Source organism: Numenius arquata, chromosome 7 (assembly GCF_964106895.1).
Source record: "Numenius arquata chromosome 7, bNumArq3.hap1.1, whole genome shotgun sequence".
NCBI lineage: Eukaryota > Metazoa > Chordata > Aves > Charadriiformes > Scolopacidae > Numenius > Numenius arquata.
In genome coordinates this window covers 33,791,935-33,913,830 of record NC_133582.1, presented here as the reverse complement: position 1 = coordinate 33,913,830, position 121,896 = coordinate 33,791,935, and the positions used below count along the sequence as shown (strand labels likewise).

The 121,896-nt window shown below is 49.9% G+C and overlaps 1 protein-coding gene across 19 annotated transcripts; it reads right to left on the bottom strand.

Moving 5' to 3' along the window:
* Positions 1-429: 429 nt before the first annotated feature.
* SLC8A1 (solute carrier family 8 member A1) lies at positions 430-113,567 on the bottom strand. Of its 19 annotated transcripts, none has more exons than XM_074151060.1 (10): positions 111,739-113,567; positions 18,098-18,204; positions 15,436-15,456; positions 14,609-14,626; positions 14,483-14,497; positions 13,707-13,775; positions 12,765-12,895; positions 11,549-11,648; positions 5,701-5,976; positions 430-2,952 (listed from the first exon to the last, which is right to left on the bottom strand). In XM_074151060.1, the coding sequence occupies exons 1-10, from the start codon at positions 113,565-113,567 to the stop codon at positions 2,576-2,578; spliced, it is 2,943 nt and encodes a 980-aa protein (XP_074007161.1). In that variant the 3' UTR covers positions 430-2,575. The 19 variants fall into 19 exon arrangements, with proteins under 19 accessions (XP_074007161.1, XP_074007163.1, XP_074007162.1 ...); XM_074151062.1 differs by lacking the exon at positions 14,483-14,497 and adding an exon at positions 14,245-14,257 and having other exon boundaries at positions 14,607-14,626; positions 111,739-113,537; XM_074151061.1 differs by lacking the exon at positions 14,483-14,497 and adding an exon at positions 14,245-14,265 and having other exon boundaries at positions 111,739-113,537.
* Positions 113,568-121,896: the final 8,329 nt, after the last annotated feature.

Sequence of the window (121,896 nt, the reverse complement as noted above, 5' to 3'; positions counted from 1 at the left end):
CAGTTCTATATAACTAGAGGACACAAGCAGAAAGAGCTGCTAAGTACCTTGGGGACGCATGCACGGCTCTCCCCGAGTCTAGGGCAAGCCAGCACCGATGGGAGACCCAGCACAGCAGCAGCTCATGGCCCCAGAAGCTGCACGGCAGCTTTGTCCCTGGGCGGTTTCCTGCATCCCCCTGAGAGCTGGGTGGTCTGTGAGACCCTGCTGTGCCACAGCACACCAAGGCACAATGGAGATGGAGCAGGAGGAAAGCCATGAGATGGGGCAAGGGTGGGCGTGCGGAGGCACCGTTGCCCCCCGTCAGCATCAGAAACACAATGAAAGCAAACCAATGAGTAAAGAAGAGATAGGTACAACATAAAGTGAGACAATGGGAGGGAAGGGTTTTTCCATAGAGAATATGCAGGAGCACTACTGGATCCATCAGGAATCATTACAAACTTTATTTGTCTGTGCATTGTGTACCATTGATAAGGATCATCACAATTAGTGGACTCACTGCCTATAATGGTGGGCAATACACACAAAGAAAAATCAATGAAGCCAAATAGATGAAAATTAAATAATTGTACATAAAGGTAATCATAAACCTGAACAACCTGTGCCTGCGTTTGATTCTTCCCCCAAAACAATGAGAAACAAAAAGAAAACCCCAAAAATGCATCAAAAGTGAAAAAAAGGCTTGAGAAGAAAAAAAAAAATCCAACAACTTCATACTCCTGGAGAAAATTTTGCATCAGGTTAATTAAAACTTCCACAGATTGCTCAAAGTGAGTACGAATAACCCCAGCCAATTGGTTACGATACAAGGCTCAGATGTGGCTTTCAGCTGGGTGGGAAGAGGTGACCAGAGGACACGCAGGCTGGGTGCTGGCCTGGCTGGGATGCCGGGAAGCCTGGTGAAGGACAGTGGGGTGAGGAGACATCTCTCAACACAATGTCACCCCTGTGCTGCCTCCAGGGGAGCCCCCCACCTGCACCTCCCGGCCCGTACTGCTGGGGTGGGGGGGTGACACTGAATTTCACTGCCTGCCTCATCCTTCCCACCAGTATCAGATTCAGACAGGGCAAAATGTGTCCTTTTTCCTGGGGGACGTTTCCTAGTTATGGTCAGCGGGGTGGGAGATGTCGTTATGGCCCCTCAGCCCTTAACGCTGAATTATTCTGCCTCCAAATGGCTGTGGGAAAGGATCAGCTTTGGGGACTGATCCTGATGGCTTAATGCTCAGAAACAGGGGCTGTCACTCGACCTCTGGGGACGCAGGGGGCCGCGGGGCTTTGAGGCAGCCACCGGCTATGGAGGCAGAGGCAGGCGAAGCGCTGGCTGAGCTGTGCTCCTCCCCGTTGGGCTCAGACACTGCTCACCCCCTCGGGCTCCCCGGGACCTCGTGTAAAACCTCCTGTGGACGGTGCAGGCCTTCACATCGGCTCCAGCATGTCCTGGACTGGCTGCTGTCGGGGGGAGCCCTGCCATGTCAGGGGACAGAGCCTGCAGTCTCTGGGCTGTGGGTTTTCCTCCCCTGGAAACCTAATCCTGTGTGGCTGTTATTGCTTCTCATGGACCCACGTGCAGAGCGATAAATGGGGACAGCTTTCCCTCCTTTTACCCACACTAAGAGGAAACAGACAAACAAACAAACAAAAACCTATGGGGAAACCAAACTAAATGAAATAAATAAGAAACCCGGTGAAAAGAAAACACTTGTATCTGCAATGCTCAACCCACATGGCTTGGAGGACTATCGCTATAGGATGCTATATACAAATAGGGTTCAATTCATTCATGCAAATGTTACAAGTACCACGACAGCATGCCGAGGGGGCGGAGGAGGAGGGAGAAAAGCTCCTGCTGCTCCGCGCAGCCTCGGCTTAGGACACCGGACACCAGGTTGCGGCTGCACAGCCCTGAAGCATGGAGGGGGGAAGGCAAGGGGCATGTTGGGGAGAAAGGTTAGTTGTACACACGCCAAAACAAACAAAAAGAACCCAACCCCAAATCAATGACGAAAACGGTTTGTGTTCTATCCTTAGAAAGCTCCCAATTTCCCCTTGTCCTCAGTCCGGTCTCTCGCTTCTCTCCAACAGGGCCAGAGGGGACGTTCCCAGGTGGCGAAGGTGGGCGGGTGGTGGTCGGAGTTCGGGACCCTCGCTTTCCTCTTTCCCTTGCCCACTGCTCTGCTTCTCACCAGCTACTCTGGCCTTCCCCGTACCGATCCCCGTCCCAGTCGCCTTGGCATCCATCCTCCCAGGGGGGCCAGCAGGTGGGAGAGAGCGATGGGAAAGGGCTCAGTGGCTATCAGCCACTCTTGTTCGCAGAGTTGCAGAGAGGGCCCTGCCGCCAGGCTCCGGGCTGGGGCGGCTGCCAGGCGAGGGGTCCTGCTGGCTTTGGGGTCCTGCCTAGTTCAAAGGATGCTCCAAAGCCACTTTCTGTCAGCAGGAGTGTGAACATGGCAAATCTCTTTAATTCTTTCTCTGTTCATTATACACAGCGTTATATCTATATCTATACCTATATATCACTCTATATAGATACATATAGATATATATATATTTACTATCTCTGATTGTCCCTTTAGAAGCCCTTTATGTGGCAGTAGGCTTCCAGAGATGAGAAGAATATGTACAAGAGCCAGAGGAGAATAAAGAGTGAGGATGTGAGCAGCTTGGAAGTCCGCGGCCCGCCCAGCTCACCTCCAATCTCAGGTCTCCGCCGGTAGAGCAGCACTCCCACACTGATAAAAGCAAAAATGGTGAAGAGAGTGACCGAGAAGGCCAGGGTGCCAGGTGACACTTGGAAGGCTTGTCCGTGCGCTGCATGGTAGATGGCTGCGATGGACCAGGCCACCCCGATGCCCAGGAAAACGTTCACAGCATTGCTTCCCGTGACATTCCCGATGGAGGCGTCTGCGTACTGGTCCTGTGTCGCTGCTACTTTGCTGGCAAACGTGTCTGTAAAGGGAAGATGGAGAGAAACCCTCAGGAAAGAGCTGGGTAAGGAGGGACAGTGGCAGGCAGCCTGGGGACAAATCTCAATGGCATCACCTGGGGAATGAAGATAGTGGGGACAGGGTACAGCCCTGTCTATGGACACTTCCAAGGAAGGGCACATCTGGCCAGAGCCAGAGTGACAATCAGCGTCCAGAAATGCCCAGGAGGGAAATCTCAATGTCCAGAAATATGGGGCTTCCCCCACTATGGCCCCAGATGCCCCACAGTACTTCAAGCAAGAGACACCACTTCCCAGTACTATACTGTGTTCAAGGCCAGGTTGGACGGGGCTTTGAGCAACCTGGTCTGGTGGGAGGTGTCCCTGCCCAGGGCAGGCGGGGTTGGAATTAGATGATCTTTAAGGTCCCTTCCAACCTGAACCATTCTATGATTCTATGATTCTGTGTTGGCCTCTTCTCCCACATCCACTAATTTATTGACTTTCAAAAGAATTGAAAAGATTGTAAAAGCTTTGTGGGAGCCACAATGGTTTGTATTTATCTTTCTGGTCCCCTGAAGTTTTGTATCTGTTTCAGGTGTTTGCTTTAATGATGTTTCTCCTTTTGCCTCAGTGAAGCCCAGTGTCTTGTGCAGACTCTGACTCTTTGGTAAAGAAGTGGTCATCTTTCAGCCCTTAGGGAGAAAAACCAAGCAGGTGAGTGTATGCTTGCCTGGGTGCTCCACCAGCTCTAGTACTGTTGGCAAAAGAGCTGTGATCAAACTTAGCTGGCCTTTTATGTGGCAGATCTTGTGTCGAGTAGACCAGCTGCCCTACACCAGAGACATGTGCTGATTCTACACCCAAACGCACTCCGGATCTGCAGGGGGGCGAGCAGGAGGGGGGATTAGCATCTGGGTTTTGTCCAGACGAGCACTCTCAGCTCACAAGACAATGAATCCTTAACACATCTGCACTCCCGGATCACCTTGGGTACAGGCAGCAGAGCGTGGCTCAGAAAAAGAAAAGGGTGAGGTCAGATTTCATGTTTTTCAGTTCTACGGAGTTTCCTTTATGCTCCTTCCCAGCGGGGCTCCAAGGTGAGGCAGTGAAGCGCAGCCTGGCACCAAGACCCAGCTTCATGTAAGAGGGGAGGCAAGGCACTTATAAGCACAGTGGGAGGGGCCATTTGCACCAAAGAAATTAAAAGGCTGCTATATTTTTTTAAAAAAACAGCTCCCATGGAAGTGCATCTGACTGCTAAGGGACAGAAAAGGCACTTCCCCTTGTTCTCAGCCTCGGTGATGGTGCAGTAATGGGATTGTGGGACAGTCCTGACCCCTTTGTGGCACTGCTGCTGTGGGAGGAGGGATGGGGCACACCTGGGGCACGCTGCCAGCCCCCACCCTGGGAACCACTGTGTGCGCTTCTGCAGGCTCGAGCCGTGCTTTTAATGCATGTTTGATTTCACTGCACGTTTGTCTGCCTCCTGGAAAGCACCCTGCACCTTCCTGGTGTGGAGGAGCCCAACTAGCACCCAGCTAACATGACACAGTCCGCAAGCACCTGCTAGTTCAAACAAGAGTAACTAAATATATCCTAAAAACAACGTATTAAATGCCACCTTTTGTCAACAAGATTTTTGCTGTCGAGGGTGTGAGACAGCCCTAAAAACTTCACGCCTAAAAGTGCCAGAGGTCCAAGAAACGCTCCTTCTGTTCCATGCCCAAATCTGTTCTTCCTTTTGGTTCTGCGGCTTCTCTGTTGGGCTCTGATAGCATTAGGACGATTTCAAGATTTTCAGGAACCCAAGTGCTGATCAGTGGAAATCTGGGGGTGGCAAGGGAAGATGTGACCCAGACGGCAGGGGCTGGTGGGGTTGGGTTAGAGCCCCTTGTCTGGGAACCAGGCCGTGCCTGGCCAGCACAGCCCATGGAAGAGGGTGAGTGAAAAGCACAGGCCCTCTCACACAAGCTGACATGGGACTTTCCAGAGGAACCGTGTCACTGGGACCATCCTCTCCAGTGCACCAGTTCATCCCTAAGAGGGGCCTTTTGCTGAGCCAGCAGAACAGGAGGTTGAGTTGCAACAAGTCAATGTACATTGAGAGGATAAAGTGGGATGTAGGTATGTAGACTCGTGGTTTTTTGTCTCCCTGGTTAGTCCTTGGTCTCTGCTGTCTTCTGAGGCTGGGTGACCATTTGATCAGAGACATGTCTCCAAACATTTGTGGGGTCGGGGCCTTCTAGGGGCTTCACAAGTCTCATTTCGAGGAGCTTCCCTAGCTTAGCAACTTCACCTCGATCCATTTGATGACCAAAGCTGAACCTGGTCTCATACACAGGCATCCGTGCTGGGCAGAGCACCCTGAGCACGGACTATCACCTAACTCACCTAGGAGGCAAAGTTAAAGGAGCAGATGCTTAGAAAGAAAATGCAGGACTGCCAATATAGACCGCATTTTAATTGAAGACCAATTTCGTACTTTGAGAGTGGACATCATGGAGGCCGTCCACAGAAACAGACACTTCACAGTCTTTGCAAGGGGAAGGTCCTTGAAATAATTTCCAAGGGACTGAATCTACATCCTGGTTCGATCCTCCCGGCCCATCTGCGACTGAAAAACAACTTCCACATACATTTCAAATCTGTCTTTGAGGGTCCTGCAGAGCACAGCTGAGGACCTTCCTGTGCTCAGCTTTCCCAGCCCAAACCCAAACCCAGACGGGGCAGAGATGGACCTTTACAACAAACCCTGCTGTTGTCCTTACCTGGCACCGATGTTCCCAGTGCGACAAACACGACTGCAGTGACCGAGTCCTTCAAGCCGATGGTGCAGCCAAAGTGGGATGCCAGGTCGCCAATGAAAGCTGTCAGGAGGCCAATCATGAGGATGGAAACAACGAAGCAAGCCCAGCCATTCCAGTAGTCTGTTGGGGGCACGAAGGCAAAAAGGACCTTCCAGAAGACGGTCAGAAAGTGCATCACGTAGTCGAAGCAGGAGGGCAGCTTCTCCTCCCCACATTCATCATCATCGTCATCTTCCCCTGGAGAAAACCACCAGTGCCTGATTAGACTCGCCCATCCTGGAGGAGGCTGGGTAAAGCTCCTGTGCACACTGCAGCCCAAATGCCGTCTCTCATCATTTGGGCCCTAGAAGACCTTGACTTCCTGATATCTTATTTTCTGGGCAATCATCCTAAGGGCTCAACAGCTTTTCCTGGCTCCTTCCCACAGCACAGAGAGATCCTCCAAAGGCATCAGTCTCAAAAAACAACCTGCACTTCAGAAAATGCAGAGGCTTACACCAGCACCTCTGCCTCGGTTTAACCACCAGATGCTTTCTGGGACTCAGCCCCTGCTCAGGAGCCCTCTCCCCAGAAGACATGGGAAACAACCGGCCTCGCACTGGCTGGAGCCGACTGCGGCAGGCAAACCCACCAAGAGCAACACGTGCCTCATGGAGATTCCCCTAAGGAAGCTCTTTTTGAGCTGCTTTTCACAAGCACCTGCAATTGCTTCCAGCTGTCTGGAAAGACGGCTGGGTTTGGTGGCTACCAAGCTGCTAGCTCTGTCACTTCACCTCTTCTGCAAACCGGTTTCAAGCCATGAAGAATATCTGCCCAAATACCTCCCTGGTCCATCACTGCTGACTGTCCTTCCTTGTTGCATTTCCCTGCCCCTTCATGTGCCTCTCTACAAGCTCTGGCTGCCCATTGCTTTTGGTCTGGCCCGACCAAGGTCAGCGGGCACCCCCTGTACATGAAAACGCTTTCCACTTGCACCCCTTCCAGGTAGCCGTCAAGCAACCCAGGCCTTGAGCCAGCTATGGGGCATCATTTGTCACAGCAAAAATGCACTTTCCTTCTGTGTATTTTCTTTCCCTGGTCCAGGTCAGTATTTCATTGTCCCATCCCTGGAGGTGTTCAAGGATGGGGCTTTGAGCAACCTGGTCTGGTGGAGGTGTCCCTGCCCATGGCAGAGGGGTTGAAACTCAATGATCTTTAAGGTCCCTTCCAACTCTAACCATTCTATGATTCACTCCTCACCAATCTGTTGTTAATGCCATGCAGGGGTCATTTTCCCGGCATGAGCTTGCCAGCAGTCCTGGCCCTGTCTCTGCTCACTGGCCACATGGTGTGGGTCGGACCCTGGCTACCCCGGTGCTGTGCTGAATGCTCAGCCCCACACAGCACATCGCTGCTCACAGCTACGCCCCTTGCAGCACCTGGGTCTCCAGCAGAGACAGGGAGCTGGGTATGTGAGTCCTGGTGCCCTTCCTGCCTGATGTCCTGAGGGTTCTCAGACCCCGGGTGCCAGTCCAAAAGGCTCTCAGGGGGTTATGCATCCACAGCCACGCACCCTGGACATTCAGGCTGGCTTGTGGCCAGAAGCTCTCCTGTGGGTCACAGGGAAAGAGGTCAGCAGACATTGGGCTGTCCTGGCCCCCTCCCCTGGCTCCTCGGCTCTTTCTCCTGGCACTGGCCCAGCACATCTTCATCTTGTTGGTCCTGGCAGGGCCATGGGGATCCAAGCAGGGGTCTCGGTTTCTCCCTTCCCTGCTCCAGGTGTCAGCACCTCACTTGTCTCTCCAAAGCCACTTGGCATCCAGCCTCCAGGGAGTACCCATCGTGTGAGGCTGAGCGAGCCCCTTGGGGCTAGTGACCTCCTGCCTGACTCCAGCAGCTCTGACCAGGCACCTGGCAAAACCTGCTGGCCAGCTTGTTCTCTGGGTGGGCTGTGTGGTGAATACAGAGGTCCCCCAGCCTGGCACAGTGCACAATGCCAGAGTTGTGGCACAGTCAAAAACTCCTCCAGCTTGTGCTTGAACCACCCCCTGGCATGAAGGGGAGGTTATATTTTCCCAATAAAATCAGTGAGAGCCTTCCTTTCCCTCTCAAGGAACAAGGATGGTTTTCTAAGCCATGGATGTGAGGGATTCCAAGACCATTGCAAGTTGTGTTAAAGACATCCCTTGCACTCAAGTTGGTGATTTGTCATTGCCTTTTGTGCATTTTTTTTCCCTCCAACAATGTGGACCACCAGCTCTCCCTGCACAGCTGTTGACAGAAGCTCCTTACCAATGGGAGGACATAACATCAGCCCATCTCCATCAGATGGCATGAGCGAGCTCGGCTCTCCTTCCAGGAATGACACCTCAGGATGATAGCAAAAAGGGACCAAGTACACAGCCAAGCATACCCAGTGAAACCTGGGCCTCTGCAGTGGGAGAGGTGACAAGGTCCCACCTCACCAGGCACTGGGTTTAATGGGATGATGGCTCTGTGCCTGGGCAAAGCTGCATCTCCAGGTAGCCACAGTACTGGCATAAGTGTTTGAATAAGATCGTGCAGTTTTTATCTGCCCCACTGCTGGCCAGGGTGAACATTCCTCCTTTCACATCTTCCTCCATGATGCGGATGTTTCATTGAATAATTAAATGTATAAAACCTCCCATGGGGAGAATGAAATGGTCTTGCTGTACACTGTGTACCAATATGTGGGTATCAATTAACCCCATGTTCAAATGGTGGCTCTGTGCCACGACAGCAGAGTTACTGGGGGAAGCTGCTCGTTGAGCTGCTTCCTTTGCTGCTGCTCATAACAATTGCTTTCTGCCTCATTGCAAACGGGGCGATGAAAAACCAACTGGGAGATCAAGACATGCTCAAGGGGAGTCCAACTGCTCTTGGTTTGGCCTAGCTCATTTAAGCCTTGCACTCTGCTGGCATCCTTGGGGCTCTCAGCAGAGATGCAGCTGTAGTGATGGAGCCAGTGAGAGCAAGGCAGGTATCTGCATTAGAGAGAACCCCTAATGTAGATAACTGTACACAGGGGATATGGTAACCCACATGAGGGCTGGGGTGAAGCTGGAGGGGATTCAGTGGGGTCACCAAAATGATTGGACCCTGGAGGATGCTGCCTATGGCGAGAGGTGGAAGGAGCTGGCTTGGTGAATCAGGAGGAGAGAAGGTAGGAGGGAACTGAGCAACAGCCTACAGTGACTTGGAGGGCATGTACAGAGAGGAGGGAGCAAAATGCCCCTCTGCACTGACAAGTGATACAATGAGGGACAGTGGCCAAAAACTGCAGCTTGGATGGTAACATTGAGAGAAATGTCTCCTCCAGGAGGATGGTGCAGCCCTGGGACACATGCTGATGGACATCGTATTTGGAGGTTTTCAATATTTGGCTAAATAAAGCCATGACCACCTGGGTAAAAGTCCTACTCGGCACCCTGTTGGGCTGCAACTTTGCACACATTGTTTATCTTCAAAGCACCTTCGTAGATCAAGACCAACACATAAGATAGAGGCAGTGTCTTCATTGTCAAGACTTCATGTCTTGACAATAACTTGATGGAAAATTATGTGTTGCTTGGCTTTAAAGCTTCAAACTCACTATGGCAGAAACAGTAGCTAAACGGTGGAATGATGTTATTATTTTGGCAGATACAGATACGCTATTCCTGTGCATTGTCGAGGAGATAAGGAACAGTTTTTCAGACTCAGAAGCCTATGCTGGCCTGTTTTTTTGCTCATTGCACAAAGGCTAGTACTGGCAGGGTACGCTGTGCTGTGCTCACACTGTAATTTTGCAGTGGGTATTTTAACCCTCTCCCAAGCTGCATGGTAGTAGGACTGTAAAACAGACTAAAAACTGAACATGAGTGCCACTGCCGTAACACTCATCCGACCTGTCTGTCGTTTTCTTAAGCGGCAATAATGTCTCTCTTTAGAAGAGCTGGCTGCATCCTGTGAAGGTGACTTGAAAGACTGAGGTTGGATGGTGACCCAGGGGTGTTCAGGAACAGGCTCACAAACCCCAGGATGTTTTTGTTGTGGAAGAAACTTTATGGGCTGTTGGGTGCACACGGAAGGCGGGTATGGGTGAGAGGCTGCGGCTCAGCCCAGTGGACACCACAGTCTCACCTGCGCCTTCCACAGACCCGACCTCCTGCTGCTCCACTGCTCAGCCTCCCTGCCAGCATTGCCACCAGCTGCTCATTGGGTGGGAAAAGGGGTTTTAGTGTTTCTTTTCTCAGCTGGGATGTTACGTTTTGAAGTGGGAATGTGTGACTTTCACCTGCTATCCATGGTGGGCTGCAGGGAAAAACTCCAACCCAAACTCAAGTGTTCGAGGCATTTTAACTTGCTTGGCACAAAGCTTGAGGAGATAAGTCCTGGCAAAAAAAGTAGGTCCAGGGCTCAGAGACAAACTACTGATCCCCAACTGCAAGGGACAGCTCGTGTCCACCAAAATATGCCGCATTTACTAAATGTTCGTTAATTATCCTGCTAGCGCTGATGGTGGCTGTATATTCAAGACACATGGTGGCAACAGAGCTTTCACAGAACTGCAGTCTTCACATGCATCACAGAGATGGGATCCAAGTACCAGCGATTATCTTTGCTTTAATATGGGACGCAATTAAATAATTGATTCTGGCATAGATTAGTTTAGCCGTATTAGCTACAAAACCTGCAGCAAGGATTGTCTTGCATGATATGTTCATGCTGTATCTGAAATAATGGGAGGCTCTTGGCTGGAGGCTCTAAGAATAACTGTGCTACAAGAGAAGGGATTGCAATTTAAGTAGATAGCTGCTGCACAATGTCCTCTCCTCGCTTTCAGAGGCGGAGGGTAAATGGTGCGGCCATCACTTCCGATTACTTTGTGCTGGGCAGAGGTTACCCTGTACAGCAGAGCTCAAGGTAGGAAGTGCAAGTGCTCCCCCATGCATTTCAATGCACAATTAGACAGATGAGCTCAAATTGCCTTCCCCAGTGATTTAATTTAAGCTGGTTGATTTTGCCCTGATGTGTGCATACACATGGCCCAGCCTGGGCTATGAGGTTATGGCATCCAGCCAGTGAGTTACCATGTCTCCAGCTGTTAAAACCACATCTGGAGGAGACCTTCTTTATTTCGTTTTCCACAGATATGGAAATGCTAATATATCCTATACTGGGCATACTGGTAAACATGGCACTGGCGCCTGTGAGAACAGTAAAACAGGGCATTTCTGAGGAAAAGGCAATTCTCCAAGAGAGGGAAGATATGATCAGATATGACCACAGATATCACATGCTGCTGCAGCTATTGGGCTACTGAGCCATAACCTCCAGCCACAGCTGGCTGGAGCAGTAGGAGTTCCTGAAAGCAGGCGGTCAAGGGCAAATTTGGCCCATCGGAGAGGGGGACTCAGAGGCTCTCTTTGGGGCTTGGCACCCTCGCCACTGTGCTGTTTTCTCCACAGCAGTACGGGGAGCACTGCTGTTTCACACTAGCATCATTTATGCTGCTCTGAATTTAAACACTCTGTTTGCCTCCCAGATCTCTCTCACTGAAATGACTTTTCCCCTCTGCCATCTGGTAACAGCCAGGGTGCTTCTCTGCCGCGTGCTGCAGACCACTTAATGCAGGTTTCCTACATATCAGACAAGGTGATCCCACTAAAGGGTTTTATCAGCTATCTTATGCATGCAGATGCTGTAAAGAACTTGGCCACCTGATTTGCCTTCTGCTGCTCCACTGTGGTCTGTATTACCAACACAGCCAAGCCATGGCACGAGCGAGGCTGATCATAATTCACCTGGAGCTGTGGTCCGAACTCACCCGCGCTGACAGTAATAGCCTCAATAAACTGCTCCCTCCAGCTGTTTGTGCCAACCACCAGGGCCAGATTTGTCTTCTTAATGAGCTTGTCCACCGTGTTCTGTGGATGGAGATGCAGAGGAGAGAATTAGGGGCTACAGGGCTAGAGACGATGGGCTAAAGCCCACCAGCACTAGTGCTTACAGCCATGCACTTATGGAAAAAGCTTAGTAGATTTTAAGCTCAGGTCAAGAGCCCCAGCAGTGAAAGCAAATGTAAGTACTTGCAATTCCCCTTACTGCCGTTCAAAAAGACCTTTTGAAACCTGCCCATGGTGGGAGTTTGAACCATCTCAGCGGAGGTTTAACGGCAAACAGTGCTGGCGCCACAGCTCCTGTTGTTCCCAATGCCTTGGGAAGAATTTTTACTGGGCTACTTCAAAGCACTAACTGGGATCTGATCAAGGCCCGTTTGCAGAGCTGGGCTCTAGCTCTCTGCTGCTCGGGCACTGGAGGTCAGTGACAGCAGAGAAGGTGCTTTGGCAGCAGTGAGTAGGAGGTGCTCCTGGGCAGGCAGCCTGGGGTCTGCCCGCACGCTGTGATGCCTCGGACACACACTGAGGGCAGGCAGAAAAAACATGGAAGGGAGGCAGCCACCGCTGTGCCACAGTTAAGGGTAGGCTGTTATTTTGTATACTGTAGAAAAATGGAAAAGATAATGAAATAGCCAGCTTTCAGCTCTTGGTCTGGCACATGCATTCACGGCAGCTTAGCTTCAACCACTACTTGCATTTAGGGTATCAGCCCTTTGCACTGGGCATCCCAGTAAGTAGGACCTGGGAGTAGCACATCACTGTGAGAATAAGGTTACATTTCAAGGCAACCTGCAGCATTTTGGAGCCCAGTCAGCTCTTAGGCTCACCAGACTGATGTGCTTGTATAATAACAACAGTCTGTGAGTGGGACAGAAAGTCTGGGAACACGCCCCACAGACCATGGCTATGGGCTAATGGACAGAGTGAGGATGCAGAGTGTATTTTAGCCCACCGCCATCTCACTGGAGTGACCCTCACCCTTTCATCATGCCTTGGCTCAGCTACCTTTGAAAGTGTCCCTTTGGTCCTGCTCCAGATGCCAGCAGCTGCCTTGCTGTGCTGCAATGCCATTAACACGTTCTTGCCAATGCTGTGCTAACCCAAAAGGAGAAGAAGAGTGGGGACAGGGGACATGAACAGTACCTTGAACTCATAGGACTCCTCAATGATGATTTCGAGCTTTGTGTGCTCCCCCAGGACTGGGCGCCCCATTTCCGCAATTCGGCGCTCTTCCTCCTCCTTGCTGGTCAGTGGCTGCTTTTCTTCGTTCTCCTCTGCAAAGTAAAGAGCCCGTCGGTGAGCCAGGCCCGGCTGGTCACCCTGGAGCTGGCTTCCCATCAGTGGAAGAGGTCAGGAAGCCTCCGGGTGGGAGCATGAACAACAGAGCAGCTGAGAAGGAGGAGGCCATGGAGCAATAGGCAAGGTAGTTTTTCTGGGAAATGCTAGCAAGAGGTCTGCAACTCATCCAACCTTACAAGGAGTCCAGTTCACCCTCAGGGCTGGGGAACAGCCTGATACCATAGGTCTGCTGGGAGGGGACAGATCATCACTAAGGCTGCTCCAGCTCTGCGTCGGGCATGGTCAGGACATTTCCATCAGCCTGTTACAACCAGAGAGAGCTGCCAGCAGCCTCAGAGCTGAGATGGGTATGGAATCTTGGCCCTGCTCCTTCTGAGCAGGGCTTTACCTTGGGGAGGGGACTGGCAGCCAGAGAGCTGCTCCTGCTGCGATGGTGTGGCTGGAGGAAATAGTGCTGGGTCATACAGGTGTGAGGACACATCCACAGGGCAAGGCCTCAAACCCTGAGAGAGGAGGCAATGGAGAGACTACCAGAGCAATGGAGCAGGTCTGCACCTCCACTGGCAACTTTTGGGGCATGGGGGCACCAGGCAGCAAGGCTTTTGTCACTGTCCCTGCACAGATCCCCATGGAGCTCCCTTCCAGTCCACCCCAGGCATGAGCAGAAGGACATCAGGGCTAAAAAGGGCTGGATTCACTGGAGACAGGAGTAAACTGTCAGTAGGCAAACACCCCAGTCAGTCCATGTCAGACTGCCATGACCCTTGGGCATTACGCTGCGAGTACCTTGGATGGTGACCACGGTGCAAGGAAGAGGATGATCTCTAGCCTGGACCTTCCTGAAGATAGGTTTGCCTATCAAAGTGATCAGCAGGAGATCAGCAGGAGGGACTGTACTCGCCGTGCAAACTGCTGCCGTGCAGTTAGTAAATTAGATTCCTACTTCACACGGGGTTAGTGTCGCTTCCTCACCAGCTGCTTCTCGTCCGCACAGGCAGCACCATGCTGCGGGAAAGCCCTTCTCCTCCTGCTAGTCAAAGGGACTGGCCTTGCGGACAGAGCCTTGTTAGTCTGAATTATTGTTTCCAGGACTTCTGAGGGGCTGCTCCGCGATGTGTGGGACCCAGGACCTTCTCCCCCTGCAGTGCTCGGCTTAATGAAGGATGCTGGGCTGGCTAACGAGGGCTGAGCAAACCCTGCTGGTGGGTCTTGCTGGTGAGCAGGGCCGGGGCTGCATGCCCGAAGCAGCCATGGGGTCCTGCACCTCCCACAGTGCCCAGGCACCCTGGCCACTGCCTGGGGAGCGAGGACAGGGTCCCCGCACCGTACAGAGCCCTGTGCACACCTCCTGTGCGGGCAGCTAGGAGGGGAAGGCTGGACCAAGTGGAGAAGCCCCTGCTGCTTCAAGAGATGGAGGGGGGCTGCCTGTCACTTCAGGGGTGAGGGCTCTTCCTCCCTGGAGTGGGGGTTAGGTGTGTAGGGCAGGCAGAGCACTCTGTGAGAGGACACGGTGTTAGTGTGACCGTCCGGGGCAGCGGGGCTGTGGTGTGGCACCTTCTTACCCTTCCAGAGTTTCCCTCCAGGACAGAACAAAAGCAAAGAGGAAACCAAGAGGAAAGAGCAGGGTGAGCATATGGCCATTAAGAGGAAGGAAGGGGGGGTAGTGGGGGGAGAGCAGAAATCCATACCTGTGATGGTGAAGCCACCTAGATGAAACCAAAAATGAGAAAAAGAGAGAGAGAGAAAGAGAGTGGATTAGCATCAGCACAGCAACAAGGACATCCTGCAGCCCTCAGGGATGTGGTGGTCCTTCCCTGCCCCATGGCCGGGGACTGTGGACATGGGGAGCTACTCCACGACACGCACCCAGGGATGGTGTGGGGAGACCTGAACACAGGCTTTGCAGCCCATATCTGCAAGCTGCCACCCCCTGCTGTGGAGTGGGTAAAACCAGTGCGAGCCTGCCCTGGGGATTGGGGGAACAAGGGTGGCTTTGCTTCCCTGTCCTGGGTATCGTCAGCAAGGAAGTTCAGGGGCTGGGTGGACTCTAAATCTCCCCAAGACTGGAGACAAAGTTTGCACCATCTCTTCAAAAAGGGTTGGCCAATGTTCCTGTCCAGCCACAAGCATCCCTAAGTCACCAGGCAATCCTGTTTCTGCCACACCAGTGTAAGAGGCCATGGTTTACTTACAGTGTAAGTTTTTTAATTATATTTAATTTCAGTGTAATGGTTTACTTTACAGTGTAAGAGGCAATGGTCGGCAGGTTTACTATGGCTCTAACAATGCCACTCCCAAAAAATGCTCCTCGCCACAGCGGATTACCGCTTGTTAACATTAGTGACTTTGGGGCTCTACTCCAAGGAAAGATATGGCATTAGATACCTGAGCTTACTTAAATTGTGCTGACCACCCTAAAAGAGAATGTTGTGAGCAAAGAAAAATGTCAAACAAAATCAATTGTCTTCCGAAAATACGCAGACAAACTGGAAAAATAAAATGAATGCGCGCTTACCAAGCTCATTCAACAACAGGGCTGTGAAGGAGACAGACAGAGACAAACACAGAAGAAGAAAAGTAAATGAATAATGAAATCAAAAGGGATATCCACAGAAAGACTCCAGATCCCAGGGCAGAGATTTCAGATCTGTAAAGCTGCAGGATACCATTAGTGTTGAGAGAAAGGCACGAAAAATAAAGGAACAGAAACATTTCATGGGATTGTGGATTTAAAATGAAAACTATTGCAAACATGGGGTGGATATGGGATTAAAAAGCACACTCCAAAAATTCATTTTTCCCCTTTGGATTGTATGTGCAAGATCTTCCACTGGCCTTAGAGGCAAGTCTGCCCCAGGGGAGGACACAAGATGTCCCATGTGCAGCGGCTACTGGCTTTGACCTCCTCCAGCTGCCTGATGGGGAGCAATGGCTCCAGCGGGCAGCTGTGCTTCTAGCATATACAATGAGAAAAGAAAAATCTGTGGCAAGGCTTGGCTCAGGGATCTTGTCGCTCAACATTTTAGGTCTCCAAAACAAAAGAAAAGGCCTCTCCCTTAATGCACCGGTGGGTCTCTGGCCCCTGAGGTGCAGACCCCACCATGGCTACATGGCCCAAGGGTGACATTTCAGAGATGCTCTCGTCTCCAGGATGCCAAACAGGCAGCTCACTCTGCCTCGCTGTCTCTCGTACAAAACCAAGCACAAAAACCGAATTAAAAAAAAAAAAAATCATTGCATGGCCAAAGCAGCAAATAGCATCTTTTCAAATCTTGGCTTGCCTTCCAGCTAGTGTGTTTGCAAAGCTGAGTTTCTCTTAGGTTTCCTCAGTTATCTTTGTGACCAGGAAGATGAGGACCTTTCTTTCCTTTTCCTTTTATTTTTCAATTAAAAATGTCAGCTAGGATCTCGTGAGTTGGTATGGCGATTCTCAAACCTGGGGCCAGGACAGCACGTTTGCTCTTGCCGGACTCACAAGGCTGGTCCTGTGCTAGTCCCTGTGAAGCTGGGCAAAGCCAGAGACACAGAGCTGAGTTGTCCATGTGTCACTTTATCCTGGCAACACTGGCTATGCTCCATAGATGCCATTGGCACCATTTAATGATACAAATCCCACCTGCAGAGCCTAGCCCATGCCAGTGTGTCTGATTTTTTAGCCCTGCTTCTGCTAGCTAGTCACATAAACCAGCAGGAAATCTGATGGAGTGGATGATGCAGCTGACCTAGACAGCACCTGTGCTGGAGGGGAACGTGGCATCGCTGCCGGATGTGTTTAGCCTGAGACATAGCAGCATGTCCCCACTCAGTGTGGGGACTGCTGGGGGCCTTCTCTGTCCTCAACCCATAATATATGAGAACCCCATGCCTGCTGAAGGGAGAGCTTATGTCCCAGAAATTAGAAAGTAGCTCCAAGGCAGACAGACCAAATGTTGCTGCCAATTTTTTACAAAGGCTTTAATTAGGGTCTGTTGTAGGGCAACTAATTATCTTAAGTAACTCTAAAACTGCTTCTTGCTCAGCTGCCAATAGCATGCAGAATTAGTTGCTGCCATGAATTTTCACTTAATTTCCCAGCAGAAAAAAGTGCACAGAAAAATAAGTGAACTCTATCTTTTGGGAAGGTTTGCAGTTGGTTTAGAAATGTGATGAAAGAGGAAATTGTTTTTATTATTCCTATGAGAAGCTATTATCCAGTGTAGAGCCATGAAACTTTATTTGAGTATAACCTGATTTCTCCTAGACTGATTGCATCTTACGGTATTACCTGCTTGTGCGGTGATTTTCAGCTATTTTCAGATCCTAGTGCCAGTATAAAAAGGCCAAAATTACTGCTCTGGCCATGCATTTTATTTCAAGTGATGGCTATTTTATCTTCCAGTAAAAATGATGCAGCATCACCTTTTTACTTCTCGAGGCTGAATTTTCTACTGAATTAAATGAAGCTGTAGCTGTGACGTGGCAGGGCAGGGCTCTCAAAATGTCTCTGGGGGCTGGTGATGCTCATCAACCCCTGCCCGGGTGCTCCGGGGCCCTCATGAGCGAGAATGAGTCCTCCCAAAATGAAAGAGGAAAGAAAACAGAGCAAAAAGGTGCAGTGGCCAAGCTTCGAAGGAAGGAGGGCAAAAACGGCCGGGAGCCAAAGTGTGAGGAGAAAGGAGTGTGAGAGTAGGGAGACACAGAGAAAGCGGACGGCAGCGTCTCAAGAGCTGGTCTGGTTTTACTCTCACACCTTTCACTCCTCGTCGTAGCCACACCGGGTCCCCAAGCACAAGGAAGAAACTGCACTCTTTCTCATACTCCTCACGGTCAAGTACTCTAAGGGTAATGAATTTCCTGTGGGAACACAAGACAAAGGCAAACACATGATTGGCATCACACACGCATGCATTTCATGTCCACCCAGGTGCCGTGGTGCCAGAGAGATGGTCGGGTGGGGGGAGGCAGCTGCACATCCCCCCTGGAGCCTCTGGGGAAGGGCAGGAGCTTCCGTGCCACCCGGCTGGGGTTGGACCTGGGTGGGCTGGGGAAAGGCTGAGTTCAGGGAGAGTTGGAAGTGTCCTTGCTCCTGCCCTTCTCCATAGGTGTTGGGGATGTGAGCTCAGTGTTGCAGGTGCCAGGCATGAGTGAGCCAGACAGGGACACACAGGCTGAGCTCAGCCCCGGAGCACGTCCCCCACCTTTCTTCTCACTCATCTCCACCAGCCGGGGCTCCCCGATCTCTAGGTAGAAGGTCTTGTTTTTCTCATACTCCTCATCATCTATCACCTTGATTGATATCGTTTTGCTGGAACAGAGAAGAAGAAATAGAGATTCAAGAGTAAGGGGGGAAAAGGGAGGAGGGGAGACAGGGAGAGGAGGAGGAAGGTGGAAAGGGCAGGAGAAGGGGGCTGCCAGCAGAAGACAGTGGCTTTGGTAGCACAGGCTGGAGGGGCAGCACAGCCGAAAAGCAAAGGGCAGGAGCTGATGGGCTGAGCTTGCCTGGGATGAGCAAGGACCCCAGGAGCTGGCAGGGTGCCTTCGTCCCCGCCACGGCCAGAGGCCATGGCTGGACATGATGCAGCCCGGACCAGCCTCCCCCACAGGTGTCTCAGTCCAGGGGCAGCAAGACAATTCCCTTTCCAAAATCCAGGGTGCAGAACAGCCCCTTGACAGCGTGCACACACCACATAGGCTCCTGAGGGTATGAGCACTGGGAACCAGCACAGACCAAGTCCCTGAAAGCATGATGCACTGCTTAAACCAGCCCCTGCACAGGGAAGAGGCTCTGTCTTGCCAGGCACAGCAGATCCATGCACAACACCAAGATCAGCTGCTCCACTTGGGCTCTGGAGGCTCCAATTTGCAAGCTTGAAAAGGATGCTGGAGTTAGGACTTTTTCTGTGGAGGGACCATAAGGGAAAGAGAATTTGGTTAGGGAAGGGTGAAGGAGAGCTTCACTGGTGGTGAGATCTAACTTTCTTATTTTCCTTTGCAAGCAGCACATCCTCACCCAAGCCCTGAAGGTTTGGTTCTGTCCTGTTTTCGAGAGTCATGCAGCAAGTCTCTTCTCACATGGCCTGGGGTTGCTGAATGTGCCCCTGCCACATCAGCAGGGCAGGTCTGAAGGCAGAACCCCTGCTCAGAGCACAGCCGCAAATCACTCGCCACGAAGGGCAAAAGCCTTGCAGGAGGCTCTGGCCACCAGCAAAGAGATCTGCTCCTTGGGGCACCCAACAGCATGAAAACTGAGTGAAAGAATTGCTTTACCAAGGGAAAAAATTAGCACAGAAGAAGTGTTCCAGGTCTTTTCAGGGACTCACATATGTAGCCTAAAGACACCCAGCCAAAAGCTACTTCGCAGAAGGTGACCAAACCTTGTGCATGGAGGGGGACTATGTGGCCTTCCCTACAGCGCAAAGCCCTTGCAAAGCCAAGATGTGGGGCAGAAAACCTGCAGCCCTTGCTCCTGACCAGAGTGCCCTGCTCACTGTCACACATACATGGCATCACTGCCGGGATGGGACCTCCTCCTGGCTCTGACCTTCTCCCAGACAAGAAGTAAGAAGGCAATAACAACAAGAAATAAAAAGGCAATGCAGCGGTTGTCTGCAGCCCTCTGCTAGATGCCGACCTCCTGGATGGGTTTGCTTTTTCCCCACACTTGACGGCGCTGCCCTCCTCTGAACGCTCTTGCTCAAACAAGCTTCCCCGTCGCTCCCCCCCATCCAAGCCTGTCTGTCCCATCCTTTGAAGGAAGGTCTCTTGTCCCATCCCCAGCTCCTCTGCACTTTCCATGGGCAGCCAGCAGAAGCGGGAGCAGCCCCGAGGCTGCTCTACTATATGATCAAGGAGGATCTGCTGTTCCTGGCAGGTCCTAGCACTGAAAACCCATAAACATGGAAGAAAGCCATGCTCTAGAGGAGTGAAATTCAGGCCACGCTTCTGCAATTTCTGGCTTTCTCCTCACCTTGCATGGCTGTACTGCCACCAAGAGACCCTCTCTAAAGCTGAGAAGTATTTGGCACTTTATTCTCATTCAGAGCAAACACTGCCAAGCACTTGGAGGAACAGCCATGATGATTTCTTGTGCTGTTTTCTATGAGTCAGAAGTGTATTAAGTTTGCCCTTCATGCTTATAATGAAACCATTTACTCAAGAGCAAGCGATGGCTGTGAAAAGTGTAACAATGCAGCACGGCTCAGTGTAATTGTATTTTATAATGAATATCTGTAATCATTTGTTCTGTTTATAGTTATTGCTGCAATAGGTTTGTACATAGGAAAAATGGTTATCAAGCAGGCAGTTGATCTTGGTTTGCACTGATGAGTTAGGGGAAATTATCGTGTATTAAAAAAACTAATAAAGGATGCAAAAAATGCTCTCAGCCAAGCTATCAAAGAGAACCTGACAGAATTAACAGAATGGCACAATTTCAAAAACATTACTAACAAAATCAATAATTTTCCTGACAACTCCCATTAAAAGGTACTCTGCACCCTGCCCCCATGTATGAAAAAACCCACCCCTTTCTCAGGAAAGTTAATTAAAAAAGCTGCTTTCATCAATTCTGAGGTCAGCAGAGGTATCGAGACACAAACTTCCTATGGGAGTGCTCTGGCTTCCCGTGTGTGGCATTCCTCAAAGCTCCACAAAATTATTCTCTCACAAAAAAACCCCACCTGGGTGCCAATTAAAAAAGCTGTTCCTGATGCTTAGATTTCCTTGAATAATGCGCCCTTGGGGCTTCAAGTGCCACTGCCAGCAGGTGATGCTCTTATGGAGTTTTCTAAGGGATCTGTCTGGGGTGCGAGCAAGTGCTCTGTGTTGGGTAGACATGTGCACTGCTGCTGTTTCTGCCGTACGAGGTTGTTGGGAAAAAGGGTGGGAAGAACAAACGGCAAGGCTGCTTTCTGGATGAATCTCCAGTCAGCAAGAACTGCTGAGGCAAATTTGTCCCTGGGATGAGACTGCAATCCTGTAGAAAAGGATTTCCTCCTAATCATGTTGTTTGAGATCACATCTGTTCAAGAAACAGCAAGTATGTGAAAATAATGCAGGCTATTCTTAGAGCATGCCTGATCTCCATTGCATTGCCTTTTGCCTGCTGCAAAGCACCTCCCAGGGCCCCGCACGCGTGTGGCCATGCAGCAGGGTTTGATCAGTGGAGAAGGAGGGGGATCAGGCAACGGCACAATTTATCCTGCGTTAGAATAAGGACTGCTTTCTACAGTAATCTGGGACGCACACTGATGGTACTCTGCTCTTGCTGGACCCTCTGACATGGTCTCTGCTTCTTGGTCCTCTCCCAGGCTGAGATTTGCGGGATGGTACGAGCTATGACAACGTGAAGAACATCATGCTAGCCTGGGGCTGCCTGTGCATTCCCAGTGGCCTTACCTAGTCCTGTGCTCCTGCTGCATTCAGTGCCCAGTTCGGCAAGCCTGCTGCCTGCAGTCCCCTTTCTCAGAGGCGCATGTTGGTGTGCGAGGCTGATTTTCTCGCACTACAATCCACGGTGCGAATGAGGCAGGCCAGGAGTGCCTGGCAGGGCCAGCGCAGCTTGCCAAGGCTGACGGAGCGATGTGGGCTGAGGGCGGCAGCTGAGATGCCTGCCCCTTGGTTTCCCTCACTGGGCACAGTGGGATGAAGTATGCCGAGACCCCAAGTCCCCACAGTGCAAGTACATATGTGCTGAAATTTGCATTTAAAATATCCCTCCTGTGGCACAGGGGCTCGTTCAGCACAAGATGTGATAGTGCTTGTGTAAATAGAAAACAAAAGGGATACTGTATAGTACCCTGAAACCCCCACTGCTGGGTCACTGCAGGGCCAGAAAATCAGGAGTCCCAAATCCATGAGAGAGGGGAAAACCAGAAGATTAAAACAAAAGATTAAAGCAGCCTCTAAAACATTACACGTTTTCTTCACCTTGTGTGAATCTAGGGTCAATCTAGATGGTGTTTCCAAGCTGTCCCTCAAATCCTCACAGAGGTCTAGAATGAGCTTTGATTTGGGGACGAAAGTGGTGTTTCTGCCATAATCTAATGCCTCCAGGAGCAGGAGCTGGGTATTTAAGCCAAACACTCAAGATCAGATGAGCATGCAACACCAGAGCCCTTGAAAAAGCTGGATTTTTTTTTCCTGCCTCGTCCCTTGCTCACACTGCAGGTGGGAAAGAGCAATTTCTGGAGCGTCTCTCCAATCGATTTGGGTGCATGGGGCTCGACATCCCTCTGCCAAGCCAGGCTGTGTGTTGGCCTAAACCATCAGGCTTGGCTGACCTCCTGCCTTCCTCCCTGCCCGCTCCAGGGAGCCCCAGTGACACCACGGGGCAAGTTTGCAGCAAACCAGTGCTGCTGCTGGGGTTTTCCTTCCATTGGTGTTGAGACCATTCTGCCTGAGCTAAAGAGCCCTGCTCTGGCATGAAGGCTGAGGGCATCCATGGCGCATCCAACTGTTGGCATTTCTGAATGAGAAATTGCTCTTCCCTGAGTCTGTAGCCAAGGCAATTGCTTAGGGAATGAGTTTCATCTCATTTCCATGTACCGGAAATCAAAGAATGAAACAAGTCTTGCAGAATTGCAGCTCCAGCTCTTCTTCTCTTGCTGACACCCAGCAGCAGCAAGAGAAGGATGGTATCTCCATGAACACAGCATACAAATCTCTGGCCTCGCTCCAAGCACAGTGCTCTCCATCAGGATTTAGTTTTCATTTCAAACCATGCTATTTCATTCAAAGGTTAAAAACAGAGCATTCCCACGCAACCCTTAGTTACAATAGCCCACAGAAAAGTCCTCTTGCCTGGTGATGCTCTCAGGATGGCTCACCAAGGGAAGAACTGCTATATCCGATCAGGCCCAATGGCCACCCAGCACTGCCTCTTCTTCTGACAACTGCCAAGAGCACCTTGGAGCAGGAGGATATAAAAGCAGGATGGGTATGACGGTATTTCCAGCTGATGCTCTCCCAGCCCCCACATAGCTGTGTCTCAGGGATTTCCTAGCCAGACCAGGTTTCTATGTATTTAGCTATGCTCTGCAGATTTCTCCTATTTTCCTTTAAGCCTGGGTAAGCTTTCGGCATTTGCGGTCTCCCATGTGCCATGCAGAGCAATGTGATCGCCAGTGCCAGCTCAGTGTCATGGACAGCAAATAGCTGCTCTGGGGAGGTGATGGGTACTTGGCACAAGCACGCCAGCCCACCTGTGTCTGCTGGGCACATCTCTGGAAAGGGCAAGAGAGAGCACCCACATGCCTGCCCGCAAGTGACCCCAGCAGGGACATGGCACTAGAAGGATAGGGCTGTATGTCCCCTGTCAATAGGCAAACAAACTAGCTTTGTATAGTGGCAAAGGCAGGGCATGAAGAGAACTAATGCCAGCTGGGGAAGGCACCCTGTGAGCAATCTCATGCATGTGCAGGGAGAGGTAATGAGCTAGTACGGGGTGACACGAGCAGAACAGAGACCAACAGGGGAATATTTCTCTCCAAGTATTTTTTTGGCCAAGGCCACATGAGAAGATGGGCGCAGCACTGGGCAGAGGTGTAGAGAGCTAGGACTCCCAACTCTGCTATCTCCACTAGCCTTTTGAATCTTGTGGGATTAGATGGCACCAGGAATGACTGGTGACAACCTACATGGACCTTTGCATTCATTTTGAACCTGAATATCTGCACAGTCATTGTGTACCAGTGGAAACCCTTGATATACTTGCAAAAATGCTGCCATCCCCAATCTACACTGTATGCTTAGTTACGTGACATGGCAGAAACCCCTCTCATGATCTGGACAAGAGACCAGCACTGCAAGGACCAGGGGAGCTTACTGTTTCCAGGCCATCAGCAATCAGATCAAGAGAGATCCAAGCAGGACATGCTAGGGGACAAGGGACATCCTCCAGGGCACCTGTTCTTGAGAGGGCCAGATCTCTAGGAGCAGAGATGTGTCAAGTCCAGTGCTCACTTCCTGCAGCTGCTCAGATTCAGCATGGCAAAAAGTGGTTTTCATTGCTGCACAACACATCTCTTAGTGCTCTTCCAGAACTGTAGTCATGCCTTTTTAAAAAGCTTTATTTGCTTTTTTCCCCCCCCCAAGTGGGGGGCCAGCTACCTCCATCCTTGGAGATTTTCAAAGCTCACCTGAGCTACTTTAGGTTTGATGTGGGCCCTCTGAGAAAAGGTCGGACCAGAGACCTTCTAATCCGGAGACCTTCTGATCCAGAGACCTTGCCCACTTCAACCCCGCTGTGCATGTAGATCAGAGATCTTGCAGCTACGAAAGCATCATTGTTCCCAGATCTCCCATGAGCTGGAGCTGGAATAGCTAAGAAGTACTGTATGCAGCCAGTAATGGTGTCTGCAGTGGAACAGGAAAATTACCATCTCCAAACACACAACCAAACAACCAACTGCTATAGCAGTCAGTAACTAGTTTGCCCATGAGAACATGGTATGCTGTTGCTGCCTGGACAGAGAGACACTTATTCCTGAATCGACAGAGGGAACAATGCACTTATGCACCTTGTCACCCACCCAGCTTCCACTGATCACCCAGGAGAACTACATGAATAGCTTGGAGGACTTTCAACTGCAGATTCCTCGTTACAACATCCAGGGTAGGCAGTTGGGAGTGAAGTCCTGTTGCCCAAGCCTGGTGCTGCCAGCCCTGACTCCACAACAGCCAAGCACTTCCCACCCAGAGGGCCAGTGGGAGAATAGCCTCAAGGCAGGCACGTTCTGGAGGTGACATTTCAAAGCCACATCTGCTGGTGCTACCCATTCCAGTGGGCGTTCTCAGACTCCACGGAAAGCTGCCATATTGATTGCTCATACATCTGCTTGCCAGCCGGTCACTTAATTAGCTGAAGTTAAAGCTTGCTATGAGAGATGGGCACGTGGCTGGGGAGACTCCCTGCCTCATGCAGCTGGTGTGAGAGCTGGGCTAGTGCCTGCGCAGAGCGGCAGGCGGGCTGCTGCAGGGGACCAGCTGCCGTGGGGGAGAAAGCTCCCAAATCATCATCAGGGCTGGGCGCCACAAAAGCCACTGGCCAGGGTCATGCAAGCTGGCCGTGGCTACAGCCAGGAGCCTGGACCAGACCCCAAGGCAGGGCTGGAGCCAACCACCAGGAGCAAGGCAGCTCTTTCTCTCCTCATCCCCACCTTCACTAGGGTTTACTCTCCATCCCCCTGGCTGTCTTCAGGTGCTGGGTGAGCGTGTCCAGAGGCTGCAGGGGCTCGAGACCCAGCTGCTGCTGTCTGTCTCTGCAGCACACAATCTTTCTGAGCAGGGCACCAGGGAGTGCTTTTATGCGCTTAGCAGCTTCATTGCTTAAATTTCTGACAGCTACTCCAGGAGGGAAGCTGTCTTGTTGCTGGGAAGGAAAAGGAGCAGATGAGGCTTTTCTTCCACCAGTTGACAACAAAACTGCACCTGAGGGTGAGGAGGCGACAGCCTTGCAGGCAGAGAGACACACAGGTCTGTGGTGGAGGTGTTGGTTCCACCTGCTGGGGATGTGTGCCTGGTGGGGGACATGCAAGAGGACAACGTGACGCCTGCTCAGCCAACACAGGGATACACCTTCCCGAGGGACAAAAGATGCGCAGAAACGGGCCAGATTATGTGAATGACCTTGTGTCACACATGATTTTAGCTGTTACCCAGTGGTCTCCGACAGATGAGAGGGTTCATTAGCGTTTCTGTCCCTGCTGATGGGATCCCATCTTTGTAAGATATCCCATGAGTCACCCATCCAGGGCCCTTTGCAGAACTAAGCCTTGCTGACATGAAATGTTTGTGCTTAATGCAAAATTTGCCTGAAGCATGACATGGAGGGCAAAGGAAAACCTGCCTGAAGCTAAGCCTGACACATGCTTTGGGAAGTGTGGATGTGAGCTGAGCTGATGTGGCAGCTTGGTTTGTTGGTCCAGCAGCCCAGATCTGCATGGGGCTGTACAGCCCAATGCCTACCAAAACTGTGATCAAGCACACTAGCCTGGGCACTGCAAAAAAATGGAGGGAGAACCAGTCCCTTTATCCTCCCCCCACCTCTCGAGCAAAAATTCATCTGACTGCTCTTATTTTCTTGGTTGCCCTCTACCTCTTTGTCCAAGGCTTGCTGAATGAGTCTTTGTTAGAGCACAGGGCTGTGTTGTCATTTCCATGGCTGCAAAAACCAACTGCTCCCCTGGCCTCAGGATGCATCGTGTTTAAATGACAACATACGGCTCAAATACATAACACTAGCCTGCTCCAGGGCATCACTACCAGGAAAATCCTGGAGAAGGATCCAGCCCACTCTTCCTTGGCCTTGTGGAGATACAAGACGTGGGAGGTGGTTTGCAGTGACAGGAGGACTGAGAGCTGTTGCTGCTTGAATAGCTGGGAGATGACAGGCGCAGCTGATGCTCAGTGCCTCAGAAAACACTTTTCAGGAGGGACGATTGCCAGGTAAGATGGTTATATGCGCTAGACTGAATGCCGCTTGACTCTCTTCCTAGGAAGACCATATTGGGCAGGATTTGTCAGACCAGAAATGCTTTTCTGGGGAACCCTCAATGTTTGCTCTGATCTGACTGTGAATTTTGCACTCTGGCTAACGCACTTCTTCATTCATCTGCCAATGTCATATTTTGCAAGAGGCCAGCTAGGCAAAGATGCAAGGCAGTCTCTTGGTCTGCCCCAAAACAGAGCCTGAGCCCTTGGTCATGCTGAAATGTTTTGCTGTCGCAGGACAGCTGAAGGTGCAGGATGAGGTAATACAAGGACAAAACCAGTGCTTTGCTGTTCTTTGCCAATCCCATTGCCATGCATGTCTAGGGATAGTGATCCACAGTCCTCGAAGCTCCCAGAGTGCCTGCTGGAGGCAGGATCACTGGGGAATGAATGAGCAGAGACTCCATCTAGATCAGTATCTGGGTCTTCAAGGACAGCATGCACAAACAGGGCAATACAAGTGACAACAACCAGGAGGGAAAACACATTTGATGTGAATTTGATCAAAAACATCCCCAGCAGCAATTGCTTAAGGTGCTTGGGAAAGCTGACAGAGCAGAAATAACTTCTCCCCTGGCTTTGCACAACCCTGCCCATGCAAGCTAAAAACTGCCATTAGTCCCTAAAAATTCAGCCCGCCCTGCAAGCGAAGGATCGACTGTCCAGGGTTCAGCCCAGCATCCTTGCTTGCTAGAAAAACCTGCAAATCCCATTTCTAACCCTGCAGGGTTCAGATCCAAAATCTGGCATTTCCCCCCATTCTGCCTTTCTGGGATTTTCTCCTCATGCTGGGCTGGTCAGTCGGGCCTGTGGGGAATGCAGTCAGGTAACGAAGGGGACAGAAACTTGGCTCCAGCATTTCATCATGCTCCAGCGGCAATATCTGCCCCGGTTCACAGGGAGGTGGGTGGTGGGGGTGGCATGTTGCAGGGAAGAGACATGCTCAGCTGAGAAGGGGCCAAAGCTGGATTTGAAATCCCCGCTGGAAAACTTGAAGTGGAAAACAAGGATGGTGAGGAATAAAATTGTGAAGGGCTTTGGGTGAGAGAGGACCTCTGGGTCAAACCCCCATCCATCTCCCTGATTGTCCTTATACATGTTTTCCCCAAGGAAAGCAACTGGAAACACACCAGTGCTTCTTGCTTGTCTACACAGCCAAATATGCATGGGGCTTTTCTTTACAGCTAGGTAGCCCCTTATGACAATAATTGCTCTAACCTTTCAAATAAATATGAGTTGCTCTTCCCCGTGTGCACCTGGCATTGTTGCCATGTCAATGCTCCTCAAACAGGAGACATCACTCCCATTGAAACGGCTTTGGCACTCCCCAAAATGTATTTCAATGAGCAACTGCCAGCAGAGGGGACATTTCTGCAGCCCTGTAAATCATTTAGCAAACTTTGCTGAGTTAAAGCTGACTAAACAAAACAGTGGGAACCATGCCAAATAACAGGTCCATGTCTAATAGCGTGGCTTCAGCATCAGGAATCGGGATTCAAGGGAGCCCAAAATAGGTCTGCCGTGCCTCAGCTGCTCCAGCACCACCACTGCTGGACTGATCATAGCAGTGCTTCCCTCCCAGGGACAGCACGTGTCAAATCCCACTTGCCTGGATTTCAGGACAAGGGTGAATTTCCCTTGTTGTTTGAGAAGACACTGGACAAGGGGGTCTCAGTTGTGCCCTGCCACTCTGCCAGGGCTGCTGACAGGTTCATCTCATGCTGGAAAAGCAGCTGTACCTGGGGAAAGGAGGAGAGGACGAGGGGATGCTGAGTGGCAGTAGAGGGCATGCCACAGAAATTCAAAGGGCAAACATAACATCGAATGTGCAGGCTTCCTTTCAGGAGCAGTATCCAGCTTCATTTTAACTCCATGCTCAGTCAGGGATGCATCTGACTCCTATTATTTGCTGGCTGGCCCCAAAGATCAGACCCCTCTTTTCAAGACACTCCCCCAAAACTCTTGGAGTGGTGACCCAAATGCAGGATCGAGGCCTCCTGATGGTATTGCAGAAAAAAAGCACTTGACTATCACTACGTTTATTGTCCCTTGCCCAGCGATGCAATTGACTGACTTCTGGACTCAGAAAATAGCTGTGACTGAAGGACCTTGTGCTGTGCTGCTCATACTGGCCCTGCTGCTCTCAACAGCTTCTCTGCCAGTTTAGCAGGACACATGTGCCTGCACACACAGAGGCACACAAGTTGCCATCGAACTGCTGAACAAAATGACATCTGCCTTAGCGCATGGTGTGTGCGTGTGTGCAGATGTGAGCTATATCTGCAAGTGCAGCACACAGCAAACCTCCTACCTGCTCTCCCTGCTGGGGCCCTGCTGATGCTAATGGGCTCCTAAGCTACAGAAAAGTCTTTTGATCTTTTATGAGCTTGTTGCTAAGTGTCACGCTGAACTTTTATTAGAAGAAGTTGTAAGTAATCTCCTGTCAAGAGAGGTTCAAGTGCAATGCTCATGTTTTAGCAATTTAAATGGTTGGCTGTGGGTTCACTCCTGGCCCAGACTCCCTTGGCAAGTCACCCGAGGTGGTACAGTATCAGGGTTACCTGGCTGTATGAAAGACATGAAGCCTATGGGTACCAGCACATGAAATGCTGTCATCATATAGGCTTGCAGCATCAGGGATGCTCATTCCTGAAGACCATAACCCAACCTGTGATCTACACTCCAGTGCCGTGTGATGCTGTTGCTGTGCCACAAGGCAAGGGAGGTGACACAGAGCTACCCAGGGATAAAGCCAGCAAACTCAGACCAGCCCCCTAAAGTACTCCCCAGCCATCCCTGGAGAGGGGATGCTACAGCAGTTCTGCCTTAAACAGTGACAAGCTTTGAAGCATTTAGTCAACAAATGACCCCAAAATTTCAACTAAAGTTCTGCTTGGTGTTTTCTCGTTGCCATTTCCATCCTTTGGGAATGGCTCTGGCAAAGAAAGAGCATGCTCTGGGGTTGAGCATCAACAGTGGGGTTCCTCTCTGACCCAAGCCCAGCAGGCAATTACAGGGAAGGGACAAACTTGGCCCCAGGGCTTGGCTCCAAACACGACAGAGCAATGGGGAAAGCTGGTTTGCCTCTGAAATTTGTGTCTCTGGACAGCACTTGTTTTCAGAAAGACAGAGTAAGCGCAGCAGCTGATTTTACCTCCCCTGGCTGGAAATGCAGCCAAGCCTTCAGACAGTTTGGGAGCTGTTCTCATTTTATTTTTTTTCTTTCCCCCTTCCTTTCCATCAAGTTGCCTTGTCAGAGGGCAGAGAAAAAAGCGTGCCAGCTGAGCGCTGAGATGGAATTTTTTCCCTGCCTTTTCAAACACCTCCAGGTCTTTAGGAGCTGCTACTGATCAATGCCCATCTGCTCGCAGAGACCTTTCTGACACTGCCCCAAGAAGACCAGATGACCCTCGCCCTTGGGCTGCTGTGTGCTGGCAGAGGTGGGTGCTAGGAGATGTGTGGGGCTGTGGTGCCTGGGCAGAGGGTGCTGTTGCAGCAAGGAGCCCTTCCCCGTCCCTGCAGAAGGGTTTTGCCACTCCAGCAGCTGCAGCATCCTGGCAAGGGCCACTCCGGTGGGGTTTCCCTGCTGCTGGACACACTCATGGTTGGGGGGACATGAGTGATTGCAAGAGCCACCTTGCACACTGTGTGACTGACACATGTGGCCCATCTCTTTGCTGCCAAATGAATTAAACTGTGAAATACGTCCCTCTCAACTGAAACTCTGGGTGTAAAAGCCCTTTGAAAGAGACACCAGGTCTCCCCAGTGATACTGTGGTGGGAGCAGAAAAACAAATGCATATTTGCTAAGAATCCCTTGCAGTACCGAGATAGGCAGGAAACCAACCCTACCAGGAGGATGAAAGAATTCTGCTTCTGTCTCCAGTTACCAAGGAGATTGTTTAAACAAAGCTAAAATAAGAGGAACCGAGTGGCCAAGAGAAATGTGACCGTGGACATACACATGCTGGATTTGCTTTTGTGACAAAGGTGAGAAGCCAAAGACCACCAGACTGTTTGCAAAGACAAAGCTCTCTCAAGCCCCACAGGTTGCACACCCCACCTCAGAGGCCGCGCAGGGGCTGCCCCAGGTCCAGCTTTGCTGTCATGATGGAAACTGCTGATGTTACATGGAAGTGGTGATTCCCACACAAACACCAGAGCCTAGGAGCTGGTTTCTAATCCTCTGTAATTCTTAATTCAGAAAACAAGAGGGAAAAGTTCCCAGATGTCACTTCTCCAGCTGATCTTAATATCTTACACATGCTCATCCGGATCCCTGATTCTCTCAGGGCTTTGAGTTAAAGGCAGAACATCTCAAAGTGCCTGTTGTTAAACTTGCCCATAACTTTCCGCTGTTTTAGAGTCTGTTTCAGTTGCTTGATACTTTGCCAGACTTTAGCCATTCAGACTGAAACTTTCCATGTGGAGTGGCCACTGCTGAGAGGGTTATGAAAAGCCCCACAGTCTTCACTGTGGAAGACTCAGCTTCGGGGAAGAAAAATATGCTGCTTTGCCCATGCAAACGTTTTTTTTTTCCCAAATACCATATTGAGTAATTCTCTCTTCCTTATGCTTTGCTGCAGAGGATGAAACTTAGCGAAAGAATCTCTCCAGTGCTTAGGATGCGCCAATCCCATAAAAATTTGCTTAAATTAGACCAAGTTCTACGACTCTAAAAACTTGCAAAATGCGTAGGCTTCTTCAAACTGGCAGCTCAAGGTCTTGGAAGATTTCATCTCCTCTGGAAATGCTCCATCCTCTCCCAGTGCCAAACCTGACTTTGCAAGGCTGTGCCTCAGCAGGGCTTTCCCTGTGTCTGGGAAACGACAGAGCTGGCTGGCCTGGGTGCCCGTGCTAGGGGCAGCCACAGGGCCTGGGGAAATCCCACCTCCCTGCCCCTCTTCCTCCCGACTGTTGGCCTCTGAGCTAGGAATGTCTCAGAGCACATGGACTTCTGCTTGCTGTGAGGATGGCAGGCTCTCCCCAGTCATTTTGGTAGCCCACCTCATCAGCTCGTGCTCAGTAAGCCATGAGTTCACTGGGGCATCTCGATCCGCACCCTCGTGCTCAGCCTGGGACCTGTGGGGGATGAATCTCCTTTTTCGGCTCTCCTGATCCTGAGCTCGACTTAGCGAGCCAGGGCTGCTGGGGAAAGCCAGAGGCACATGGCTGAGTTTAACTCTGGCCCAAAGCCCTCAGCTTGGTAGGGCCATGCTCCAACCTGCTCATCCTGGTGGCTGGCTGCAGAGGGTGATGTTACAGAAAAAAACTGCTGCTCCTGGGAAGGGCAATTTAAAACTAGAAGACTTAGAAGGATTTAAAGCACAAAGAGGTAGAAAGACACCTCGGTATTGTGCCTGGGAGTTTCTCTCTAGCCCGGGCCTGGTGGAAACCACGGGGATGGTTTAGGAGCTGTTGGGTGGAAGGAGAGCGGGAAGGAGGCCAAGGGAACAAGGGCTGCCCAGAGAGTCCTCCCAGCACAAAGCCTGGGAGGGGAAGAAAGAGAGAGGGAAACAAGGCTAGCACTAATTGCCTTTGGCTCCAGAAAGCCATGCTGGTGATGATAATTGGAGTGTTAAGAAAAAAGAGGTGCTTTTAAGGAGTGTTCCGAGGATACTGTCTGTCAGGATTCAAGGGAAGTGTAGCAAAGCATAGTAAGAGGAAAACAAATTGACGGAAACAACCAGCCAGGAAACAAAGGCTGCTTTTTGTATTCTGCCCCTTTTTCTCTCAGAAACTTGTTAGCCTTTCCTTCAAGCATGGATAGGTGCTCTTGTGGGGATATTAGTGCTTTCGAAGAAGAGAATGAATCTCAGCGGGAGACTCTGTTCAAAGAGCTTGTTTCAAATGCTCTGCGATGCAGCCCCCACTGCTGTCATTCATCCCACCAATCTACACCATCTCATCATCATATTGATTTTTTGACTGAATATCAGGATGCTGAACTGACTGTGAGCATGTTTATTTATTACCACCAGATAGGGGTCCTCCAGTAGCCACACACAGTTGCTGTTCTATTTTCTCACCAGAGCATGCATTTTTAAAGCTATTCAGGTGTTTAAGGTCAATTTAAACCCTAGCCATGATAGCTGTAGCAGGGCTTAAGCATGGTCAAGGTTTCTGGCCATGCATCTGCAGTCTCCAGCCTGAGCCTGACTGGCCAAACGCTGCAAGAAGAACATTCCCAAAGACGTGGCTGGTGGTACCACCATGTGCAGCAAAACGGTCGGGGGGATCTGGACAAAATCTGGACAGAAGAGCTGTGAGGCCACACAATAAAGTTTGCCCCTAGTGCATTTTTCAGTACGTTTTGATTGCATTTCAAAATGAATTGGGAAAATGTAGGCGGCAAGCAGCGAATGAGCCTCCAGAAGCACTCGGAGGATGGCAGCACTGGGAGAGCCAGGGTGAGTCCCAGCTCGTATGCCCAGCAATGGGGCTCAAGCATTTGGCCAAGCCGAGGTGCCCCGGCACAGCTGCTGCAGCCTTGGACTCGGAGCTGACTGCGAAGGTGAGCATTTGTTTACAGTTGCTGCTTCGCCAGAGGAATCTTTGCAGAGCACATTAGTAAAAGTCTCTAATTTTATTGGCACTACTCAGAGAAGATGTCAGGGCATGGAAAAAGAAGAAAAAAAACTTAGGAATTTGGAACAGTGCTGCATGCATTTGCTGAGAGAGATTTTTAATTTGCTGCCTCCTTTTCTGAGAGCTACACACTATTTTTTTTTTTTATATAAAAAAAAGAACCCTCTAGTAACGGTCTTTATTGTTTTCCAATTCATAGCTGCCAGAGAGCCTGGAGGATTATTCTGCACAGAGCTATAAATGATGCCCCATATTAATGATTGTTTTGACTGATCTTTGGAGGAAAATTCCAGGTGACTTGTGAAGATGAGATTTCCATTTCTACACCTCAAGTAAACAGCTCCATCTCAAAATCCTAGCAGCCAGGCAGAAAAGTGTGCTTCCAAGCTCCCAGAAACCCAGATAAAAATGCCCACGGTGTACTCCAAGTGGATGACAATTCACATGCGACGGGCCCTGCCAGAAAAGCAGCAAACACAAATGATCTCCGGAATCTGAGGAGTAAAGAGGACCCTGCACCACGTCCTTGGGCTAGGCAGCATGCTCAGGCGTGAGGGAAAACCACAGCTTTTCCTGGGGCCACAAATGCTGCCACTTCCCAACTGAAACAGCTGTGCCATAACACATATCAAAGGAAGACTGGTTTGAAAGATGAAGATAGTACAGATTTATGTCCAATTCACATAAGGTCTAGGTATAGGCACTGCTTCTTCTGCATTGCCGAAGAGGCAGAGCAAGTCACACGTCAGCCCCTTTGCTTCCCTGGTACACATATGGTGTCCCACAAATAGCAGGGCCATGTATATTTAATAGACACTGGCACACAGACACACATGCACAGCCTGGAGGCATGCAGACAGGGCTGCAGCACCCGCAGACACGTTCAGTCTCAATGCTGGCTTGTGTCGGTTTTGCCTTTTAAAGTCCAGAGCAGCCCTTCTCCCAACTCCTGTTGGCAAGCATCAGCCAGCCACAGGTAAGGGCTTTTTGTCCAGCTGATGAGCACACACAAACCCTGTCAACATGGTGTGTCAAGAGGGAGGGGAACGCCGCAAGCAGCGCAGACCTGCTTGCTGACGTGACAGGAGTTATATTCACCGTGAATTTTGTCCTTTATTAGGCCTCCTGTATTCACTCTATTATTCATGAATCCAGCCTCCTTTCCTCAGACTGCAGGGGCAGCCAAGAGCTAATCAGGATGAATAATTTTTGGGCTGGCACCCTTCAGCCACCAGCACCCCGTGGGGATGCACCCAGTGCCAGGGAAGCCAGGATTGCCATTCCAGGGCTCTTATAAGCACTAGGAAAATGAGCAATATCCAGGCAAATCAAGACCAGCTGTGAAAGTCACTGCAGCCATTGGGAAAAACTTGACCAGGCCATAGGGTTTCCCTTCTCCTAGCATGTTGATAGCTACAGGAAACAGACACTTTTTAAAGTTTTCACAACTGGGTTTCAGGAGGACTCGTCAGCCTTATTAAATATAATATTTCACTCTGCGAGCCCTTATTTTTTTTGTTTATCTTGGCCCTGCCATCCCCACAAAGCTGCCCGAGTGAGGAAACACGGCCTCACTGAATTTCAGACTGAAGCAATGCTCTGGGTCTGCAAGCCAAAGGAGAACAGAAGCCAAGCTAAAAGTATGGATGCATATATACATATATATATTTGCAATTAGTCTTTGTGGCAAGGGTTTGGGAATTTGTTTGGTTGCTTTCATTGTGTTTATAGAGCTTCTTTCCAAATCTGATGCTTAAAGAAACATATTTTGTTACTATATCCAGCAACCATTATGGCATTTTGATTTGCAATGTGACAGGCTGTTCCACAAACAGGACTCCAGCCAGGCCCTGGGAAGAAAGAGACACAAGGCTGGGAAGCACGGTGTGTGGAAGACTTGTTTATGTGGTTTGTAGCTATTTATTTAATAAAGATCTTTGTATAAGCTGGATTCCATATATTGATGCAACCAAAACAGATACCGCTCTGTAAGTGCATCCAGGTGGTGGCTGATTTTTCCCACTCCCTCCGTGCCGTTTGCTCCAGCTATGGGCTCAGATCACAAGTGGGTTTGTCCCGTTCCTCTGTGTGGATACTGAAAGATCTCAAATGCCTCAGAGGAAATGAACGTGTCCGACTTTGGAGCTGGCTGTGCACACCAGCCATTTGCACCAATTTGCATACGATTTGCATTTCATGATTTGCAATCACTGCAAAAATGTGCGGAAAATACCATTTTAGTCAGCTGACTGTAGGCAAACAAAGTCTGGAGCTGGCGATCTCCTGTTAAGGCATCAGGAGTGATGTAAATTGCCACTCAGATGGCCCAGGCTTTTCCCAGGCAAGCCAAGCTGCCAGCCCATGGCCATCAGGACAGTGTCCCTCTGCTCTCCTCTGGTTCCCTCTCCCTGGCAGTGATAATTTCTTCCAAGAAAGCAGTGTGATGCTCTGTGCTACCCATGCAGTTGTCACTGTCAAGTATATACCAGAATCCCAATGCTCACACCTGCAAGTGGACACTGGAGGCACCAAGGCACAGGACCCTTCCAAAACTGATGGACTTGCTCTCAGCAACCCCCTTCATCACTGGACAGACAGATATCTCCAGGGGACACCATTCAGGCTGTTGGGAAGCCAAACATTGCAGAGAAACCTGCTTTCCCACCGGGGGATGGGCAAGTCACCAGCAGTGGGCTCTGCAGGAGCACCAGAAGCTTCTCCTCCCGACCCATTGGTTTTCCCTTCTTTGCTTTGCACTTCAGCTCTTTCTAAAATCTGCATCTGCCTTTCAAAAGACGCCATATGAAAACCTGGGCAGCTGACAAAGTGCTGTGCTCTTGGATGGGCATGGAAAAGGGAACCATGGCCACAGAGAGCTACTCAAGGAGGATAAAGGCAGAGGTCTGTCACCAAATGGGCAGTGAATTGCAGTGATTTCGGGGGGGTAACTGGGCCTGTCAAACTTCAGAGGCTGCAGAATGACACATGTGCCCCTTACAAAGCCACTACTTTTTGGCTTAGGTAGTTTTTGGATAGGTAACTATTTTTTGCTACTTTTTGGATAGGTATTTTTAAAGTTTTCTTACCAGAAAGAATTAATCTTGTAGTGATTTACATCTCTTTTCCCATTGCTTGACACTGCAGGAAAAATCTCCTTTCTGCTACAGCAGTGGGAGGTGGGGAAAATCAGGAAAGATGGCTTTTGCTGATGCCACACTCACTGTGGCTTTTGATCTCAACCACACTCCATGGGCTGCAGCCCCTCTCATCTGCCTGGCTCTGTCCCTGCACCCTCAGAAGAGATGATGCTCTGGGACCTGCATTGCTGACCTGGGTGACCATGGGTGTCCCAGGGGAGACCATAGACGGCGTGCTGGGAGGATGAGGATTATGCACACTCATTTTCCTGCCCTGCCTCCCTCCCCTTCCTCTCCTTGGGAAGTCCATGACTGCTTGAATGTTTTTACCCATGTTCAAAAATGCATTTTTGCATAGTGTGCTTATTAGACATTAAAAAGTTATGGCCTGCCAGCAGGTTTTCTGCTGCTAACCATGTGCAAACTCCACATGCAGCTTTTTCTGCCGCAGGGTCATGTCTGACATTTTTCTCCCGTGTGAGTTTTCAGGTGTCTAACACAGGGTTGAGCTACTCCAGCCTCCACATAATTCACTTGAGACATCAGTCAGCCATGGGCAACCCAAGTCAATCAGCCAAATCACAAACTCCGCCTCATTCATGCCAGCACATGCGGAATGGCTGGTATTCCTTCTTGATTCTCTCAAAAACAGGCAAATCTGTTCAATTCACCTTCTAAAGATTTGCTGGTGGGTCAAGACGATGGGAGGTTCTGACCAGAAGAGGAAACTTCTGGGCAAGGCCAGTGTGACTGGGTTTCCTGAGGGCCGAAGTGGACGTTCAAGAGCCTGGGGCTGAGACATTCAGCAGAGAAATCCCAGCTCTGCTCGTGACCCGCTGTATGAAGTCTCAGGAGAACAAGCCAGGCCAACATTTCCGCGCAGCCTTTGGAGGAGGATACTGAAGTCACCCAGTCAAACTGGCCCAGTGCCCAGTGGCCAGTATCACCCCAGTGGGCAATGGGCCAGTTCGACAGCTCTGAAAATACAGCCTTTTTAATGAAAGTACTGAACTGGATCTGGATGTCTGGCCTTAACAAACCCGGATTAACCAAGGACAGACTCCACTCTGCTGCTATTTTTAGCTTCTAAAACCAATCTGACCATGTGCTGCCCTACACCCCTCTGCCTGTGGACCCTTTTAGCTTGATTCTGCTCAGAAACTGATTTGACACAAGCGTCCCCATATCCGTTATTCATCTCCAACATCCCTGTGGTGCTGATCTTCCACCTCTTTCCACATCATGCCCAGTCCAGGCTGTATTTCAATCCACACAAAGGAGTGGGTGTCTCCAAGCGCTGGTGGGCTGGTTCCACGGGAGCTGCCTCGGAGCAACGGGGCTGCCAGGCTCAGTGGGATGCTTCCCAGCAAAACCCCCTGAACACGTGCACGGAGTCTCCTCTCAGCCCCTGGTGCTTTGCTAATCTAACAAACTGATACATGCGCTGCCTCTCAGGTGCATTTTGCCACTGACAAAACACATCTCTGGAAGCAGCAGCTGTTCAGGCTGATGCACCAAAATCACTCGGCGGCTTTAGGGAAGGGAGAGCCGGTGGGGCCAAACTGGCCATGAGGCAGAAATGGCTTAACCACCGTGGATTTGATTGAGCAGCCTTGGTAGGTGCCAGCTAAAACGTCCCAGCCAGCTGGTGGCATGAGGAAGGATGCTTGCAAATCAGGATGTCCGTATCTGCTTGGAGCATGCTGGAAAAGTGATGTCCTGTTGGGTACAGGCCAAACAGACATGGCCCCAGCTGCCTTTCTCTCAACACTTCCAGGGCTGAGTGCTGGCACTCCGGGCAGAAATGCCACATGCCTCTCCCCAGATAGGTAAAGGTGCTGCACAGGCAGGAACTCGCCGATACAGGGGTGTGGAACCCAGCACTGAGCTCCTGCTTTAAAATGGATGTCCTACAGGACTCCTTATCTCTCCTGCTCCATGAAATGCAGCCAGACAAAGCTCTGAAAAACAACCCATGTCTTTTTTTTCCCCCCAGTTGTGATTCTCAGAGGACGATGTGGTCTTTAAAAGCATAGGCAATTATTAGTGCTCTGGCTCTGTTGTTTTCCAAATCTCAAACCACCAGAAGAGGACAATTAAGTTTGGATCTGGAAGTCAAAATCTACTTGAAAAAACCACACTCAACCCCACCCCAAAGCCCTTCAATGTGAGATACAAGTCCTGCTGGACTGGGAGCTGCTTCTAACTACCACATTTTATAAGTGGAAGGAGGAAGTTTTTTCCACTGCAATTCAATGGGGATTTCTTTTTTCTTTCTTTTTCTTTTTTTTTTTGTCAGAAGGTATAAGATGAAAATTTATTAAAGGTAATTATATTTCCTGGAACACAGATGGTGCCCCATAGTGCAGATGTGAGCGTTAAGCCTTATCTGCATCACAGTTTCCAGGAAGCTGCTCGCTTTAACTCCCAGCAGTAACTAACTATCAGTAGTAACACACAGCCCACACCTCACCCATGGACATATCTGGTCTCGCCTTGCTGAGGACTGTGGTCACCAGCAGGCCACCCAAGCACTGGTGGGGAGGACGGCTGCATGCATGCATGCTCAGCTCTGGCTCCAGCTCAGCCTGGCGGTGGTGGCATCACCTGCCGCCAGCTCTGGGGAGGTCTGGTAGCACAAGTGAGAATGTCTCCACCGACACTAGAGGCTGGACTGGCTCTGTTACCTCTCCCATCCTCAAAACCTCTTTGCCCTGGAGGAACAAGATGCTGAAGGAGGGGAGATCACCACAGACCTGCTTCTCAAATATGCTCTTTATGACCCAAAATGTGTAGGTTCCATTTTTATTAAAAATGACGCATTGCTCTATGCCTTAGGATCCATTTAGCGTACCTTATGCTATTGGTTAAATGCCAATTCATTTACAGTCCTACTTTCTATGTTCATAACATAAGGGTCACAGTCTCCCTACAAACACTCTCATCAGATCCTTCCAAAAACGCTCTCACTTGTACAAAAGCAACCTCACCATCCTAAATCAAGATATCCTTACTTCCCCATTTAAACACACACCAGTCCAACAGACCCGCAGATCACAAAAGCTGTTTGGCCTTCTGTCCTGAATAATAAAACCCAAATGCCTTTCCCCACATCCAAGGCAAACCATGGAGCTCCCGGGGCCCAACTCCATCCCGCGTACATCCCTCCAGCTCACAGCAGCTTGACTCAGTGATCCCATCGGAGAGACATCGTGAAATGAACTCCATGATATGGCCAACTCTCCAAAAATACTGCTGTTTTACAAGGGGGAGGGCCTGGGGGGGAAAGTGCCAGTATTTCTGCTCTGGCACATTTTAGCCTGACCCTGCTTGGTTTTCAACCTGTTCAAGCATTACAAAACAGCAACCTCACATCGCGCAATTAAATAGAAATCTCTCCTTCCTGCACATGGGGAGAACGTGTGTGAGACGGATCCCCTCCACGCTCCCTATCTCCAAGGAACCTGCAAAAAGACTTTGCAAATCCCCTTTTCTTCCCCTAGTCGCCGTTCACGTCTGCTTTCTGCAAACAACCTGTCTCTTATGTGGGAGGGTAGAGAATCATGCACGGGAGGTTTGGGGAGACCAGACAGAAATCTCCGTGGCTCTGTGAAAGCAGTGGGAAATGTGCTGCTGGTGCCGGCTGTGGCAGTGCTTTGTCCATTGCCCCTCACTCCCAGGTCCTCCCTCGCACCCATCCCATGCCCTTCGGCACTTCATTTAATCTCAAAAGCAGCCGACAGAGGCTACTGTCCACGTTGTCCTGCCCGAGGGGTGCACCCTCCCTCTGGCCAGGGCTGTGGGCAGCCTGCAGCACCCATGGGTGTCTCAGACCTCAGCATACCTGGGCCTTTTCACCCCCTGAGCATGCAGGATCAGTCATCTTACAAAACACTCATCTCCTTGATTAAGACATCTGCTTGTTGTCCCTTTCTGATCCCTGCAATCCATGCAGGGGGCAGTACCACTCATCAGGTACCATCCAACAGAAAGCCTCCAGGGGCAGGGTAGCCCCTGCTGGATGCATGCCCTTCCCCAGTATCCACCCTTGAGCCCCATGAGCTGGGGTCGTAGGCAGCTCTGCTCCACAGCACTTCTCCTCCCACTGCCTTTCTCCTTCCCTCCCTCCCTTCCTCCCTCCCTCCTCAGCAGGGGCTGTGGGGCAGCCCCGACATCCATCCCAGGAGGGATGCTGGATCACGGCGGAGTCAGCAGGGAGAGCTGTCTCCCTGGCTCATCCCTGAGTTGTGATCCACCAAGAGAAGCCCAGGCTGGTCACAGAGGGCTCCTGGCAGCACGCTCAGGTGCTCCTCTCGCAGAAGTGTACTTCTTGGGAGTGCATACATGCTGGAAACAGAATTAAGGGAGACTATTGCTCCCCTTCCCGCTCTCAAGGAGCCAGGTACTTCTCACATGCCAGCCTGCCACAGAAAGGATTGCGAGCTGTAATTAATGCCTGGCCCGTTTCCCAGGGTTGCCTTTTCCTTCTTGGGAGGAAAGGGAAAGGGAGTTGTGTGGCCACGCTGGCCCCACCAGCCAAACCTGGGGCCATTCCTGGAGCCTAGCATCAGGAGACATGGAGCAGTCCAGGCTACTGGAGCAGAGACCGGTGCTCATCCCCAGCCTTCATCTCCCACGGGGCTGCAATATCAGGGGGTGCCCTGGAACTGGCGCTGGGAGATGCAGTTGCCCTCACCCTCTGCTCCAGCCCTTCCTCAAGGCATGGTCTTGGTTTTGGGGAATGTGCAACATCACCAGGGCAGAGGAAACACCTGATGGGCAGCAGCTCTGCCAGGAAGGACACCAAGGGTAGAGAAGTTGCTGGGAATCAGTGGGAGTTGTTTCTGCAGTAATAAGGGAGGGGGACAGTGCATGGTCGCGGGTAGAGGTTTTTCTCCAAGCCTGCCCTGAATGCTGCATCTATGGCACAGTATCTTCAGAAAGATGAAGGTGACCTTGAGGTGTGTTGGAGGACGTTAAAAAAGCTCAGGAGGGACCAGTCATGGAAGAGGAAAGTTTTCCTGAGAAAAACTCAGGGTACCAGGGCGAGTCTGTTGGGCAGGGGAGCCCACAGCACTGGTGTCACAGAGGCAGGTCAGGCTGGCTGGCAGGGAGAATCCATGGCAGTGTAGGCTATAGACACACTACTGTGCTGCCAAGACCACGCTGCAGCCTCTGCCGTGCCTGGGGAACACCTGGAGGTACTCTTTGCCAGATCTCTTGGCTTTCCTCCCTGTTTTCCCCCTATTGCTCCATGCTTTTCTCCGCTGGCATCAGCTATCAGCTGCCCCGGGACAAAAATGAGGGCAGAGCGGGGTCTGCGGTGCCACGAGGCTTTGGCACAGCGAAACCTGGGGGGAAAGGAGCGCGCTGCAGCCTGGCCCCGAGGGAGGATTATAGCATGCCTGTTGCACCTGGGACTTGATATCCCACATAGTTAATGCCTCCTTAATCACTCATAAGCCACTCTGGTCTGGAAGAGTAATAATAATGATAAAAAACCCCTCTTTAGTATCTTTGCTTTCTGTTTTCCTGTTTGTAAATCCCAAGGCCTTCAGCAAGACACTGTCACTGCTGAGTGAACTTAACCATTAACCTACAAAGAGCCACTGATGATTATGCCTCTGAAAATAGATTTTATCCATTCCCTCCACTCCCCTTTACTGATCTAGACACAAATGCTTAGTGATTGTTACTTGGCAACCATGGTAAAAATGTACTGAGCCACAAGTGGCTACAAAGGATGAAATCACTGTCATGAAATTTCCAAAATAAGTACTGTAATGCCAGAACTCTTATTCCTGAGAGGAACAAATAAATCTCTTCCTTCCCTATATCTTTTTTTTTTTTTTTTTTTTTTTTTTTTACAAAAAAGGATTTACCTTTTATTAGCAAGCTCCAGTTTTCCTTCTTGCTTCTTTGTGATTTGATTCAGCTTATTATTCAGCTGCAGTAACACATACATTTCTACACGTATATGGGCACACAGCGTTTGGGAAAGTACTTATAACCTCTCCTAAAGTCTGGTCAGAAATGCATAGCTGTAGAAGGGTCCAGATGGGCAGGGACCTCTGGAGGTCTTTGGTCAGAGCAAGGCTGACCTCAAAGCTAGGGCAGGGTGCTCGTATATCATAGAATCATAGCATCATAGAATGGTTAGAGTTGGAAGGGTGTTGGTGATCTTTAAGATCTTTAAGAGTTGGTGATCTTTAAGATCACCAGTCCCACCCGTCTGCCCTGTGCAGGGACACCTCCCACCAGACCAGGTTGCTCCAAGCCCCCTCCAACCTGGCCTTGAACCCCTCCAGGGATGGGGCAGCCACAGCGTCTCTGGGCAACCTGGGCCAGGCTCTCACCACCCTCACAGCAAAGAAGTTCTTCCCCAGATGTCATCTCAATCTCCCCTCTTTCAGTGTCAAACCCTTCCCCCTCATCCTATGGCTCCCCTCCGTGATCAAGAGTCCCTCCCCATCTCTCCTGTAACCCTTTTAGGTAATGAAAGGCTGCTGTAAGGTCTCCCCAGAGCCTTCTCTTCTCCAGGCTGAACAACCCCAACTCAGCCTGACTGATACATATGTCTCTGTATAGATGCGTACTTGTGCACATACACCATCTGGGAGACTTTCCAGACTCTCAGAAGCAAGCCCAGAGCACATAATAAAAGGTTAATCCATCTGAGACTGCTTTAAACTAGATATCACTAGCGCAGTGAAAAACTGGGATGGATACCAATTATTGATTAATCAACTGCCTGAACCGACAGTTGTCAAACGTCCAACTCACATCTCCATAAATCCATTCTTCTCCTATGGTTCAGCTTCTGTATTCAATGCTATGTAGTCCCAAGGACTACCAAAAAAAAAAAAAGGATGCAACTTGTAGAAGATGCACTTCCAGATAATGAACATCTGAGCCTTCATCTGATAAAATATTTCATAGTGAGAAAATGTTTGTGCCATGGCTCTCATATGGAAAACCCTGTGCCTTTATATCTGATTGAAAGCCATCCTTGATAGCCTTTGATGAAAAAACTGTTTCTCTGTTGGTCTCGCAATAAAGAGGGGAAGATACGAACGTTTTCATGTTTTGCTCAAAGGTCCGGAGGCTGGTTAGCTTCTGGACAGACTGAACTCCACACAGAGACATCTAAACCCAACATATACCTAGCTTAATTTTTCAAACAGGAGTCTCTTGAAGTTGTCTTACTTCTCACCAGGGAAATATTTAATTCCAGAGATTAAACAGTCTCTGTCTCCAGTCTCTGTCTGGAGACTCAGAGGCAAAATGTAATGCTAATCAGCATTTGTCTTAGAACCTAATTATTCACACTGTTCCCCTTTCAGGGAAATATTTCTTTCAAGCTCACACACAAATTTGTGCCCACATATCTGCTTTCTCCACTGATCAATACCCATGAGTTGCAACTTTTCCTAGATCTGAGCAGCAAGGATATCTGTTCCTCTCCAGGTCTGTGCTAGGTGGGATCAGCAATCTGAAATCAGATTCACCCCAGTTTTCACCCCAGCCCAGCACCAAAGCCCTGCATGCTGCACTGGTGCTTCAGGTGAGGATGAGAAGCACAATGAGGTGCTTGTCCATCTCTGCCATGCTCCTCTCTGACACCAGGAAAGGCTGCGAGGGGGTTTCATCTCCCGCAGCAGGAATATCTGCTCAGCTTCCTTCTGTCTCCTAGGGTGGAATTTTATCAGCAGCAAAGCAACGCACGCCATCTTTTCCCACAAGGAAAGGCTTAGGGAGCAGGGTCTGTCTCTTCTCTAGGAGATTTCTGGCTGATGCAGGGATTCCAGCATACTTGCAATGTATGGTCAGTTGAATGTCCTGGTTTGCAACAGAAGAAGCCTTTCCCTGCTCTGCTGCTGCAAAGGAATGAAAAAATCCTGGTGGCCTTTGCCAGGGGCAAAGAGGGTGACAAAGGAGGGCAACAAAGCTGGTGAGAGGTCTATAGAATGTGCCTTATGAGGCTGAGGGAGCTGGGGGTGTTCAGCCTGGAGAAAAGGAGGCTGAGGGGAGACCTTCTCACTCTCTCCAACTCCCTGAAAGGAGGGTGTAGCCAGGGGGGGTCGGTCTCCTCTCCCAAGGAACAGGCAATGGGACAAGAGGAAACAGTTGCGCCAGGGGAGGTTTAGGATGGATATTAGGAAAAATTTCTTCACTGAAAGGGTCACCAAGCATTGGAACAGCCTGCTTAGGAAAGTGGTTGAGTCACCATCCCTGGAGGTATCTAAAGGCTGGGCAGACGTGGTGCTGGGGCACATGGTTTAGCGGTGGACTTGGCAGTGTTGGGTTAACAGTTGGACTTGATGATCTTAAAGGTCTCTTCCAACCAAAACGATTCTATGATTCTATGAAAAGCCACGCTGTGAGCCCCACACTGGTCCAGCGTGGCTACCCACTGAGGATGCTCCCTGTGAAAAGGCAGCAGTTCTTGTTCAGCCTGTCACAGCTGGTACTCCCCACCCAAACCAGCTGGCATCCCTGGGCTCCTCCATGGCTGATACTGGCCCCCTCTGAGCCCCACCTTGGTGGTATGGCCTTTGAGCCCTGGATGGATTCTGGTCCCTTGCTGACATCTCCAATCCACTGTCTGATGTTGCTTTCCTATTTTCCTGTCTGACTGTAATGCAAGCACAAGTCTGGAGAAGACATCTGCATCTCCCCAGCCTTCCCTCTGTGGGACCAGCACCCACAAATCTCTGGGAGACCCTTGCAGACAGTGAACTGGTGGCGAAAGCAGTTTAACCATGTGAAATGAGATGATGCCAAATAAACATCGCCTGGATGCAGTCCTGAGTAACATGCTCTGACATGCTCTGGGCAATCCTGCTTCGGCAGGGGAGTTGGACTAGATGATCTTTATGGTCCCTTCCAACTCTAAAAATTCAGTGAAATTCAGTGAAACATGTTCTTCCCTCTTCTCTGGATTCATCTTCCCCACCAACCTACCCCCACTTACATCTGGCCAGGGGGTTTGGGCTCCTTGGCCAGGCAGGCTATGGGACAGGGTTGCTCTGACAGACACAGCACCGGCATCTGCCAAAATCTCACTTTGCTGGGATTTTGTTCTAGGCAAAGCTGGGGAGGAGGATCCCCAGCTCCCTGTGGTTATTTCATGCCTCCTCCCCAAAGCCTTTGAAAAGAGACTGCCAGAAATCCCCCAGGCACAGGGAATAGCTCTGGGACTCCCTAGCTCAGAGGGAGATGCTTTCATCTGTAAAGTAGCATGAAACAACACTGCGAAGGTAACAGATCCACACAATCAGGGTGAGTTTTTAGCTAAGCTGCCCAGGCCAGTGACACAAAACTACCCTTAGAAAAAAACCATACTACAAAACCACATGCAGCACTTTGCATGTTTCCTGAAGCCTATGTTCAGCTGGGCCCTAAATTCCCCAGGAAGTATTTCTGTTTCCTACTAGCACTTTAGAAATGGGTTTGGGCACTGGCTTTTTAATCGGTGAGAACTGCCCAGCCATATCAAATTTCCCATACTTAAAAGCTAATTTTTCACAAGTGCACTTTAAAAAGATTCTTTCAAAAAAAATCACCTAGCTGGCTAAATTGCATCTACTTTCTAAACGTACAGTGCAGACATGGGTGACTAATAGGTATTTAAGCTAGCTATTATTTTCTTCTGCAAATAGTGGCAAACCACAAATGCTAATCATATTGGATTTAATTACCTCATGTGCCGAAGACTTAGCCCTCCAGATAGCTGATGAGCAGGCCAAAATGAAAACTCTGCATCTCAAAAATGCAAGCCCTACACAAGCTGTTCTGAAGCATGATGACCCAACCCCCCCTCAGCAGCTCTTCTGCAGGGTCAACTTGTTAGCATCCACTTGCCAGCAAATTCCTGGCATGTGTGGTTTGTGGGTATTTAATGCTTTGATTGCAAAAGAGGTGTCCAGCAGCAGGGTGGTGTGACTTTACAGAGCCACTAAATCGTCTCTGACCCCACCACCTTCTCAAGTGCTGTCTTGCCTCAAGCAAGTCCCCTTACAGTCTCACATCACATTCTCGGTGGCTTGGCAGTAGCTGCATTGCACTCAGATGTGCGCATCGAGAGCTACATCATGTGCGCAGAACTGCCTATGGGCAGGAAAGCAAAGGCTGTCCATACAACCTTAACTCTGCACAAACGCATGTGATCTTACATCTGAAGTTCAGCGTTCACATACTACATCTCCAGCAGTAAGCGTAATGGTACTGCCCGTGTAAATCGTTCTGACCACACAGGAAAAGGGCTGACACATACACCCGAGTGCTCTGCAGAGAGCGCCTGCAAAACACTCATTTTAACCCATTTCCATGCTGAGCTGCCATCACTGGGAGCGTTCTGAGCTCAGTGGCACTTTCAAGATTCAGCCACAACTAAAACCCATTTCCTGGCTGACAATCTTGGTACAAAAGCCTGCCCCTGCTCTGCACTCCAAGGCAGACAAAGAGCAGGAGAAATGAGATATTCCTTCTGTCTTACAGGCAGCAAAAGGAGCCGCTTCCGTGAAATTTTAGAAGGTTTGGTTTTGTTTTCCCCAATGCTTCTAACAAAAAGTGTTTTCCCATTTTAATCCCCCAAAAGCTGATGACCTCGCTGTCTTGAGGTCAGCATGTTGCCCACCTGCCAACAAGTGACAGATTAAAGCAGCCACCTTTCATAGATTCATAGATTCACAGATTGGTCCAGGCCGGAAGGGACCTCCAAAGGTCATCTAGTCCAACCTCCCTGCAGTCAGCAGGGACACCCCCAACTAGACGAGGTTGCCCAGGGCCTCGTCGAGCTTCACCTTGAATATCTCAAGGGAAGGGGCCTCAACCACCTCCCTGGGCAACCTGTTCCAGTGTTCCACCACCCTCATGGTAAAGAACTTTTTCCTAATATCCAATCTAAATCTCCCCTTCTCCAGCTTAAAACCATTGCCCCTCGTCCTGTCGCTGCAGGCCTTTGTAAACAGACCCTCCCCAGCCTTCCTGTAGGCCCCCCTCAGGTACTGGAAGGCCGCTATGAGGTCTCCCCGGAGCCTCCTTTCCTCCAAGCTGAACAACCCCAGCTCCCTCAGTCTGTCCTCATAGGAGAGGTGCTCCAACCCCCTGATCATTTTGGTGGCCCTCCTCTGGACCCGCTCCATCAGGTCCATGTCCTTTCTATATTGAGGGCTCCAGACCTGCACACAGTGCTCCAGGTGAGGTCTCACCAGAGCAGAGCAAAGTGGCAGAATCACCTCTCTGGATCTGCTGGCAACACTTCTTTTGATGCAGCCCAGGATGTGATTGGCCTTTTGGGCTGTGAGAGCACCTTCCCTGCCTTTCTCCAGTCCAGGAGCTTTTTGAATCAAAATGAGACAGGCTATTTGCCAATTAACTTTTAAATAAGATGTGGCTTTCAGTGGGGCAGGATGACAGCTGGGGAAATGGCAGTCCCCCTGCCTCCCGCGCGCTGCACATCACACCAGGGCCAGAGGGACAGCAGGAGGGACACGGCAAAGGGGTGACTGAGGTACCAGTGCTGGCAGGGGCCCTGCATCTGCCTTCTCCTTCCACCTCTCCACCATGCTCCTGTTTGGCTCATCTCTGCTCTCCTCTCTGTCTGCCCTAGCTTCCAGATCTCTTAGGGACCGGAATCTCAGGAAGCCACCAGGGCAAGCAGTGCAGCAGCCACCGTTGTCAGGAGGGGACGTCTGCTCAGCTTGGACAAGCGAGGATCAAATCCCCTCCACAGCGGGGCATGGACACAATAGCCTGGCCAAACACCCTTGTGCAGATGCCTTTCTCCATTGCCCTGCTTCTCCATCCCTACGTTCCCTCTCCCCCGCCACTGAAGATAGGATCAGTCCAGGCAGGGAGCTTAATAACTTGTCCACAGCCTGCAATAAGCACAGTAGCCCTTAAATAACTATTAGTTAGCAGTAAACTGGCCGGCAGTGGCTGGGTGGAGAAGCACAGTGAGGTTGGCCGCGCCATCGGTGCGCAGCAGCGTTTGAAAGTCTTCCAGCTGCCAGAAGCAAGCCATTATATTTTAACATGGGTTATGATTCCCTCCTCTCTTTTATGAGCTCAGGGGCAGCCCAGCAGTCCACCAGGTTCTGCTCAAGGCTAGTTCAGCCATTAGCTTTGCATCTGGAACAACATCCTACAACAGGCCATGAGTTGCCCCGACCTCCACAGGCATCCTGCGACACACATGGACACCAGATGAAAGGACGTCTTACCTCAATGGCTCTAAAACTGCTTGGAGATAAAGAAAGAGGTAAAGACAGGAGGTGTCAGGAATGCAGCAGCTGTTGGAGGAGCCAAGGGATGGATTAGTTTGCGTAATTCATTCCCAGATCTCAAAGGGAGGCTCAGGAGCCAAGGTCTCCTCTTGCTGAAGTTGCTCTCCTCCGTTGGCGTGCAGTGGAGACATGATCAATCACAGCCACTGCAGCTCCCCAGTGACACTTCTAAGTGCTCTGCTGAACGGAGATGAATTAGAGATGGTCACGGTGTAACTGTGGGGTGGCCAGGTCTCCAAGCCTCCCACAGCCACCGAGCTCCATCCTCACATTCCTCTCGTCCACATTTCCTGAGACAGATGGGATCAAGGAGACAACGCTTGTACATAGCGGCACCGGTCCTGATAACAAGCTATTAACAGGAGGTGTTTTCAGACTGTACTACTTTTAACAGGAGACTGACAACTGAGGAGTAAATAACATAAAGCAGATAACCCCCAAGTGTTTGTCTGTACAAAGTGCTGCTCACAGCCATGGGGCAGTGTTCAAACCATGAACCACATGCTGGAAAACTCAGCCACGTGGTCTGATTCAGCACACATCACCTCTGCCTCAACTTTTCTGTGCCTCAGTTTCCCCTACCTCTATGACAGCGTGATACCAGTTGGGCTTTGCGAAGCACCTGGGGACCTTTGAGCTAGAAGTGCTGCACAACACTGTAGAGGTTGCTGCAAATTGCCAAGCTGCTGCAGTTTTACACCAATGGCTTCACGGAATCATGGAATTGTCAGAGTTGGAAGGGACCTCTAGAGATCATCTAGTCCAACTCCCGTGTTAAAGCAGGATTGCCAGAGCACATTCCTCAGGACTGCATCCGGGCGGGTCTTGAAGATCTCCAGGGAAGGGGACTCCACGACCTCCCTGGGCAGCCTGTTCCAGGGCTCTGGCACCCTCACCGGAAAGAAGTTTTTCCTCATATTTGAATGGAACTTCCCATGTTCCAACTTGTGCCTGTTGCCCCTCGTCCTGTCACTGGGAACCACTGAAAAGAGTCCACCCTTTAGATACTTGTAAGCATTAATAAGGTCTCCCCTCAGCCTTCTCTTCTCCAGGCTAAAGAGTCCCAGCTCTCTCAGCCTTTCCTCAAAAGGGAGATGCTCTAATCCCCTAATCATCTTTGTTGCCCTTTGTAACCCTTCCTCGGGTTAAGTATAAGCTGTGGACGGCAGCATGACCAGTTGAGCTTTGGCCTTCAGAGTCTGGATTTCTTGTGTGACTACTTCAGCCCTGTAGTTATCAGCTGCCCCTCTGTAAGCACGAAGAAGTCCTTTGCCAGGCTCATCCTTGTGCACAGTGCACTCTCCAGGGCTCCAGCTCTCTGCTTGTCCAACCGTCTTGATCTCAAGAGGAAAGCCCTGAGCTGTGGTACATTCCCTCCTAGCTGTCTCTGCAGCCTCAGCTCCTGCACTGAAGGGATGAGAGAGCTGCGTGTGCCCTTTGCTCCCACCCAGGGCAAGGACCGCTCCATCCTGCAAGCGCCCACTCATGGCGTCACAGCCTCTGCCCAGAGGGACGCTTCCCCTCCTGGGGCCGTGCTCGCCGATGCCAGGCACAACTCCCAGCTCCAGCTATTTTTTACTGGGTTGCTATTTTTACTAGGTAGTGCTTTTGCAGATCACAGAACTTTCCACTCTGCCTCTGCCCAAGGAGCCATCAATCTGCTGGACAGCTGTTTCCACATCTGGGAAGGAAGGAAGGAGACCATGGGCTGAAGCAGCGCTGTTTGAACACAGTGCCCTCTGTTGTCTGCTGCCTCCATTCCCCAGCAGCATGGGGGGGACCTTTATTTCTCACTAGCATTACCAGGGCCACAAACCTCCCGCATGAGGTGCAGAAGCACCCAAGGAGCATGTGGGAGCCCCTCCAGGCCAGGAGGAAAGCAAAGGGGCGATTCAGCACCGCTGATGCGATGGCTGCATCCAGCCGTGATGCTCACAACAAGCACTCACTCACTCCAGCCAATGCAGAAGACATCCTCCAACAATTGAGGTGCCAGGGAAAACCTGAAACTGCTGGGCTGGAGCAGAGGGTCAGAATGGCAGGGGCAAGCGAGAAGGCGGATGTAACCCTGAAACGCAGGGCAAACACAAGCGGCTCTCGAAAGCTCGCTCCTGGAAGAGGAAACAAGGTGTGAATTAATGAAGCTGCGGGGCGAGGAGACAACGGCGCCGTTCACGCCAAGCGCTGCAGCAGCAGCTTGCAAATGGAGAGTAGCAGATGTGGTGGGAACAGCAGCACCCAGGGAGCCCAGGGCCCCACCGCCACGTTGACACCTGGCTCTGGCACCCAGGGCTAAGAATACACCGCTCCCAGTGTGATGCTTGGGAAAGAGCGCGATTCTGATGGCATGGCCAGAAGAGTCAGGAGTGTGCAGGGCTGCCGTGCAGACCCACTGTCTTCCCTGAAAGGCAGCTGGAATGGGAAATGAGAGGCTCTGGGAGAAAGCAGGAGGAAAATCAGTGATTCCCACCCTGGGGACAATCCAAACACACCGAAGTCAGGTCCAGCCCTGACGCTGCAGCTTCAGTTGATGCCTCTGGTTTGAACTTTTGTTTGCTTCCCATTGGAAGGCCCTGCCTCCATTGCCAAACTTTTACTACCGCTGCTGACATCCATCTAGGCTCAGCGTCAGCCCTGCCAGGACCCTGCTGGGTCACTTGGCTGGAGCAATGCACCTGCCCTCCCCATGCACGGCACCACCAGCACCATGGAGCAGCCCCCAGCCCTTCCACGCAGCCCCGCTGCCCATCCAGGATGGAGGGAACATGCAGGCAGGTGGGCAGCGAGGCAGTTGCTGCCTACGGGAAGGCAGCATGTTTTTCCCAGGGCCTGGGAGATGTGGTGTGCATGAGATGGGAGCAGAGAGGGGAAGAGGGGGCCCTGGGGACAGCTCACCTCAACCCTCCTGGGGAAGAGCACCCAGTTAAACTGGTAGCTCTGCTCTCAGCTCCGCTTGTTGGGGGGCGAGTCATTGCAAACCCACAAAGGCACCCACCAAGCGAGGAATGAGGTTTAATAGGGCCAAGTGCCGGGTCCTGCATTTCGGTCACAACAGCCCCAGGCAACGCTACAGGCTGGGGGAGGAATGGCTGGAGAGCTGCCCAGCAGAAAAGGACCTGGGGGTGTTGGTGGACAGCCGGCTGAACATGAGCCAGCGGTGTGCCCAGGTGGCCAAGAAGGCCAACGGCATCCTGGCCTGTATCAGGAACAGCGTGGCCAGCAGGAGCAGGGAAGTGATGGTGCTTCTGTACTCTCGGCACTGGTGAGGCCTCACCTCGAGTGCTGTGTTCAGTTCTGGGCCCCTCACTCCAGGAAGGACATTGAGCTGCTGGAGCGTGTCCAGAGGAGAGCCACCAAGCTGGTGAGGGGTCTAGAGAACAAGTCATATGAGGAGAGGCTGAGGGAACTGGGCACGTTTAGTTTGGAGAAGAGAAGGCTGAGGGGAGACCTCATTGCCCTCTATAACTCCCTGAAAGGAGGGTGTAGAGAGGTGGGTGTTGGCCTCTTCTCCCAAGGGAATCATGACAGGACCAGAGGAAATGGTGTAAAGTTGTGGCAGGGGAGGTTTAGATTAGATATTAGGAAGAATGACTTTACTGAGAGAGTGGTCAGGCACTGGAACAGCCTGCCCAGGGAGGTGGTGGAGTCGCCATCCCTGGAGGTATTTAAGGAACGTGTAGACGTGGCACTTGAGGGCATGCTCTAGTGCCTGAGATTGTTGGTTTGTGTCTGTTTGTGGGTGGGTGTGGTGTGTGGTGTTTTTTTGCTTTTTGTTGTTTGTTGGACTCAATGATCTCAACGGTCCCTTCCAACCATGAAGATTCTGTGATTCTGTGATTCTGTGAATTTAAATAGATGATGTCTATTAAAGAGATAAAGGGGATGCTGCTTATCAGTGCAAGGGGTGAGACCTCGTCTCTCCACTGGAAGAAGTGCAGGCTTGAGTCACGGGACAGCAGCATTTTTGAGGTTGCCCATCTACCCGCTTGGGTTGGCATGAGGGCGTGCATTCTGGCTGCCACACTTTGCTCAGAGGCGATGTTCTTGCCAATCTCAGCAATACAGGATGATGTAAGTATATCATCCATTATTACTATTTCCATTCTTGACACAAGGAAAAATTAGTTTTCTTTTAAAAAGTGATGTATGAAGAACCCAGATTTGCCTGAATAATATACGAACCCATCATCTGGCTGTTACCCTTTGTCTGAAGCATTAACATTAGCAGAAGGCAATTTAAGATGATTGCTTTTAAGTTGTAAAGCCAATGTTCAATTAGAGCATGAAATGAAAGACTTATCACTAGTACTGCCATGGAGATTTATTCTCAAAGTATTTCTTTTCAGCCATAAAGCTGCTGGTTTTGTTGAAAGTGACATGTTTAGAACAAGATGCTTTTGTCTAATATTACTATGAAAAATGGTTTGGAATCAAACATTTTTATATTTAGGATAATGACAGCATTTTGTTAAAAAAATTCAACATCATGCCTTGAATTTCAGTTACTGAGTTTGGTTTGAGGAGATCTCAATTCCTCTGGTGGGTCCTGCTGCACCAGGACCCACCAGAGGTGTAGAGGATACTGTTCACCTTCTCTGACACCTCTTTTGCTGGAGCGCTGGTAGTGGAAGCTGCAGTGATACCATGAATGTTTTAATGACCAAACAGAGCTCCCAGCAGTGTCGTACAAGTCTGAAGCTTTGTGAGATCCCAAAATGAATTTTCTGTGAATCAAGGGTTGTTCAGCCTGGAGAAAAGGAGGCTGAGGGGAGACCTTATCACTCTCTACAACTCCCTGAAAGGAGGGTGTAGCCGAGGGGGGTCGGTCTCTTCTCCCAAGTACCAGGTGATAGGACAAGAGGAAACAGATTCTAGAAACAATTTCTTCACCAAAAGGGTTGTCAAGCCTTGGAACAGGCTACCCAGGGAAGTAGTGGAGTCACCATCCCTGGAGTTATCTAAAAGATGTGTAGACATGGTCCTGAGGGTCAGTGGAAACTTGGCAGTGTTAGGGGAATGGTTGGACTCTATGATCTTAAAGGCCTCTTACAACCAAAATGATTCTATGATTCCATTCTATAAGTCCTTAGGAAAGACTTGGTGACCAGAGCTGTAGGCAGCCTTCCCCCAGCAAGCAAAGAAGTAACTACAAGCTTGTGGTTTGTAAAAAAAAAACTAAAAAAGAGAAGAGTGCCAGTGTGTGATGCCTGAGGGCCCAGCTGGCCCTTGGCTGCATGTGGGTAGCTGGTGGGTAGCCAGGCTGAGCCCAGCAGAGCGAGGAAGCCCGGGCTCTGCTTCGGTACCTGCCAGTGGTGCCTTGTGAACCCTCATCCGTACGCAAACCTGGGCCTCCCAGGATGCTTCGGAATGGTAATTCCCATTTTGTTTGTACCTGCAGATGGCCAAGACATCAGGCTTTCTAGTGAGATCTCAAGAGAGGCATGGCGAGGGAGGGGGGATGGATTTGTGAAGATCCAGCAACGACAGCAGGAAAGACTGTGCATGCAACACGTGGGGTTTCACTAGGGAAATAAAAGAGAAAGCAGTGACAAATAGCCTGCTGCTATCTAACATCATTACGCAGCAGCCGCTCTGCACGCTGCACAGGGCTCTTCAAGTGATTGCTTTGTCCTAGATATTGCTGGTTTTCTGCATGCAGTGCCATTTCTTTGCTGCGTGCTCCCCAGCATCCATTTGGCCCCATGCTTTCCAAAAGGAAGCACTATACGGTCCAGCCACTGGCCACAGCCTCGGGGTTTGTGCTGGACTAGTCACAGAGAGCAGCTGCTGCATGAATAACAAAAAAAAGGGCACTTTGCTGCTTGCTGCACCACCAGTGCTTGGAAATATCTGGAGGGCACTGATGGGGGTGAGCAAGCCCCAAGCCACATACAGGGAACAGGCACGGTCAGGGGGCTGGGGCCACTCAGTGCTCATGGTGGGGGAATGGAGAAGGTGCACACCTGTGCAGCCTACCTCTCCCTAATTCCTCCAAAATGAAAAAGACTTTAAAAAGTGGAGCTTAAGGGATGCTGGGGTTCCCAAAGCTGTGAGAGAGCAAGGCCAGGGAGAGAGGAGGCCCCTCCGTCACTGGCGCCCTTTGGGGGCAGCCACGATCTGCACGGTCCCAGGGAAGCTCGCCAGTACATCTTGTTCCCACTTGCCACCGTTAATTTGGCTAAGCGGTCAGAGCTGGCAACTCTTCTGCAGAGCCCTGCACTGAATAATAAGTCCCGACGTCGAGACACGGAGCAGGGCCAGGACAGAGCAGCCAGCAAGCTCTGTGAGCTGCTCCTCTCAGTCCCAGTGTTGCCCACCATGCCTGGGGGGCTGGCACCACCATGCCTCTCCAAAACGCATCGCTGTCTCCCGGTTTCTTCCCCATTTACAAGCTGTGATCCAGATGCCCACAGGCCTGCTCTCAGCCTAGAAGCACTGTGCAGACCAGAATTTAACTTCCTGAGGTTGCAGCTCACAACTTTCTCCGATTCTCTTGCAAGATTCCTATAAGCAATATGCATGCAGGAAATAACACACAGAGCAGTTCTCTGCGGGCAAAAAATGGCCAAGTCCATCACGCTAAACAGAGAGGCACTTATTTCTGCAACAAAAAGGTCTAGACCTGAATTGCCAGCAGGACTTTTTCTTTTTGGTAGAAACGTTATCCAGCCATGCTTTCATGTGCTCAGGTTGTCAGTTGTTTAGTTTAACGGTGTGATATGGCCAGTTAGAGCAGGCAGCTGGGTACTTGCAATTAATCTGAGCCTGAAACAGACTGAAAATGAGCAATACGGACTGCTTGGGTCTTAGGGTGCTGAAATGGAAATCCCAGGGAAAAGATTAAGGGAGGAAAAGGACATAATATCTCCAAGGAAAGTTTATTCCCACAAAAGAAATTGCTGGGTTCATTTATACAAAGCTGTTTCTCAAGGCTGTAGCGATTATCACCTTGCTGATATATTTTCCAGCCACGCTCTGCAGAAGTGTGGATGGATCAGAATTACACCTTGGTTCTGGGCAGCCTCTGGCAAAAGTTTATACAGCATCAAGAAATGGAAAAAAAAAAAAAAGTACTAGAAAGTTTCTCACAGTGAGAACATTTGTCACAGAGATGTTTCACGGAATAAACCCTGGGCTTGAGACCAAGAGAAGTAATTGGACTGGCCATGCTCCATGTTTGAGATACTTGTCTCAGGCTTTCAAATGTGAAAAGAATATTGGTTCTTTCTTCCAGAGAGCAAGGAAGAGAGGGGTTGATGGCACTTGTTTCTCAGGCTCACGTATCCTCTAGGTCTTTACCCCGAAGCCACGCTGCTTCATCCCTCAAAATCCTGCCAACATGAAATCCTGCTGTTTATTGCCATCTTGAAAGCCCTGCAAAGCACCAAGCTGCCTGCAGAGTGTTTCTGGAGCGGGCAGGAGAGGGCAGAAGCATGCCCACGTGGGAGCATGCCATGTGGGAGTCACGCTGCCGCACAGAGTGGAATTAGCCCTGGAGTCGTGCAAGGACAGCGTCTCCAGAGAGGCACCTCTCCACATGCCTATGACTCAGGAGAGCCAACAGAGATGTTTTCAGCGTGCCTTTTGCTGGCACCTCCCCTGGGCCATCCATCTGCCACCTTGGTCCCGAGGGTGGCTCCAGCCTGCCAAGGAGCAGACAAACGCCATCCCTTTGTGCACAACCCCCTGTCCCTCTCCAGATTCCTGACAGCTGGGAAAGGGAGGGAGGAAGATGGTGTGAAACATGGTTTGAACACTGATAGGGCAGAGAAGACTGTGGCTACCACTGTGCATCAGGAGGTAAGAACACCACAGCTGGATCTAAAGGAGCTGGGGACAAGAAGCCAGCTCACACACTGACAGTTCTTCACAGGGAGAAGCTGGCTTGTAAGTGCCTCTGCTTCTCAGCTCCGTGCTGTGGATGGACCCTGCTGCCTGCTGAGCTGCACACCTACCCATCTCATCTCAGGAATGACTCCTGTGAGGAGCTCGGGCCGCATGGACAGGCCCAGCAAGAGGCTGAGAGGGAGCTGGGGGAGAAAAAAAGCAAATTACTTCTTTGGGGTTCACCTGGGACAGCCTCAAATTTATCCTCCTGCAGAGAGCCCCTCGTGGTTTGCTGGGCTTGCAGCTGGTTTTGGGAATCCAGCTGCGGGGGTGAGGTGGCCTGGGGGGCCAGGGGTGGGATTCATCTGGGAAATTTGGGGTCTTACAGGTCCGTATGTTTAGAAAGACTGAGCAGGGCTGGCCTGGGCAGTAGGGAAGAGACTGTCCCATCTTGGGAAGCTGCTTCTCACTGTGCTAGTTCCTCAACCCAGCGACTCCCCAGGCTCCTCTGACATCACCCCACCTTTCTCAGCAGGGGTCTGTTGATTTGCATTTTTTTTAAATCTAATCCTCCATACTAATATGCGCCTGGCAGGTTTTGATGTAAATAACAGCAACCAGAGCCACCAGTTATCCAAGCAGTAGCACAGAGGTAATGGGAACCCTGCGATTGCAGGACCTGCTGCAGTCCCTGCTGAGACTTCCCGTGCTTCTTAGGGATGTTGTTTGTAAGGATCAGCATATTAAAGACTGCAGTTAGCCAATGCCGTATTGCCAGGTAGGTAAGTACTCAAGCACAGATTAATTGCTTCAGGAGGTAATTAAAGGGACTCTGAGCCCCTCTCCCCCCTGGCAGCACAGACCACAAGTCTCAGCCCATGGGGCTGCAACTGCACCAACCCTCTGCCTCCTGAACCGTGGCAGCTGAGAGGGATAGATTTACACAATATTTGTTTGCCAACAGGCAATCCGTCATCAATATTTAAAGCTGAATGAGTCTCAAGAGTGGGATGAAGAGCCCTTCATAAGGCAGCATCCATCATTTCGGTTTTTAATTTTGCACTTGCTCACTTGCTGCACGGCATTATATGCACATCAGGTAAATGAATAATGGACAAATAATTCACCAAATTGCTCAATCTCTTGGTTCTCCCAATCATCACGGAGCTTGGGCACCCAGCAGAGGGATCCTGGAAGTACCACGTGCAGGGAGATGGGTTTTGGGGGGTAGCACCACTCAGCGCTTCTGCAATCCCCCTGCTAACAGCTGCAACATCGCAGCTGCCCAGCTGGCTCTACAGAGGCACATCAATGCCTGATGTCCTCCCAGTGCCACTCAGGAGCTCTCAGGGCTCTCAGCAGCCCCTGAACTATGTCTCTGCTCGCTCTGCCCATGCAGTGAGTGCCAAACTCCCATCCCTGCCATTCCCAGTGTGATGCAGGGCCGCCAGCAGCACCATGGGCAAGTGCCCACGACTTTTTGCTGTACCATCTTTGTGCTCCAGGGGCAGCCAGAGAAATCCTGGTCCTCCTGAAGCCTGTGCCAAAACTCTGCTGCCCAGGCAAGCTGAAATGTCAGCCTCTGCTGCTATTGCTGAATGAGGAGGATGGGTTTTTGTTCCCCCCCCCGGGTTGTCTGACACAAGGGCCTTGGGCACTGCACTGGCCTCAGCAGCACCTTTTAAAGTGGTAATTCCCAAGCTGAGGGTAAAAGGGAGAATGCTGCCAGTGTCTGCTCTAGCAAAGTCAATGAAACCAAGGATGCAATGGTGCCGGGAAGCCCTCCCCACACCCTCCTGTGAGGCTGTACCCTCACCCCACAGCCATAACACATCTATTTCTCCCACCCTTCCTGTGTACCAGCCTGTTGCCTGAGGTTTGGCAGGTGCCGTGGCCTTAATGGAGCTCTCCACTCACCCTTCGCTTTCCACAAACAACGTTGAGGTCTGCAGGCCATGCATGAGAGGTTCAAATGATGGAGGATCATTAGCAAATTAGCACCCAGAAGCCTTATCTGCAAGAATAATGTGCATGTTGTGTACATTGAAACTAATGTGCAGCTGGATGGTAAGAGCATGTGGAGCAGGGATTTACCATGTGCAACTTTTCTGTCAAGCTTCTCCAGGGACCAGACATTCATCTTTGCCAGCCACCCTCCAGTCACACCAACACCATTCAAGAGACCTTCATCTGCTTCCAGCCTGTCCCACCCACAGAGCAATAATGGTGCTCAGCTGGGCACAGTTTTCCTGCTGTTGGACTGGGGCATCTTGCGCTCTGGTGATGAACAATCACAGACTAACCCCAGGGCTGGGCCACTCAAACAGGCTCTACAAACTGCCAGTAGCCAAAAGCAGAGCCACAAAACTCCTGGAGCCCCGGTGCCATGGCTGGAAAGGCTCCACCTGCCCATGTTTGCTGGGTGTTGCTGTTTCTGCAGCAGGGACCCCACCGCATCACTGCCCCTTTGCAATGTTGGTATGGCCAGTACCGCAGCCCAGCTCTGCCCCTGTCCCATCAGTGCAGCATCTGCCTCCGTTATGACATCTTGGCCTTGGTCAGACTTCCCTAAAGCACTGCCAAGAAACCCAGCTCTGCTGGGAGGGTGCCTTGGGACACCGGTGGAGAGCCAACCTGTCAGAAGTGCTGTAAAGCTTGCCTGGTCCAGCTTTTCCTTCTGGCCATCGGACACACAACGAGCTGTTTGGGACAACTTCGCTCCCCAGCCCTGCACTGGGACCTGCCTTAATTTATGCTGCAAATAGAAAATCAACTCCACATGTTTGGTGCAAAGGGCTGGAAGATCACAGAATCACAGAATCTTCATGGTTGGAAGGGACCATTGAGATCATCAAGTCCAACAAACAACAAAAAGCAAAAAAACACCATACACCACACCCACCCACAAACAGACACAAACCAACAATCTCGGGCACTAGAGCATGCCCTGAAGTGCCACGTCTACACGTTCCTTAAATACCTCCAGGGATGGCAACTCCACCACCTCCCTGGGCAGGCTGTTCCAGTGCCTGACCACCCTCTCAGTAAAGTCATTCTTCCTAATATCTAATCTAAACCTCCCCTGCCCCAACTTTACACCATTTCCTCTGGTCCTGTCATGATTCCCTTGGGAGAAGAGGCCAACACCCACCTCTCTACACCCTCCTTTCAGGGAGTTATAGAGGGCAATGAGGTCCCTCCTCAGACTCCTCTTCTCCAAACTAAACGTGCCCAGTTCCCTCAGCCTCTCCTCATATGACTTGTTCTCCAGACCCCTCACCAGCTTGGTGGCTCTCCTCTGGACACGCTCCAGCAGCTCAATGTCCTTCCTGGAGTGAGGGGCCCAGAACTGAACACAGCACTCGAGGTGAGGCCTCACCAGTGCCCAGTACAGAGGCACCATCACTTCCCTACTCCTGCTGGCCACGCTGTTCCTGATACAGGCCAGGATGCCGTTGGCCTTCTTGGCCACCTGGGCACACCGCTGGCTCATGTTCAGCCGGCTGTCCACCAACACCCCCAGGTCCTTTTCTGCTGGGCAGCTCTCCAGCCATTCCTCCCCCAGCCTGTAGCGTTGCCTGGGGCTGTTGTGACCGAAATGCAGGACCCGGCACTTGGCCTTATTAAACCTCATCCCATTGGCCTTGGCCCATTGATCCGACGTGTCCAGGTCCCTCTGTAGAGCCTGCCGACCCTCAAGCAGATCAACACTCCCACCTAGTTTGGTGTCATCTGCAAACTTACTGAGGGGTGCACTCAATCCCCTCATCCAGATCATCGATAAAGATATTAAACAAGACTGGCCCCAAAACTGAGCCCTGAGGGACACCACTGGTGACCGGCTGCCAACTGGATTTCACCCCATTAATTACAACTCTCTGGGCACGGCCATCCAGCCAGTTTTTTATCCAGTGAAGAGTACACTTGTCTATGCCATGATTCGCCAGCTTTTCCAGGAGAACACTGTGGGGGACGGTGTCAAAGGCCTTACCAAAGTCCAGGTAGACAACGTCCACAGCCTTCCCCACATCGAGAAGGCGGGTCACATGGTCATAGAAAGAGATCAGGTTGGTTAAGCAGGACCTCCCTTTCATAAACCCATGCTGGCTGGCGCGGATCCCTTGGCTGCCCTGCACTTGCCATGAGAGCTCACTCAAGATGATCCTCTCCATGATCTTTCCCGGTACCGAGGTCAGGCTGACAGGCCTATAGCTTCCCAGATCCTCCTTCCGGCTCTTCTTGTAGATGGGTGTCACATTGGCCACCCTCCAGTCATCTGGTACCTCTCCTGTTGACCAGGATTGTTGATAGATAATGGAGAGAGGCTTGGTGAGCTCTCCCGCCAGCTCCCTGAGTACCCTTGGGTGAATTCCATCCGGCCCCATGGACTTATGTGTGTCCAGGTGCATAAGCAAATCATTAACTACTTCCTCCTGGATTATGGGGGCGTTGTTCTGCTCTCCATCCTTATCTTCCAGCTCAGGAGGCTGAACACCCTGGGGGTAGCTGGTCCGACTATTGAAGACGGAGGCAAAGAAGGCATTAAGTATCTCAGCCTTCTCCTCGTCCTTCGTCGCAATGTTTCCCCCCTCATCCAGGAAGGGATGGAGATTCTCCCTGACTCTCTTTTTGTTGACGTATTTATAAAATCTTTTTTTGTTGTCCCTTATATTAATGGCCAGGTTGAGTTCCAGCTGGGCTTTTGCCTTCCTAATTTTTTCTCTGTATAACCTAACAAGATCTCTGTACTCCTCCTGAGTTGCCTGTCCCTCCTTCCAAAGGTGGTAAACCCTCCTTTTTTCCTTAAGTCCCATCAAAAGCTCTTTTTTCAACCAGGCCGGCCATTTTCCCCGCCCTTTAATTTTGCGCCTCATGGGAACAGCCTTCTCCTGGGCCTTTAGGATTTCCTTCGTGAAGAGTGTCCAGCCTTCCTGGACCTCTTTGCCCCGCAGGATTATCTCCCAAGGGACTCTCCCAACCAGGGTTCTAAACAGGCTAAAGTCCACCCTCCGGAAGTCCAAGGTGGAGGTTTTGCTCACCCCCTTCCTTACCTCACTAAGAATTGATAACTTGACCATTTCATGATCGCTAAGCCCAAGACGGTCTCTGACCTCCACATCTCCCACTACTCCTTCTTTGTTTGTGAAAAGTAGGTCTAGCAAGGTGCCTCCCCCGGTAGGCTCTCCTACCAGTTGTGTCAGGAAGTTATCTTCCATACACTCAAGGAACCTCCTAGCCTGCCTGCTCTCTGCTGTGTTATATTTCCAGCAGATATCCGGTAGGTTGAAGTCCCCAACCAGAACAAGGGCTGTATGTGCAGGAGCTGGTTTTCTCTGGCAGTGATCAGCAGGCTCTGAACCTCTGTAAAGCATCCTGCTTTGTGCCCAAAGCTTTGCAGCTGCACCAGGACTTCTGCAACCTCTGGTCCCAGGGGTGTATGCAGGTGTGTCACCTGCTCCAGAGCAATCTCAGCCCCTCTCTGCATGTAGAAGTGCTGATCTAATGTGACAGTCCCAGTCCAGGTCTGCTCTGACTTCAGCCCTGCCTTGTGAGAGCTGCCTCATCATAGCTTTGTGCATTTCTGGGTCTCCAGATGAGATGTTGGAGCTCACCAGCTCCACCTGGTCAGAGCGAGCTGGTAAGATACACAGCATGTCTTACCGTTTAGCAACCAGATTCAAAAAACATAGATCCTGAAACATGGAAAACCATTTTGTTTTTCCTGCAACAGGGTTGCAGTAAACAGTCATTTCCCAATGCTAAACCACTTCAGCACACCCACAGTGTTGCTCAGGTGGTGCTGACAAAGGTATTTTCAGACTGCAGGCCACCAACAAAGCCCATGTACAAGCATGGGCCACAAGTACCCTGCAAGGTGAGGCAGCACAAGGGATGCACAGAGATGCTTTGGGTTTCCCTCCCATCATTCTTCTCCTCTAGCCAGTTTCTCCCAGTTGTATCTATCATACAGGCACACACGGAAATGCAAATGTTGCTCAGATTCAGCAGGAAACATGCGGAAGAAATCCCCGGGGAAGCCACGCACACCTGCATGGAGGCAGGGTCTACGAGAAAACTTTTTCAAACCACTCCACCTGGAAAAGCCAGGAACTTGCTCCAGTCCCTGCTGTGCTGGTGGTTACAGGTGGTGCAGAGATGAAATACCCAAGGGGTCAGTGTTAAGGCAAGGAGCAAGCTAGCACCGTGGCAGGAGGGACTCTCTCAAGCTCCAGAAGAGCCCGGAGGTAAAATTTGACATTTTTTTTTCTGTGCATTTGTTATTATCCTGTTTTTTTGTTGGTTTGTTTTGGTTTTCTTTAGTAAACCACAACAACAAAAGTAACTCTTTTGGCAGGTGCATGGAGCTGTGTTTTGCATGAGAAATGGTTCAGCACATGGTAGCTGAGCTCATGAGCAAGTGGAGTGGTGTATTTGATACCTCTTTTAATGGGGAGATTCGTGGAGGTGCAAATGGGCAGAGCAGAAGGCAGTGGTGCCAGAGACCCCTTGCCAGCCCTCGTGGATGGAGCTCCAGCAGTGGCAGCACCGTGCCCAGGGCAGGCACACAGGGGTACAAGCGGAGATGGAGTAGTTCACTTCTATTCCTCCCCCCATCACAATCCAAGGAAGAGAAACAAGATCCCAGCATCAAAGCAAAAGGCAACCAGATCCCTCTGCCTCCTTAGTTCATTTTGTGCTGACCTTTAACAATTGCAGAAGGGGAAATGGGCTGGTCACTTTGTGTTAGAAATTCACTGAAGTGTCTGGTGCTTTATTCTGCTTATCAAATCCAAGCCACTTGGATGAGCCCAGTGAGCAATTAGTGCTACAACCTACAGCCAAGAATTTTAGAAGTCCATTTGCATATAGTTAGGAAGGAAAATGTTGATTAATTTGTTCTGATACACTCCAGAAAAAACTGCTCAGCGAGCTCAGGCAGATTATAAATTGCCTTGCTCAAGATTGTAAATATTGCATCCGTGCCTCCCTGTGTGTTTTAAAGACATCTTCATGGCCTGTGCGTGTGTGGAAGAGATTTGTTTTAATATTTTACCAAGAAATGCATATTTCATCTGTGGGGCTTGTGAGGGAGAGATTTTTTTTATTTTGAAAAGCTTCTTCAGCTGTGAGGAGAGCAAGTGTGGACAATATGCAGACATGCAACTGCAATAAGCCAGGATGCTGCAGCTGCCCTGAGATGTGATTAAAAATGCACAGGGCAGGAGCAGGGGAAATAAAAAAAAAAAAAATGGAAAAAAAGAGAGGAAGAAAAACGGAGCAGGCAATGCCTCAGAGATGAGGGAAGCAAGGCTCAAAGCACGGCACTCAGCCTGGAGCCTCTCATCACCGCAGCTGCAAGTGCGCCAGGGGCAGCTGAGTCCGGGCAGAGAAGGACCTTTAAACAGCGACTGCTGTTAATTCAAGGCGACCACCTCTCGCCGTCAATATCCAGGCATTTACTGATCAGGGCTGGCATGGCATTAACATCAAGGGATCTTATATCATTATTTGTATCAGGGGAAGGTCAACAAAACATGTTGAACCCTCCAATGCACGATGACAAAGTTTTAAGGCACTTGGACCTGCTGATGGCCTCTCGTGCAACATTAGCAGCTGATACCACATTTTCTCTTTTCCTCTAAGGCAGAAGCTTCAAACTTCAAACAACTTTTTGACCCTGAGGGTAACAGATTCGAGCTCCCTGGCCTTGTGGAGTAATCTTCATAGACCCTTTAGAGGTTACCCATGGTCCCTCACAAGTCAAAAGCAGTGGTGCTCAGCGCAGGATGCTGCCCAGGATGTGCAGGGCCCCATCCCTAATGCATGGTGCTGCAACGAGTGTTTGTTTGCCAGGCTCTGTGCTGTGCCAGCTGATGTTCTCCCAAAGGTCTGGTCTCCTCAAGCCTGGGGGCCGTGGGAAAAGCTACATTTTTCTTCAAATGTAACCAAGTTTCACCCTATAGACTTGCAGATGGAAAGCTGCAAGTCAGAACTGGGTACCACCTAGCAGCTCCCATTTCCAATACAAGTGCCCTCCATTGTCACCAAACCAGTTGTCTCACTCAGGGGTTCTCTCACCCAGGAGGTTCCTTGCAGCACCAGGGCTGCCTGGGCTCTCCTGCACCCAGATGTGAGAGCTGGCTCCCCTGGGAAGTTTCTGCCTCCTGCAGCCCCTTCCTGAGGTGGGATGTAGCCACGTGTCCTCAGGAGTGTGCACAGCCAGCTCCCAGTAATGTATTTGCTGGGGGAAGCAATGGGACTGGACTCTGATGCATTCGAAGACTGGAAAGCCACTGCCCTGCCTTGCCAAGGATCTACCTTCCCAACCAGAGAACAGATATGTCCCCAGGCCCTGAGGTCCCAGTGAGACCATCACACTTGTGATGGACTGTGAGAAAACCCCAAGAAACCCTACCACAGCAACAGCTCCAAATGCCATCAAAGCCACAGACCTCATCTGCAGGACTGGGAGAAAAAGGGGCCCATTCTGTGCAACAAGCAGTGTTTTAGGAAGAAAGTTAGGATGACAGACTGAAAGAGTTGCCTTTTAAAGAGTTGCTAACATTTAAAGGATGCCTTGAAGAATTTTGTCTATTTTTGTGCTGTGAGCTGAACTCTGCTGATCTAAATCCAGATCGGCTGCACTTCACAAACACAGCAGCTCTAAGTTCAGCCTGGTTGGCTCTGGCCTTTTATCCTTAGGAAACGTGGCCCACTCCAAGGATGGGAGGAAGCATATAGACAAGAACAATGCTATGAAAAACACTGGGAGTTCAGTCCTTGAAGCCAAAGAAACAGGCATGTGCTTGGGGGAGGCAAAACCCACGTGCAGCTAACTGCAGCTATCTTGCAAGCAAACGGCTAATTCAGCGGCCAGCCCATCCACCCAAGGCAGCTAAGAAATGGAAAGACCTGACAGAAATTATATTGCAACTCACTCGCAATGCTGCCAGGGATGGATATGGCTTGGATGGTGACACGGTTTGCCAGGGTTCCATGTGCCACTAACAGCAAGGTGCAGGACATGCTGAAGACCTATGCCAAAAAAAGGGCCCCTTTGCTCCCCTAACAGCTCTCCAGCTCCCAGCATCCGATCCCCTCCAGCCTCACCAGTGACACCTGTGCAGGTTGCAGAGATGCTCGCGAGCCCTCTGCCAACTGGGCTTCCCAGAGGCTGTCATGGCAGTTGCTTGGCCTTTCACTAAAATCCCTCCATGTTTTTATTGCACACTGCTGTGAAGTAGAGCAATGCTGTTACATAGAGAGGAGACATGAGACACAGCCACCACTGGTCTTCTGCAGGGATCAGGACAGACCTCAGCACCCTCAGAGCTCCCTCCTAATGCAGCCTCAAACGCATCCCTCTGGTGAGCTGCTCATGGCCAAAGTTGGTGGCCAGGCTTTCAATTCTCTGATTTGAACTGTAAAGCATCAAAGCAAAGAGACTGTTGCTTCCTGTTGGGAGTGTCTCCAGGCTTGGATCAGTATGCACTGAAACCCCCTGCTCTGAATGCTCAACTGCACCTAAATTCAACTGTCTACATTAAGCGGGTCCAGAAGACTCACAGCTGCCTCCTTGGGAGTAGTGGGAGAAGGAAAGGTCTTCTGCTTCTGCACAGTAGCTGTCCTGCAGTGTGTCTTCCAGGTACCGACAGCTTATCTAGCAGACATAATCTGCTTGAAATTGTCCACATTCATCACTTTTGCTGTGGTATTAGAGTGCCTTGCAATCTTCACCAGCTCTCTGCAATACAGTGAGCTGCTGTTGCCTGCAGAGAGCTGGTGGGGAACCGATGGGGATGGCGTGCATGAGTCCTTGGGGTGGGAGAGGTCCTCCCTCCACTCCTCCCCACCAGGCTGCCCAAACCCCATTATTCCCCCCTGACCCATGACAGCTGGCTCCAGAGTCTGACCATCTCCACCCTAGGGTAAGCAGCAAGGACAAGGAGCTTGGTTTTTGCTCCTCTTTTCTCCTCATGTTCTCCCTAGTGTTTTAAAAGCTACTGCTTTAACGTCCCCTCAGCTGCCAGCAAAAAGCCTGCAGGACACAAGAGGGGCAGCAGGCGAGTGCCCCCAAGCCCCCACTGGGAGCCTTTGGGGCACAACCATGATTCCCCCAGCTGCTGACCCTCAGCAGGAGGCCCCCAGCCCAGTGGACATCAGTGGTGGGCGAGCTTGCCGCTTCCTCTGCTGAAGGCGGCTGCCCCTGAGCCTGCTACTGCAGAGAAACTGTGCAGGGCGTCTGGCTGCAGATGTTTGGGTGGCCACACACCCTGCCTGCCCTCCAGCAGCCAGCCCCAGAGGGGAAAGCTGAATTGTTCTCCCGAACACATAACCTTGTGCCTGGATGCACAAGGGAGGTCTCCAGCAAAGGCCAGGCACCACAGGCAGGGTGCTGCAGTGACCCAGTGTTTAGTTGTTGCATCTGCCTCTGGTTTCATCCCTGTCAAGTGGAATAAACAATCAACACTAATAAGAGCGTTTGGGGGAGGCTTTTAGGTTCTTATCTTGCTTTTAATGATTCATTCAGCTTTCCTCGGCTCTTGCAACCCAAGCCCTCTCCATCTTTTCCTTTCCGAACAAAATCTGCCAGGAGCCACCCCAGGACCTCTCAGCGCTGTCTGCAGAAATTAAAGGGGCTTGGGCTACATACCGGCTGCGAGGACTAAAGGACTCATAAGGGGAGGATGATTTCTCTATAGAGAGGCACACAGAAAACCGCTGCGTTTGCTTGAGCTCATTTTTCTTAATCTGGACTGGAGTAACCAAGATACTCCTGCTGCCACCACAGTCAGCAGAAATGTTTTGTTTCATGATGACATACTGGCATCATCCTTGCCAGCCCCCAGTCCCGTCCCCCCCACCAACTGCCATGCAACAGGGATGTACCACCACTGTGTGGTGGCCCCGTGGCCAGGCTGACGCTCTGCTGATGCGGTAGCCATGGTGGAGGGCATGGGGCAGCACAGGAGAGAGGCTATTTCCCGCGCTGCTCCCTCTCTTTTCTCCCAGCGGTGCAGCAGGGAGACAGTCCCTGTGGCTGGGGAAAGGCAGAATCTGGGGTGAGCCCCACAGCTCTCTGCCCCCTGCCTGGCTGCAGCAAAGGTGGGAGGGAGCTTCCCTCACCTCTGCTCCACCTCGGCCAGAGCAGCTCTCACCCTGGACCATCCAGAGTGGAGAAACCCTCCAGCGCATCCTGCGTCTGTCAGGCAGCTCTCCCTGCTCCTTGACACTGATTTATGGTCATCTTGTACAGCTGCCAAAGGAACCCTTTATACCAGATAGCTTTTATCTCAAAATAAGCCCTGGAAAAATACCACAGGCTTTATTTGTCATTCGCTCTGGGAAAGTTTTGAGCTAATAAATAAAGCAAAGTTATTTTAAAGGGCAGCAGCTTTCCTGAAAACTTAAACTCAGGGCTCTGACAGAAACACCAATACCTCCGTTGCCTAAATACCCGTAACCTCAGCTCCTGCAAAATTAGGTTTCTCAGGCTGCAAAGAACAAAACTTTGCAAATCAAATTGCTTTACACTCATGTAATTAGCAATTATCTCCCTGGTGGAAAATGATTCCCCCACACAATATTTGCGTGACTCATACCCAAATGGGTTTTTTTCACTTGTTTTTTGCATGTGCACAGACACAAATACAGACACACATCAGGATCTTGGCCAAGTTCTCCCCTTTAAACTGGCCTTCATTTTAGTGCAATTCAGACCACAGGTCTCAGATCTTAAACCAAAGGAGACTTCCAAGCGTTAATGTTGGTATTAGCAACCCCACTTACAGTAAAAGAAAAGTCACGTATGGGTCAGGGACGTGGTCTTGCTCCCCAACATGGTCAGGCCGAGATTCCTGAGGGCAGCTGAAGAATTCCCACACAGTTTGCAGAGCTGCTTATAGTGCTAGGGCAAAGAGGTGGGAGCATTACCTCCCCCATGGGGGTGCAGACATGCAGGAGGCACAACATCATGCAGGAGAAGGACCCTTCACCATGACCTGGATTTTGCACCCTCATTTTCCCACAATAGATCAGGGCTATCACATGCCAGGACTCACTTTTGCCTAAACTTCATAGAAGCAGCAGCCTTGTTAGACACTGCTCCAGGAACAACCATATTTCTCTTTATTCTTCTGGTCTTGTGGGAGCAGACGTGGCCTTTCATCACTTTCCCAGCTGGAAAAATTGGCAGGATGATGAAAAAATGGATAGACCTCAGTAAATTCACCCAGTGATGTTGGACAAGATTAATTGAGTCCCCCTGCTCAGGACACTAACACAACCATAAGCACTCAACACAGCCGTTAGAACAATGTATACTCACACATGTACCTATATTTTGATGTCAACTCATGACAAGCTGGGCTTCGAAGCCATTTAAGCTCTTGAATTGGTTCAGCTCCCAAATCAGCAAGAAAACCACAAAGAACCAGATCATGGGCTAGCATAAACCAGCACTGCCTCCACCATCCTCTGAAAAACACAGCCTTGGGGCTTTGCCCTGATAGAGAGGGTTTATATACACTTTAGATCTAATCCAGGGGTCTTTAGTCACCTCTCAAAGATGAAATCCCTGAGGCTCTACAAAGCAGCATGGCTTTTGTACCCATGAGAGAAAGGCAGAATGGGAGCCACAGGAGGGTTTTTGCTTTCTTTATAGGCTGGCTAAGACGGGGACCTGTGGGAGTAGGTGAAAGCTGCCTGCACCCAATGGAGAAGGCAAACACAGCTCTGGCAGGCAGGGCATGGAGCAGCATCGCATGGCATGCAGAGCTGACCCCAGACTTCCCCTGTCTGCAGCCGCACCGGCCCTCTCCTGTACCATTTCAGTAGGCAGCCTGACAAGGACCGCTCACTTTGGGTTGCTGTAGGGATTTCTGCCTGCAAAGCGAATGGTTCACAGGGTACCTGGTGCTTTTTTTTCTGTTGGGATTGGTTTCCCAGTTTGAAGGGAAACGTGACTTTATTGAAATACGAGAATTCTGAATTCCACCCCCAACACCCACATTGCAACGTTGCTCTGGGATAAAAAAACCTCTCATAGTCTGTTTTTATGTTCTCTTTCCTCTCTGTACTATTTACATCGTTTTACAATGGCTCGGTAACTGCATGCATGATACACTCCATTTCTCCCAGCATGGTGAACCAGTAATTTATGTATAAAACTACTAAGAGAGCAGCTCCTCATGCTGAATGAGACACCAGACCTTGCTAGAGCAAAGCACTCCTCCCTTGGCTTGTCATCGGGTAATTTGTCCCAAAGGGACTTGCTGAACACGAAGTTAGCTTAAATTTTTTTTGAAAACTTCATAAAATGAAGGACTCTGGCTCCTCTCAAGGTACATCTGAAGCTGAAAGGCTGCAATGCAAGGCAGGCAATGCAGCAGCCCTCATCATGTTCACCAAAGGGGATACCACTTATCTTATTTCAGGACACAGGATGGCCAGACATCCCCACTGCTTTACGTAAAACTTGCTTGTGTTGTTCCTGGCTTCCTTAAGGATTCCCAAAGATGCTGTCCACCCTCCCCTGCTGGCAGAAGCTGCAGTGGTGGTATCACTTCATGGCCCACCTGGAAAACAGATCCTGGCATTGGCATCAGCCCGCAGTGGTGATTCACACCCCATGCTGGTTGTTTGCTCCTGGGTGGGTTGCTGGATGGAAAACAGATCTGATTGTGTGCTTTCTTATTCAGGTTTAGGTGCATCAAGCTGCTCTGTGGGTTGGGTGTCCGATAACCACAGGAGGCAGTGCAGGTCTGAGCCCTGGGTCTGCTCAGCCTCATTAGTCTGCTGGTAGAGTAGTAACAGGCCTTCCACATTTTGGCTTCCTCTCCTGCCCCCAGCTCACGTGGCACAAAAATTTCCAACTTTTTTTTTTTTTTTTTTTTTTTTTCAGCGTACAGAGTGGCTTTATGCAGTAACCAGATTAAATTTGGAGAGAGAGTGAGCCATCAACCGGAGGCGTCTGGTGTCAGAGCAGGAAATTTGAGGATAAGCATCTAAGAGCACTCTGTGCAGCGCTCTCTTGTGCCTAGTTCAGGTGGCTTCAACCTGGTCCAAGCCTCACACAAGAATGACCAGCGATCAATAGCTAAGAGATCTGAGAGGTCACAGCTTTGAAAATAATTCGGAAGTGGAAAATAAGGAGGAAGAATAAACAGTCAATTTTCAAGAGAACAAGCTCACAAGCGGGGTGCCAAACGCTTGCACGGCAGGATATACAGGGCTTCGGAAATTCTTTAACAGTCTGAGCAAAAAGCCCATATACACACACACACATCCCTCCATATATGTATACATATGTATACATGTACAAATATGCATATATACATGTATATGCATATTTGATTCAAGCTCAGAGAGAACTGTGGGAATCTTCAAAGGCACCCAAGAAGGCTGAGGGAGTGGGAAGATGAAGTCTGAAGAAATTAATGCAAAGCAACACACACATTGATGGGAAAAAACCCAAACTACTCCTACATGCCCTGCATTATAAATCAGCTGTAGCTGCTTGTGAAAAGGACTTTGCAGCAGTCAGCCCGGTGAAGAACTCTGACATCAAGAAAACAAAAAAACCTTTGGACATGCAAACAGTAGCTTGAAAAAAATAGTATCAAAGCAGCACGATGACATCCAGTAAATCTGCAGCGAGAGCACATATGCAGTTTCTGTCATTCCACTTCAGAAAGGGAGAACATCAAGTAACAGGGTGACAACTGATAAAGGGGTGCAGAGATTTCCATAGTAAGCCAGGCTGCACACTGTGGATTTGTTTAGCTTAAAGATAAAGCAATATATAAAAGGTCTGCCTGACACTTCTCATTTATCCTTCCTTGACACAAGAACAAGTGATCTCTCAGTGAAATTAAAAAGCGATGGATTTAAAAGAAACAAAAGGATTTTTATATTCTCACATAAAACATGCCAAATTGTTGCACTAGCAGACAAAGTATTTTTTGAGGTCAGGAGATTAGTATGATTAAAGACAGAATCAGATGTTTAGGTGGGAAATACTGTTACTTTAAATGAAAGTTTATAAAAAAAGCATGCAACCCCCTATGTTTTTATCAACAATATGCTTTCTCATTCAGTCCAGGTCAAACAACTAGGAATAAAGTATTGGTCCAAAGGTGCTGGAGAAAGGCTCATAGCCCCAAAGCAGTGACCCTGGAAATAGTGCAGATTTCTGTGTCCTGAGCTGGGTGCATAGAAAGGCAGATGCTGGCTCATGGCAGGGAGTCAGGGACACCACAGCCCAGCACCAATGAGACTATTACTACAGTATCTTCCAATTCTCATTTTTCAGTATCGACATTGAAGGCCCTGACAAAGGCTGCAGACCAGTTGAGGTCTGGAAAGCTCACCTGGCAAAGTGGACTCAGAATAGGGAGGCATCCTTCTGCTCATGTGGGAGAGATTGATCTAACCTGAATGGCCAACAGCATGATTTGTGCTAAAAGGAGCCTGAGGAATCCAGATGGTTATTGAAACATGTGTAAATCCATGCAAATAAGTAAGATGAACAAAAAAAAATTGGTATGTTTGCAGACAGAAAAATGCTGCAGGGAGCAAAAGGCTTTTTCCTTTCTCCTTGCTGGGACCCTGCTGGTGTTGCTCAGTCAGAAAGCAAGCAAAGTGGCTGCTCCATGTTGGTGGTGGGGTTACAGAAAGGGACAAGACCTCCCCATGGTGGGCTCAGCTTTTTAGTGGGAAGGAAACTCCAGTTCCTGGTTTCTGTAAGGCAGGATCCGCAGACTGTGACCAAGCAAACCACTCGCAATGGTGGGGGGATGTTTGCAGAGTGAAAGAGCTTCATTTCTCAGCCTCACATGCCCTTGGATATATTGGATACACCCTCTTATGCTATGGAAGCATCGGCAAGCCTTCACACAGAGCGGCTCTGGGGTGACGGATTGGCGAGGAGCAGCACCGCACACAAAGCGTGACTCTGCCGAGGTCCTGCTGTGGCTCGGCACCCGGACTGGGCACAGCACTGGGTCTGCTGGTGCTCTGTGGGCTCTGCCACTGGGCCATCTCCTTGCTGCAAAGTCCCAGGTAGGTTTTCCAGCAAGAACAGCAGTGACTGCAGGTGACTGGGGACTTCCCACCCACAGAAATAAAATTGAGTTTTGCTGGGTACTGAAAATGTGCAGCCAGGGACTGGGCAAGGTGATGCCTGGAGCAGAAGAAGGGTGCACAGAGGTCTGCTGGTCACTAGAGTTGGTAACTAGCTCCCTTTTCAATAGTCCCACCAAGGGGAAAAAGACCCCAATGCTATTCCCAGCCCTGGCCCTGACCTTGGTAACCCTGGTGGGCCACCATCTGTGGTCCTCTTCTGTTTTGCTGTGGGCAATGGAAAAAGATGGGTGACATGTAAAAGTCAGCGCTCTCCTGGGACCACTCGAGCACACATGCTTGCAGGAAATCTCCATTGCAGATCTCCCTTCAGCCTCCTTATGCTGAAGAAGAGAAAAGTGGAGTGATAAGATCTATTCACAGTTTTCAGTTGCTGCTTTGTTTTCAGAGGCAGCGTGGTTCACAGATGGAGGAGATCTGTGGTTGCACTGACTCTCTGTGAGATGGTTTGTTTGTGGGAGAACCAGCACAGTCACACCATGACCCCGTGGCCTGCAAGTGGCTTAGGGACCATCTTGCAGGGGACCCGTGAATGGAACCAGCATGTGGTGCCTTCCTGCGTAGGTGTGGGGGGTACCACAGGCCAGATGTGACAAGGACTTTGCTCACCTTTACGAATAGCTAACCATGCCTGAGCCTGAAGGCCCCAGTGCACTTTTCCTTCTGCTCATCCTCACTACCCACAGCTCCCGTGGGCAGGTGCAGGGCGGCCAGGCAGGACAATGGGTCTCACCTCATCTACTGGAAGGTGGGCATGGCAGAGGGGGATCTTTAAGGTCCCTTCCAAGGCAAACCATTCTATGCCTCTGTGATTGTATGACAGTGCACTGGCTGCTCCTGATGGACAGGTTGGTGCTGCTCACAGCAAAGGGCTTTTCAGCACTGCTGAAAACAAAACACTGATGCAAGCCAGAGCTGAAGGGCAAGGTGAGTGGCCCCTGGTCCTGCCAAGCCACTGCTCCTCCAGTGCCAAAGCCCAGGTTCCCCAACACAGAAGGACAATGCCTGGAGGGAAGGGGGAACTTGCACGTTCTTGACTTCTTCCTGTTTGACCTCTCTTCATCCCATGTGTCATCAATAGGCCTAAACTGGCTTTACCACAATTTAAGTTTGTGATTTTTTCCAAAGGCAATTCATGGAAAATGTTTAGAGGTCTTCAGCCCCAAAGCAGCTGGCAAACACTACCACAGAGGGGCTGGGGGCTTTCCTTCCTCATCACCCATCGGGGTTGTTTCACCAAGGGGCAGTGGGAAATCCTCCGAGCCCCCTTGGCTCACCTTGCATTGCCCCTGTGAGACAAACAGTCCCAGTGATGGGGTATGGGAGCCACTTCCCGGCTGGCCAGGCGAGGGGAATCGTGCCTGGCTGAGACCCAGTTCCACCCCTGCACCAGGGCAAGGAGAATGGCTTCAAGCTGCAACAGGGTAGGTTTAGACTGGACATTAGAAACAATTCTTCACAGAAAGAGTGGTTGGGCATTGGAATAGGCTTCCCAGGGAGGTGGTTGAGTCACCATCCCTGGATGTGGTTAAGAGTTATTTAGATGAGGTGTTGGGGGATATGGTGTAGGGGAGAACTTTGTAGAGTTGATGGTTGGACTCGATGATCCCAAGGGTCTTTGCCAACCGGAATGATTCTACGATTCTAACACTTCGCCGTGTAAGTTAGCGGGGCCTGGGGAGGTCCCCTGGTCCCTGGAGGATCCAAGGTGAGAGACTGGGCATGGTTCATGGCAAAGGGAAACTCAGAGCTGCGGCAGCACTGAGAAAGAGTGGTCTGGGTTTTGTATGGCCAGAGAGGAGGCACAGGGACATGCATACGAGCAGGTGAGCTGGACAGTCACACATGTAAGAATGGGTAGAAAAATCATTGCCAGCAGTGGCTGCAGAGTCCTCCTCATCCCATAAAACCCTGTCAGAAAAGCAGGGGAAGGTAAGGGGGGCAGCAGCTGATAGGAGGAAGGTACCAAAGCTGAGAGTCTAAGACGCTCATCTGGGACGTTCAGAAGTGCAGCTGGCCCTGTCTCTGGCACTTCCCCAGCAGTTCCCCCACAGCTAGGGATCGGACAGATTTAAATATAAGGTATCTTGATCCTTATACAAGCTCTAACCCTACAGTGGAATCTTTTGGGAAATAAAACCAACAATCACAAGTCCCTTCCCTTTGGAGCTATGAGCCGGAGCAGAAGCTATGACTTTGCATCCCTACGCACGTCAGCACACATTGGACACGCTCTCCTACAGCCCCAGCTACTATTTCTGTCCCTGGGTTTCCGCAGCTTCTTCCAGCGATGCTAGTGTGGTATCCAATTAACTCATCAGTTAAAGCTCCACAAGCTTTGCTGGGTGCAAACTGTCAACTACATAAATAATAAATAGGAAAATTAACATCTTGTCTCTGTTTCTCTGCTCCTTTCAATAGCAAATGCGTCTAGTGCCGGCACCTTATTGTACATACACACACACACACACACATACACACACACACGCACACAGAGGAGCTAAGTGCCTGGACTCCAGTTTGATTAATTCTGCATTTGGTGATGAGTTCAGTTTGTGGGAAGGCGGCACACACAACTGAAAATAATACTGGATTTAATACACCTAATTTTCATTAATCTTGCCGCTTCTCTCTCTGCCTCACCAAGGAAAGGAACTAAGGTTAATCAGAAAAAAAGGAGTCTCCTTCGCAGAGCTGGTGGGAGTTTGCAACAAGGGCTGTGCTGGTTATTTTTCATATTCCCCTGAGGCCCATGTAGGAACAGACATTTAGTCCAAACTATATTACTTGGCTAACAAGATTTACAAGCAGTTTGAGATAATGCAATCATTTCCAAAATGAAGGAAAGGCATTCTCTAAAAAGTAAAGCTGGCAGGAGGGAGCCAAGAGCTCATTTTCTCAAAATCCATTATGTGCAGCCTGGGTTTTGCATGTGTGAGTGTGTGTGTGTGTCGCTTTCAGACTATGAAGACTGAATTAAAGGCCAGCTCTGTATTGCTAGCCTTTATCTGCAGCATCATTTTTCATCTTCATCTGGATTTTTTCCCTCCCTCTGCCTCTATACAAACAAACAACAAAATCTAATCAGGTTGCCCAGCCCTGTCTCATCGCTGCTGCGCGTTACCCCATGCAGCCTCCGCTTGTCAGCAGCAGTGCAAGAGCAGGGCATGTATCAACACAAACAGGAATGCTCAGATAATGCAATAACGCTCTCGTGGGCAGATGCCTGCTTTGTAGCCTGCCACATCTCCAGAGATTGTGCCTGCTCCTTGTTCACCTGAAACTGTGGAGTAATGTGATTACCTCTCCAAAATGATCGATGGTCATTGAATCATAGAAATCAGGGATGGAAAAACCAAATACATCATACTGCCATCCACCACCTCACCTATGTGTGCACCCATGCGTGTACACACAAGCTCCATGCTGCTGATGCAGGATCTCTCCACAGGGCTGAGTACAGTTGGATTTTCAATTACTCTGGTGATGGGCTTTCCAGCATCTTCCTGAGAGTCCGTGAGCTAACTAGGCAGACGTCACCCACTGTACCGATAGTCCTTCCTCCCCAAATGACTAATTTTCACTTGCTCCATCATCCTTGCTGTGCATCCTGCTTAGTCTGCTGCCAGCCTTGTCCAAGCTCCACCAAGCTCTGCACACCCATTTCTGCTGTTTCATCACAAGAATCCCTCAGGTTTTCTCCACACCTATGCTCATGGTCCTCCTGGGGCTGTGCCCATGTAGGCAGCTGAGGTTCTATTGTAGGGGGATGAGGAGATGTGGATGGTCATGGTGGGAGAAGCAGGATGGCCAAGACAGAGGAACTCCAGGACAGGCCAAGGACCATGCTCAGCACAGGAGAGGATGCTCTGAGGTACAGCTGGAGGAGCAGAGGGAAAAACAAGGGAACAAACCTTGCTTCCCCCCCAAAAATATGACGGCACATTAGAAATCCTGCATGGCTTTAAAGACAAGCTACCATCATGAAGTTCATTTGCCAGGTTTCACGTGCACCACAGGGTCTGGTAAGTGCACAGGCTGTTTAATATTAAATGCACTATTTATTATTTACATAGCAAAAAGTGCAGGCTAAGGAGCTCTTCCAAGGCAGACGCACTGAGCCTGGCCCTAAAAAACCTCCCTCGCTCCTCCCAGCAAGGCCAAGAGGAACAAACTCTTCAAAAGTTTGGGAATACATCCACCGGCGGAGCGTGTGTATGTAGGTCATGGGGGGGCAGCGGGGCCTGGGGCCGTGGCCAAGCCTAGCCACTTTACCTCCGGCCAGCACTGTGCTGGGCTACTTCCCCCCCACTTCCACCTGCAAACCGGGTCTGCTCACCACGCCACTTCCCTGGTCCTCATCTTGTCTGGTCTTCATCTGCGTCCTCCCTCCCCAGTTCCTGGGGCTTGGCCGGAGCCTCCCTTCCCTCTCCTCCTGGGGGGTAGTCCTGCCCATAGTATTTTCTGATTTTGGCCAAGATGAAAGCAACAAGGGGAAAAATAAACTGTTTCGAAACAGAATGACGTTGTACATCGACAAAGAGAAGGGAAGGGGGAGGCTAGACTGGGAGCTCAGGAACCTGGGGGTCCAGCGCAGGGAGTTTCTCCGGGGCTTGGAAATGGGTGCAGGGGGATGGGGCCACAGGGAGGGATGCTCGCTGGAGAGGATGGGAAAAGCTCCAGATCTCTTTGGAAATCCCTCTCATTTCAAGTGGTTACACAATAGCACTGGGTTGCCAATTTAATGCAAGAGTTGTTAAAGGTAAAGATGCCTGCAAAAGCCTTAGACAAACCCCTGGCAACGCTTCTTTGAAAGTAAAAAGTACATTTATCTTCACTGGTTAATAGTTCAGACTCTGGCTATATTTGTAGCAGCCTACAGCAAACCCAGGGGTCAAATAGCCCTGTCTGCCCACCGTCCTCCTGCTGCCGCTGGAAGCTCGCAGCGGCCCCTTCCTCTGGTGGCAGCTCTCTGTTGGGGATGCTGGCTGTGGCCCCAGATCCAGCCCCATCGTGTCCAAAACCATGTGCTTTATTTTGGAGATGTTGATGGCAGGAGTCATCTTCTGAAGCAAAGAGTGGGTTCCTGGATTGTGCCACCAGCCAGGCTTGTCTCTTGGCGTGCCACCACGACCGAGACGGCTGTGACATAAATAATCGCAATGCGATGGCGTCGAGGTGGTTTCATGTTGATGCATTCAGAGCACCTCACCACCTGCCTCCCAGACACAGGAGCCGTTCAGGAGGCTTGACTTTTTAAAGAAAGCAGCTGCAATATTTTCCCCTTGCACAGAGCAGTTTCTGGCAACTTCTAAAGAGAAAAAAATAGCAGAAATAGCCAGCACACAGCGTAGGAGACTTTTAGATCACAGAGTCACAGGACAGTAGGGGTTGGAAGGGACCTCTGGAGATCATCCAGTCCAACCCCCTGCCAGAGCAGGGTCACCCAGAGCAGGTTGCACAGGAATGTGTCCAGGTGGGTTTGGGATATCTCCAGAGGAGACTCCACCACCTCTTTGGGCAGCCTGTTCCGGGGCTCTGCCACCCTCACAGGAAAGAAGTTCTTCCTTATGTCCAGATGGAATTTCCCATGTTCCAGTTTGTGCCCGTTGCCCCTTGTCCTGTCACCAGGCACCACTGAGAAGAGTCTGGCCCCATCCTCTTGCCACCTGCCCTTTAGTTATTGCTCAGCATTGAGGAGATCCCCTCTCAGTCTAAACAGCCCCAGGTCTCTCAGCCTTCCGTCATAAGAGAGATGCTCCAGTCCCTTCATCATCTTCGTAGCCCTTCGCTGGACTCTCCAGTATTTCCCTGTCTTTCTTGAACCGGGGAGCCCACAACTGGACTACCCTTAGACGATACCCTTAGCCTCACCACACCGTGATGAGCCAAAGTTTGATACTTTCATATCAACACTTGTCCCATGTAGCTTCCATGATACTCCTCTCCAGCACGTCAGTGCTTTTCACTCCTGCACAGGCTTCTATTTGTTGATGACAAAATGGAAACCACAGCACATTGCACCCAAACACCCTGCAGATCAGAGACTGCACCTCATCGGGACCAACAAATGTGTGCTTAGGCCCAAAACACAGACAGACAGCTGGGGAAAATTCCTTACCCACATCACACCATGCTGAAAACTTCTACCTACGTACGACGGAACCCTTTAGCTTCCAGATACCCAGTGGTTTGCTCAGAATCTCAAAACTGCTCACTGCTCGTCGTCAGGGCTGTGTTGCACTGGGTCAGCAGAAGCTGCCTGATAAACTAAAACAGCCAGGAGTGCAAAGTGATGGAAGAAGCAGCAGACAAAACACTAACTCATCAGACAACGTAAGATATCATAAGTAATAAGTAGCAGCAGCAGTCTATAAAATGGTTTATAAAGGGCTTGATGAGTAACTCAGCTGAGCTTCTGGATTACATACAAGATGAATCATTTAATTTCTGTCCCTATGCAGCAGCCCATCTGCAGCGTGCAAGGAACCATTCCTGCTCCTCACATCTCAGGGGCTTCAGATAAAAGGGTGAGAATAGCTGCTAAAATCAGGCAACACAAGGCAAATTTTTCACTTACTCCTCAAAGAGATGAGTGATTCTGCACGCCCGATCTCTATAACTGGGGAGTACTTGATATGCAGAGATGTGCAAAGCCCTAAATGGACACACAACTGTGAAAACTTCAAGAAGTGGGACGTGCTGGCTGATAGCTGTTCCCCAACTCAAAACCAGATTTGGCCGGGGAACTGACTCACACCTCATAAAGCCATATTGCACTGGTTTCTGCCCTGTGCAATACTGTTGAAATTCAGGAAACAAAATATCTGCAAAGGAAACCCATGGTCATGGACCTGCATGCTGTCAGGTGCAGAAGCTACAAGCACCCAGTGCTCTGACCCCATCCAGCCACCACCTCCAATGCACTATGCTTCCTCGACGGAGGAAGCCCAGGAGCATCCTACTGCTTCAGCTTCCCTACTCTCCCAGGATTTCTCCTCAGGTTATCTCCATTCTGGCTTCTCATGAGGGGTCCCCACGTAACCTACTCTCTACTCTGAACTGTGTGAACCATGCAAAGACACGGACAAGCAAACAAAGAACTTATCTGAGGGATTTGGGTCAGCATCTTTGAAGTGTTTCCTCTATAAGGAAACTTCTGCTGCCCATAAAGCACACGCATGTAGGACACATTATATGTCAGGCACGTGCTACCTTGCAGGTCCACCTGCAAATGCACAGCAAGGCTGATGTGGCCAAAAGGCACTGGGCTCCTTGCAGAGCACTCCTACAGTGAGTGAGCTGTATGCGTCCACCTGTGACTGAGGGTCTTCAGCTCCAGTAGCCCCATTCCTCTGCTCGCACGGGGACGGCGTGTTGCTGTCCTGAAGAAGATTTCTGCAGTCTGAGCCCAGCCCCTGGCTAAGAGACAACCAAGGGGGAAGATGAACCATACTGGAAATGGCATCTGTGGTTTCAGAGTCATACAGAGAGACCAAGCATTTGGAGTGTAACCACACCCAAATGTTGCTCATCAAAGCAACCTGAATTAATTAATTGGACTTGCAGCAAAATGTACACGTATGTTGATCTTGGCAGGGGAGCTGGGGCATTTCTGGAGGGTGTTGAGTTTGGGATACATGTGTGGCTTGCTCTCCAGGGAAGCCCAGGTGATGCTGTGCCCATGGACACCCTTCCTTTCCCCCTTGCGTGACAGGCGGGTGAGCAGCTCCCATCCCCAGGAGTGGGGCTGGGGGGCCAGCCGCGCACAAGCTGGCTCATCCTCACACTCCCTGCAAGGCAAGTCCTGCTAGCTGTTACCAAGTGACAATGCTCTTCTGGGCTCTTGCCAGGCGGGATGGGTTCATGTCAAACGGAAAGACATCAGGAGATAACGTCTTCAAAACGCTTCGGATCGCTGCCTCGCATTTCAGTCCACTGTGCCGAGGGAGGGTCGCCCCGGCCACCTTCCACTCTGCATCCCCCTGTGCCACTGCCTGAGAAAGCCCCGTCTGCGCTTTGGCATCGCTGACACGCCGCAGGCACGCAGACAGTGGGTCCTGGCTCATCCAAAGGAGAACCATTCCCTGAAGCTCATCTGTCTCTTACATAGTGCTCTGCTGCTTGCTCTAGCACAGACAACATCCTTTGGCCCCCACAAGCTCCCTTGGCTCACGCTCGGCAGCAGCCAGCTGGCTTTCGGCAGAAGATTTCACCAGCAGCCCCGAAGTGGAGCTCTGCAGAGCATGATATTTCAAGGCAGCCCCACCGTTCCAGCACCCCTTGCTCTAGATGGTTCAGCATTATCCAGAGCTGATTTTAAGCTTGAAATGGTTGGTTTTCACCATTCCACAAACTTCTTCCCTGTGAATCACCTAGTTGCTAGAGAAGAAGGGTTTCTTATGAAGGACGACAGAAGTGCCTGGGAGCTTCTGGTAAAAACATAACTTAAAAACCCCCACAGCAATCAAATAATGCTGGAGGTTTTTTTTAAACCTTGGGCTGCCATGGCTCCTGGCTGGTTGCAGGCAGGAGCCCCTGCAGCAGTCAGCTCTCTGGCCCTGCTGGAGCGTGGGGTGCGGGAGAGGAGCAGGCAGAGCTCATGCTGTAGATGGCATTTCCAAGCGCAGCAAGACTCAGGGGTGCGAGACCAGGACCACACCGAACCGTAGCCAGGGAGCAGTCTGGCTTCCCAAAGCACAGCAAAATAACAGCACAGTCCAGTCTGCCCTGCAAACTCATGACCGTGAGACATCTGTGCTTTGCTGCCTTTGTCCATCTGCTTAACAACAAAGACCCACATCTCTGATGGCGAAGAACAAGGCGCAAACAGTTCCCCTTCACCTGGGAACCCCAAAACTGTCCAGAGAAGTGTGCAAATCCTGCTTTCTCCTGCTCTACAGCTGGTGGCTTGTCAGTAAGGAGAGGGGAACAGACCCTTCCTAGCTGAAAGATGGCTTCCAAGAGAGCTGTGGTGAGGGAGAGAGTTTCTATTCTGAGCCACATCTCTCAAAGTCTCCAGCACCCGGCTGCTTTCCCAGAACTTGCTTTAATTTCTCAGGAATGAAGAGAGGGAGGGGCAGGCTGCAGAGACCCCCTTTCTGGGGGGCTGCCTTTTGGAACTGTGACAGCGGGCTTCCAGCTTTGAGGTGGTCACAGGGAGGGAGGGGCAGGCAAGGATGCCGGAGTGCTGTGGGCTCTGCTGTTTGTTTGGTTAGATATACCTAATCCTGCACCATCAAACATCAAACACGTCACGCTCTCCAGTTATCTTTATTTACTAATTTATTCTCCCAGGAAAAAACGTTGGCTGGTTCATTCCAGTGTAACTCCTCTCCAAGGCAGGTTCGCAGACTATCCCAGCTTCCACCATCTGGGTAATAAACCAGGATATAATGCATTGCAGCAGAGCAATTAGCAAGGGGAAAGGAAAGCAGAGAGAGAGAACGCGCATGAACGAGCGCTGGTGTGAGCCACCACGTCTGCAGTAATTTATTCTCAATTTCACTTATTAAAAATGTTCTGGGTACAGATTGCCTTTCCCCACTTTGTTATTGCTCCACCTGCCTTGAGACAGGACGACATGGGAGTTTTGATGGACCAACTGAAGCCTGGCTAATTTCTCTGCTCCTGAGAGCTGCGGCAGCCATGCCAGGTGAAGCCATTGCCTCTCCCGAGACAGGTCTGAGCTGCAGGGCCCTGAAGCACAACTGTGTCCCCACCCTTGAGGTGTTTCCATTTGCACTGGCATGCACAGGCCAAGAAAACAGCAGACAAACGTATTTCCAGATGTCCTGCCATCAGGACTGGGGACAGGAGGATACAGGTGGGCCCCTCTGACTTGCTGCTTCAGGTGTGGCACAGGGGGCTGCCAGGGCCATGGAGAAATCAGGCTCCAGGGGAGACCTATGCCCAACACAGAAACTGCCCAACCAGGAGCAAACCCACACCATCCTCCTGTAAGGCTTCACCCTGACCAAGAGGCTGCTGCTGGCATGGACACAGGGTTAGCAGGTCTGCCTGTTCTCTTGGAGGCAAACAAGCCCCATGGTGGTTACTCCAGGTAGATGACTTGAGACATTACAGCCGTCATGTGAGCTGAGGGTTGACATAGCACACATTTTTGCTCCACTTAAGACCCTAATTCCAGTCATAACCAGCACTCCTTCCAGATTGTGGGACCTCTTCACAATAGGGTATGCACGACACCTCCAACCAGTCACAGCCGTAACCCGGTCTTCAGCATTTCCTTGGGTCGTACTAGCGAGGCACCAGGGCTTGTTCTGTGCTGGAGGAAATTCAAGGCAAGGAAGTTTTGCAACATCAGAAGTTATGGTGGTCAAAGATATCTTTCCCATAGAAAATCAAGGTGTTTCAAAGAGGTGCATCTCAATCGCCCACCAGTGGAGATTCTGCACACCAGCTGGCATGGGATCTGTTTGTGTGGGAAGCAAAAACCAACCAGGGAGTTTCCCCTCTTGCATTGGTGGAGTCCATGAATATCTCCCTTGCAAGTGGCAAGCTGCCAGCGACTCCCAAACATGCTGTGGTCTGGACCATGCTCAAGAAACCAACCTGTTGCCTTAATAGCTTCACCATTTATCAATCAGCTTTTTTCCCCTCCTGCCTTTCAGTCACCAAAGTGTTGAGGGCTGGTGCTGCTCCAAAGGAATTGATTTCCTTCCACAAGAGTTTTGCACCCATCTATTCTCCCCAACTTGCTCATGTCTTCCACATCCCCAAGGGTTTGTGAGACCTAATTGGCCAATTCAAAGGTGTTCATGGCCAGATTCAGCAGCATCAACCATCCTGCATTTTGGACCCTGAAGGGGATATGCTGCAGCAAAAGCAAATAAAGGGCACTGATTTCACAAGTCAAAGGCTTCTCTGGAGCAACTGAAAAACACCTTCTTCCCATGCTAAACTAGGATTTGAGCATCTGTCTTCACTGCCTCACACAGGGAATTATGGCTGCCTCATTGGCAGGATTTAGAGCCGCAGTCAGCTCAGAAAGATCATAAGGCTGTATTTACTTTCTGACAGATGTACGGGTTTATCACATCCTCTCCCTTGAATATATATGTCCTTGAGTATATATACATCCAAGGTGTCTTCGGGCAGAACTCCGAGATTATAGCTGAGAGAAGATCCTGGCATTTTCCTGGGCAGTTAAGCTTCCTGTCCAAGCACAGCAGGATTGATGGCACAAGGCATGCTGGAGAACGGGTTTCCTCACTTGTGCAATGTACCAATTTGGATCTAATTTGCCCTGGCCGCCAGCTACTAATACAACAAGTACTTTAACCAGACGTGTTCTTAGAGTCCTCCCCTTGCTCACACGCGCTGGGGGCTATGGTTGCACACTGTGATTGTACATCTAAAATTATGGCAGCTGATAAACTGAAGGCAGAAAAGGAAGTTAGAGCTCAAGCAAAAGTCTGCCAAGTTTCTAATAAAATTCAAAACACAGCAATATTTAAGAGCGTACACGAAGCCAGCATTTGTCTGTGTTCCAGTCTGCCTTGAAATCCCCTGAGCAATCAACCCACGTGGAGGCATCTTAAGGAATGGAAAAATCAGTCACTTCTATTTCTCATGTCTTTTTTCGTCTGTGAAGTACAATATGCAGTGGGAAAATGAGATCCAAACCACTTATTCAGCAACAAAAGCAATTTTGGCTGTTTGTAACTTGAGAAAAACAATGAGGCCTCTTCCTATGGCCTCTCATGACAGAGGTCCTTGACCACTCATCTATCCTCAAATGTGAAAGCTTCTCAAAAGAGTGCACTTGTTCACTAGCTCCCCAAATGATCCCTGAAAATGTGATTCCCTGATAGTTTCCCATCCTGGAAACACCTCAGCAAGGACATTTCTCTTCTCTAAGTCCAAGTGAGGAAGACAAGCCTGCTCTCTCCAGCATAACCAGTGTTTTTGCAGGTATTGCTGTGGTCTGGGGCTGGGCCACCATGAGCCACAGGGCCACCTACATGACTTGCTGCCATGCCACAGATGCCAGTCTGGCCTGAGGCACCTACAGAAGTATCCTAAGCTGTTCTTCTCTAGGTGAAAGGAGGTGACAAGGTGTTCGGATCAGTCCTTACCAAAACAATGTGCAGAACAAAGTACAAGGACTATGCTATATCTAACTTCCCCTAGGCAGAAGGTAAAGCTTCTGGTAAACTCTTCATCCCAACCCTAATCAGGTTATGGCTATGGGGAGGTTCACCCTACAATATGGGGAACAAGCTCCAATCCCCAGACAAGGTGGGGATTGCAGTTGATAACAACCTAATATTGGGGTCAAAGGAGGCCCGAGTCTCCTAAGCAATCTAGCCTAGATGAAGGTAACTATTTGGTGGGTGGAGAGGGACAACCCTATGGTTGCAGAGAAGAAGGAACCTGGAAAGTGGCATCCAGGGCTAGAGTCACCCATGGCTGAGCTGATCCTGCTGAGATGCAGAGACCTCCTGTTTCCCTTTCCATCTAGGGGAAGCTCCTCATCGACATTTTGACTTGCATCAACATATTTGCAGCTTTCCCCACTCTGGGGAGAAGTGAGGAAAGCTCATAAGAAACAACTCTCAGCTGAAAAAAAATGTGCCTCTCAGAGGCCTTATCCAGGACGAGGTAGATCACTAGAGAAATCCTTATGAACTTTCACTAAACAAGATGCCAATGGTCCTGTGTTGCAGCTGATATTTCGTGAGCTCTTATGATGTGAAATTGGATCGTGGTGTTTGGCACAACTCCTTAAAATCACCACTTTGTGCAATAAGACCACTTTTCTAAATACCATTGCTCACATTTTAGCTGCTTGTTTTATCAACTATAATACCAGCTCACATGATGTGAGAAGTAGTGCCCTACAATCACAAATACCTTTGCTTGGGACAGTTTTGGCTCTAAATTTCATCTCCGAAGTACCAATTGCCCTTATGGTGGGAGTTTTCCCCAGTTTTCCTTTTGAATATAAGGGATCTCAGATCCTTAAGCAAAGCAGAGTAAATCACTGCATTTGAGTAGAGGTCACTTTCTGCACTGGCTTAAGGAAAATTTCTTTATTTCCTCTAAATATCCACAATTCTCCTTAGAGGAATAATATTTACTATCAGAGCTGTCCAAAAATATCTCATTAAAAGCTTTTTTTCCTCCACAGAATCTTGCAATTCTTTGCTGAAAATTTCAAGCCCTCTCTATCCTCCAAACTAAATGTTCAAATACCACATTTTTCCTGCCTATTTTAACAATATTATTTTAATACTATTATTAGATTTCTTTTATTACTAATTTTTTATTATTATATAATAGGAAAGACCAATTTCCCTGCCATTTCTTTCAGTCCTCCCTGTTGCTGTTTCCTACCCATTTAATTTCATTAATTTTTCAAAACTGCCAAAAAATGAAGGGAAAAAAGGAAAAGCTGCTCTCTCACTTTTTGCTAAACAGACTTTCTAAAGCTGATGAAATTTTGAAATGCTACGAAGTTACCACAGCCATGGTTTTACATTTTGTTTGGCATATCAGAGATTTCTTCTCACAAACTCAAGGAATTCAGGAAAAGATGGAGAGTAGAAGTAGTGAGAAGTTTAAGAAAGAAAGGAAATAATTTCTTCCCCTACCCTGCCTGTGACTTGACAGTCACCTATAATCCTGTTTGGAAAGATGGAATGAGAGACAGAAAGCAAAAAAGGTGAAAATTCTAGATTTTGGGTTGGTTTAGGGATTTTTCCTGAATTAATCTAGCATTTTCTTATTTCAACACTGTGAAGTTTTGTACTTTTTCAATTAAATTTCTTTTTCCCCTCTTCAACCAGCTCTACCCTTCAGACTATGTAATATTTTTTTCCTATTTAATATTTCTCTAGCTCATCTTGCATTTGCTTCCAAAAATAGGGCTCAGCACTAATTATTTCTGGTTCTGGGAATAATTAACTCAGACAAGAGCCCTCCCCATCCACAACCTGCATCACTCCTGCCCACACAGTGCATAGTGTCTACATTTATCACATCCAAACATAGTTCCATAAATCTTTGTGCAAAGAAAATGGTAAGACACAGGGCACCATCCCCTGCCCTGGCATTTCGGTTTCCCCCCGCTCAAGGTACCCCCCCTGAGCTTCCATCCCAGTGAGCCCCCGTCTCTAAGGATACTCTACCTCCAGGATGTCCAGGGACAGGTAGTTTCCTAGTTACAAGGTATTTGTCTTCCGCACCAAGTGTCCGTTTACCGCCGGTGAGATACGGAGAACGAACACTCTGGGGCATTATCAGCCTAAGTCAACACATACTATTAATAATCATTACTTCTGCACTGCATATTTCTTGGCACCCTCAGGCAGATTAGCTCTGCTTCTTGCATCACAGCTGTACACACGCTTATTACCACACAGTTTGCAACCAATGCAATTACTTGGGTGATTACTAAAAACTACAGATAAGACAGAAAGACTTTTTTTTTTTTTTTTCTCTCTTGAACCATCAGGAAACCTCCAGGGCTAAAAAAACAACAATAAAGTGATTGTCACAGGGATTAAATGATTTCTCTTCCCCCCCCCCTCCCTCCCCCCCTGCTTCTTGCTTCAGTGTTTGCTTTTTTCCTGATTAACATGCAGAAGTGCCCTAATCATTCTGGCAGCAGCATTGCCAGGCCGGCCCTGTTTCTTATGATGAGAAGAGAGGCAGGCGAGCAGGAGCCTGGGGGGAAGATCCTCCCCACGGGGTAGAAAGCAGCAGCTCAGGGCAGGATGGGGGAGAGGTGCCAAAGAGACCAGCTTAGACAGGGACAGAGGGAATCTCTGTCCCATAACTGCAAATTTTCGGCTATTTTCAGAGCATGACCAAGTAAGTTTGTCTGCTTTTAATTCTGAAGTGTAATACTTATAGTCCTTTAAACTGTCTGAATTGAGAGGGAAAAAAAAATGGAAAGAAAACCTGGAATAAGGACAAAGCAAACAGATATTATGTTTACAGAAGCCTCCTGCTACCTCTCAATGTCTCATGCTGGAGAGGAAGATAAATGCTAAAATTTTAAACTTTCCTACTTCCAGCACGTGTCACAGACAGAAAATCCTGGTTTTGCAAAGGGACACCAGGGACCCACGCTGTTCTGGCCAACTATATCCTGTGTTTCTGCTGTCCGGCATCCTGCCCGTCTTGCCTGATACAGAACTGCCCTTGTATGGACCAGCAAATCAATGCTCACAGGTTTTTGGAAAGCCCTGTGTCTCCCAGACACACAGCTCAAGATCTCCAAGCTGCGAGCGGCCGCCCTAGTTTTGTCCTTACAATGCACATAGAATCATAGAATTGTCTGGGTTGGAAGGGACCTTTAAGATCATCTAGTCCAACCATCAACATAACTCTGATAAAAAACCATCACTAAACCATGTCTCTAAGCTCTATGTCAACCCGTCTTTTGAAAACCTCCAGGGATGGTGCCTCAACCACTTCCCTGGGCAGCCCATTCCAAGGCTTAATAACCCTTTCCATTTAAAATTTTTTCCTAATATCCAGTCTGAACCTCCCCTGGTGCAACTTGAGGCCATCTCCTCTTGTCCCACCGCCTGTTCCTTGGGAGAAGAGACCAACCCCCCCCCTGGCTACACCCTCCTTTCAGGGAGTTGGAGAGAGCAAGAAGGTCTCCCCTCAGCCTCCTTTTCTCCAGGCTGAACACCCCCAGCTCCCTCAGCCTTTCCTCGCAAGACTTGTGCTCCAGACCCCTCACCAGCTCCGTTGCTCTTCTCTGGACACGCTCCAGCCCCTCAATGTCTTTTTTTGTGGTGAGGGGCCCAAAACTGGACACAGCCTTCGAGGTGGGGCCTCACCAGTGCCCAGCACAGGGGGACGATCACCTCTCAAGTCCTACTCACCACGCTGTTCCTGACACAGGCCAGGATGCTGTTGGCCTTCTTGGCCACCTGGGCACACTGCTGGCTCATGTTCAGCCGACTGTCCACCAACACCCCCAGGTCCTTTTCTGCCGGGCAGCTCCAGCCACTCTGCCCAAGCCTGTAGCGCTGCAGGGGGTTGGTGTGACCCAAGGGCAGGACCCGGCACTTGGCCTCCCATGAAGAGACTCTGGCTGATGAGAAAGCAGATGCCAAGCAAGATGAAAAAACCTCAATGAATTATTTCGAACAAACCATGCCCAGACCCTGTGAGCTTATACTTCAGGTCTGAAGCACAGTGTGGAGAGCTGAATCCAGCCTTTTAGTCCAGCAAGAGCTTAGAAAACCTACAAAGGTCTGTTGCTTTCCCTTGAGGAACGCTCGGCGACTGAAGCTGGCAGGAGGAGGTTGTGGGCAGGGCACGGCTGATGGTTTTCTCCTCCTAGCAGATGTAGTCCCACCTGTGGGTTGCTGGATTTCAGAAAGCTCTCCCCAAAGCCCATTTGCTGTCAGAGGAGCTGGAGCAACAATCCACACCAGGAGGTTCCTCCAGGCTGGTCCCAGACCCCTGTACCTCCATTTCCCACCCACAGGGCCGAGATCTATGGTCTTTTATAGGCTTGTACAAAGTCCTTTGGGCAGGATGTAGTGTTATGGCATGGTAGGGCCCTGCTTTTGGTCCCTGGATGTGGAACTACCGCTCTGTCACATGAAGAAATAAGCTGCTGTGGGTGCTGGGGGAGAGGGAGCGGAGAGGTGATGCACAGGACGGAGAACACTGCAAAGGGTGGGGAGGGGGAAAAAAAACACGTGGCCCACATGGTGACAAGGCTGCAGAATCACACAGAATCACAGAATGATATGAGGTTGGAAGGGACCTCTGGAGATCACCTAGTCCAACCCCCCTGCCAAAGCAGGTCAAGGAAGAGGTGAAGGACAGCAGAGACAACGTGGGTCTGACCTGGGTGCCCTCAGGAACCCATACTGTGGTTAAACTGCCCAAGGGCAGCTGATAACACACAGAGTATGAAGGATCCTGCATGAACCAAGAGGACTAGCAAGTCCCAGAGGTCTCCCAGCACAGGCAGGATCATTACACCACATGGAGAGCCAGGCTGGGCTGGATAAATCCCAATGGGCCACTGCTGGGCTAGCATGGGAACCCGAGCAGGAGGCGGCTGGTTTTCCCTGCAGGATGCCAGTGCTGGAGGACAGAGAGAAAATGGAAACAAAGCTTAAAAGAAGCTTCCACAGCCATGAGGGAAACGGAAAATAAAACAAACCCCTGGCATCCATCAAGGTGTTCAAATGCCTCTGTTCTGGGTATCGACAGAAGAGCTCAGACAGGCAAAGCAGAGAGATGTTATTTGGAGCAGCTTGCTGGCTTTCCCTAGAGTTTAATAATAGCAACTGTATTTATACGACTAAAATGTTTTTGTTAAAAGGCTAAGTACTGGTATGTCACGCTAGTCACTTTAATTTAAAATAAATTCTAAAAGTTCTCACTGGAAAGGCTTGCATCTAACTATAAATATATGCAATATGCAGATGGATTTTTTTGAAAGCAGATTTATTCTTCTTCAGAGGCACTGAATTGCACAACAGTGCAGCATTTCTGTCGCACAAATTTCCAGAGGCCCTGGGACTCAGGATTTCTGCCTGATCTTGCTGTGTTATTGTTTTTTTTTTTTTTAGCCCTTCTGCACAGAGCAGCAGCTCTGGCTGGTTTGATGTGGGGTTTTTGATATGTGAAGACATTTTTAAAGACAGAAGAGAGAAGAGAAAGGGGAAAATGAAAAAGGCAGAGTCCTGTGCAGGGTGACAGCCCTCATCCTCCCTGTTACTCTGAGTGTTTGGGGGAAAAAGCTGGCCAGTCAACTCTGAGAGTGAAAGCAGTGACCCAGACTCCAGCCCAGGGGCTTCTCTAGGTAAGCCAAATGGCCCCTAGTGCTCTGCGTTCCTTACTTTTCCCTAAATGGAAACTGCAGAAAGTTTCCTCCAGGAATACCCAGCCTGTGCCCTCCACGGGCTGCTCTCATGGCAAGACGTCACCCCGTGCAGTAAGGATAGCCGGATGGTGGGTGGGATGGCACCTTCTCCCCCTTCCTTCCCAGACACGGGGAGCTCTTTGCTGGTGACCAGTGGAGAGCAGAGCCTGGGTGAAGAATTCCCTGGTTCCCACAATGGAGAGAGCACCCAGCCCCATCTCCCACCCCCTGTGGGGCCACACCAGGAGAAACTGCAGGAGGATCACAGAATCACAGAATGGCAGGGGTGGAAGGGACTTTCAGAGATCATCTAGTCCAACGCCCTGCCAGAGCAGGTCCACCCAGAGCAGGTTGCACAGTAGCACATGAACATGAGTTTTGAATATCACCAGAGAAGGAGACTCCACCACCTCTCCGGGCAGCCTGTTCCAGGGCTCTGCCACCCTCACAGGAAAGAAGTTTTTCCTTATGTTCAGACGGAATTTCCTGTGTTCCAGTTGGTGCCCGTTGCCCCTTGTCCTGTTACTGGGAACCACTGAAAAGAGTCTGGCCCCATCTTGACACCCGCCCTCTAGAATTGATAAGCATTGATGAGAGGATGCAGGTGGCCCTTTTTATTGAACACTTCCATCTCCTTTGCAAGCCTCAGGACTGGCAAAGGAGGTTCATCTGCATTTCACACCTCAACTCCTGCAAACTGGGCCATCCCACCAGCCCTGTGTCCAGCTCTGGCCAGCAGCACGCTGCCCTGAGGGGGAAAGCAGCCGGCCAGGTTCAAGTCTGCAAAGGGAACAGCAGCTTCCCCTCATTTTGTGCTTGCAGAGAGTCTAAAAACATCCCCGATGGTCTTTGCACGTGCTTCCTTTGGCTCGTGAAGGTTGCTGGAGCGCGTGACATCATGCGTTGGGTTGCCCTAGCAGCAGAGCAACAGAGCACCCTGTGCCCCAGCTGCCAGCCCAGCTCTGCCGCCCCCCGCCCCGGCTTGGCCCCCAGCGAGCCCCCCAGCCCGGAGAGCAGCCGGGGGCACCCTCCGGTCAACCGGCCTCGCCAGGAGCAGGGGTTTTATTGCAGCTGTTATAAAGGATAATTACAGTGGATTCCTTAGAAGGGACTGAAGTCAGCCTGCTACCAGATGCAGGAAATATTTATAACAATCACTTCCAACTGCAGCCTTTCATCTAAAATCTAAACAGAAAGCTGAAATCCCCAGGGCTGTAAGTTGACACCTTGGCTATATATGGTCAAAGAACTACGCGAAAAAGATGCTAAGGCCCTAGCAATCCTCATACATGCTGCCCCAACGAGATCCATTATCCTCTGTAAAATTAACAAGCCCATGTTGTCAATCAGCTTTGAAGTATGACTGTCACACTGCTGCATTAAGAGCTCTGCTCTCCCGGGGGTGTCTCAGCCCACCACGCTCACCCCGACCTGTGCGACTGGGTGCAACGCGCTGGAAACACAGCGATGTCCCCCTGCCTCGTCCCCCGGCCTCGCCTGCCTGCCATGGCGGGGCTGAGTTATAAAGCTATTGCAAAGTCATTATTAACTATTATAAAGTCATTATTAACTATTGCAAAGTCAGCGCGTGACCCACTGTGCCCTCAGAGTAAAGCCCCACCAAGCAGAGGCAGGGCATTTCACAAGATGCCCACCAGTGAACAGGGGAGTGGTGGTTTCTGGTATTCGGGCTCACAGAAATGAGAGCAAAAACAACTCCTGCATGAAAACGGACCTAGAAAACCACAAGGCATTGAAACGCTTTGCTTGGAGACTGGCAGTGACTACAACTTACCCTTTGTGAAAAAGTTCTTTTGAGAGAAAAAGTCCACATTTTCCACTAAAATTTCAAATTTTTTTTTATAATCCCCCCCATGTCGTTCTGCAGCAGGGGGAATGAGCTGCAGAGCTTTCCCAGAGGGGTGCTTCATGTGCCGCAGGTGTTCCCACGGCTGCCAGCAGCAACAGCACAGGGGTGCCCGTGCCCCCAGTGTGGGGCACATGGCCTCACACAAGGTCCTTCTGCACTGCCCAGGGATTAAGGAGCTGGGGCCTGGCTGGGACAGAGGTGTTTTCTTGTTGCCCTCCTCTGCTTTTAGCCAAGCGTTTCTTAACCTCACATGACAGATGTCAGCTCTGTCCTCCCTTCCCCTTCAGCTTGCAAACTGTTGCATTCCTCTCAGCGTTCAGGCTCACTGTGATGCTAGAAGAGTGACTATTTCTGGCTTTGCTGTGTGGTTGGGAAGGCAGGGACATTGCTGAGACAGGGAGTAGGGATGTATGCTCACAGACTTTCGGGCTTGAAAACCAGCATTGCAGGTTTTCCTTCCGGGGGGGAAAAACAGGTCCATAGACATGATAAGACAGTGATATTAAGTGCTTTCTCTCTCCAAGACACTGTTGTGCACGTGCACTCCACCACCAAGATGGTCTCATGCCCAGAAGCAAAGAGCTGGCATTCCTGCCCTCAGTCTGCTCCATGTATCACAGAATCACAGAATCACAGAATCTTCATGGTTGGAAGGGACCTTTGAGATCATCGAGTAGAACCATACACACATAAAAAAAATAAAAACAAACAAAAAAAAACCCCAAACAAACACAAAACAAAACACCCAACCCAACAATCTCGGGCACTAGAGCATGCCCTGAAGTGCCACGTTTACACGTTCCTTAAATACCTCCAGGGATGGTGACTCCACCACCTCCCTGGGCAGGCTGTTCCAGTGCCTGACCACTCTCTCAGTAAAGTCATTCTTCCTAATATCTAATCTCAACCTCCCCTGCCCCAACTTCAGACCATTTCCTCTGGTCCTGTCATGATTCCCTTGGGAGAAGAGGCCAACACCCACCTCTCTACACCCTCCTTTCAGGGAGTTGTGTAGGTAGTTTCATGTAGGCTTTGCACAGCTCGCCTGTAGCTGTAATCACAGACCGGTCCAGTGAGTTCCCCAACAGTAAACCCTGAGCCGGAGGTCACAATGCTTGGTCCTCACCAAGAGACCAACCTCTGCAGAGGACATCTCATAAAGCCACTTGACAGGCAGAGGAACCCCTGTGCCTCTGGGGTGGCCTGTTCCTTTTCCATGACAGTGGAATGCCTTCCCGTCCACCTCCGATTCATTACTTCCAACTCAGTTTCAAGTAAACAGCAGTGTACATCTGAATTAAAAAATAGAGATCAGAAAAGTCATGTTTCCTTTTGTGAGATCTAACGCACTGTCTCAACCTGCTTATTGTTACTAGGCAAACAGCAGCAGAGTCATTCCTGCATATGTCCCTGCCATATGTGGTGACAAAACCATGAGAACCATTTCTATTTAAATACAAACCCTCTTTTGTTTCTCTTTCTGTAACTCATGCTGTGACTCAGCAGGGCACGGCCACAAAACCACCAACCACCCAAAATTTGGTCGCAATCAATGCCAAAGCAGCAGCAAATGGTGAGATTGCAGGGCGGAAACAACCCTCAGACACAACAAACCTCTTTGCAGTGATGGCAGGTAAGAAGATGCAGGCTTGACAACTGCAGTTTGAAACACAAACTTTTTTGCCGGCAGTTATTATGTGGGCTGTGTCATGGTGCGTATTTGGCTTCTCTAACCAGCGCCAGTGCCTTCGCAGCAGGAGCGCATCCTGCCAGCAGCACCAGGCTGCATCCACACGCACCACCCCACATCCCGCTGCAACCTGGGGCACGTGCCCAGAGGGCACTGAGGCACCCTGATTTAGATCCCAGTAAAACACAGGTCATTTATTAATTTTTGACACCCGAGGACTAAGCCCACCGGACCCTCTGTTCTCCCCGCAGAACATCAGTTCTCGCTGCAGGGAGCCTGCGAGGCTACACCAGGAGCAGCATTATGCCTGTGTAGGTACCCACAGCAAGTTTTGAGCAGAGAGAGGAAACTGGAGTGGCAGGACAGAGGGGAGGCTGGGGTAGAAACAGGGACAAATACGGGGAAAGGGAACTGGTTTCTGTGGGAAGAAGGGGTTTTCCAACCCCAGAGGAAGACTAGATGCTGTGAGGAGAGACCTTGATGCCTGCTGACCCTTCCATAAGCTTCCTCATGTGGTCCAGAGCCACTTTGCTGTCAATCTTCGTTCTGCGTGCCTCAGAAGCCTGGTTACCTCCGTGCCACAACCAGACACATGGTGCTTGTGAACACCGGATAGGACATGTGAAAGAAGAGATCTGAAAAGGAAGGCACATCTGCTAGATGTGACCATCCACAAGGTTGAAAAGGAAAAGGACCAAACTCCAAAAGTGAGCAGCAATGTCTGCATGCAGACTGATGCAGTTGCAACCCAGTTGATTATACTTCCTAGCTGACAGGCAAGAGCCACCTGCACTCTCTCAGGTGAGCATGGAGCATCCTCGGTATAAATCTGAGTGTTACAAATATTTGTTGGACCTTCTCCTAGCCATTTCAACGTATTTTACCCAGGGATTTAGCTACTGGGGAAAACTCTTTGGGTTTATCTGCAGTCTTTTACACCCCTCTAGACTTTAAAAATGAACTGCCTTTGTCTGCTTTGAGATTTGAAAAGAGCTCCTTTGCTGCTGTTGCCCCTACCAACAGGAGCAGTGGCCAGATGATTAACCCTCCTGCTTCAAGGCATTTTCAGCCACAGACATCACTGAGCTGACTTCCCTCTGCCAGGCAACCTTGCAACTCCTCCGGTAGAAAGGAGCTCTCCCTTCACCCGGTAGAAAGGAGCTCTCCTTTCACCCGGCAGGAGCTGCTTCCGAGGCCTCAGTGCCCACACCCACCAAATGGGCCAATTCGTTCTCTTTCCTCCACTCAGTGAAGTCAGTGCAAAGAAAGCTCCCATTGAGAAGATAATGAGAAGGAAGAAGTACAAGCCTGAAAAACACATCTCTGATGGGAGCATTTCAAAAGGCAGCCAGCTTCCAGAAGGCAAGAACTATTCTCCACCACATCAATTATCTACAGAGATGTGAGAAACTGGTTGACAATGAGAAATTAGACAATAAAAGCTCTGATTTAACTCATTAAGGTTTCCGTTATGGCTCCAGGTATATGTAGTCCCAGTGCGTGCTGAATTTTATTTATGCCTGCATTGCAACCACCTTTGGAGAGCACTGCTACAGGGCACAGAAAGGCAGAAGAAGAAATTGGAGGTAATTTTGTTCTGCAGCTCAAAAGATGTGTAGTTCACATCTTTTGGAAATAGTTTTCCACAGTCACAGTGTGCAAGCAAACCCCCACCTCCCTTTGAACTCAACCTCAACCAAAGTGACTGCACCCCTACAGCAGGATCATGGCCTGGGGCCTTCCCAGCACAGTAAATCTCTGCAGATCACTCAGTGTTAGTGTTGCAACGTGGATTTCTGTCATCAAGGACTGAAGTAGGCAAGACTGACATTTCAATTTGTCCAGGTGTTTTCCCTAAAAATCAAGCCATCCCTCCCCTCCCCCCCATCTACGTCTTCTCCTCCTCCAGCTTTTTAAATGAAAAACGGGTGCGCTTCTGTGGAGTTCCCAATTTGTCTCATTTTCACTGAGAGGAGAAAATGCAGTGGGGAAAAACCCTCAATCAAACATTTCCCCAGTTCCAGCTGTTGTAGGAGTGACAATGAACAAGCCTGTACAACCTCTCTCGCACAGGGAGGTAAGCCAAATGACCTTTACAGGCCACCTCTAGCAGCTTTGACATACATGTTGTATTTGTAGTTTAGACCAGCTGTGAGATGAAGCCTTTATTTACAGCCTATCATTTACATTTAAAAATCGATGGCCTCCATCTCAAGCAAAACCTGACTGCAGCCGGCAGAGAGATCCCGTAGAGCAACGGAGCAAACCTCGCTCAAAAGTCAAGGTCACCCAGGCTGCTTGGACACACCAGGAGGCAGAAAAGATGCTCAGGAGGTATGAGCTGAGTTTCCCTGGGAGGGTTTTATCTCTCCTGGCAAAACCTGGAGAGAAATCCTTATGCTGCTTCCCCCTCACTTGTAAGCGCTGGGGCTGCATGACCTGTTTTGTAATGGGACTGATGGAGAAACCAAGGGAAGAGCAGGAGAGAGCGATGCTTGTGCTAGCATGTCTCCAGACCCACTTTGCTCACCCTGCAGCATGCCCCCATCTTTGGGAGGATGTCCATGTGGGAAGGGCTTCTCCTCATGGGTCAGCAAATGTTTTGGCTTCCAGCCTCCCAAGGGTTTAAACTCAGCCAGTTAGTCCATGTTTGCCACAAGCTCGTCATAAAGTAGTCTGTCTCAGCCTCTGCTTTTCATACCGTGGCTTCACACCCCCCCTATTGCGTTAATGACACACTGTGCCTTCTGCATTAGAAGCCATTAGGGCAGTGGTGTTGGGGAGATAACTGCTGCCAAATCAAGGCCCCTGCTCACAATAACTGGTGCAAAGAGAACACCATTTTACTTCGTTTTTAATGACCCAAATGCAAGCCTAAAGCTACCCGTGTTCAAATGTGTTAGCAGAGCTCTCCAGTTCCCCTCTAATTAGTACATGTGCCTAAATTCAAAAAGAAATAAATGAATTAAACTCGTGCATTAAATCAAAGGATGCTGTACCCCAGCAAGGACCAGAGGGCAGGCATTGTGCCCCGCTCCTCGTGGTTGCTGCTGAAGATGGCCACCACGCTGAGCTCTGGGCCCAAAGCTGGCATGTGGCCTTGCAACTCCCACCTGCCTCTTTGCAGGATTTTCCGTCACATAACTAGGGTGCTAGAAGCAAATCCCTGCTTGCAAAGAGCCGTCGCACTGACTCGATATGTACCTTTTCAACGTACTGGCTTTCACAGAGAAATTGAGACGCTGAGGTGTTGTTGACTCACCTTCTGCCACAGTCACTGTCAGCAGGGGCTTTCAAAACACTTGGCCTGAAACCTATCCCCTGCTTAAGTTTCCAGAGTTAATGAAGGAAAGTTTGGTTCAAAATGCAACTTGAATTTTCTGTGAAGCAATAAATAAATAAAAAACCTCACAACCCCAAACTTCAAATAATTCCTTCAGACTTCCAAACTAATATATTCAGTTGCAACTTTCCCGAAAGGTAAAGCTTTTTTCCCTAATTAAATAGTGTTCACACAGATCAGTAAATTTTGCCTCACGTCCAGAATTTTAAACCTCTGATCTAGCTGGGAGGGAAGGGATTAACACAATATTAAATATGGAGCTCTTTGTGTAACCTTTTTTCTTTCCCTCTCTCACGTGCATGTACCCATCCACACAGAGTGACTACCTTGGCTCCAAAATGCTGACCGATAGCAGGAAAATTCAGATAAATTTAATTCTCCCTTTCCCATGCACAATGATTTCTCTTGGCAAGACCAGAAGAATTCTCTTTTCCTCACTGCTTTTACCTTTGCTGCCTAGTGCCAAGCCAGGGCTCTTACTGCAACCACACTGGAGCTGAAACTTGTGTAGTATCAGCTCAATGCATTTAAGACATGGATGTCAAACTCATTCTGTAGCAAAAGACAAACAGCTTTTTCCTGTTACAAACTTGAGCAACCCAGCCTTGCTCTAAGCTTTGATGGGACTAGGGACCTCCGAACAGGACCCTGAGCACATTGCGGCTCTGGAAGTACTCACCGGCAGCTGAGAGGAAGTACTCATACGACCTGTTGTGATTTTGGCCCCTCTTCCATTCCTCTTTTCCAATTTTCATCATGCATTCACCTCGCTTTTACCTTGCCCCACCTCATTCCTATACACGCACTTCTCTGGTTGGTCTGTCACCTCCTCTGATTGCTGAGGCACAGGCATATGCAACCCATAGCTATATGGGCACCTTGAGATATATGCATCCCTTTTGGAGATGGCTACAGCTGCTGTGTAAGTCCATCTACCCACACCATGAGGAAAGGGCAGCGGTGCAAATTGGCTTTGTAGCTGAGCTGTGCAATAGCTGAAGGCGACAAATGGTCTGTGCCCATGAAGCCGAGCTGTGGCTGAGCAGTGCCACGCTCCCTTTGATGTATAGGATTAAGTGCCTGGTTTTTAAGCCCTGAGAGTCTGACTGCATTTTCCAGAAGATCTCTGTTTTATACCATGCACGTGGCTAAGTGTCCAAGTAGGCTTCTGCTCTGCTCTCCACTTCTCCACCTGCAACTGGAGACCCCAGGACAATATCAGTGTGCCCACAGCCCGGCCACGGGGGTGGAAACTGCCCCTTGCCCCCCACCTGCATGTCCCAGCCGCCTTGCCCCCATGGTGAGCCAGCCCCGTGCTTGTGCCCACAGAGGTGACAGACATCTCCTCTCACAGGTTTCCTCCCAGGGCTGCCAAGCCTCTCACCCTGCATCACAGCCAGCAGCTAACAGCTTCCCAGCAGCTACACTAAAAACGCACTGCTTCAGCAGTGTAATGAGCTCCCCAGGTTGAGTCTTTTACTGACTCCCCATAAATCACTGAAAGGACAAACTGCTGTTTTGGTTCATTAGCAAGTGCTTTGTAGAAATCTATTTGTATATTTGCAAGAGACCAACATGCTCATTCATACTAGGTCTAGGAAGACTTGAACTGAGAAGCAACCTAAGCCTCCTATCTTCCCTTCCAGCTCTGCAGGATTGAGAGCAATTCTACCCCCAAAGCACGGCAGATTCTCCTCTGGCACATCAAGAACCAGACAGGGCACTCTAGATGCTAGTCAGCATTTTTCTTAAAACCCCAACTCTTGGAGCTCTGGGATTCAACAAGAAATTTAATTTTCACCTAAAACACAATGAGTGAAGAAACCCCTGAGGCTTTAGTTCTCGGCACGGCAGAGAAAAAACATCACCAGAAAGGTTCAGGCAAATAAAATGAACCTCAATGGCATTGGCATCACTTTCAGGTCAGACGCTTTAAGCAGCCGAAGCATCAGGGAAGCTGTTTGTGACAACACTGCAGATGCAGCTCAGGCATTCTGCACATGGACCTAGAAGAAAGTTGGGGCAAAGACCAGGCAAAAGAGGAATACCAGGAGACAAGGATGCAGGAAAAGGAACTCTAGCCCTTTGCTTGTGGTTTTCAAAGTTGCTGCCTTCAGGAGGTAGAAGTCCTCTGGCACTTTATATTTACAAATTAAAACAGGCACCACCTTCTTTGGCACCCAAGGCTGAACTTAAGCCTTCCTTAACGATTTGAAGTTGCTGAGGAAGAGGAATTTTGGAAAACTTCAGGCTGGTTCTGCAGTTCTACTCTGCCAGATTGTATGAATCCGTCCAAGCTTTCCCTCATCGTGGTTTTACACCCAGAAACAGCTATGGGATAAAAGCTACTGCTGCAGTCCACAAAGCTTGCTGGCTTAGCTGGCACAGAGTGCAGCAGTGAATGTTTGAACACAAGGCAGGCACTTTACAGGGAAATCAGACTGCCCTTCTGGCTTGGAGAGGGAAGGCTAAAGGATCAGAAATCAGGGGCTATATATGTGCTGTGGCAAAGGAACAGGGAGGGGAAGTAGCTGCTTTAGTGGCTAGAGCAAACTTGTGGGAAAATAACCTAAGATAACTTTGCGAGATTGTGGAGCAAAGGGGCATGGTGCTCCCTGGAGGTACCAGGAGGCCCTCAGCTGGCAGGCTCAGGGGCAGGAGCTTTGTATCCTGTGCACTGGGAGAGAAGGGCACAAAGACTATTTCTCTTTCTCAGGGCAAGTGTTTACAACCCTCTCCAATTTCCCCTACGTTTTCAGGATAGTTGCTCCTTGCATAGGTGGCTGCAATGGTCTGCACATGGAAGAGCAGAGCAATCTCCCTTTCAGTGCCAGAGCTTTGGGTTCCCATCACCTGCTCTGGGAGAGGGAGGACACCATACGCATATAAGGAGCCAGTGGTCCAAGGGAATTTTCCTAGCTCTTCTCTTCAGATGTGTTTCCCAGGTGAAGTTTAATAAGCACAGCCCCTAGCCCACCACTGCCTTCAGATCTGTTCATTAGCACCTTTGTCAGGGCTTTCTAAGACTGCTGGTTCTCAGGGGGCTGAAGTGCGGTGGTTTAATTGTATATAATTAAATACTGCTCCCTTATCTAGATTTCAAAGTTTACTGTTGGGGCTTCAGTACCAATGCTCTCTTCCCCTCTAATTAGCTTCCTTAATCTGTGCAGCCTTGCTTCTTCCCCCGTGGGAATGGGGCTCTCCTGCAGGGAAGCTTGGATTGCATCTAATTATTAGCACAGGAGACAGACAGTAGGTGAGCATTGGCCCTGTCCCAGATATCCCTTGTGAGCAAAGAGCCCAGATTGGGTGGCCACAGGGAGCTCTGAAGGTTGGATGTATATGCATGCATTTGGTCTTTCTGCTCCATTTGTAGGTTGCTTTGCTTGTTACCCCATCACACATTTGCAGAAGTTGATGTAGAACAGAGGCCACCTGTCTGAAGTGCAACTCCTATGATGAACACTTTAGCCTGGCTAGCACAAAACAACAGGAGAGAAAGAATTCTAAAGACCTCATTTGACCCAATCCTGTCCTAAAAGAGACAATACCCCTGATATCTTCAGGAAATTTTTGAACAGTGTCTCTAAGTTGTCCTCTGCTGTTGACAGAGATCACCCTAAACTGGTCCTGAGTGGACCCATCTATACTAGGAGGAAATTTGCCCTCCTGTCTAATCTGGATTGCCTCTGTTGCTTCCCCAAGACTCTGCAGACACAGAGAACATCTTATTGCTCTTTACAAAGCTTAGACCTTCCCTACGCCTGTGTCTTTCTACATTAAACAGCCCCAGTTTTTGCAGTCTTTCGCCTTGGGCCACATTTCTCAAATGACCAGTCATTTTCTGTGCTTTCCATTGGACTCTCCCCAACTTCTTCTGGAGTCGAGTGCTCAGAGCTGGACACAGCTGGGCAGAGAGAGCCTAAGGATGGCTGCATTCCTTGTGAATACCTTCAGGATGACATCTGTCTCATTCATTGCAAGAGTGTGATACAAGTTCAGATTTGGATGCCGGGTTACAATGGCACCCCCTGACTCAGTCATTCCCCTCCCTCTGGAATTTGTGCTTATGACTATTCTTGCACAAGCACTTTACAGTGTCTTGCTTCTGCTTAGGCTTTTTCCCAGCCCATCCCTGTAAATCCCCATCCTACCTTCAATAATGAATGCTTCCAGTCTCTCTACTCTTTCTATCTGCAAGTTTAAACACCAAACGTCTCTTTTCTGTGCCCAACAAGCTCCAGTTCAGGACAAGCACCTGCTGAACACCATTTCACCCCCATCCAGTGCCACATTTCTCTTTCCAGACAGGTTTGAATCCATCAGCCCAGTGGCTCATTTAGCCAACGCTTCCTCATGACAGTACTGAAGAAGGCAACATGAAAAGCCCTTCTGAAGCTAGGTGATATGACAACCACTGCTTCTCCCTTACCCAAAAGGCTGGCATGAAAGGAAATTAGGTTGGCTTGATAAGATTTGTTCTTGACAAATATATGCTGGCTGCTATTCATCGCCTTGTTATCTCTGAGGTACTTACAAATAATGTGTTGATTTATTCTAGGCTCTTTTAGGTACAGAAGGAGATCTGATCTGGCTGAGCTGCTTTTGACAACAGCTCCTAAGCTTGCCTGCAGACCTCACCTATTGCCCAGGAACCCTTCCAGAGGGGCTGCTAGCAGCTCAAAGAGGCCCTGAGGCATTCCCCTAATAGCATGAGGCTTGATTTCAGTATGCTCACTGGGTCTGAGGACAGGTAGGTTATATTATCTCTGCCCTACACCTGCACGCCTCCTGAACACAGATGTCCACAGAGGGACCTGCTTCTTGGTGGAATCTATTGTTCAGCTCCCTTCCCTTCTCCCTCTGTGCTGCTAAGGCATGGACAGGACATCTCCTTCCCCTCTAATTCTCATCCAGTTCATGCTCAGCCTAACTCTGACCCAACACACCCACACTGCTGTTAAAATCCTCCCTTATAAACTGACTTGTTTTCAGGTTTTTGTATGATTCTTCTGGAGCACTGCATTCAGCTGTGGGGCTGTCAGCACAGGAAGGACGTGGACCTGTTGGAGCAGGAGGCCATGGAGATGCAGGGAGGGCTGGAGCCCCTCTGCTGTGAGGACAGGCTGAGAGAGTTGGGGGGGTTCAGCCTGGAGAAGAGAAGGATCCGGGGAGACCTTTGAGCCCCTTCCAGTCCCTCAAGGGGCTCCAGGAAAGCTGGGGGGGACTCTTGATCAGGGAGGGGAGCCATAGGATGAGGGGGAAGAGTTTGACACTGAAAGAGGTGAGATTTAGATGAGGTATTAGGAAGAAATTCGTTACTGTGAGGGTGGTGAGACCCTGGCCCAGGTTGCCCAGGGAAGCTGTGGCTGCCCCATCCCCGGAAACATTCAAGTCCAGGTTGGATGAGGCTCTGAGCAACCTCATCTAGTTGAAGAAGTCCCTGCTTACGGCCGGGGCGGTTGGACTACATGGCCTTCCAACCCAAACTATTCTATAGTGCTAAGGAGGAGTATATATTTCAATAATCAAACCTAAAGTGTGAATGCAGATCTACTGAACTGAGCAAATACAAAGCCCTGTGCGGATTCTAGAGCCAGGTAAAACCTGCTCCCCTCCTACTCGAGCCAAAGCAACAGGTTTCTTTGCGGATCCAGCCTCCCATTCTCAATGAAATTAGCGTGTCTCTCCCCTGCTCATCACAGCTCTATTTGTTCCAGTCTCCCTGCAGAACAGACTTTTTTTCTGCCTCATACGTTGTGACAGGGCTGTGTATCCATGTGAGAGCCGCGCAGTGCTAAGGCAGCAGAGCCGGGGCTGCGGGATGGCATTGCTGAGAGGGCAGGGAGCGCTGCGGCCGAGGACACACAGCCCCTCCAGCACCACGTCCGCAGTCTCCAGACGGGCACGTCTCTTGCCTGTATCTAAAGGCATGCCAGGATAAGTCATCTGTCACCGCCCTGCTCTCCGGCTGCCCGGGTGAGGTCTTGGCTGTGAGGAGGGCAGAGCCGGGAAGGCGAGCACTGGGGACAAAGGGCAGGGGAAGAGCCATCAGCCCTGCAGAGCCCCGGCAGTTTGAGGGGCTGATGAATGCTCTTATGGACCGATAGATTTCTACTCCAAACTCTTTGCAAAATCCCAGTGTATAACTATTTTGTTCTCCTGGAAGCAAGCATCAGAGTTTGGAAAAGAACTCTGAGCAAAACAGTCCTTTTTATGTGGTTGATGGGGTTTTTTTCTTTTTTTCTGGACACAGCAAGAAAATTCATGTCCTTCTTACGTACCAGCCAGCGAGACAACAGCTTTGTCACTTGGGGATGGTGCATTTGGCCTCTGGGACAAAGCTCTCCTCAGGGTGTACTGTGCCTGTGGTTAATTTAGAGCCACATCGCATGACCCCAGGATAGTGCAGTGTGTGACTGCCACGCACCAGGAGCAAATAACACAGGAGCCAACAACCAGGAGAACCACTCAAGCACTCCAAAGAGCATGGAAGCTTCCTGACAACAACGCCATAAAATTTAAACCACCTCTAGAAAGAATCCAAAGGTAGTATCTCTGCACTGGACTCCACTCAGCCCACCTCCATCTCTGTCCTCAGCCATCTCAGAGCACCTGTACTCAGAGGACCTTCCCCTGGAAAGGACTTTGCTCTGATGGGGCAGGTGTATGCCATCAGCTCCATCTCTTTTCTTCCAGCACCCAGTTCATGGGGATCCAATCTGTGCCGTGTTCTTCATTATTGCTTTGTTTCTCATTGCCAGATGCATTTTATTGTTACTTGATTGTGTAGGAAGGAGTCCAGATGCTATGGAAATGGAACCTTATAGGGACTGGACGGAGAAGGCACATGCTGGTCACCCTCTTACTTGCACAGCAGTGGGAATACTTTCTCTCTTACACTAAGATATTTTTAAAACAGAGAATGCTGTTATTATTTGTTGTCACCCAGGATCCAGCATTGCCATTCTTGGAAATCAGCACAACGCCTCCAATGTTAGTGTCAGAAATGTTATTAGTAGATTTTTTGATATCTCCCAAGATGTCCTCAGGCTAAATGGCATTTATGACTTGGAGTGGGCTGACCTTAACTCCATCCATGCCTGAGACTGCAAAGCAGAGAACATACCCATTAGTACCAGTGCAGCTAGGCCATGCACTTGGCCATCACAAACACTGTGGCTGTGAAACACTCTGTGGGTCCAGAGGAGGCCATGAAGATGCTACAAGGGCTGGAGCACCCCTGCTATGAAGACAGGCTGAGAGTTGGGGTTGTTCAGCCTGGAGAAGAGAAGGCTCCAGGCAGACCTTATAGCAGACTTTCAGTATCTGAAGGGGGATTACAAGAAAGCTGCAGAGGGACTTTCTACACGGGCATGGAGTGATAGGATGAGGGATAATGGCTTCAAACTGAAAGAGGGGAGATTTAGATTAGGTATCAGGTATAAATTTTTCACTCTGAGGGTGGTGAGAGCCTGGCCCAGGTTGCCCAGAGAAGCTGTGGCTGCCCCATCCCTGGAGGGGTTCAAGGCCAGGCTGGATGGGGCTTTGATCAACCTGGTCTGGTGGGAGGTGTCCCTGCCCAGGGCAGGGGATGGGACTGGATAGTCTTTAAGGTCCCTTCCAACATAAACCATTCTATGATTCTAGGAAAGACTAACTTTTAATCAAAGCTCCTCATATGAGAGTACTGTAGAAATACAAGTGGTTCAGCAAGACCAGATTGTGAAGGTTAAGCTCACACAGTTACCCTGTGGTGCTGGATAACAAGGGGCAGAATAGGTGTCTTTCCCCTTGCACGGCAGTGACGTGTATCCATGCTAGTGAATGTGCAGTTTTGTCCCTGGTGTGAGCAAAGCCAGTAGGGATGCATGCAGGGCAGCCCCAGAGATGGCAGACTGTGCATCACCCCTGGTAGACCTGCCTGCCAAGGGCATGGCGACACAGCATCCCCCTGCAGCACTACCGGCCGAGGGTGCTCCATCCGCCCGCAGCCTCCAGGCTCAGCCCCCTTCCCCGCCTCCCTGGGGATGGTCTGTTTCTGACTCAGCCAGTTGTCTGCCAGGTCCAGCTTCTCCTCTGCATTTGGCTTTGGATGACAGCAGATGTTTCTCTGCCCATCCGCACAGATGCTTGGATGCTGGCTGTGGTCAGCTGTCTGCTTTTTGTTCCGTCGTGCTCGTTTTAAGCCCACAAATGCAGCCCTGGTGCTGGCAGGAAACTCCTGAGTGCCATCCACCGGGGTCAAACCTGGGGGTAAACTCTCAGAGGAAAGAAGCCTGTTCCCAAGGTGATGCCCGACGTGAACTCAGCACTTGCATCAGGGTCCTGGGTACCAAATTTACCTCATTTACCTCTCCCTGCTCAAAGATTTGCCACAGTACAGGATCCCATGGGCTCAGGAGGGAGAGGGACGGATCCCTGCTCTGCTGACAAAACCTGCGTATCACAGCTGGTGCTAATGCTGCTGCCAGCGGTGCTCAAGCACACGGCAGGGAAAGAAGGGAGCCTGCAAGGGGGGACAGGCCTTCTCCTATCCCCCATTTTTGTCTCCTCAGCAAGGAGCTACAGAGCAGCCTTTCACTCCAAGACAACTCTCCCAGGCCAACAAGCTTCGCTAGGGTTGCTGCTTTAATTTCCTAAAACAAGCCTAGACCTTGTGTTTTATAAATTACTACGATGCATCTAATAGGTAGCCTTTTCATAAAGGAGCACAGCGGATGTGTATGCAGGCCCTGATGAAGCTAATAACTGCCTCTCAATGGCTTTCAGAGAGTTATTACATATTTAAGATCCAAGCTCCCTTAATCAACCACAGAGATGCAGCTGGCAGCAGTAAATTGCCAACAACAGCTCATTACAAATAAGGAAACATTGTTTTTTCAAGGACAAAAACTGTGTCAGTTCTTCAGCGAGACCTAACCACTCTTGTCCTCACCCTTCTCCCCCCCGTGCACCCCAGTGATGTGCTGGCACGACTTGCTTCATCCAATAACACAACCTCACTGCCTAATCCCCTCCACAGGGGACATCATCAAATCAAGTTCCTAGATTTCGTGACTTATTTGGGCAAACGGTGCAGACTGCATCCCGTGCTCATCCTTCCCAAGCAAGCTACAGCAGGACTTGTCCCACACCACCACAATGACATGCCACAGGAGCACGCTCACTGGCCTCACCTTGGAGAGGAGAGGACCAAATGAACGCACAAGACACTTAGAGACACTCACAGTTGTGAGCATGCACTTTGCAGGCTTGGGACCTGAAATGGCACTTGGGAATGACTTTTTCAGCACACGCCATGTCTGTGTCTGTGCACAGGACAACAGCAAGCACCTGCAGGCACCTGGCCGCAGGAGAAAGGCAAGGTCTGCGAAGACCATGTGGCTGTATTTCCTTCCTGTCTCCTAACAGCAATGCAGGGGTTGTCCAGTGCCACCGAGATAGGAGCACAGCAGCTTAAGAAGGATGCACGTGGCTGGGAGATACTTAGGCTAACATTTTAGGAGTGTTCAGGAAAGCCAAAACTTTGTGTGGACAAAGAGCAGAAAAGACAAGACAGCTCACCCTATTATAGCTGTATCTTCTCCCCTGAAGAGGGGACAACCAGCTTTTGGCCTTCAGGACCCAAAGCAACGATACATTTCAGCCCCAGGGAACTTTTCCACAAAACTCCTCTGGAAAGGGAAACAAGCTCCCGTGCCATGCCCCAGCCTGGTGGGACGCATGTGCTCAGCTATCTGCTGTGAGCCATGGCCAGGGCCACCTCCCATAAGGTAGACACAGGGCACTGGGTACTCCTTCCAAGGACCCAAGACCTAGATCCTGGTGGCTGTACCTGGCCTGCAAGTCCCACTGGGCCAGGTGAGACTGCAGGTGGAGAGGGGAAAACAGGCTCTAAAACCCAAGCTGGGTGCTGAAAGCAGGCCAAATAATAGTTTAATCTTTGTTTGATCTGTTTTGATACCTCACGCTGTGCCTCCAGACATTAACCCTGCACAAGCCAGGGCTTGCGAGGGAGGGGATGCACTGACCCAGGCAAACAAAGCAGGATGGACAAAGAGAGATATTGTGTGTTCAACGATGAACCATGAAAAGGGGAATGTTTGTTTGCTTCACCTTCAGCCTGGTTTACAGCGGTGTCTCTGCCACGCCAGAAGATTCTCTGCTCTTCAACTGCATGCTACTGCAAGGCTGACCATGCTGGAGGCTTCATTTTTTTATTCTGAAGCTGCAGGCTATGGATGCAAAACTGAGCTAGAGAGGTCCCAGGCCGACTCAGGATTTTATTTTTGCTGTTTCTTTAGAAATATCTCACCCAACTTCTTTTGGAAGAGAAAAGGAGAACTTACAACTTGGTTCCCCCCTGCCACAATCTATTGACATTGACATTTTTAAAGGGCTCTTGGGCGGGAGGCTATGTGGTCTATGGGGACACTTAACCTAAAAAATTAGAGGATTTAGCTGATGTTTGTGTCACTGTAGCATTTGGCTCCTAGATTTATGCTTCCAGAGAAATGCCAAAGCTGGCATGGACAAGTCAAATTCAACGGGCCAAGAGTGTCACTTCCTAAACCAGCAGCAGACACATTTTATAAAAACAACTAAACTTTATCTTATGAACATCAAGATCTATTGACATAAGATTCTCCATGCAGTCACAGGTGTAACTGTGTAGGTGAAACACCAGTTTAATAGTTATATATATAATAGTGTGTACCATCTTCCTCATGAATGCAGTAAAAACTTTTCTTTTGAGTGCATATATCTGGAATGCAGACTGTCATAGATCTGTAGTTACAATGTTATCTCTAGAAAAACTACTATTTTTTGAACATGAAGGAACAAACAGTTTTCATACACCTCTGCAATCACATCTGGAAGAGGTGCCCCCCTGATATTTCAAGACAGCAAGAAGAAGAGATCCTATCAGCTGGGGGAAGGATTGCTTCCTCCTCTAAGACAAGAGGCTTGACTTCTTTTGAGTTATTTGGCATTTAGTCAGGAGATAAAAATACGCTGGCTGGATGAACCAGTGACCTTTTCTGTGATCACAATAGCTGTGGTAGATGGGTGGGCAGGAAGAGCCTGCAATTACACATCTTCTCCATGTTCTTATCAAGAAAGCTTTAATCATTAATGGAGACGCAAGACAAGGCTGGGAGTCACCTTGTTGAGGATGGCCCCAGAGGGAAGGCTCTCACACTTCAAATCACAGCACACTGTCCTATAGTCTCAGAGCCCCAGGTACCCATGCAGCATCATTGAGACTGACGTTCCTGATACCCAGGTCAGACATCTTTAGCTTTCCCACACAGCTAACCCCTTTGCAAAACACCACTTTGCTGTTTCTTTCACTCTCCATCATGCACACATTGAACACACAAGCTATGCTTCAGGAGCAAGGAGCAGAAAAGCATCACTCCAAGAGGCTACCAGGCAGCACTGGGATAAAATGTTCCATAGGAGGACCAACATCATCTCCATTATACATCTTTTTTGGTAGCATTGGAATGAGTTCTTTGTTTAAATGCACAGGAGTGGCACAGCTTCAGCAGTTGTACAGCTATTTTGTGTGCTCTGGGAAAGGGGACATCAACAGATTGCAAAACGGGAAAGTCTCTCTGGACACTGCAAACAAACAACACGTTACGTAATTGGGCCTCTTGGGAACCGGAGGAAGGTCTTCTCCAGAAGATCAGGGCCCTCCCAGTGCTTTCTAATTTTATTGGGACTTACCAGCAAGCCAGCCCTCTAAAAATAGAGGCTTGTACAGAGTTTTCTTTCATCCTTGTGTCCCCCTGCACTACTCTATGTTGTTAGTGCCCCAGAAAAACACATTGTACTCGATTTTCTCAAGCTGATTGAGGCAGCCTAGAATGACAGAGGTGAAGAGACACTAAAAACCTTTAGAAAGGGCAGCAAACCCACCTCTTGGCCAGCAGACCATGGGAAAACCTGAAGTTTTAGAACTTTATTGAATCAAATGTGCTGGGGAACTGCACCATTCTACATAGCTGTGATTTAGCTGAAGCACAGCACTAACAAGCAATGACATAGCAAACAGGTTTTAGCTCTATAATCCACGTTGTGATAGCACATCTTCTCTATGCCCATTAGAGCAAACTCTTCCAAAGGAGGATGCCTCTAAACACCACCTGAGCTTCAGGACCACACCACCTTTGTGCTGCAAGGCTGTCCTAAACTTGTGCCCAGGCAAACATGGACCTCCAGGAAATCTTCTGCAAGTCAGACTGCACCGTCCAACACCTGAACATGGATTGTAGCAGCTAAGTTTTAGATGAATACCTACTGCCTTCCAAGCACATGAATACGTTGCAATTTGTACAATCAGTTTCATCCTTCTCCCAGAAAAATAAGGTATGTGCATGTCCTCTCCTACCTGAATGGAGCAAGCCCCTTGGTCAACACACGGCTCTGCAATTGCCACCTCCATCCACCCCATTCCCCAAGCCCTCACCTGCAACAGGCTGCCAACTCCTAAAGTGATACTTCCCATGTACCATCCCTACCTGCAATTCCAGGGAGAGATAGTTTAAAGGCAATAGAGACAGGACGGCAATGCCCTGGCATCTGCGCAGCAAATACACGCTTGGGTTTCTAAGAAAGCTGTTTTCCCCTGTTTCTTGTTTGCTGTGCACGTGCTGAGAGCCAGTAAGAAAAGAAAGGAAGAGGCTTGCTGCCATGGGGAGGGCAGACCAGCATGCCCTGGGAGGCCAGGCAACAGCTCTGGCAGAATGCTGTCAGCCCATTTCCAGCACACCCCTTGGTGACTGAGCTGTTGGCAAAAGTCCGCAGCAGAGGAACAGCCACCAGCAGAGCCACGGCACAGTGGGCCCCTGCGCAACACCGAGGAGAAGGCACCGACTTCCCACTGCAAGCCCCACATCACAGACTGAGGACCAACAAGCAGCACCAATACAGGTGACACTACCTGTCTTTGATGAAAGATCCTGGCCAGAGTGATGGATCCAGGACAGGGGGGAAGCCAAGCCCCTGTGAGCCTGTGGCCATGTGTTTGGCCTGCCATGTAAACATGTCACGTCCCAGGGGAACTGAGATCAAACGTCAAAGTCTTCCTGCCAGTAGCCCAGTTTTGCTAGTGCTGAGTGACCTGGTTAGAACGTAAAGAGCCTTTGGGGGATATCCTTATAGCCTAGTTCATTGCATCTCTGCAGACAACTCCCTCCTTCTCCCCAAATGAAAAAAACCACAATAAAACCTCCATTCCTCTCTACTACAGTTATCATTCAGGAGCCAGTAACAATGGCATATTGTGTGCTCGTGACCCTTGTGTGAGTAACATGCATGTTCTGGCCTCCAGATTGCTGGGGCTGTGAAGTTCTTGCTCAGTTTTTCCTGAGAAGTCAAAACACCAACTGGTCTAATACCCTGTCTGAGAACCACAAATCACGTTTTTCTTTCCCTGTTCTTCATGAAGTTTTATGATTTCCCCATTTGCTTCATTCTCCCTGTGCACACGAGCAGACACAAATAACAAACGGACCATAAGGCCCACTCTCGGCGCCCATCATGGGTCTGTCTCAGCTCCTAAGAGACCAGTTGTATGACACCCAACACCCAAGATGACATTTAGCTCTCTCTTGATACAGCAGTGCCTTTTATAAGTGATAACTCTGAGTTCTGCGCAGGTTCTGTGCTACAGAGTCTACTGTTGGCAGGGACTGATCTACAGACACAGACTTCACTGGAGGAAAAGCCTGAGACTGGAACAACCCAACTCCCAACCGTTGCTCCTCCCAGAGGCCCAAAGGGGCAAAGAAATGTCTTCATGACATACCCAAGGATAGATGTTTTCTACCATAATTTATAGGGCTAATTTATATCCTCCACATAATTTAATAAAAAGGATACAGCACTAATAATTTTTCCACCATCCACCTAGCAACATTCAGGAGTAGCCTCCAACAGCTTTCAGCCTCTTTTATATTTACAAGCAGCCAAATGTGCCTGCAGTTTCATCCTAACTATGAGGCTTCTCTGCATGACAATACTTCTCCAGGGCATGCATTGGACAATGACCCAGGCCTGCAGCCTTTAGAAGAGGAGGAGGTGCAGCGACCTTCATCAAAGCCCTGAAAAGAGCATCAGTGGAACAGGCTGTGGCCCAGCCCTGGATGACCTGACCCTCAACAGGCAAGGGGAAGTAGATACTGCAGTCCGTACCCTCAGTTTAGGCCCTTCACAAGACAGGTCCTTATGACTGAGCAGTAACTGCCAGCTCGGACTTGTTCTCTGCTCCACTGTAGAGCTGAGCCTCTTGAGATCTGCTCAGTGCATGGACAGGGTGTGGGTGGCTAGGCTCACAAACAAGTCCCACCTCCCCACTGCTGGAAGGGTGGAGTGCCCCTGAGCAGGCATCAATCTCTGTTTGCAAGGCAGGAACATGGTATTTCAGTCTCCCCAAAGCACATAAGGCCATTCATGCCTTACTGCAATGAGCTGGCACCCAAACACCTCCAGTGCAGCTCTGGGAGCCACGTGCATTTAATTTAAGGCAAACCAGAGACTGTAAGTAAGTAACAAATAAAACCTTCACTTACACTATCTCATCGTTCTGGAACTCCAGCTCCCCACAGGTGTCTTCGAAGTCCTCTCCTCCACCTTTGGCTGAGCCTTCAATGGTTTTGTAGGGCACAATAACATTTCCTCGTGCACCAGAGGTTCGCAACACTTTCACTTCCATGGTCCCCACACTTTCACTGACGTGCGTTACTGGCTCCTCAAAGGTAAAGATGCCAGCGTGGTCATCATCAAAGATGGTGACGGTGGCAGTAGATGGTGATCCCAGGCAGGCAAGTGTTGAGACACGACTGGTCTCAAGAATGCTCTCATCTGAGGCCTCAGTGCTCACACGGACATTGCTGAGATGGACCAGAAAGTTCTCATCCTCCTCAAATATGTCATCATCGATTATGCCAACACGGATTTCCTTCTGGGTCTCTCCAGGCTTGAAGGCCACTGTCCCTTCGGTGAACTCATAGTCAGAGCCAGCATTGGCCGTCCCATCCTCTGTCCGGAAGTCAACATACACTGTGTTGGTCAAGTCACCTCCTCGGCGAATGATGGTCAGGGCAACAGTGCCACAGTTCTCCAGACACTGGTAGGTACCCTGCTCAAAGTAGACCTTGCTGATGGGATCATTTTCTGCCACCTCACTGTTGACCTCATGCATGCTGACAGCTTTGCGGGCCTGGTCTGCAGCATGTCTCTTCAAGATGTTGCCAGCTCCCGTCATGAGCCGAGTGGCCTGAATGCGGTAAAAGGCCCTGCTCTTTTGTTGCTGGCTCAGGACCTGGTAGTTGGCCAACTCTATAAGCTGTTCAATTTCCTTGTCAGGGTGCTTTTGTTTCAGCTCCTTCAGGATCCGAGCCATTTCCCTCCTGGCTTCCTCATCATCCTGGTCTTTCTCATCCACCTCCAACACCAATGTCCCATCCAAAAAGTTCTCCACATGAGAATTAGCAACCTTTCCATCCATCTCTATATCAGCTTTGGAGGAGGGACGGTCACCCTCATGCTCAATGATCATGCCTCTCTGCTTGCCAGCTCGGTATTTCTTGTAGACGTACTTGTAAAATAAAAGCCTCCTGTCAGCTATCCAGGCAAACACCACACAGATGGGGAAGAAGAAGAAGGTGAGCAAACCTTCCCAAACCTCCACAATCCCAGGAGAAGATACAGATAAAATAATGTAAAGCCAAGTATAGGCAAAGATGCTCCAGGCTGCTGTAACAAAAAACACTCGCAAGTGCTTGATCTTCCTTATCTCTCCATCTGGAACAACGTAAACACAGATCGCAATGATGACAAACATGTTAAACGCAGCACTCCCCACAATTGTGCTTGGCCCCAAGTCCCCTGCCGTGAAGCCATGGCCACACACTTCAATAACAGACAGGAGGATCTCCGGGGCAGATGAGCCCAAGGCCATCAGTGTGAGGTTGGAAACGGTCTCATTCCAGATCCTCACCGTAGTTTTGCTGGTCTCTCCATTGGGCTTCTTGATGGTTATTTCCCGCTCTTGGGATGTAATGACTTCGATGGAGGACATGAAGCGGTCAGCTATGATAGATACTCCCAGGAACATGTACACCATTGCCACAAAATACACTGTTGCCCGAGCAATTTTGTCACCGAATGAGGGGTCTTGGGGTTCCCATATTGGTAAAATCACACCCTTTTTGCAGATGTATGAGCCAGCGCACTCCTCGGTGTCATTCACAGGCAGTTCGCTGGGGGTCTCTGCATGTATGCTCTCTGCATGGAAGAGGAACACCAGCACAACACTCAGGAGCTGGAAGCTCACTGGGAAGGTGGGTGGATGAGTTGCTTGCGACATGGCCGCTTCCACTGAACTGGTCCCAGGCATCCTTAAGCTGCAGAGACAAAAGGAAGGACGCATTAAGTGAGGCCGACAAGATAGTGGATCTTTCTCTACACCCTGTTTATTTCCCATCTTTCCCAAACATACAATCAAGTTACCCTGTTACTTGAAAAGACCATCTAATGAGCCCATTTGTGTTATGATTACTGCCATTTTCCAAGTACAACTCATCTAGTTCAGTTATCCGAACAAGAACAGATTCAGATGCTACCAGTGGGCAAGCACCTACCCCTTTAGCTGCTATGATGTTTAATGCCACTTTCTTTCTCTTTGCTGAAAGCCTATTTGTTCAATTGCATTTTCTTGTTTCTTATCTAATTAAAGCCCATCATTCCACTTCACAGCTGGCAGAAGTGTTTCCCATTTCAAAATTACAATTCACTCACTTGCTGGAGTTCAGGGTAAGAGCAGGAGAGGATAGGGAAGTCTATTATCCCTCCATCATTTTTAAAAAATAGTTTTATACATGCCATTATAAACTACATATTTCACAGCCTTTTCTTGCTCAAAGTCCTCCCAAGCATCTACTCCACGTCCAAAAACTGCATGAAGTATGCTCAGGCCCTGGCAAAACCTTATTCTTAACAGCAACTTGGTCATAAGGTGCACCAGAAGGGCAGTCTTTAATTAATGATTTTGGAGCCATTCCTTCCACAGCGCATCACTTTGCACCTTCCCAAAACTGGAAAGAGCCCCATATGCATCCAAGCCTGGCTCTCTTGGCATACTTCAAGAGGAAACCTGTCCCTGCGCTCTTTTCCCACTAGGTCAGCTTTGACGGCTTCCCCTTCAAGGCCTTTCTCACTCCATTTACAACATCAGTCATCAGGCATGACAGCAGTACTTGCCCTTGTCCTGCCTCAGGATTTTCCAGCAGTGTAGAGGAGCTGTTAAAGAGGTTTGCAGTTAGTTAACAGTGCATAAACCCGCAGAACAGATGCCTTTAAGTACATAGAGATGCTTAGTGCAAAAACCTGAGCATGCTCAGTGTTACATTCTCAATTTTACTAGCCAATAAAAGCCAGATTCCTAGTTATTAAAGCTATATTTTCTCCTCAAGGAGAGCCTTTGCCATACTACACTTCTCCATTCCAAGTTAATTTAATCACACGGTACTTAAAAATGTTTCTATGAAGAGAGGAAAATGAGTATGTCAATATCTTCACTTTGCTGAAGAATACAAAAGGCTGAACTGGTTTTGCTCATAAAAAAACCATAAACCAGAAAGAAAAAATGAAAAAAAAAAAAAAAAGAGCCCAGCCGTGAAGGATTCCAACTTCTAAGAGAAGGATGGTATTCCCAGGCCCATAGCAGAGGTGGGACACAAGCAGGAGACCCAGCTGATGCCTCCTGAAGCCCAGCCGCTGCAGCACCTGGCAGGTCTCACCCTACCATTTGCCATCTGCAGGGTCTCCAGCAAACACAGCTGCATGCACTGGGGGACATGGACCTGCCCGTCCAAGGCTGCATCCAGCGACAGCATCCCAGCTGTCACCTGGGACCAGTCATAGTGAGTGTGACCAAAGCAGGATAGGTGAGCACACCTTCCCTCTTCCTCCTGGAAGAGGGCTTGTTTCACAGCACAGCTGTGAACTGGGCTGGCTCTCCAGCCACACAGCAGCTATACATGCGTTGCTTTGAGGGTGCCAGAGCCCTGTAACAGGCTGCCCAGAGAGGGTGTGGAGTCTCCTTCTCTGGAGGCGTTCAAAACCTACCTGGACATGTTCCTGTCTGACCTGCTCTGTGTGACACTGGCAGCGGGGTTGAACTAGATGATCTCCGGAAGCCCCTTCCAACCCCTACCAGTCTGTGATTCTGTGATTGCTGGCTGCAAAAGTACAGTCAGGGAAACAGTGTTCCTGGGGAGAACCATTGACCCTCCTAAGCAGGGACACACCAGTGCCTTCTTGAAGAGAAGCACCTGGTCACCACCACCCATCTCCTTCCCCCTCCCACGACACAGAAATCACCTCTCCTCATTAGGGCAGGGGCATATTATGCAGGGACAGGGCTGCACGCAAGTGGAGAACTGGCTGGAGGAAGCAATGGGTACTATCCTGCAGCTGCGTTTCGGGATCGACTTCACAAAGAGACATTGCAATGATGGATCAAAGCCCTCTCCTCCATCTGCCTTTATGTAGGGATGCTGTAGTAGGATTATTGGGCTGGAAGAATAATACTGAGAATTTATGAAGACAGTTTTATACAAATGGCATTTCCTCAACAGGAACTGTTGGTCTGTCTCTCCCCCTCCTCCCAATTTTCTAATTAAGAAAAGTAAAAGATTCACAGAGCAGGAAGCGAGTGAGTCAGAGAGCTGGGTGATAAGAACAGATAAGACAAACAAGAAAAAGCAAGTCTCCCGTATGAAGACAGGTTTAAAAGAAAGGAGTTGTTTGTGTTGGAAATCCTGCTAATGCTGCAAAGATCTCTCACTGTCAGAGTCAGAAGCCCTGAACACTGCTCCCCTGATCACAGTCCCTGGGTACCTTCTGCTTTCCAGAATGCAGGTTGTGGCCACTGCTTACAAATCTGAAGTAAAAATTGAAAACATGATGTTTGTAATGAAGAGTATACCTTGTTGCAGGCCACTTGGCAGATAGCTAAGTTGAAACAGATGTGCGTTCATGGTCATTGAAGTTTAGCCGAAGCGTGAATTAGTCACCCAACATCTGTACTCCTGTGTTCCACACTGCTCCAAACCAAATTTCGGAGACATTTGCTAAAGGGGCTATCAAAACATGGGCTGACTATCAAAACTACTCTGTTTACCCTCGATAGCTCCTAAGTGTAGTTTTGGGGGGTTTTAAAAATATGTAGGCTTAAAAAAATATATTGTGGCCAAAGAGTATTACTCAGCAGCATCGTTCTTCACCCTCTCTTTCTAAAGAGTAGTAGTTTCAACAGAAAACTGAAGAGCATCCACCTGCCATTATTCAGTTAATTTTCTCCCTGTGGCAAGTCATATCCTTGCACATGTACAATTATTCAGAGCAACCAGGCATTGTGAAATCCCCTTGGCAAGAAGAGGAAACAGATGGTTCTGGAGAAAATATTATGCTTTGGGTCACTGATTTAGGTCATAAAGAATAGGAGTCCCATCACACTTTGGACCAACTCTACAGTCTTAAAAGGATTTGAGCACTGGAAGTCTCAGCCAGAAAAAAGACACCCACTAAATCAGATTAAGAAGTCACTTGAACTTTATTTGCCATGTTCTTCCATTTCAAACATTCTAATGTAAGTCGGTTTTGGTTTGTTGGTTTGGGTTTGTTGGTTTTTTTTTTTATCTGAAGTCCCATATTACGTTAAACAGGAGGAAAAAAGGCCTAGAGGCTTGCATCTGAGTAAACCATCTTCCCGGCCTTCCCATCCAGCTCTCCAATTACAAAAACCATTTTTCTCTCAGATGGCAGGAGATAAGAAACATGGAACTCTTCTGGAGAGTTCCGATGGGTGGGGAAAGGCTGGAGCTTTGGAAGAAAAACCCGAAAAACCCACCGGCCATGGCAACATGCCATGAGCCTTCTTGGAGCAGCAGTAGCACCCCGCAACTCTATGTTGGACTTTCTCCAGCATTTTGGGATGCAATCATCAAGTAAGAGTCACACACCCTCACCAGCTTTCCTACTTAAAATAACATGATGAGAGTTATTAACACCAGACTATGAGGGGCTAGAAGATGCTAGGCCACAACATGCTGGTTACACAGACACAAACAGACACTCAAAATATCTCTGAGAAGAAGCTGCTATAAAATTAGCAGCATTTCTTTATTTGTATAATCCCAAAGTCCCTGGAGACCCTGCATTTGCCTAGGGTCTCAGCCCATGGTCAGCACAACGCTGCAGGCACGGTGGGAGGAATATCCCCAGACAAATCATTCATATTATTCTCTAATGAGGAGCAAGGCTACCAGAACGCCAGCCCTCCCTCCAAACCCAACTTTGTTAGCTTTTCATTAAGGTGTCTCAATTGCATTTCCCATCCCAGCCATCAACAATAAAAGCGAATGCGGTGGCTGATTCACAGCGTGCCAGGTTAGCAGCCCCAACAAACCCTGCCTGCCACCGTGCTCGCTGCCTCAGCATCTCTCCCCAATGCCTCTCGTGTCAGATTTATCATGGTAGCACCAGGCAGGGGCGCAAGCTGCTCTCGGGCTTGGTGCTGGCCATATGTGCGTGGTGAAGAGCCCCAAACCACCACCCCAGGCCAGCACAGCCCTGCCCGTAAGCACTGCCCCATGCCCGAGCCTGTTCCACCACCGAGGGAGCTGGGGCTCCCTGGGACCGGCTGCCTGAGGGCTTTCAGGTGGAGTTGGAGCTAACCAGGAGAGCCAGATCCCAACTGAAGGGGCTCTCCTGAAGTCGCAGCTGTGCCCCTTCCCTCTGCAGATGAGCTGCCCTGGGGCTCTAGCAGCTGGTTGTGCACAGTCTGCACAAAGAGGAAAGAGGCTGCACGGTCCCTTCACGGCAAGCTCTGTTTAGATGCAGCTCCCAGCCAAGGGACGAAGGGTGTTGGTCCAGCCTTTATCCCAGCCCTTGGAGGGAAGCTGTTGCCCACAGCAGGGCTATGAGTGTTGCAGAGATTCTTGTGTCCCTGCTGGGCATGGGAGCTCTACGTTTTACAAATTGATAGGAGAGAACTCCTGCTGCCAGCTCATGCTCCAGCCCCCCAGCTCAGGAGCTGCCAGATGGGGAGAAAACAGCCTTTTAGACTCTGCTCTGACCTTTCCCTGGCAGCAACGCTCCTTCAGGCTGGCTGGTTGCTGCATGCAAAGTGAGCCTGAAAGCTGCTCTGCGTTTCAACAAAGCACAGCTCTTCCTTTGCAGCAGCCTCCCAAAAGTCCCATCTCTGTTTGGGCACTTTACCCTTGAAATACCCACTGTAAGACCCTTCCTGTTATTTTCCTACACTTTTGTATCACACATGGGTTTATGACCATCTGCAATAAGCTGGTAGCACCATTATTTTTCAGAGTACTGAAAAAGCAGTCCTAGCCCAGGCGCTTTCATTACAGCAGGATTGGGCAAGGAAGGAAATGGCCTGGGCTCACAAGAAATGAGGGGCCACACAAAGAGAGAGTGAAAGACTTTCCATGAGGATTTTTTTTTTCCCAGCATTGGAGAGAAAACCTGTACAGAGCAGCTGTAACGTAACACAGCAGTGTTTGCACCATGACAGACACCGGCCGACGGTGCCTACCCCACTGCGACACCAGCTTCACGATAAACATTACTGTGAAGTTACTGCCAGCTTGTGTGGGAGAGGGTGTCCCCACTGCCACCTCACTGGTAGGCAGGTGGTGGGAGCAGCGCCCTCTCCCCACAAGGTGACTGGTCGCTTGCTGGGGGGCAGCAGGAGGTCTGCTCTTCACATGAGAGCGAGCGGCTGCTTTCTGACATGCCATGGGGACACAACCAGGAGCATGTCACAACACCGCAGGGACTCCCAGCCAGCCCTTCCCTACCCTATAGCCAGAGCTAGAGAAGAGGGGCTTTTCCTCTTCCTCTTTTCCAAAATGCACAGGGAAGGCAGCTCAAAACCCCCTTTGCTGGTGCCAGGGGTGGTCTCTCTTCAGCCAGAGGGGCCAAAAACTTTGACAAAGCAGCAGCTAGTAGCTACTGGAAGGCACAGCTAGCCTGCAAGCTAGAGAAACAGAGCCTCAAAAGCAAGGCAGCTACTCGCTCCCCTGTCAGTGTTCCTGGTGAAAAGACAGCAACCCCCCCCGAAAGACCCCAAGTGAGAGGACAGGCTCTCCCAGACAACAAGAGCCCCTCAGCCTTGGCAAAAATGGCTGTTTCAAGTGATGTGCCCTGCGCTCCTATGCCAAGGTCAGACCTGAAGTTTCTAAGTCGCAGCACCCCTTGCTCAGTTTCTCTTGCAAGAGAGCAGCGCTTAAGAGTCCCCTGCAAGCGATACCCTGGGGAAAGGCTGGACAGACACTGGAATAGGCTGCCCAGGGAGGTGGTTGAGTCACCATCCCTGAATGTGGTTAAGAGTCGTTTAGATGAGGTGTTGGGGGATATGGTGTAGGGGAGAACTTTGTAGAGTTGATGGTTGGACTCGATGATCCCAAGGGTCTTTGCCAACCGGAATGATTCTATGAAAGCACAGCACACCTCACCTCCACAGGCAGGAGGCATACCCACTGCTCCACCCCCGGAGGGCTTGCATGCCTCTCCTCTCCCCCCAACCCTTCCTGGCCCTGCTGAAGCCTGTACACCTCTGCCTCATTGAAACAAGCAACCCACTTCACAGCAGGGCAGCTCCAGCAGAGCTTGTACTGGGAAAAGACATGACTGGACGAAAAAAAAAAAAAGCCTAAACAAATTGTCTGGTCTCTGACCATCAATCAGTAAAGCAGCCAAGAGCCTAGGTCCAGCTTCCTACAGCCAAGGGACACAAAATGAATGCCAACAGCCCTGCAAGGTACAGGGTGCTTGGAGGTTTGTCTAGGCAGCCACAGGCTCCGCTGGCTTCACTTCTGATCATGACGCCGACCCATGGCACAGCTTTGGTAAAAAGTAGCTCCCGCCAGCTGTGATTTTTACCCATCAAAGCAGGAGAAGGACTCTGCCGCCACGCTGGCTGTACATCCGAACCTGTGGAGGAAAGCTGCTATGTCCAAACACTGTGTTGCCACTCCGGGCTGCACAGCGTGACAGCTCTTTAAACACAGCTTGGAAAACCCTTGGCTCACAGCCCTGCTCCGGCTCTGCCCAGCTCCTTCTCCCTTCCATGCACCTCTGCCACTCCAAAACAGGCACAGCCTTGTTGGCATCCCCTGCCCGTGACCCTCCGCATCTCCACATCAGGAAAATGATTTCCAGGCCATCAGCATCCTGATTGCATCAGTACAAAAAACCATCAAAATCTTTCCAAATATAGTCAGAGGCACAAGCCCTCCGTGAAGCCAATCAAGTAAAATACACATCAGGCCACCCTGTTTTCTGTAAAGAACATTAAAAAGTTAGAACAATTATCAGTCTGCAACTGATTTTTCCAAGTATCCTATCTCTTCAATGAAGCATCCAATCTCCTCCTACAATCTCCCCAGCAACTTTCCAAAATAAATACAGAAAATAAAACATCCCTGATATAAAATTTCAGCCAGATTGGATGAATTTGAGGGCAGCTTGTAGAGACTGAGCTTGGAAGTGTTTGTCAGGGAGATTCCAGCCTTGCTTCTAAGACATGGAGACCAAGCGGCAAGTCCTCCCTTTCCCCCATGATTCAAGATCTCAGCAAGGAAAATGCCAAGAAAATGAGAAGAAAGGGACAAATACTACATTTCTTTTGGGGTTGTATTTTTTTTCTTTCTTTTTTACATCTCCCCTCCTACTCACTGCTGTCTCCAGACCATTTCTCTATCCCTACCACCTGCTTTTGGTCTCTTCTTTATCAAGCAGCATCAGGCTCTTCCCCATTATTCCTCCTGGGCCGTTAATGCCTTCATCTGCCTGCGGATCTCCCTCGCCGATTTAAGCACGGTCTCTCTGCCTGGTCCCCGTGAGCCAGCTTTGGGGCTGCCTTGCTGACAGACTCTCTCTATGATCCCAGGGCAGCCCTTTGCTTCCCTGTGCTCTGTGTCTCTCTCTGTAAAATGGGAAGAGCACTTCCCACGAGTGTTGGGAGAATAAAACACTGCTAATAAGCCTGAGGCTCCTGGGTAGCCTGGGGAGGAAGCACCTGCCCAGAGATGCCCCACAGGGGCCAGGAGAGAGGAATTAGCAGGCCTGTTGCTTTCCTCTCTGTCTGCCTGTGTCCGCTCTTCCCTCTGGACCCATTTTTGCACTGGGTTTGTAGCTGTGTGTGGGTCCCCTGTGCCGCGGGATGCTCTCCTGGGCTCTGCGGGAGGAAGGAGCAGAAAGCTTCAAGGCGGCAGAGACAAATCCCCAGCCCCATCTGCCTGCTCCCATCCAGGGATGAAGAGGTGGGAGGCATCCCTGGGAATATATGTGGGGAAAGGGTGAGGGAAAGGTAGGTTGTGGACGTAGGCAATTTGGGCACGGTCCTAAACAGGAGCTGGGCAGGTTATTTTGGGCTGGAGGCCCAACCTGGCATGCTCCATCCATCAGCTAGATGCCTAGCCGTGGTGGTAGCACCTTCCAGGAGAGTCCCCGTCCAGAGGTATGGCTCTCACACCGCTGACTCTAGAGGGAGCTGAACACAAGTGCCGAGCAGATCTCCAGTTTTTAGACCACCAGATCTCAGCGAGGGGAGTCTAAACCCAGGTGTGTGCCAGCCCTTGGCTGCCTATCTCAAGAGCGAGGTTAATCACCCCTTCCTCCTCCCTGGTCTCCCCCGCCTT

Coding starts and splice junctions, on each gene's coding strand:
- SLC8A1 (XM_074151059.1), bottom strand. CDS start 113,537: ATGTCGCAAGCAACTCATCCACCCACCTTCCCAGTGAGCTTCCAGCTC. Junction 14,627..15,435: donor CCTGTTGTTGAATGAGCTTG/GTAAGCGCGCAT, acceptor GGTTTCATCTAG/GTGGCTTCACCATCACAGGT. Junction 11,649..12,764: donor AGGAGTCCTATGAGTTCAAG/GTACTGTTCATG, acceptor CTCCATCCACAG/AACACGGTGGACAAGCTCAT.